This window comes from Liolophura sinensis, chromosome 5 (assembly GCF_032854445.1).
Source record: "Liolophura sinensis isolate JHLJ2023 chromosome 5, CUHK_Ljap_v2, whole genome shotgun sequence".
NCBI lineage: Eukaryota > Metazoa > Mollusca > Polyplacophora > Chitonida > Chitonidae > Liolophura > Liolophura sinensis.
This window is the reverse complement of record NC_088299.1, coordinates 16,572,162-16,716,340: the sequence shown is the minus strand read 5'-3', so window position 1 is coordinate 16,716,340 and position 144,179 is coordinate 16,572,162. Positions and strand designations below refer to the sequence as shown.

The 144,179-nt window shown below is 39.4% G+C and overlaps 5 protein-coding genes across 8 annotated transcripts; 3 read left to right on the top strand and 2 right to left on the bottom strand.

The window, feature by feature from the left end:
- Nucleotides 1–33,718: 33,718 nt before the first annotated feature.
- On the bottom strand, nucleotides 33,719–95,587 carry LOC135465652 (protein disulfide-isomerase TMX3-like). Its single transcript, XM_064742939.1, has 11 exons — nucleotides 95,411–95,587; nucleotides 94,821–94,984; nucleotides 93,824–93,904; nucleotides 91,588–91,702; nucleotides 89,777–89,854; nucleotides 86,868–86,934; nucleotides 85,482–85,656; nucleotides 42,823–42,876; nucleotides 39,287–39,476; nucleotides 37,307–37,375; nucleotides 33,719–33,890 (listed from the first exon to the last, which is right to left on the bottom strand). Exons 1-11 carry the CDS (start codon nucleotides 95,423–95,425, stop codon nucleotides 33,810–33,812), a joined length of 1,089 nt encoding a protein of 362 aa, XP_064599009.1. The 5' UTR covers nucleotides 95,426–95,587; the 3' UTR covers nucleotides 33,719–33,809.
- On the top strand, nucleotides 51,028–76,180 carry LOC135465650 (fibrinogen-like protein 1). Its single transcript, XM_064742938.1, has 2 exons — nucleotides 51,028–52,259; nucleotides 74,791–76,180. The coding sequence occupies exons 1-2, from the start codon at nucleotides 51,581–51,583 to the stop codon at nucleotides 75,477–75,479; spliced, it is 1,368 nt and encodes a 455-aa protein (XP_064599008.1). The 5' UTR covers nucleotides 51,028–51,580; the 3' UTR covers nucleotides 75,480–76,180.
- A 2,053-nt stretch (nucleotides 95,588–97,640) lies between the features above and the next one.
- LOC135465910 (prefoldin subunit 4-like) lies at nucleotides 97,641–101,707 on the top strand. The gene is made up of 4 exons (XM_064743292.1): nucleotides 97,641–97,754; nucleotides 99,396–99,500; nucleotides 100,597–100,667; nucleotides 101,269–101,707. Exons 1-4 carry the CDS (start codon nucleotides 97,731–97,733, stop codon nucleotides 101,465–101,467), a joined length of 399 nt encoding a protein of 132 aa, XP_064599362.1. The 5' UTR covers nucleotides 97,641–97,730; the 3' UTR covers nucleotides 101,468–101,707.
- Nucleotides 101,708–112,833: 11,126 nt separating this feature from the next.
- On the bottom strand, nucleotides 112,834–123,004 carry LOC135465783 (N-terminal EF-hand calcium-binding protein 1-like). Of its 2 annotated transcripts, none has more exons than XM_064743125.1 (12): nucleotides 122,949–123,004; nucleotides 120,745–120,769; nucleotides 120,157–120,265; nucleotides 119,767–119,890; nucleotides 119,099–119,235; nucleotides 117,687–117,808; nucleotides 117,359–117,426; nucleotides 116,725–116,778; nucleotides 116,171–116,280; nucleotides 115,775–115,852; nucleotides 114,944–115,035; nucleotides 112,834–114,487 (listed from the first exon to the last, which is right to left on the bottom strand). In XM_064743125.1, the coding sequence occupies exons 1-12, from the start codon at nucleotides 123,000–123,002 to the stop codon at nucleotides 114,462–114,464; spliced, it is 999 nt and encodes a 332-aa protein (XP_064599195.1). In that variant the 5' UTR covers nucleotides 123,003–123,004; the 3' UTR covers nucleotides 112,834–114,461. The 2 variants fall into 2 exon arrangements, with proteins under 2 accessions (XP_064599195.1, XP_064599196.1); XM_064743126.1 differs by having other exon boundaries at nucleotides 117,359–117,423.
- A 167-nt stretch (nucleotides 123,005–123,171) lies between these two features.
- LOC135465642 (MORN repeat-containing protein 1-like) lies at nucleotides 123,172–143,919 on the top strand. 3 transcript variants are annotated; one of them, XM_064742925.1, is made up of 14 exons: nucleotides 123,172–123,238; nucleotides 123,477–123,548; nucleotides 124,488–124,697; nucleotides 125,636–125,726; nucleotides 126,191–126,278; nucleotides 126,614–126,818; nucleotides 127,856–127,991; nucleotides 128,207–128,328; nucleotides 129,102–129,182; nucleotides 130,804–131,067; nucleotides 132,446–132,505; nucleotides 136,015–136,144; nucleotides 138,431–138,474; nucleotides 142,613–143,917. In XM_064742925.1, exons 1-14 carry the CDS (start codon nucleotides 123,175–123,177, stop codon nucleotides 142,672–142,674), a joined length of 1,629 nt encoding a protein of 542 aa, XP_064598995.1. In that variant the 5' UTR covers nucleotides 123,172–123,174; the 3' UTR covers nucleotides 142,675–143,917. The 3 variants fall into 3 exon arrangements, with proteins under 3 accessions (XP_064598995.1, XP_064598997.1, XP_064598994.1); XM_064742924.1 differs by lacking the exon at nucleotides 138,431–138,474 and adding an exon at nucleotides 140,367–140,406 and having other exon boundaries at nucleotides 123,175–123,238; nucleotides 142,613–143,919; XM_064742927.1 differs by lacking the exon at nucleotides 138,431–138,474 and having other exon boundaries at nucleotides 142,613–143,918.
- The last annotated feature ends 260 nt before the right edge of the window (nucleotides 143,920–144,179 follow it).

Sequence of the window (144,179 nt, the reverse complement as noted above, 5' to 3'; positions counted from 1 at the left end):
AACATAATCTTGACATGGAAAGGGCTCTAATAAAGAGATGGGCAGACAAATAAACGCTGACAAAAACATAATCTTGACATGGAAAGGGCTCTAATAAAGAGATGGGCAGACAAATAAATAGACACTGACAAAAACATAATCTTGACATGGAGAGGGCTCTAATAAAGAGATGGGCAGACAAATAAACACTGACAAAAACATAATCTTGACATGGAAAGGGCTCTAATAAAGAGATGGGCAGACAAATAAACGCTGATAAAAACATAATCTTGACATGGAAAGGGCTCTAAAAAAGAGATGGGCAGACAAATAAATAGACACTGACAAACACATAATCTTGACATGGAAAGGGCTCTAATAAAGAGATGGGCAGACAAATAAACGCTGATAAAAACATAATCTTGACATGGAAAGGGCTCTAAAAAAGAGATGGGCAGACCAATAAACGCTGACAAAAACATAATCTTGACATGGAAAGGGCTCTAATAAAGAGATGGGCAGACAAATAAACACTGACAAAAACATAATCTTGACATGGAAAGGGCTCTAATAAAGAGAAGGGCAGACAAATAAACGCTGATAAAAACATAATCTTGACATGGAAAGGGCTCTAATAAAGAGATGGGCAGACAAATAAATAGACACTGACAAACACATAATCTTGACATGGAAAGGACTCTAATAAAGAGATGGGCAGACAAATAAATGCTGATAAAAACATAATCTTGACATGGAAAGGGCTCTAAAAAAGTGATGGGCAGACAAATAAACGCTGACAAAAACATAATCTTGACATGGAAAGGGCTCTAACAAAGTGATGGGCAGACCAATAAACGCTGACAAAAACATAATCTTGACATGGAAAGGGCTCTAAAAAAGGGATGGGCAGACAAATAAATAGACACTGACAAACACATAATCTTGACATGGAGAGGGCTCTAATAAAGAGATGGGCAGACAAATAAACGCTGACAAAAACATAATCTTGACATGGAAAGGGCTCTAATAAAGAGATGGGCAGACAAATAAACGCTGACAAAAACATAATCTTGACATGGAAAGGGCTCTAATAAAGAGATGGGCAGACAAATAAACGCTGACAAAAACATAGTCTTGACATGGAGAGGGCTCTAATAAAGAGATGGGCAGACAAATAGACACTGACAAAAACAAAGTCTTGACATGGAAAGGGCTCTAATAAAGAGATGGGCAGACCAATAAACGCTGACAAAAACATAATCTTGACATGTTAAGGGCTCTAATAAAGAGATGGGCAGACCAATAACCGCTGACAAAAACATAATCTTGACATGGAAAGGGCTCTAATAAAGAGATGGGCAGACCAATAAACGCTGACAAAAACATAGTCTTGACATGGAAAGGGCTCTAAAAAAGAGATGGGCAGACCAATAAACGCTGACAAAAACATAATCTTGACATGGAAAGGGCTCTAAAAAAGTGATGGGCAGACAAATAAACGCTGACAAAAACATAGTCTTGACATGGAAAGGGCTCTAATAAAGAGATGGGCAGACAAATAAATGCTGACAAAAACATAATCTTGACATGGAAAGGGCTCTAACAAAGTGATGTGCAGACAAATAAATGCTGACAAAAACATAATCTTGACATGGAAAGGGCTCTAATAAAGAGAAGGGCAGACAAATAAATGCTGACAAAAACATAATCTTGACATGGAAAGGGCTCTAATAAAGAGATGGGCAGACAAATAAACGCTGACAAAAACATAATCTTGACATGGAAAGGGCTCTAATAAAGAGATGGGCAGACCAATAAACGCTGACAAAAACATAGTCTTGACATGGAAAGGGCTCTAATAAAGAGATGGTCGGACAAATAAACGCTGATAAAAACATAGTCTTGACATGGAGAGGGCTCTAATAAAGAGATGGGCAGACAAATAAACGCTGACAAAAACATAATCTTGACATGGAAATGGCTCTATAAAAGAGATGGGCAGACCAATAAACGCTGACAAAAACATAATCTTGACATGGAAAGGGCTCTAAAAAAGGGATGGGCAGACCAATAAACGCTGACAAAAACATAGTCTTGACATGGAGAGGGCTCTAATAAAGAGATGGGCAGACAAATAAATGCTGACAAAAACATAATCTTGACATGGAAAGGGCTCTAAAAAAGAGATGGGCAGACCAATAAACGCTGACAAAAACATAATCTTGACATGGAAAGGGCTCTAATAAAGAGATGGGCAGACAAATAAATGCTGACAAAAACATAATCTTGACATGGAAAGGGCTCTAATAAAGAGATGGGCAGACAAATAAACGCTGACAAAAACATAGTCTTGACATGGAGATGGCTCTAATAAAGAGATGGGCAGACAAATAGACACTGACAAAAACATAGTGTTGACATGGAAAGGGCTCTAATAAAGAGATGGGCAGACAAATAAACGCTGACAAAAACATAGTCTTGACATGGAAAGGGCTCTAATAAAGAGATGGGCAGACCAATAAATGCTGACAAAAACATAATCTTGACATGGAAAGGGCTCTAATAAAGAGATGGGCAGACAAATAAATGCTGACAAAAAACATAATCTTGACATGGAAAGGGCTCTAATAAAGAGATGGGCAGACAAATAAACGCTGACAAAAACATAGTCTTGACATGGAGAGGGCTCTAATAAAGAGATGGGCAGACAAATAAACACTGACAAAAACATAGTCTTGACATGGAAAGGGCTCTAATAAAGAGATGGGCAGACAAATAAATAGACACTGACAAACACATAATCTCTTTGGTGTGTGGAGGTAATATAATGGCTCTCATACATAGGCCCTATCATAACATTTTAGCCTTATGTGTCCAACATTTTTGAGTATAGGCCTATCCGCTGGAGTAGGCCACTGCACGATACGACTATACCATCATATATTTTTTTTTTGCAATCTTCAAGAAGAAAGTACCGAATGTGATAAGATGAGGAATTGACCCCAATGAAAGAAACTGAAGAGATATAGGCTATAGACATACCTGACAGCTGCTGACACCTTTGGGCGGCCACTTCCTCTCTTACTTCTGTTTTACTTCCCTTCTCCTGTTATATGACAAGCAAGCTCCAAACATGCATTGAAAAGCGATGTATATGTCATAAAATCGAAAAATGGTGGCCTACTTCAATCACAATGAAATATCTTTTTCGCATTAGGCACTAGAGTGGGCGGGGATGGGGGGGAAGAGATCACTGTACCACAAATGTAACTTTCTGAAAAATTCCTCAGCACGCCGTTTAACACCATAAAAATAAATAAATATATATATAACAATGTAATTTTCAGCCTTATACTTCAGCTGCATATTACACGTACCATGGCAAGTTAATGGCTGACGACCATGTGCTCTTAAGTAGCATTCCCCTATGATTTCAGTTTTAGTCACCCACTAATAAATTATCAACATACCTAATGACAGTGATCATTACGATTTAAACTCTATCTCCAGTGCTACATGTTTTCCACAGTGCCTTGGTTAGTTTACTGTACTATGAAGTGTACCTCGTCAGCATGCGGATCTTACATTTGCCAAAATAGTACGGAAACCACTATTAAGTTTATGTTTTATATGTAAAGACAAATGTTACCCAAAACGAAACTTTGACAGCACGTAGAAATGCATACATGGAAGATTAAGTTAAAATATCTTTCTGATTAAAAACACACCGCCTTGTTTGAGCCACAAATTAGTTTTTTACGGGTTATTACTAAGCAACCATCTCTTCTATGACCATACAACTTTTATTGGCGCTTCCACAAAGTTTTATACCGCTGATTCGGAAATGTACAGAAGTGTGTTGGGATTTTGATATTTGCACTTTATATCGTACCTCTGCGGGCTGATCCTATGCCCTACCCTACCAGGAACACGTATAGACGAGTTCTGAACTATTAACCTGATTCTGAACATCAAGCTGTCTGAACTCAAATCTGTTCTGATGTCTCCCTCCTCTCATCTGAGTGTTCATCGATAACAGATTTCTCCTTTTCCCTCACTCATGTAATGGAACAAAACTGTGCATATTTCATGATAAACAGTATGTATAGCGAGTGATGTGGATTTTTGGAATAAGGTTAAATTTTTTTCCTTGATCAGCTGATATGCGCGAATACTTTTTTGTCATTTTAAAACTATTATTGCATAAGAAAAAGAGTTCGATTTGTGTTTACAGCATCATTTCAAACCAATTATTTCCTCGATAGAAGATGCTGTGCTGGAGAAGACATCAATGAAATTTAAGTCTGAGAGCTACAAAGCCGTGACTCCGATTAGCTAATCCTTGTCTATATATATACAGATATGGTCCAGCTGGGCGGGTCTCTGGAGAAGCTCTTTGATACAAACTCATATGTTTACCTGATTCGTTCACTAATTCGGGCCAAATTATTCCTCATTATTTCGCCTCAGGCAATTCCTACATCTCTGACGCACGGAAACATATCTTTATTAAGTCTTTGTTTAATTCACACGCACTGATTATAGTGAAAATTCATAAAGAAGTTAATCCCCGTTATATTCATTTAATTGGTACATATGCACTACGTAAAGAAGTTCTGCCTTTGATATATTTTACATCGATACCTTTCTATAATACGCGGAAAAGGCTTTTGTGCACCTGATGTACCGTAACATTAAAGCAATTATATAACCCATCGGCTTATATAAGGAAAGTGACGAGTGATGAACAAAATGAAAAAAAGGACGATTATTTACAGAATGAATCAAAGTAATGTTTTGTATTTACCTATTTATATATTTATTTATTTATTTATTTATTTGATTGATGTTGAACGCTGTGCTGAAGAATTTTCCACTCATATGGCGGAGGGACTCTGCCTGGTTTCCACCCATAATGCTGGCCGAATTCGCATAAGTAAAATATTCTTGAGTACGGCGTAAAACACCAATCAAAATAAATAAATATGTGGCGGCCAGGTTTATGGGTCGAGAAAACAGGAATGTCGCGGCCGAATGGTTAAGATGCTCATCTTTCGGTGCGCTATATATTGAGGACATTCGGGTTGTTGGTTCAAACCCTGCCTTTGACTGGGAATCCTTGCTCGGTCAAATAGTCTGATGTAAAGTTTGTTGGAATTTAATCCTTTTCCTCTGTTTGTAAGGACTTGGTGGCAACAGGAGGTCTAGGGGTCGTTTGCGAAGTCACGTTTGTCGAAGGCCACTCCACCAGTATGGTGTCCACGTCTGTACGTCACACATCGGAAGATCCTTCATTTACATTATGCAGTTCGGTGGCACATTGAAATACCAATACCATCATTTGGCATATATGCCTTAGTTATATTCCAGCGTACCAGATATTTTCCCTGTATTATTGACCTTAAACGCTACAAAAGGCAGTTTTGAAACACCCGTTTAAAACGTGTAGTGGGCTGTTTCTTGTGACACAGCTTTCAAGACATGTAGTACATTGTGTCTTGTTCTTGTGAAACAGCCTTCAAAACATGTAGTACATTGTGTCTTGTTCTTGTGACACAGCCTTCAAAACATGTAGTACATTGTGTCTTGTTCTCGTGAAACAGCCTTCAAAACATGTAGTACATTGTGTCTTGTTCTCGTGAAACAGCCTTCAAAACATGTAGTACATTGTGCCTTGTTCTTGTGACACAGCCTTCAAAACATGTAGTACATTGTGTCTTGTTCTCGTGAAACAGCCTTCAAAACATGTAGTGGATTGATGGATCCGGATCCATTTCCGGATTAGCACTTGTCTGAAATGGATTTGTGCTTGGTCTAAAACCGAGCTGTTCACAAGTTCACAAAAAATAATCCGTTGATAAACTTCTGTATGGCACCTCAGCGTATTTACTTTACACTTAATGTTACCCATTTTTTTTCTGGTTCAAGTACACAGCTGAAGACTTGGCTTAAAGTTAAACCTGGTGTTAAGTCTTTAAAAAGTTTTGAACAACTGGGCCCGGAATATTTCACTTATTCGGCAGCCACCAGCATTATGGTTGGAGAAATCCGAATGGAACCCTGAAAAAGAACCACATGGCAATAGTTAGGCCATTGCAGGATCGTACTACAGAAATGTGAAATTATCAAGCGCACTGCTTGGTTTTTCAAAACAAGAGTCCCTTATACGAGGAATAAAGTTCAATTTGTACATGAAAGAGGTCTGAGTCGTCCTTTTAACGAATCCAATAGGTTATGCTCGAACCTATATTAAATGGTAATGTATTATTATTATTATTATTATTATTATTATTATTATTATTATTATTATTATTATTATTATTATTATTATTATTATTATTATTATTATTATTATTATTGTTGTTGTTGTTGTTGTTGAACTTCATACCATGTACAAGTACACAAGAAAGTGTGGTACACCCGCATACTGGAATTACTGGAATTCATTTAATGGTGATACGCAATTTTCAATTATTTCTTTAACTAACTTGCTGACAAGAAACTGTATTTCAATGGTTGTGACCATTTTCCAGCTGATCACACTGTCGTCGCTGCTCTGGTTTCGCTCTCAATGCTGTAGTCTTTTATATTATATTTACCCCCACCTGACACTCTTATGTTTGATGTTGGAACATGTACCGTTCGTGTTTACTTAATTGTCTTTATACTTCCATACATTTCACAATTATTCTTCAGGCACATGTACAAATGATGCTAATGTCAACGGTTGACGTTTTACTTAATGTTCCGGACATTTTATTTCTTATCTGTTCTGACAGTAAAGCAGCAGATATCTTGAAATGTTTTTACACATTAAAATGTTTGTCTGGCTTTAAATGAGGAAATTCCCCTCCTTAATGAAATACAGACCGCTTCCAAGGCAAAGATTTTCACTTTAGCACAGCTGCCAGCTAACTGTCTACGAGACTGCAGAAGTTGATAGTTTCCTGACACATACTTTGAGAACCAATCACAGAAACCTGTTATAAATAGATGGTATTGCGCTCGTCTGGGACACCTGAGACTACTTGCTTATAATATTCCGAATGCACAGCTGTGTGGATCTTATTTGATTCTCTCTCTTCCGTCCCCATAGGGTGTTCTTAGACCGGATTAAAACTTCTCTGAAAGTTCTCTAGTAGAACTTTGGCTTAGCAAACGTCACGTTGCCATAGGCCAACAATTGCAATAATGCGCAAGTCTAGATCCCGGAAATGTTCTCTCTCGCTGTTCATGTAGTGCTTATCCCTCTCGATGAAGTGCTCATCGCTCAGGCCAAAGCCAGTCATACGCACGGTGACGATAAACAACACCTGATACAACCACAGGACAAATATGTGAAGACAATATCTTGTCAATAAAGAGACATGAAAGTCTCCACATCGAAAATGAAGATTAATATAAGCTTTTCTGTGGAGATTGTATCATCCATTATCATTGTATAGTAGTAGCACTGACAATGGTTGCTGCATAAGTAATAGTACGAATTATTTTTTTATTGCAATCATTATTAATCTCATATTAAATCTTAGGTTAGGTCACGTAGTTTCGCAGAATAGACGAAGTACTTATTTCCTTGCTCAGTAAACAGGTGCTAATAAACTTCGCCGTTAGGTTCACTACCTTCCTCATTAAGTTTATCACGACTCATTAATTTCCAGCTTAGCTTAGTACGTGTATATCCGAAATGCAACTGTTACAAATGTGCTAATGAACACGTATATGGATCGAATCTGCAACATAAGGCCTATGGGCATCCATTACAAATTGGATAGACAGCGTGTATCATTAACAACCAGCTTTCTGTAGCCTTTGTGCCCAGTTAATCAGCTAAAACAGGATGACGGTGTAGTGTAATCAGTATCTATTTAATAAAACATGACTGTGTATAATAAATCTTTTGAGGATAGTCTCTTACTGTTCGTGCTGACAGAAACCAGGGCCCCTTCCTGAATAAAAAAAGGTTGACGTTGTCCGAGTGGCCTAGACTGCCACAGATCAGGTCCCGGGATGACGAAGCGATCTTAGACCTAAGCCAAAATTTCAGATCACTTTAAAATTGTTGTTTCTTATGTTACAAAGTCAAAATTTTGCTTGAAAGCTTAAATTCTTGGTAAATTATTGTAGAATCAATTTTAGTTAAAATAACAGAAAGGAAGATGCCAAATTTAATGACTGTATTTTTGATTTCAGTCTAAGATCGCTTCGTGATCCCAGAGCCAGAGGATTAACCTTAACTAAAGAGGTCGTGAGCTCGAATAGAGCTTAGCCTTTCTTTCACGCGGTTTTACCTCATGAGTTTTGTCAGGTATCTGTTGAGAAGTGGTTGTGTTATAAACGTACCACTAAAGAAACTTATTAGGTGGCAAAGTTTGAGTAGATATTTTGTAGTAACGGTGCAGAGTAAGACTACAGCAGCCACGACAGTGTGGTAGCTTGAAAATGGTCGCACGTAAGTAGTGAATTTAGGCCTCTTGTAAATTTACCTCAGGATTTTGCTCCATTGTTTGATGTAAATGCGTAAAAGGTAGCAGCTTGCACGCCCCCTAGCATCATTGCTTAGGAATTACTTTATAGATAAGTTACAGGATCCATTAGGTGCATTGTTATTTGCTTGGGGTTTTACGCCGTACTCAAGAGTATTTGACGGGTGTGTATCCATAAAGAACATTGGAAAAAGATACATTTTAGAGAAGTTGCAACAGATATACACTGACATGATATATTTGGTACATTGTAGACAAACTACCAGACCTATTAGGTAGAATGCAGACAAAAGACCCATTAGGTTCAGACGTCACAAGACCCACCAGGTAGAGATGTCACAAAACTCAATAGGTAGAGATGTCGCAAAGACCCAATAGGTCAAGACCCATTAGGTCAATAGGTCAAGACCCATTAGGAAGACATGGCACAAGATCCCTACGGTAGAGATGTCACAAGATCCCTAAGGTAGAGTTGTCACAAAACTTATTAGGGAGAGATGTCACAAAACCTATTAGGTAGAGATGTTACAAAACCCATTAGGAAGAGATGCCACAAGGCCCCTCAGAGATGTCAGAAGACCCATAAAGTAGAGATGGCACAAGACCTATTAGGTTGAGATTTCACAAAACCTATTAGGTAGAGATGTCACAAAAACTATTAGGTAGAGATGGTACAAAACACTTTAGGTAGAGATGGCACAATATCCATTAGGTAGTTATTTATTTATTTATTTATTTATTTATTTATTTGATTGGTGTTTCACGCCGTACTCAAGAATATTTCACTTATACGATGGCGGTCAGCATTATGGTGGGTGGAAACCGGGCACAGCCTGGGGGAAACCCACGACCATCCGCAGGTTGCTGCCAGACCTTCCCACTTACGGCCGGAGAGGAAGCCAGCATGAGCTGGACTTGAACTCACAGCGAGGGCATTAGTGAGAGACTCCTGGGTCATTACGCTGCGCTAGCGTACTAACCAACTGAGCCACGGAGGCCCCTATCCATTAGATAGATATTCAGAGGACATATTAGGTAGAGATGTCACAAGACCCATTAGTTAGAGATGTCACAGGATCCTATAGGTAGAGATATCACAGGACCCTGTAGGTAGAGATGTCACAAAACCCAATAGGTAGAGATGGCACAAGATCCATTAGGTAGAGATGTCACAAGACCCATCAGGTTGAGATGTCACAAAACCTATTAAGTAGAGATGTCACAAGATCCTATTAGGTAGAGATGTCACAAGGCCCCATAGGCGGAGACATGGCAAGACCCTATAGGTAGAGATGTCACAAAACCTATTAGGTAGAGATGTCACAAGACCCATCAGGTTGAGATGTCACAAGACCCATTAAGCAGAGATAGCACAAGACCCATTAAAGATGTCACAAGACCCATAAAGTAGAGATGGCACAAGATCCACTAGGTACTGATGTTACAAGACCCATTAGGTTGAGATGTCACAAGACCTATTAGGTAGAGATGTCACAAGACCCATCAGGTTGAGATGTCACAAAACCTATTAAGTAGAGATGTCACAAGATCCTATTATGTAGAGATGTCACAAAGCCCCATAGGTGGAGATGTCACAAAACCTATTAGGTAGAGATGTCACAAGACCCCCTATGTAGAGATGTCACAAAAACCATTAGGTAGAGATGATCACAAGACCCTATTAAGTAGAGATGTCACAAGACCCATCAGGTTGAGATGTCACAAAACCTATTAAGTAGAGATGTCACAAGATCCTATTAGGTAGAGATGTCACAAGGCCCCATAGGTGGAGATGTCACAAAACTCATTAGGGAGAGATGCCACAAGACCCAATAGGTGGAGATGTCACGAAACTCATTAGGGAGAGATGGCACAAGGCCCAATAGGTGGAGATGTCACAAAACTCATTAGGTAGAGATGTCACAAGGCCCCATAGGTGGAGATGTCACAAAACTCATTAGGGAGAGATGGCACAAGACCCAATAGGTGGAAATGTCACAAAACTCATTAGGGAGAGATGGCACAAGACCCAATAGGTGGAGATGTCACAAAACTCATTAGGGAGAGATGGCACAAGACCCCATAGGTGGAGATGTCACAAAACTCATTAGGTAGAGATGTCACAAGACCCCATAGGTGGAGATGTCACAAAACTCATTAGGGAGAGATGGCACAAGACCCAATAGGTGGAGATGTCACAAAACTCAGTAGAGAGAGATGGCACAAGACCCAATAGGTGGAGATGTCACAAAACTCATTAGGGAGAGATGGCACAAGACCCAGTAGGAAGATAGCTTGCAAAATCTATCGAAGAGACCTATTAACTAGGTACATATAAGTTATGAGACGTATTAAACACACAGTAGTCTGGCAAATAAACACCTTAATCACAGGTAGATGGATTTGTCTTTGAAGTAAAGGTATATACAGGCATATGGTTGACCATATGGAACGCGTATTACGAATCAGTCGCAATTCGTACCTGCTGTAACCGCCACGGCAACATACAAAACAGAACGTCATTACGTCCTGATAGTAGATGTGCCTGGCCCAACGTGGTGGCTGTTTGAAGAAGCTACTCCCTGGGGGTGCGGGCAATGATAAATAGACTCTCTAATATCCATTAGTTCTGTAGCTAATCACCTTAATGACCGCTGCCTACACGTCAGGCCTGGCATACCCTCTCATAATGGGCTTAGCCTCGCGTACAGTCTGTGGTTTAATCGCTGGTGATGGAGAAACACGCAGGTTGTCGACCTAAATCTTGTAGATGTTATGTGCAAAAACCGTTACCTCGACTGAAAACATAGTTAAACGCAGAATAAAATATAATTAAAGACATACAGTAGAGAGAGAAAAGCCAGAGCAGCGGCGACAGTGTGATAGCTGACAAATGGTCACACGTAACAGGTGAAATATGGCCTCTTGTCAATTTACCTCAGTTAGGGTTTTATTCTAACTGTTCCCATAAACGCACAAATACGAACAATTTACACGCCCCCTAGGATCATGGCTTTCTAACGTTTGAAAAAAGACATCTTTATGTATAAATATAAAACAAAGGCATGAGTATTACCTAAGAAAGGAATAACAAATGAAATTTTAGCTCAAAACGAATGTTTCGATGTATGAATTTTTGTTTATATAAAATATATCCGTCCTCTTTATTCCATTAGAGAGAAGTCGTTCATTAATTCCAAAAGTTTGCAAATGGCTTAAGTTGCCGTCCACCGGTTTGCCAATAAAAATGTCAAAATACCTTAATTAAACCCACCTCAGCCACACAAGTGAACACAGACACAAGAACATATTTTAATAGTGTTTGACCGCATTCTTTTCAGCCTTGTAGTATTTCGATTCTCTGAAAATCTAGTACAAAGTGTAAGACAACAGTATTGTCCATTGTTCGTGAACGAACGAACATCTCTATTGCGTAGACTAAGGCTTTGCTTAGCCAACATTATCGTCTTTGAATGCACCAAACTGGACGCGTTTTATTCCGTAAAGAAGTTGCCAAGCAGTACATGACAGGATGTACATTTTGTGGACCAAATTAAGGTGGAAACTGGGCTACATGCTTTGCTCTGCTACTTCCAGGAGGGCTCACATCTTGTCACACACCACGCTTAAACTGGATTTTAATAAAATCTATTCATGACATTTGCTTTCATCCCGTTAGGCCTACACGTTATCACCGGCTTTTAAGCCGAGGTCTGTGTTCCTATGGAGATCCACTAAAGTTTAAAACATTGTTCTGGACTGACAATACTAAAATCACCCACAAAGCCCGGTTTTCTTCCATGCACTATAATGCTGCTTAACTGCCATCGTATCAGAGAAATATTCTTCAGAGCGACGTAGACCTTCAATCAAAAAATGACCGGCCCGGAGAGCACAGTTGGTAGAGCGTCCGCTTCGGGACCGGTAGATCCAGGATCAATCCTTGATCGAGTCACACCTAAGACTTTAAAAGAGGAAGTTGTAACTTCCTTGCTTGGCGTTCAGCATGAAGGGGATAGTGCAACGACTGGTTGACCCGTATCAGTATAATGGCTCGGGCGGGGCGGCTTACTTGCCTTCGGTAAGTCGTCTCAGTGAAGCAGCACTAAATAAAAGAGCGGTGGAAATCTGTCCTGCAACAAGGAGGCACATTACACGTGCCAGCACCCTAATGATTCTTTCGTCGTCATATGACTGAAACATTGTTGAGTACGACGTTAAACCCCAAGCACTCACTCACTCACTCAATCAAATAAATAAATAAATCTAACCTTACACAGACTATAAATGGTAACATGAGCGCAAATCCAGGGGAATTTTTACTGTTACTTTAGAATGGTCCAAGTAATTGCTACCTTTCACAAATATCAGCTTCGTCTGAGCCAACCACGCCGAGCCTGCAACGCTGTCAGACACCTAACTATTCCTTGCTGTGAAATATATGCCGGCAACATCTCCTTAACCGCAATTATGAAAATGTCGATGTTTTAGTTAAACGTTATGGAAACCAGGGGGCTGTTTCTCTAAGAGGTCATAACGTAATCACAATGACGGTATACGCCGCCTTGGTAATTGCGACGGGTGTAACGTTACGACTGCTATGAGGAACAGCCACCAGATGCAACTACTCGCGGTTTCTTAGTTTCAACATTGAACATATAAAGCACGAAAGGACGATGGTCGAAAACGTGAAACCACGAAAGTGCGGAGGTTTAAAAGGAGAAAGCGCGAAGGTCGAAAACCCCAAAGTATGTCAGATAGATATTAGAGATTTTTTGTTTCGTTTGAACACTCCCTGTATTGCTATCCCTTAATGTCAAGCCCTGCTTGTTCGGCATAATGTCTTCCCTTACAGTTATTATCCTCGTGCTTCCTACTATGGTGGACATGATTTGCCAGGCGATGCCGTCGATTCGTCAATTATACACACGGTCAGTAACGGCAATGTGCTCGTTCGTTTCCATTTGTAGTCCTCGTCTTGATTTTGCCTGTTCAACGGCCCGATGAGGGTTAATGATCGTTGTAAATTACATGTATCTCCAGCAGGCAGTCAAGTCGCCGACAACACATTCAGACTGGAAAGTTAAACAGAAGAAAAAGGAAGGCGAAAACGCGTTGTTAACTTGGCTCTTTGGCAATTTAGACCTTTTCAAAAAAGGAAAAAGGCGAAGTTAATTTTGCATTTTCGAAAACTCCAAAGTGCATGTACAAACGTCATAAAAATATTTTCAGTCACGTATTGGTATTTGCAACTTTTTTTCGCAACCTTCGGATATACATGTATACATGTATAAAAAATAATATTGTAATAGCGTGTAAGTCTTAAGTTGGCGTCTTAGATCGATTATCCCTTCACATCAGGTCACTTCATTATTTTACACAGTCCACATGGAGAAAACCCAAAGAACAACTCTTACTTCAGCTTCCACTCAAGTCTAATGCACTGTACATATCACCGACAAATCACAATCGTGTCGTAGACTGTGAAAGTAAATGGAGGGCGTTGAGGCGGTTTACCAAGCCGATAATACAGGCGTACGTAAACAGGAATGCTGAGAACAAGTAAGAAGTAGTGGGGACAATAGGAAATTCACGGCTCAATACATCGTTCAATACGCCTCTGTAAGTTTTCTGTCATAACCCACCATTCCCGGACACGATTAAGTTAAGTGGGCTTTAAATAGCACGACGTTAACCCTACATCCATCCATTAAAGCTTCATGTACTTTTAAAGAAAAGACAAGAAATAATTATGACCTTAGTTGTTTCCAGCGAAGATTGAAAAAATAACCTAACTTGCTACAGCTATTTTTCCTGATGTGCTTCGCAAGTGTAAATCAGCTTTTAATCTGGTATTCGCACGGCGCCATGGGATATGCCGTTTTATAGAGAAACCGGGAACATGATATCACGTCACTCATAACCTACGTTATTCAGTCTGAATGATAAAAAGGCAAAACAGAGATCGCCTGACTCCCCGGATTGTGGTAACAGTTCGCGCCTAAAGAATCGGTTAAAACTGACAATATTGTGGCGCGTTCGATCTTCTCGATGTTCACGTCTTGGCTTACTTTGAACTCCATCTCGGTTATACAACGTTAGAAAAATACGTTTTTAAACCGTGGGTTTGATACATATGTTGACAAATACAGTGTATATACATGTTGGCCTACGTTTGGTCTCGTGGCGTATTTGTGTTAATTAACCATATCAACAATGCTTCACGTCTTCTAAGCCTGTACCTGTCAATTATAAGGTTCAAAAACTTCATTAGGAGAATTGTGTAAAAGACTTGCGTTTTAACACTTAATAAACGAGAGTATTTGTTTTTCCAACACAGATTGGTCTTTTAACTTCGCTTTTAAACAATTACTTACTTGGTCATGTAACACCGCTATTCAACAATTATTTACTTCGTCTTGTAACACCACTATTGAACAATTACTTACTTGGACATGTAACACCGCTATTCAACAATTATTTACTTCGTCTTGTAACACCACTATTGAACAATTACTTACTTGGACATGTACCACCGCTATTGAACAATTACTTACTTGGACATGTACCACCGCTATTCAACAATTTCTTACTTGGACATGTTACACCGCTATTCAACAATTACTTACTTAGACATGTAACACCACTATTGAACAATTACTTACTTGGTCATGTAACACCACTATTGAACAATTACTTACTTGGTCATGTAACACCACTATTGAACAATTACTTACTTGGTCATGTAACACCACTATTGAACAATTACTTACTTGGTCATGTAACACCGCTAATGAACAATTACTTACTTGGACATGTAACACAGCTAATGAACAATTACTTACTTGGTCATGTAACACCACTATTGAACAATTACTTACTTGGCCATGTAACACCGCTAATGAACAATTACTTACTTGGTCATGTAACACCGCTAATGAACAATTACTTACTTGGTCATGTAACACCGCTAATGAACAATTACTTACTTGGACATGTAACACCGCTAATGAACAATTATTTTCATCTGCTCAGATCATTAGCATAGCATTTACAGAATAGCATTTACAGATCCTAGTCCACTAAGACTGACTGAAATGACCGGAGCCCAGACGGAGCCAGAACGAGGAGCATCATTTGCTGGGGAAATAGCCAGATTGGTTTATCCATAGGTAGCCGAAGCGAGGCACAGCCATTTTATTTATCGCTTTCACTCCAAGCAGACGACATTCAACGAGTCATGATTTGTCACATGAAGGGTGTGTTATTCGCCATTGGACATGGCATTTGAGTCATACACCAACAATAATGACTTATAAAGACCTGTTTTACCAAAACGATTTTCCATAATTCTGTTTGAGGCGTAATAAAAGAAATCATGTCGTTTGTCCAGTTTATTTTTTCATTGTAGTGTAGGAAACATAGATGCCAATAAAAATGGTATAAATTATTCACCTGTCCATTAATGCATTGATATGCCCACCCAGGTGAGGTCAATATAGGATATACCAGGACACGTAATACATTATGATAACTGAATATTGCAGACAATAACCCCAGCTTCCTCATCCTATATATTATTTCTTGGCGACCCAGGGTGCTACACCTTTGTAAGGATATATATATATATATATAATATATATATATATATATATATATATATATATATATATATTATATATATATATATATATATATATATATATATATATATATATATCAATCCCCGGCAGTGAGAATGTTGTCATTATTATAACACCACTAATGGAGAAACCGGATGCCTCGTGTCATTTTCAGTCTGCGACAGTCATGCTTTCAACAGTACCAGATACACAACCCTTGGCCAAACACGCTGATATTAAAAAACGAAATACAAGCACAGATAAGAAAATCGATTTTCAAAAATCAGCCACCCGCCAGGAAGAAGTTGCTTCAAGCCAAATATGTTATAATTCAACCTAAAGCTCCACGGTGTTACATCCGGCTTGCCACGTAATATTGTTCTTACTGCAGGGCAACAAAAGGTTTCGTACTGGATTTATTTAGCTGGATGCCAAGCTGATGACAGGACTGTCGTTTGTTAACAAAAATGGCTAATAAATCCATTGTTTCCTAGGATTGGAAACAGATAGATGTTTCAATATAGAAGTGTTTTGTTTATTAATTTAACATTTATCGTTGTTTAGCGAAATACTAAAGAATTCTTCACATATACCTGTTGGCTTACTTATCACGAGACCAAAGTCAACAAAGAGTTATTTTTGTTTACGTGATTTGTTATGTGTACGAATTGTACCGTTCAAGTCCCAAAAATCTTCAACTGCCTCTGAATTGTACCGTTCTGGTCAAAAATTTTCAAACGCCTCTTTATGTGCACATATACATAATACTCGGTCTGTACTTCCTGAAAGCGACGAAGTTAATGATGAAATATTATATGATGAAGTAAAATTTCTTCAAGATAAGGGTAATTAGCCCAAAGAAAATATTTGTCCAAGAGTGTATGATAAGTGATCTTAGCAAAAACCTAATAGTTACTGTAATAAATGTTTCTGGGTATACCTGGGATTCAAAAGCAGTGTGAACTGTGTGAAACAACTGCGGGTTTGAGACAAACTCTGGTTTAGGTAATTGAAGCCCAGAGCTGTCTAAGCCAATTCCCAGTTGTGCTGTGCTGTGCTGTATCTGTTGTAGGACGTTGATGCAGTAGTTTACCTCAAAGTAATCACTGGCAAATCCTCTAGACAAATCTCTCTGTTCCCTGTTTCTAAGATGTTTTCCTTGTTTCTGAGATGCTTCCGTGTTTCTGAGATGTTTTTCGTGTTTTTGAGATGCTTTCCGTGTTTCGAGATGTTTTGGCTAAGGCAATATACCGTTGTTTCGTTGTATAAGTCTTTCGGTCGCTTTACGCTTTTCCTTGTGGTTTAAGACAGCATATACCTTCACACGAAAGAGCAAAAGTTGAATAGCTTAAGATAAATCAGCACTATAGATTAATCAGAGAGAAATTTCACCTCTCAAAATAATGAGAGGTGAACTAATAAAGAGCGCCAGCTCTTTATTCCGACAGACTACGAGTGACTTTAACTTAATACATCACTTACCGTGTAGCATACATAAGGGAGATAACTCTGGTGAAGGATAGCGGGTTCGTGGTTGTGGGAAACCAATTCGTCATTGGCATATCAATGCTGATGTCAAAGAAATAATGTTTATAGACAGATAATGGGAAAGGAATAGTTACAAGCCACTTTCTTCTGACGATCTCCGCAAGCTTCAGACTAATTGGAAAGTTGAACGGAAACCACAATCTCATGACGGATCCTCCCCGCGTGTTTCCAGGCAAGAACCGGTAATGACTTTGATAGCAAGGGTTGTCTAGTTTCTTAGCTGTACTCGACCAGCCTTCCCGGAGCGCGCTGTTCTGTCCTCGCATAATTAGGGGACATTCTCTTAATTATTAGTCCAACAACGACAAACTGCCGAACAATCTCGTCGTGGCAGTCATTATGTCTTCGTCTGACAGGTACGCAAATTATCCGGACCGTTCAATTATACCATTTAAGAAAACTAATACGAATATAACATGCATGCAACTCTTTTAACTCTCATTTATACCTTTGGGTTTGAGTAGATCTCGTTTGCAGATGACAAACCATTGGGAAATGAGGTTATGAGATCGAATCCAGCTGCAGGTGATCTGTTGTATCCTTTGTGATCTGTTAAAACCTTACGAACAGGCTTTCTTCAACCCATAAACCCTGACCTCAGCTGAAATATATACCTGTGTAAGGAGCACACGGCAAAATGAATAAAAGGCGGTCAAATGACACGGGACACATTGGTGATGTATATACTGAATAAAAGCGGTCAAATGACACGGGACACATTGGTGAGGTATATACTGAATGTAAGCGGTCAAATGACACGGGACACATTGGTGATGTATATACTGAATAAAAGCGGTCAAATGACTCGGGACACATTGGTGAGGTATATACTGAATATAAGCAGTCAAATGACACGGGACACATTGGTGAGGTATATACTGAATATAAGCGGTCAAATGACACGGGACACATTGGTGATGTATATACTGAATATAAGCGGTCAAATGACTCGGGACACATTGGTGAGGTATATACTGAATGTAAGCGGTCAAATGACACGGGACACATTGGTGAGGTATATACTGAATATAAGCGGTCAAATGACTCGGGACACATTGGTGAGGTATATACTGAATGTAAGCGGTCAAATGACACGGGACACATTGGTGAGGTATATACTGAATATAAGCGGTCCAAATGACTCGGGACACATGGTGAGGTACACACTAAATATAAGCGTTCAAATGACACGGGACACATTGGTGAGGTATGTACTGAATATAAGCGGTCAAGTGACTCGGGACACATTGGTGAGGTATATACTGAATATAAGCGGTCAAATGACACGGGACACATTGGTGAGGTATATACTGAATATAAGCGGTCAAATGACACGGGACACATTGGTGAGGTATATACTGAATAAAAGCGGTCAAGTGACACGGGACACATTGGTGAGGTATATACAAATATAAGCGGTCAAATGACACGGGACACATTGGTGAGGTATATACTGAATATAAGCGGTCAAATGACTCGGGACACATTGGTGAGGTATATACTGAATGTAAGCGGTCAAATGACACGGGACACATTGGTGAGGTATATACTGAATAAAAGCGGTCAAATGACTCGGGACACATTGGTGAGGTATATACTGAATATAAGCAGTCAAATGACACGGGACACATTGGTGAGGTATATACTGAATATAAGCGGTCAAATGACACGGGACACATTGGTGATGTATATACTGAATATAAGCGGTCAAATGACTCGGGACACATTGGTGAGGTATATACTGAATGTAAGCGGTCAAATGACACGGGACACATTGGTGAGGTATATACTGAATATAAGCGGTCAAATGACACGGGACACATTGGTGAGGTATATACTAAATATAAGCGGTCAAATGACACGGGACATATTGGTGAGGAATATACTGAATATAAGCGGTCAAATGACACGGGACACATTGGTGAGGTATATACTGAATATAAGCCAAGAAAATGACATTCATTATATCAATAGCTACCTTTAATGAAAGTTTCGGGTCAATTTTTGCAAGACCAATTTTCAAAAAATCATCAAATAACTGAGAAAGTATATAACATAAGAAATTAAAAATTTATTCATTCAGAACCACCACATCTCGTCACGCATACGTGACAAACTTCCTGATGTGTGACAAGAGCTGAACCGATTCGAACAAAGGGCATAGAAGTTTTTGTCAGCTGTCACCCAGGCCGCAGAATCACGTAGCGATCTTACACTTAAGTCAAAATTTTAAATCGCTTTAAAATTGTTATTTCTTACATAACGCGGTCAACATATTGCCTGACAACGTAAATTCTAGGTAAGTTATTGTAAAACAGCTAAAATAAGGGAAAGGAACATACTAAGTTTAACGACTGAAATTTGTAAGATCCCTTGATGACCCAGGTGCCAGTAGGCCTACGTATCTGAGATTTTTATAATATATTTATTTATATTTATATTTATTTATTTATTTGATTGGTGTTTTACGCCGCCCTCAAGGATATTTCACTTATACGACGGCGACTAGCATTATGGAGGGAGGAAACAGGGCAGAGCCCTGGACTTGAACTCACAGCGACTGCATTAGTGAGAGGCTCCTGGGTCATTACGTCGGGCTAGCGCGCCAATCAACTGAACTTTATAATATACTGATGAATGAATGAATGATTATGGCTTAACGCAACCTCGGCAATATTTCAGCCATATCGTGGCGAGAACATGGTGAAAAACACGAGGCGGTTGAGGTTAATATACTGACGAAGGCACTGCAGTAGACTGCATTCGTCTTAACGGAAACAAATTGTTTCTGCGATACACAATTTTTAACACGAGCCTCATATGTTGCCCAGGCTTTTACATGTTAACAAGCCTTAGAAGTATAATTATCACGGCTTTGTAAACTAACCAGTCCTGACAGTAAATATAGCTGGACTATGTTTACGGGTACTTATAAGTCGTATCAGTACACACATAAGCTAACCAGCCCTGTCAGTAAATATAGCTGGACTATGTTTAGGGCACTTACAAGTCGTATCAGTAGACACATGAGCTAACTAGTCCTGTCAGTAAATATAGCTGGGCTATGTTTACGGGTACTTACAAGTCGTATCAGTACACACATCAGCTAACCCTGTCAATAAATATAGCTGGGCTATATACACGGGTACTTGCAAGTCGTGTCAGTACACACATAAGCGGGGCCTACGTGGCTAGTTGGTTAGCGCGCTAGAGCAGCGTAATAACTCAGGAGCCTCTCACCAATGCCGTCGCTGTGAGTTCAAGTCCAGCTCATTCTGGCTTCCTCTCCTGCCGTACTTGCGGATGGTCGTGGGTTTCCCACGGGCATTGCCTGGTTTCCACCCACCATAATGCTGGTCGCCGTCGTATCAGTGAAATATTCTTGAGTACAGCGTTAAACAGAAATCAAATAAATAAATAAATAAACACACATAAGCTGACCAGCCCTGTCAGTAAATATAGCTGGGCTATGTATGCGGGTACTTACAAGTCGTATTAGTTTACACATAAGCATACCAGTAATGTCAATTTTCCTCCATGGTACAAAATGCTGTCCGCCGCCACATTAATGCAATATTCCTGAGTACGGCGTAAAACACCATTCAGATCAGTCAAATCTTTGCATAATTCACCTGTACCAGTCAGAACTCTCTGAGATTGTACTCTATAAGCCGAAACAAAAATATTTGGCAAGCAGTATGTAAACACATGCGCCCTTAAATATGACCAGGTATGCGTGACGATCGAGAAAAAACTACTTTGCCAAATATATTATTTACTGGTATACATAATTCAAAGCAAAAAAAATCAAAACAATTAAGATCAATGTATGTATGGCACAATTGCACATTTTGGTGGTAGGTATTTGTTCACGGGGTTCGGGGTTAATGCCAAAGCTTCAGACAGCTTCTTGCTCACGTAGTTTGGCGCCAGGAGCTGATATTTTTTATTACATAACCCACTTCTACCAACCCCCAACACTCCTCATTCCCCCTTCCCACTCCGCAACCCCTATTCACTATATACACTGATGAATCTCAGACTGAAACGTAAACACCACCAAGTTATACAATGGGTGGTGAGTTTACGATCGTGGTACAAGATTTAACCCTGTTACATTTTGGCAGTCTTCCCGTTAATCCCCTTTTGCCAACTGTATTAAGGCGATTAAATCGTGTGTACAGGTGTTTGGTCAACGATTCCTCACACCTGAGAATTTACCTGTATGTGTAGTGTTACGCCAAGACGTCTCCAGAAGGACCTTGTTTGTGCCTTACTGGAACTGCCGCCAATGTTTCATAGTGATCAAGTTTACTGACCACTTCTGCCTAGTCTGTGATGACATCTACTTGCTTATTATCACTAAATTCTCACAGCTGCCTTGTCAGTGTGGATTACAAGACTACGTGTGTACTGTCCACAGCAGACGAACCAATCCCTTGAGTACCCGACAATAAACGAACATACATTCTCTTTACCGGTGAGTATTGGGCTATGAAGAAAAGATATACTGTTGAACTGTTTTTTTTTTGTTTTTTTGTTGTTGTTGTTGTTTTATTTTTTTGTTTTTGTTTTTTGTTTTTGGTAAAAAAAATCAGTATGCGACAATATGACGTTTTTGGCAAATAGAGGTAAATGTAGGAATTAGCTCTACATGTTTCACGATGATGATATGCCAGTTGTGTTTAAATGAAAAAGTTCACAAAGCATTTATGCTTTCCTTAAAACCCAGTCCTTTTCTTTTACATGCATATGAGTATTGTGTACAAAGCGGAGGGAAGTGTTTTTGTAGATTCCACCGTTCTCGGCAATTGCTTGGTCTTGGCGCCAAAAAGCGGTCAATGACTCTCGTGTGGCCGCTTGCGCAGTCTTACCTTCAAAATGACTTGTTTTCCTCCAATCTGGTGTACATATCTGTGCGTCAAATGTAGAAAAGTTGGTCAGTTACTTGCCAAAGGTCGATGGTTTACCCTGGGCATAGTTTCCTCCAAACTTGAAAGTAACCACCATCGTACGTGAAAAATTCATGGTTATGACTTTAAACAAAAATAAAAAATAAATACGAAATGCTTTCTTACAACATTGCAGCTCCCAGTAAAATGTATCGCTACCATGGTCATAAATCTGATTTTTTGGCCGCTTACAGGGTTTTGAATGGACGAAAAAATCACTTAAGAGCATTAAAACTATGACCGCAGAAAACAAAACTCTGAAGGGAACTTGCAAGGGCGTGATAAAAAATATACCTCCATGAAGTCTTGTGGATACACGTGCCATTAATCGCTCCCCAGTTTTCATAACAGCAGCTCCTTCGAGACACACATAAGAGTTTATTAGTTTTTTCAGATGTTCTTCGTCGCGATAGTCTAGAATTATTCACTCATACAACATGTAGTTGCCATGTAGTTTTATGGGTGGAAGAGTGTGACATAAACACCTGCACACCATGGAAGAGTGTGACGTACACACGTGCACACCATGGAATAGTGTGACGTACACAGGTGCACACCATGGAAGAGTGTGACGTAAACACGTGCACATCGACTGCTAATCTTCAACCAGGTCCCGCCAACAGTCGGGAGAAAAATCCCTGTCCAAAGCCGGGACTGAACCATTGACTCGTGCGCCTCAATGCATAAGAATCGTCGTCTTATATATACATATATACCTTTTTATTTGCAGGAACTTCCACCATGGCTGCTCGTTATGGCACTGACAAAGAGGTGGCGGCGGTGACTTTCAACCTCAAGCAACAACGCCTGATGGAGAAGAACTTACAAACGCTCAGTCTGGAGGAATCGTACGCCGTGAAGCTGCTCGAGATTAACCGGAGGATCGTGCAAGTCAACTACGGACGAATGACAGACAAAGTCGCTCAAATCAACTCCTTCCTCACACCAGAGGAGATCAAGATTCTCAACGAAATGGAAGCCACCGGAAACTTCAAGTCCATGTACTCCGCTCCGAACTTTTCTCCATCTCTCAGGATCAGTTCGGCTGAGAAGCGACTAAAATTGAACAGTACTCCTCGTCCAAACACGGCTGTACCTTACGAGGCGCATCGAGATGAGATACACAGCAGCAGGAGGGAGAAACGTCCTCATACCGGGCACAGAATGCACGCTGAGGAGTACCAAAGTGAAAACGAGGATTCCAGCCCCCGACACCACAGTTCTAAAGGTCGACATGCTAGACCAAAGACAGCGCATGCGTCTTCCGCCACGCCATCCGGAGACGCCGATGAGAACAGTGGTCATTCTCGTCACGGGGGAAAGTCGCGTCCGGGGACCATACACCGCAGTACATCCGATCAGGGAACCACCGCAACCCCGCGACGAGATCGAGCAAAGACCGCACCAAGCTCCAGCAAACCCACCCCTCAGCACAACTGTCACGATGCCGTGGCGGCCGGTGGGGGAGAGGTGCGCAGCTTGACCAGCGCCATGGGGGGTGCTCCCCGCACAAGGAGCACTGCCGAGCTCACCAGAGCTTCCATCGAAGGCAACAAAGGTGGCGGTAACTTCCAAGAGCGCAAGATGGAAATGCTGAAAATGGAAGCTCAAAGAGGGCTCGAGTTGGACAGCAAGAAAAATAACTTTCTCAAAAAGGTCTGCGAGAATGTGAAATCTAATCCATCTCACATCGCTCGTCGAGCCAGCATTAGACCGACACCTTTGGACCCCGAGATGCTACGTCCAGCCGAGGCGACCCCTGCAACCAGTGCCCGACGTGTGAGGAGAAAACACACGGCAGAATTCGGGAGGATATCGGAGGATGAGTACAGACAACGCCTGGAGGACAGCTGGAAAGACTTGTCCAAGTGCCGATATTTGAGGATTCCTGGACAAGAGGAAGATTTGTCCACAGACAACACACTCGTCAAGGACAAAATGCAACTCATGAAGATATTCAAGCAGAAAAGGTCAAAATCTTTTCTGAAGGGGTTTTTGAACGACTGAGACAGTTTGGATTTCCATATGATGGACGATGTGTTTAACGAAAATTCACTCGTCAAAGACAAGATACAACTCACGGAGATATTCAAATAGAAAAGCTCTAAATCTTTTCTCAAATGACTGTTGGGCGGCTGAAGCAATAACGGTTCCTGGAGTGGAGGGCACACATAACACGCTCAACAAGAACAGATATTCAAACATTAAAGAGGAGGCCCTTTTTTAGGGCCTTTTGAATGACTACGGCCAGAGTAACATTACTATTGGCTTGAATGCTGTTTAAAACCTTATTCAGCTAGGGACCTTAGAAAGGACTTCATTTAAAGTTACATAAGTAGATTTAATTGACGCCATGCATCAATTTCTGGACTAAAACATAACAAGTGTGCCTGGAATCTAAAATCCTCATGCCAAGCACGAAGCCATCAAGATATCACCGCATACTTGACACCTTGGGTGTTTACGTTACGTTGTGAACTTAAGCCGATTGCTTCTGGCAGCTTACCAATCGATCGTTCTCTACCATTGTTTGGGCTACAAAATGTTGTCTGCTTAGGAAGTTGGAGAATCATTTTTGGAAACAATAAATGGATCCTTTGTATGTGAGATGTTGTACTAGTATTCGGCTGACACTGTTTTGTAGACCAGCAAATTACTTTCTGGACCGGAAATATAAATAAGCATCAACTTTGCTGAACTTCTTCTTCATTTGTTGCTTCACTGATTTTTTCTCCGACAGATTTGCTGCATATTTGTAAATCCTTCGTACACATGTCATGTGTTTATGCAAATCACAACAATACGATACTGATGCTAATCCGACATTGCTCTGGATGGCCGCAAACCAACGTCAGAACGCACTCCGTTTAAAAATCAGATGCACACTGCTACGGCGTTTGAGAAAAATATTATCTATTAAACAGGGCCTTAAGTTTGCAGACACTAATGCTCCTGATCTGCTCGTCTGTCGATTTATCGTAAGCACAACGTCGACCTGTTATTTCCTAGGCTGCCTGGCTCAGAAATGCCCTGTTGATGCTCAAAGTGAAGGTTAGTTCTGACAGCCTCCACATGTTTGACCAGGGCAGGTAACTGCTTCAGTTTTATAAATTAAACGCGTTCTGACGCTGGTTTTGCGCCATCCTTGGCCGAACAAAAAATTGTGCCAATCCCAACCACAGAGGAATCTGGGACTATGCTCATGCCTGAGGAAAATGTCACGCGGTAAACCGTTTAAATTCCACCGATTATACGCTTCGAAATGTAGTGTTGTCTTAACACCTAAGTCAAAATTAGCTGATTCAGTCTTAATTGGGAAACAGTTCTTGCACTTTCAGTATCATTTGAGCCTTAATTCACCTGCCATTCCACCGGTGCGAGTCTATCCTGTGAATGATTCTGATGATCGACCATTAAAATGCCCTTCACCAGTCATGCGTACAAAAGCTGCATGCCTTATAGATCCAGAAGTATGCTAAACTAGGGATGCCGATATTATATTACTGTGCGTACATTAACAGCAGTCTTCTGAAATTTAAAGTTGAAAGTAAATATCTACATAGTTTCTTTGGCCAAAATCAGATTTCACATTTATCCCCAGCTGTTCCCATAATGTACAGTATATGGATAAAAGAACCTAAAAGAACCCATTCTGCTTTAAGCCCAAATGCCAATTCTCACGTTCTTGTTTGTTCAAGAGTCGAGTCTGGCTTGTGTTTGGGAAAATGATACGTTTCCCTTCTTAGTTTGATTTCCCCTCAGCTCTATCTCCATGGTTTTGCCTACACTAGGTTTCATTTGAGCTCAACTTCGCTTGCCTCTCGTCTGGTTTTCACTTGTCTCTGAATTTCCCTTGGCTCTGATTTTCCCTTGGCACAGTCTGATTTCCCTCATCACTGGTCTCCCCTCTTTTCATTACTGTTTCCTAAAGCTGCAATCTTAACCACCACATTGAAAAATAGGAACAACAGATCAATCAAATCAGTGAGTAATTGAGAATACAAACTGCTTCACTTGTGACCACATTCAGGATTTGTTTTGTCTACAAAGGGCGTTTTTTAGTCGGCCAAGAATGTAACCTTCCCTGACAGATTATCCCAGGATTAACCAAAGAAGGTGTATATCTTGGAACCTTGCCCACACCTAAGTTGTCTACTACAACCAGCTACAGGTGTACACTGGTCTTAGGCTTTATGGAACAAGATTGCATTGGTCTAAAACACCCACTACAGCGACAGGAACATGACATGCATTTTGTAACAATGAATACGGTCAGCTTGTTATCACACTGAGACAATATTAATATCTTTGAGTTTCAAAGTACACCATGTATGGCAAACATAAATAGAGAAAATAAATTCAAAGTTAACACATGGTAAGTTTTCATCTGTGACGTTTATTGAATGGCAGATAACTCACAGGATCGACAGATAATGTTTTTTGTTAACCTTTGTTACACAATGACTAAATACCAAATGATTATTAATATGCTGTCAAAAAAGGTTTCTCAATGTCTTCCGACATAGTCATTTTGTTTCATACACATGATTCACATACTGGAAAGGTAAATGCAAAACACAGTATGAACATATATGTAGCTTTTGTTACATTGTAGACATGTACCAATACTCCACAATAAAATGCCTTACTCTTGATTTACATATTTCCAACTGAGAGCCAAATAAGGATATCAATTCTTTTAACGGAATATCTACCTGTTTCATACACAGACAATTAACATACAAATATCTACCTGCATCATACAGACAATTAACATACAAATACCTACATGTATCATACACAGACAATTAATATACAAATATCTACCTGTATCATACACAGACAATTAACATACAAATATCTACCTGCATCATACAGACAATTAACATACAAATTTATGAAACATAATTCCAAACACTGGGCGCTACACAGGTGCAAACTGAATGGCAAAGAAAGCATACAGGTACAGGTTACCACACTGTTGAGCAATCAAACACAAGGCAATATTTACATGTAAGCAATGGTCCATTTATACACAGCCCTTGTCACAGCTGTTCTACTGAGTAGCCTACTGTACACCCGGGGCAGGTGGCATGGACTCATCCATGATACCATCACAGTATAAGTACACACACCTAATGACTTCTTGACGTCATATGATAAAATACACATACACACATACTGTACCACTGGGGCTAAAATACCCCTTGGTTCGGCAGACATAAGTTATTATATAAGTCAGATCACCCAGACATATCCACTTGTCATAACCTCATCTACCACCTAGGTCATTGATATACATGTATGTATACTTTCGATCGTAAAACACCAATCAAATAAATATACCTTTAAATACTCTTAGTAAATAATCTTTTTATTATGTGAAAGCCTATAAACAAAATGAGTGTATCCACATGAATATCTTTCAAATGCAGTGGTGCATGGACTGTACACTGTACACTGAGTTTTCCAACAAGCTGAAATAAACAAATTTGCATACAGAGTGCTGATATAAATAGATAAAAGAATAAAGCAGTGTTCACATGACGCAAAATGGCCCTGTTGTGGTTTAACAAGAAGTTAGTGTTAGTATAGTGTGATCCAATAACTGCTCCCTGAGCCTGCAGCTGGATTTGAAGTAACATTGATGACATCCTTTCTGAGTAGAAAGATTACATCTCAGTAGCATTAAGAGCAAACAAATCAAAACACAACTCTCTGAAATGCAGCTTGGAACTGAACCATGTTTTGTGGGGATGTTGTCATCACCTCACCATCACATGCACTGCAATTATCTCACCTTTGGGTCAAGGTCATCATCATATCATATATTATGCTTATGATATTACTGTATATATATATATATACCGCTATATATTCTACATAACGGGGCCTCCGTGGCTCAGTTGTTTAGCATGCTAGCACAGCGTAATGACCCAGGAGTCTCTCACCAATGCGGTCACTGTGACTTTTAGTCCAGCTCATGCTGGCTTTCTCTCCGGCCGTACGTGGGAAGGTCTGCCAGCAACCTGTGGATGGCTGTGGGTTTCCCCCAGGCTCTGCCCGGTATCCACCCACCATAATGCTGGAGTACGGCGTATAACACCAATGAAATAAATATTCTACACATACATGAACCTCAGAACAGGTGTAATAAACCGATGACTTGTTAGTTCTGTAAGAGTCAGTAACAGATTCTCTTCTCATAATACTTTCACAATACCTTGCCCTAACTATCCTTATGACACCTGGCACATACATGAAAACAGAGAAACTAGATTGCACAAAGCCCAAAAATGATGATATAAGGGGCATAACTCCGTCCAACGTCTGACAATATACACAGTCATGTCCCTTGTATAATGTAAACCATGAGTTACAGATAATTCCATATTTGAATGAACACATACTCACTCAACAGAACAATAAAATATATATTGGTACTGAAGTCTTTTGGAATGTAAGAAAGCTCATGGCTGTATGAAAAATGATACATTTGATGATGTAATGTAAATGACAGACTGATGGTTACATGTGCTCTGCAACAACATACAAGTCACTTTTCTATTTAAGGTTGATGTAATCAGGAACAGAATGAAATCTGAACATAAGAGAAAAAAACTTCATACATTTAAATATAACATTTATCAGTAGTACTATGGTATAACATGTAGGTTACATTCATGAAGCAGTGCAACAGGTGCTTGCTCCGATCAGCTTTCATCATTCTAGACATCCAGAGAGAGCAAAACACCATCTGAATTCACATATGGTGTGTCTTATTACGTATGAGTATGTGCACAAACTCTCATAATACATGTTCCTGTCAGAGTAATAAAAAAATTCTCACATCCTATACCATATGAATTCCATGTCCATGGATTCTGCTCAAAAGCACTGTCAATACATGTCTATGTTCACTCTTTTTTTCACGCATTATTCTACTAAGCTGCAAGAAGGCAGAGACAATAGCCCATGTTAGATTTTTGCCAAACTTGGTCACTACATTTAGAAAATATCCCATCCATATTATTAAACCAACATAGTACAATCAGCTAAAAGTGCTAACAAGGAGATAATTCTACACCGCACGTATTATATACACACATACATGTATGTACAAAACACTGTACATCTCACAAATTATCACTCAGTCAATCGCTCTTGGGATGATCTGTTTTCTCTGCAGCTTTGGCATCTAAAACAGCACCTGAACAAAACAATTACAAACAGACAAATTATATATACACATTAACCACACTAAGCTCACAAAGCTATTTGTCTACATACCCTTAGTACTGCACTTTTAATGTACAAGTCCAAAGAAAAGGTTCATGCTATGATAAAAAGACAACAATCTGATTAAATGTTCTTAACACTGACAGAATCATCTTTGATGTTATATATTATTTTTTATTTGAATAGTGCAGAATGCCATACCCAAGAACTTTCCACCCAAAATATAAATGACAAAGTTCATACCTAGAGGAAACCTGCTGCCCAAACCTCCCTTTATACAAATGTATGTTTCAACTCAATCTACCACAGGTGATACCTGCACCACTTCTTAGCTAGCCCGAGGCTCACCTTGGGCATGATTCTACCCAAAACCAAACTGCAAGCTCAGCACATATATCTGAGAAGGTCATTTTGGCTCAGGCCTGTCCTCCTCGAAACCCAAATGTGTATGTGGTTCAGCACAGCTGCTGGCCACTGTGTCATGATCACCTTGGCTCAGATCCCTATCCTCCCAAACCCCGAAGTGAATGTGGTTTAGCACACCTTCTGACCTCTGTGCGTTTACCCGACCCATATCTGGGAGGATCACCTTAGCTCAGATCCCTATCCTCCACAAACCCCAAATGTGTATGTGGTTCAGTACAGCTGCTGATCTCTGTGTGTTTAAATGACACATATCTGGAGGATCACCTTAGCTCAGATCCCTATCCTCCACAAACCCCAAATGTGTATATGGTTCAGCACAGCTGCTGACCTCTGTGCGTTTACCCGACCCACATCTGGGAGGATCACCTTAGCTCAGATCCCTATCCTCCACAAACCCCAAATGTATATGTGGTTCAGTACAGCTGCTGACCTCTGTGTGTTTACCAAACACATATCTGGGAGGATCACCTTAGCTCAGATCCCTATCCTCCACAAACCCCAAATGTGTATATGGTTCAGCACAGCTGCTGATCTCTGTGTGTTTACCTGACACATATCTGGTAGGATCCCCTTGGCTAAGATCCCTATCCTCCACAAACCCCAAATGTGTATATGGTTCAGCACAGCTGCTGATCTCTGTGTGTTTACCGAACACATATCTGGTAGGATCACCTTGGCTCAGATCCCTATCCTTCACAATCCCCAAATGTTTACGTGGTTCAGCACAGCTGCTGATCTCTGTGTGTTTACCTGACACATATCTGGGAGGATCACCTTGGCTCAGATCTCTATCCTCATCAAAGCCCAAATATGTATGTAGTTCAGCACAGCTGTTGGCCACTGGGTCATGATCACCTTGGTTCAGATCCCTATCCTCCCAAACCCAAATGTGAATGTGGTTTGGCACACCTTCTGACCTTTGTGTGTTTACCCGACCCATATCTGAGAGAGTCATCTTGGTTCAGATCCCTAGCCTCCCAGACCTCAAATGCGTAGGTCGTTCAGTACAGCTGCTGGCCACTTTTTATTTACCAAGCAGTATATTGATGATCTACTGGCGTTATATAATCCCCATATTGCTGAAGCTGTGAAGGAAATCTATCCGCCTTCATTGGATTTAAAGGCGACAACAGACAGTCCTGATCATACATCTTATTTGGATCTATATCTGTACAAAGACGAACAAGGTTTCCTTTCACGCCGCCTTTACAAAAAAAGGAATAATTTCAATTTTGATATTGTAAATTATCCTTATTTAGATAGCAATATACCAAAGGGTCCTGCATATCGCGTATACATACCTCGCCTTGTAGCATTTGTCAGATCTTGTGTTAATTGTGATGACTTTAATCAGCATCATAAGTTGCTAGTTCAAAAACCAGTTTGTCAAGGATACTCCATCAAACGCCTTCATTCTAAGTTTCTCAAATTTTACAATGAGTATAACACTCTCGCTGGCAGGTATGGACAGAGCGTTCAGAATCTCTGACGATCTGCATTGTGATCAACCACATAGACAGCGCTGTTATCCCTATGTACACATCTATCACGTACATGGTATTTAACAACATAGATGACGCTGGTTGCCCAGTGTAACTGTCTATCTTGTATGTCATGTGTAACATCATAGATGGCGCCTCTTGTAGTATGAGATCCTTACATGTTAACGGGAAAGACGTAATCGTCCGTTACTTTTGAATCACAATCTGATCGGTTAGGGCCTGTAACGCTCGTCATTTTCAAACTGTATCTAATACCGCTTAACCTGGGGCTAAGGGCCGTAAAGGTAGCCATGCTAATTACATCAGCATGATGCCTTTATGAACAGTTGAAATTAAAGCGCAACTGAGATACTTGTTTAATTGTTATTTGACATGGAACTCATTCACGGACTACGAATTTGAACTTTGATATGGAATTCATGCCTGGAATATTCATTGTCTGCCCGGCATCATTGAAAACTGATGACCGCTTCTCTCTTGTGTGTTACCGGTTTTATTTCTTATTTGTATAATTTCTTACATATCTTTGTCTTTGGGAGTTAGTGTTAAACATTGTTTTGGAAATGGATCTTGCGATTATCGACTTGGAACGCCCTTTACGGACTACGAATGGTATATGAATGTCAGACTTGACGCTTATATGATCCCCTTGGCTAAGATCCCTATCCTCCACAAACCCCAAATGTTTACGTGGTTCAGCACAGTTGCTGATCTCTGTGTGTTCACCTAACCCATAGCTGGGAGGATCCCCTTGGCTCAGATCCCTATCCTCCACAAACCCCAAATGTATACAGGTGTATGTGGTTCAGTACAGCTGCTGACCTCTGTGTGCTTACCGAACACATATCTGGTAGGATCACCTTAGCTCAGATCCCTATCCTCATCGAAGCCCAAATGTGCATATGGTTCAGCACAGCTGTTGGCCACTGTGTCATCATCACCTTGGTTCAGATCCCTATCCTCCCAAACCCCAATGTGAATGTGGTTTAGCACACCTTCCGACCTCTGTGTGTTTACCTGACACATATCTGGTAGGATCACCTTAGCTCAGATCCCTATCCTCCACAAACCCCAAATGTATATGTGGTTCAGCACAGCTGCTGATCTCTGTGTGTTTACCGAACACATATCTGGTAGGATCACCTTGGCTAAGATCCCTATCCTCCACAAACCCCACATGTGTATATGGTTCAGCACAGCTGCTGATCTCTGTGTGTTTACCGAACACATATCTGGTAGGATCACCTTGGCTCAGATCCCTATCCTCCACAAACCCCAAATGTGTATATGGTTCAGTACAGCTGCTAATCTCTGTGTGTTTACCTGACACATATCTGGGAGGATCACCTTGGCTCAGATCCCTATCCTCCACAAACCCCAAATGTGTATATGGTTCAGCACAGCTGCTGATCTCTGTGTGTTTAAATGACACATATCTGGGAGGATCACCTTGGCTCAGATCCCTATCCTCCACAAACCCCAAATGTGTATGTGGTTCAGTACAGCTGCTGACCTCTGTGTGTTTAAATGACACATATCTGGGAGGATCACCTTAGCTAAGATCCCTATCCTCCACAAACCCCAAATGTGTATGTGGTTCAGTACAGCTGCTGATCTCTGTGTGTTTAAATGACACATATCTGGGAGGATCACCTTAGCTAAGATCCCTATCCTCCACAAACCCCAAATGTGTATGTGGTTCAGCACAGCTGCTGATCTCTGTGTGTTTACCTGACACATATCTGGGAGGATCACCTTGGCTCAGATCCCTATCCTCCACAAACCCCAAATGTGTATATGGTTCAGCACAGTTGCTGATCTCTGTGTGTTTACCGAACACATATCTGGTAGGATCACCTTGGCTCAGATCCCTATCCTTTACAAACCCCAAATGTTTACGTGGTTCAGCACAGCTGCTGATCTCTGTGTGTTTACCTGACACATATCTGGGAGGATCACCTTGGCTCAGATCCCTATCCTCCCTATCCTCCCCATCTTCATCGTCTTCATCCTCACTGGGATATCTCCTCCTCCCCTGCCTCCATACAACACAGGCTATAGCACACTATGCTGATAATAGCCATCGGAAGGCCAAACATGAGCAAGAAAAGCCAGCGGGGATGCAGTCCAAACACTCTGACAAGAAATAAATACAACACCTCTAAAGACACTTATAATACAAAGTTGTAAACACATCTTAAGTCAGTTTTGCAACAAAGGTGCCAACTAATTACAGATGTCAAAAACTCTTACAGATCCATGCTTCAACTACGTATGTAAATTTAGCACATTTCGTCATCTAAAAGTCGACATTTACCTATCCAAAAATCACTAATAATAACACCTGCCCATAAAACTCCTGCACATGAAAAGCACTGTGGCCTGCCCTTTTCATGTTCTGATTTTGGTCAATATGGGTTTGTCTATACTAATCCACCAATGACAATGAAAACCATTGTGATTCAAATAGCTGTCATTTCACTGTCAGTGATGTAAATGCATTTATTCACCCTGCTAACCCTGAATTTTTTGAAAAAAAAAAAAAATCAGAATATAATGAAAAAAAAAATTATACCAAATAAGGTTTCTTAAGCACACATACCTTACAATCTGAACACTTAACTTCATTATCCTCAGTAAAAAAAAAAAATAGAAGTTAGCACATAACACTTATTTTGGCTGTAATTTTACATACAGTTCACTTTTCTGTTTTCTTTTTCTTTAACGCTGCAGTGAGCCACGAGACTGCTTGTGATCACCAAAATCTGACTTTGCTGATCAACAAGAATAACATCCCTGATCAGAAATTGAACAATATTAAAGTGTTCACAATGAAATGACGCAAGTTGTTAAATGTGTGTTAGTGGTACTTCGGTGCGTTCTTCTATACTAACAGGTCTCTTGCAAAAAAATGAATGTAATGAACAAAAAGAAGGAATTACTTGGTAGTTAACTGTCTGGATGTGCTGATCATTTTGTATGCTAAAATTATATTCCATAGAATGCATTGAATTAATTACAAAATAAAAAAATGTCGCCCATGTTTTGAATGTTACCTTTTTGGTGCCTATTTGAGTATTTGACATTCATTATTACAACAAAAAAAAATCGAAAAACATTTCTAAAAAAACAAAAAAACCCACAAAATCAGAATTGTGATAGTAATATACAATTGTTCGGACAAATTGTGAGTTAATGTGGAGCAAAACTACATGTATTAAAGATTACTGAAAATGTGGAGGTACAGGTTGATCCTGTCTACAATTACTTCTGTTCCAGCTCCCCGGACTCTCTCCCTACCCATGCCAACAGCACAGTGTAACCATGTAGGCGGCTGTGAACACCTCATAAATCTCCATGCTGAGTCCTCATGCTCTCAAACCATCCACTAGTATTATCTTAACCCAGCACACATGGCTTTTCAGTTAGTACAGATTCGTTGACTGCATCTCTAATTAGCTGTAAGTTGCAGCCAAACTTTTCTTATTCAGCGTGTTGAAGAATGCAGTCCTCTGTCATGTAAAGTTCTGCCTTTCTCTCTGTGTGTGGCCAAACCAGGGAATACTTCCTGAGGACAGAGCATGTCTCCTAGCTTCTGGTAACAGGAATGCCTGTTTTTCTCCTCACCTTTTCCCTTCTGCACGTGTAGAAGCATTTTACAAAATCATTTTGTTCTGGATTATCCATCAAAATATGTTTTGAAAAGTCAGTGGCACATTTTCTCAACATAGAGTTAAACAAATACCAACTCAAAAATATAGTCATCATTTCACACCTACGAAAAACTTGAAATAATCGAATAACTATGCCTTTTGCCCTGAACTACTAAGATTCTGCTCCTTATTCTGGCTTACAAGGGCACTGTGCCCCTCAGAATGCACAGGCTTCTCTAACAGCTTTTTGGTTAGGAGTAATTTCAATTTTCTACAAATATGTACAATGGAAAATTGCATCATTATTTGAATCTAATCTAAACTCTCCAGGAATGCTCAAAGGACCAAAGTTTGGTACACTGGAAAGTCTGAACTTGATTATTTTAATTATTTTAAACTTATTATTATTTTTGGGTTGAAATAATAATAATAATACCTGGTCATTATTAAACCAAGATTCAAATAAATACCTTACTGGTAACAGGGCAGAACTTGTTTGGAAGAAAAACCTGAGATAAAGAAGTCTATGAGAGTGAGAATGGCTGAGCCAGCTGGCTAGCTGTGGCAACCGCAGACGGCTCAGTGCCACTGTTGCTCTAACCTTGAAGTTAAGAGAAAAAAAAATGGAAACCGCCAGGCACTTGTATTTATCAAGCTGTCAAATAATGGTCTGGAATATGACAGATGACACAGCTGTTGTTGAAATAAGCAGGAGGTGTAAGACTAGCAGGCTTTGATCTCTAATGGGAAGGAAACAAAAACAGCTTTGGCGCCTAATACTATGTAAGACAATTTATCTACCAGGCTTCACTTTGGCTGAGATAATGGCAGTTAAATGTTCTGTATACAAGGATGTCATTTATGTTTCACTTCACAACGAAAGCAAATATCAGATGTATCAGTACAATCACCTAAATTTAATAAAATGTTAGAGAATGATGTATGTGAGCAATATCTACAGTTTCAAGACAACACACACCACCGCCTTCAGAAACCTCTCCTCACTGCCTGTAACTTTTCCTCACAGAAATAATATCTCTACACATAATATACAAGCGACTGGTACAAAAACAACAAGGCATTCAGAGAAAACCAGCAGCTCACCTGCTCTATTGAGCAGTTCTTAAAACTGCATAATATTTAAGTCACGTGATACATAAAAATATTGATCTCTAAACCCAAAAAAGTAGAATGATTGACACAGTCATACACAGACACTAACCTCTAATTATATAGTGCTAAGATGTCGCCATTAAATCAACAAGAAAGACCAAACTTATTAAACTGTCACAACTATTACATTGACAATGTAACAGGCACTGTGGGGAGTCAACTTTACCACAGATGTATTTGATATGCAAATCACAAACTGCATTTGGCAATCCATGTACTGTGACAGGCAACTCACATGTAACTGTGTGAATAGCCAAGCAAAATGTTGAGCTATAAGGTAAAAGACTTTGCAGTCCTTGGTCTTTCATATGCAAATCACTGCAAATGATTGGCTCTCTGTGTACCATGGTCGGCCACTGCAACCCTATGATTGGTCAAAAACTTTAACCAAACTGGACACTGCAACTGACAGCATCTGATTCCCCTCTCACAATACCTCTCCTTACTTTGTAAGGCGAGCTAAAAAACCATTCAGAAAAAGTTGTATTACTATTTGTTTTCCTAAAACATCAGCTATCAGTTGAGTATTCTATGCCAGTTTCTTCTTGAATCACCAATTAGCCAACAGAGGGACGGATGGACAGACATATAATTTGTGAGGACAACACTGCAGGTCAATCATCAATACTATTAAACCGTTAAAAATCAGACTAGATTTACTTGGTACTATACTGAAGTTGTGTGCTGATTGATATTTAATCTATCTGATTTTCCTGATATACTTACCAAAACCATTGTAAACAAATCATAAAACACTCGCTTCAGGCGCTGAAAAAAGCCAGTTCCTCCATGTGCCTACAGATAAATATCACAGTCTGTGTTCAATAGCTTTAATATAATCGCTTTATTTTCTGATAAACAAGCATACAGGGCATTGCCACACAAAAGGGGAGGAAAAATATTTATATTTCTGGGAGAAATTATTAGGGTTACAAATACATCGTGTCCAAGTTAGCGCATGCAATCCAAAAACTTTAAACATGGATTTACATAGAAAATGTAGAATATATGAGATATGACATAACCATAATTACAGTCCTTACACTCCACAATGTCCGCATTCCCCACACATGTACATGTACCTGTACTTATCCATCTTGTACTCCCCTCAGATATTCTAAGATCCTCTCCCCCTCACCCCCCAGTGATTTTCCCCACACTGCTCATATCTGTACTGATCCATCCTGTGCTCCCTCAGAAATTCTATGATCCATCAATCTGTGTTATCTATCATGTCCCCACACTGCACATACATGCACTAATCCATCCTGTACTCCCCTTAACAATTCTATGATCCTCTCCCCCTCAATGTGATATCCCCAAACTGCTCACACCTGTACTGATCCATCCTGTACTCCCCTCAGGAAAACTATGATCCTCTCCCCCTCACCCCCCAGTGATTTCCCCACACTGCTCATACCTGTACCTATCTATCCTGTGCCCCCCTCAGGAATTCAATGACCCTCCACTCTGTGATATCTGTCATGTCCCCTCACTCCCCTTACCTGTACTGATCCACCCTGTACTCCCCTCAGATATTCTATGATCCTCCAGACTGTGATATCTATCATGTCTCCACACTGCTCATACCTAAACTGATCCATCCTGTACTCCCCTCAGATACTCTATGATCCCCCACACTGTCATATCCCTCTTGTCCCCTCACTCCCCACACCTGTACTGATCCATCCTGTACTCCCCTCAGATACTCTATGATCCTCCCCACTGTCATATCCCTCTTGTCCCCTCACTCCCCATACCTGTACTGACCCATCCTGTACTCCCCTCAGATATTCTATGATCCTCCAGACTGTGATATCTATCATGTCTCCACACTGCTCATACCTAAACTGATCCATCCTGTACTCCCCTCAGAAATTCTATGATCCTCCCCACTGTCATATCCCTCTTGTCCCCACACTCCCCATACCTGTACTGATCCATCCTGTACTCCCTTCAGATACTCTATGATCCTCCCCACTGTCATATCCCTCTTGTCCCTTCACTCCCCATACCTGTACTGACCTATCCTGTACTCCCCTCAGATACTCTATGATCCTCCCCACTGTCATATCCCTCTTGTCCCTTCACTCCCCATACCTGTACTGATCCATCCTGTACTCCCCTCAGATACTCTATGATCCTCCCCACTGTCATATCCCTCTTGTCCCCACACTCCCCATACCTGTACTGATCCATCCTGTACTCCCCTCAGATACTCTATGATCCTCCCCACTGTCATATCCCTCTTATCCCCTCACTCCCCATACCTGTACTGATCCATCCTGTACTCCCCTCAGAAATTCTATGATCCTCCCCACTGTCATATCCCTCTTGTCCCCACACTCCCCATACCTGTACTGACCCATCCTGTACTCCCCTCAGATACTCTATGATCCTCCCCACTGTCATATCCCTCTTATCCCCTCACTCCCCATACCTGTACTGATCCATCCTGTACTCCCCTCAGATACTCTATGATCCTCCCCACTGTCATATCCCTCTTGTCCCCTCACTCCCCATACCTGTACTGATCCATCCTGTACTCCCCTCAGATACTCTATGATCCTCCCCACTGTCATATCCCTCTTGTCCCCACACTCCCCATACCTGTACTGATCTGTCCTGTACTCACTTCAGGGATCCCATGATCCTCTCACCCTCACCCTCAGTGATATCCCCCTCACATCCCCTCATTGCCCATACCTGTACTGTTCCATCCTGTACTCCCTTCAAGAATTCTATGATCCTGCCCACTGTGATATCAGTCATGTTGTCAGGCATATAGTAGAGGTGAGTCTCTGGATCCAGTACCAGGATATTTGGCATGGATACGGACCACATAGTAATGCTGTTTACTGCTTCATTGTCAGACATCCACACAAACTGGAAGTGCCTGCAAAGAGTGAGAATAAAACACATTTAAGTCCAGCCAGAGAATCACAGGAGTCACTTTACGGTCAAGGAAGTCTCAAAAGTGACCGTTAGGACAAATAGTATTCAGAATTACTTCAGATGAATCATAATGAAACATTTCCTGGAAAAAGAACCTACTGGTGGCCAATCAGGAATCAGGTAAAATTAGCTCTGACTAACTACATAAAGGACCTGACAATGGTTCACCAAACTCGGCTCTCATGAGTGGTGAATAAAAGACAAAATGTTCCTGCTGGCCAACCTATAGCATTAATACTATTGTTTGTTGCCTTCCAGAACAGTTAAGCCAGTGGGCAATCATTTATTCGACTGTGAAAACCTGGCCAGAGTTTAGACAAGTGCACAACACAAGTATGATTGGGATTCCAGCACCTCAACAACATAGTGAAGGGGCAAATAAAAGCTACAGTCCAAGTACCTGTTTGTCTGTACCAAACAAAGTACAGTTTACGTATCAGATCAATTCTTTTGTGGATTCTAAATTAAATTAGAACAGGAAACTAAACTACATGTACTGTAAGTCATTAGTGTCATTGTACCTAATCTTGTGTAAGAGACTGGAACAAACAATGCAACAATATCATGGAGAAGAGATGACTGGCATGCAGCAACAATATCATGGAGAACGAGATGACCGGCATGCTGCAACAATATCATGAAGAAGAAATGACGGGTATACTGCAACAATATCATGGAGAAAAGATGACCGGTATGCTGCAACAATATCATGGAGAAAAGATGACTGGTATGCTGTAACAATATCATGGAGAAAAGATGACTGGCATGCAGCAACAATATCATGGAGAAGAGATGACCGGCATGCTGCAACAATATCATGAAGAAGAAATGACGGGTATACTGCAACAATATCATGGAGAAAAGATGACCGGTATGCTGCAACAATACCATGGAGAAAAGATGACTAGTATGCTGCAACAATATCATGGAGAAAAGATGACCAGTATACTGCAATGATATCATGGAGAAAAGATGACCGGCATGCTGCAACAATATCATGGAGAAAAGATGACTGGCATGCAGCAACAATATCATGGGGAAAAGATGACTAGTATGCTGCAACAATATCATAGAGAAAAGATGACTGGTACGCTGCAACAATATCATGGAGAAAAAATGACCGGCATGCTGCAACAATATCATGGAGAAAAGATGACCAGCATGCTGCAACAATATCATGGAGAAAAGATGACTGGCATGCTGCAAAGATATCATGGAGAAAAGATGACTAGTATGCTGCAACAATATCATGGAGAAAAGATGACCGGTACGCTGCAAAGATATCATGGAGAAAAGATGACTGGTATGCAGCAACAATATCATGGAGAAGAGATGACCAGCATGATGCAACAATATCATGGAGAAAAGATGACCGGCATGCAGCAACAATATCATGGAGAAAAGATGACTGGTACGCTGCAACAATATCATGGAGAAAAGATGACTGGTACGCTGCAAAGATATCATGGAGAAAAGATGACTAGTATGCTGCAACAATATCATGGAGAAAAGATGACTGGTACGCTGCAAAGATATCATGGAGAAAAGATGACTAGTATGCTGCAACAATATCATGGAGAAAAGATGACTGGTACGCTGCAAAGATATCATGGAGAAAAGATGACTAGTATGCTGCAACAATATCATGGAGAAAAGATGACCAGCATGCTGCAACAATATCATGGAGAAAAGATGACTGGTACGCTGCAAAGATATCATGGAGAAAAGATGACTAGTATGCTGCAACAATATCATGGAGAAAAGATGACCAGCATGCTGCAACAATATCATGGAGAAAAGATGACTGGTACGCTGCAAAGATATCATGGAGAAAAGATGACTAGTATGCTGCAACAATATCATGGAGAAAAGATGACCAGCATGCTGCAACAATATCATGGAGAAAAGATGACTGGCATGCAGCAACAATATCATGGAGAAAAGATGACGGGTATACTGCAACAATATCATGGAGAAAAGATGACCGGCATGCTGCAACAATATCATGGAGAAAAGATGACCAGTACGCTGCAACAATATCATGGAGAAAAGATGACCGGTATGCTGCAACAATATCATGGAGAAGAGATGACCGGTATGCTGCAACAATATCATGGAGAAAAGATGACTGGCATGCAGCAACAATATCATGGAGAAAAGATGACGGGTATACTGCAACAATATCATGGAGAAAAGATGACCGGCATGCTGCAACAATATCATGGAGAAAAGATGACCGGTATGCTGCAACAATATCATGGAGAAAAGATGACCGGTATGCTGCAACAATATCATGGAGAAAACATGACCGACATGCTGCAACAATATCATGGAGAAAAGATGACCGGCATGCTGCAACAATATCATGGAGAAAAGATGACCGGTATGCTGCAACAATATCATGGAGAAAACATGACCGACATGCTGCAACAATATCATGGAGAAAAGATGACTAGTATGCTGCAACAATATCATGGAGAAAAGATGACCGGCATGCTGCAACAATACCATAGAGAAAAGATGACTGGCATGACCGGTAACAAAATTTATCTCCCAGGTTATTCAACCACCCACATACATGTACATGTATTAATCTGGCAAAAAGAAAGGTAACGAGGTATTTACAAGGTAATTACTCTGAACCCCCTGTCTTAATGCTGTTTAAGACAACGCATAAAAATATGTTATGAAGAGTTGACATGAGCAATTTTCGGCTGATTTCTTTATTAACATGCTTTTTGTCATTCTGCCTCATTCTCAATAACAGCACACATGAACTTAATCAGACGTTTTTCACAAAACATTTTCAAACACACCATGACATCAGATGTTGTAAACACATAAAACATTTAACTTTTTTACCTCTGCATATTAAGACAAATGGTTATTACATGACAGACCACTGGTTGTCTGCTGCAGAAAGTCTATTAAAGACTCAAGGACACTGTTATATCTGAGATTTATGTTAACTTATATACAAGTGCCAATTACATAATCAGCGTGCCCTGGCCTCGTCAGGATATAGAGACATTATTTTTACACACACTGAAGTGGAGTGCCATAAATAATGCTAGGATAGTAAAATATTAACACATAGGACACACATATCTTTTTTTTTTTACCTTTGATGAGGACAGGGGCCATCAGGTTCAACTAGGTTCATCTGAATACACTATCTCTAGTCCGCAAACGAATGTAGGGTAAAAATTCTTGAGCAAGGTGTTTAACACCAATCAAGATGTAGCCCGGTAGTAGATGACATTTGATTCCTGAATTCTAAATCTTACCTGTGTAACTGTTCTCTATGTTGTTTGGCCAAAACTTCACCCATAGACTTCACTCTACAAAGACAAAAGACTCTTGTAAACATTTCAATCAGTAATCTAAATCTTATCAGGTAAACAGAAGACCAACTCGGAGACAGAATAGAAGGAAAAAGTCCTGAAATGTTAAAAATTACCACAACACATATTAACTTTTATTTACAACTTTTGCACATCTAATTATATCCGTGTTCAAAAAGTCAATGATGGTGATGACATGGAAAAGGGCTCTCAAATGACTGTAATGTTCAGCATTTAAGAATTAGCTTTGTATAAGGGTTTAAAGCAGCATGTCCCTGCTGCAGACAAGCCTTAATTTCTCTTTTATGTGTACTAGCTACCATGGTTATATGTACGTGTTTATGGCTTTCAGGAATTAGGCAGAAAACCAACAACCATGGAAGCTACCTGAGATTCCTTCAAACTTAAGGCTGCACCCAAACCAGCAATGCTGAATTCAAACGTGTTGTGTTACCGGCCAATCAACACAGACAATCAACTCTGATCCCAAACCTTTAGTGGTAACAAACCCTCTGTGAGCCAAGGCCTGGTTTTCTACTGTATGTCACCATATCACCTATAAGAATCATGTGCCTTAGAAAATGGACAATAATGAAGTAATTGGGTTTCAGTGTGAAGACACATACATGCATAAGAACATTAGACAAATGTTTGCTCTGACTTAGCATCATACTCTTTGGACCCTGAGGTGAATATACCTGCACAAGTGTTGTTGTACCAGTATTTGTGAAGACATCTCTGTTCATTGTTTTAGGAGATTCTTGCCAGGGCAGATTGCGTCTCTCTCCATCATACGTACATCTAATCTTAACTTTTGATCTCTAGCTTTTGTTCTGACTTTAGTCTCTTTAGCTGACAGGCTGTAATTCATCCTCCCGCAGAGATGTGGCCTATGCTTTGATGACAAACCTCCCAGGTAGCTCAGATCACTATCTATGATTCCCCACAAGAAACCCTTAAAAAATCTAGCCATCCGGGGTCTGTAACAAGCCTTATCTGAGAATACATTAGTCAGCTTTTTTCCTTGAAAAAAATAAGTTTCCATGAAGAAAGAAACAAAAGTTTCCTCTTCTGCTGCCATCGCAAATGTGTGATGTTCATTGTACAGCTACATGCGCAATGTATAAACCAATATATGCAATTATTACATGCAAAATGAATAGAAAAGTAGGTTTTTCTACAGCTCTTTAGTGATACACACGCATGACCATAATGCGTGTTTATCGTCATAAACTAATGGCTTGATTTGAATTTATTTACTTTTATCACCAGTAATTTATATTGTACAGAAGAACATATCTGTCTAAGATGTGCTTCGCTGTAAAGAGTAACAAACACTGTACATACGGAGTACAGATCAAGCCTACTGCGCATTGCATACGGCAAATGTATGCATGTATATCAACAACATTTAAACAAAATACAAGCTAATACACGTAAAAATAGCATTTAGCGTGAATCTGAACAAAAGGTATAGGTACAGTATATACTAAAGAGGCATGCCACGAAGCCGCTGAGATGGTATGTAATGGACAGACAACACAGAGGCATGTGAGTGAACATACAAGATGCCAGTCACACAGGGCGGCTGTAGACAAAGACAAACAGTCGGGCAAATACATAACTGACAGGAGGTGCAAATCAAATGTAACAATGCCTTTATCAGTGATGCTTGCAATGTGAAGTATGATGCATCAGTTGTTAGATGACAATCAGACTGATTATCTGGTACGTAGCCGAGAACAGCAGTAAGCCTATCGTTGGCATCTCGCCCTCAGACAATATACCACAAGCCCGTGCATTCCCAGCAAGCAACTCTGTCTACAGGCGTGACCCGAAAACCACACTATAAAAACAGCAGCAGCACTGCGGTGAACCAAAAAAAACCAATTATACAGTCTGGTTAAAAGCTTCCTTCAACAACGTTGCAATTTGGCAGCGTCTCTGGAGCTCATGTATCTCTGATTAAAGTCATCTGCATGCATGACAATGTATAAAGTAATATTTGCTCTTCTTCATAGGAACCAGTCTATACATCTTCAACACTTAATTTTCACTTGATGATATAAAAATTAACAGATCTGCAAATTAGTCACCAATAATACAGTAGTCAACCTGATGTACATGTAGCGCTTGACATGCATAATGAAAAGGAAAACAGAGATTACATACCCCACAAACTTGGTCACAAATCAAATCTGTACACAAATTTTTACCAAACTGGGAAAATATTTGAAGCACTTAAGCACTCACAGAACCAACAACCAAGCAGAATCACAGAACTCAATAATATACGAGATTTAAGCACAGATTGGGCTGGCTTTCAAACTTGATTTTCACAAATTTAAGAGATGGACCTGCACACAAACTTTTATCACAATCAGACAATAATTGGCACAATTCTTTCAGTCAAACTAAATTCAGACAGACAGACAGACAGACAGACAGACAGACAGACAGACAGACAGATTCAGATTCAGATTCAAATTAATGTTCCTTATTTTAGCTGAAGCATGTGATACTGTAATAAGCCATATTTATCCCATATTTATAGATACATATTCACACACTACTACTTCCTCAACTTTCCCACATAAATGCACTGGGTCACATTTAACTTTCCACACTTCACATAAATGAGCTGGGTCACTTTCACCTTTTCCACACTCCATACACCTGAGCTGAGTCACATTTCCCTTTTTCAAACTTAACATAAATGTGCTGGGTCACATTCACCTTTTCCACACTACACATAAATGAGCTGGGTCACTTCCGCCTTTTCCACACTCCATACACCTGAGCTGAGTCACATTTCCCTTTTTCAAACTTAACATAAATGTGCTGGGTCACTTTCACCTATTCCACACTTCACATAAATGAGCTGGGTCACTTTCACCTTTTCCACACTCCATATACCTGAGCTGAGTCACATTTCCCTTTTTCAAACTTAACATAAATGTGCTGGGTCACTTTCACCTTTTCCACTCTTCACATAAATGAGTTGGGTCACTTTCACCTTTTCCACTCTTCACATAAATGAGTTGGGTCACATTCACCTTTTCCACACTTCACATAAATGAGCTGGGTCACATTCACTTTTTCCACACTTCACATAAATGAACTGGGCCACATTCACCTATTCCACACTTCACATAAATGAGCTGGGTCACTTTCACCTTTTCCACACTCCATATACCTGAGCTGAGTCACATTTCCCTTTTTCAAACTTAACATAAATGTGCTGGGTCACTTTCACCTTTTCCACTCTTCACATAAATGAGTTGGGTCACTTTCACTTTTTCAACTCTTCACATAAATGAGTTGGGTCACATTCACCTTTTCCACACTTCACATAAATGAGCTGGGTCACATTCACTTTTTCCACACTTCACATAAATGAACTGGGTCACATTTACCTATTCCACACTTCACATAAATGAACTGGGCCACATTCACCTATTCCACACTTCACATAAATGAGCTGGGCCACATTCACCTTTTCCTTTCTGTGGTCTTTGGAAGCATACATTTAAGTGCCTCTTCTAGTGATGTGCATGGAAATAACTCTGACAAATGGGTATAAGCCTTGTCCAAATAGTTCACATCCATCTTTGTGTGTGTTTTTGGGGGGAGCGGGGAGGGGTTGTCAGTCAGTGTCTAGGAGCTGCTGTGTCTATGAATGACAGCTAGTTTCCATACAGCACAAAGAGCAGACAAACGTCTGTCACTGGCTCATTAAATCTGAAATCAAGCATTAGCAGGTAGACATGTCCTCAAGCTAACGACCTGGACTTCTTTTCATAAGGCTCAGACAGGACAGAGAAAGCTGGACAATCTGTCAGTCATATGGCAGAGTAAAAAATGTAATAACATAGAGGTCTTTAACTGTGATTAAGGTGCTTCTGAGTTTAGAGAAGTTGACTAGATATGTAGAAGAGAATGATTAAAACCAAAAGAGTTTATCCTTTGGTAGATATATACATACCCACAAGTTATCACCTTTTATATACTGTCTTCAACCTACCATTCCATCCCTGGATAAGCCACTCATTCAGCCCGATTCACAGTTGTACTGATATTAAAAAGCTGTCCAAGGTTTATTTAGAAGGTAGGGTGACATCCTACTTGAACAATTGTAAATTTCCCCACCAATAATGATATTTTCACACCTTTATTTGCCTCTATGAGGCACATTTTGCACATGTACATAACGGTCATACATGTGACAATGGCAGAACAAGATTGCAATATTAATGGGGCAGCAATTTTGAAAAAGGCACTGTCACCTCTGACATGCCTCTTCTCAAAGACTTTACATGACAGTATTAAAATGTATACAATAGGTTAGGGTGTCTATACACAAACACACCAAACCCGATGGGAAAAGGAGGGGATGGGGGCAGAATTGGAGGGTAGAAGGTTGGAGGAATCCAGCTGAGATAAGTATCACCCTCAGACCACACCTAATTCAGGTGAACTCTAGTCAAGCGTCTATGTCTAGAACCACAGACTACTATATACACTGTCAGGGCTTGCGTGAGAATGAGGAGTTGTGAGGGACACTGGCTATAACCCTGACCAGCTAGACAACCAAACCTTTACAAGAGATATCAGGGACTTCAACAGACACATTACATTATTGTTTTAACCATGGTCTAACAATGGGACCTTCACTGTTACCTCCGCCTCATCCTAATGGAAGCTATTAACACAAACCTAAATAAGCAGATGTTGGGAGACACTGGGCTCTCACATAGACTTCTACCCTATAACCAAGTGATTAATTGACTAAGAGGCTCTAATTTCTAATCTGGACTAATTAAGCCAATTTGTGACAGCTGAACAGCCACTTAGGCTAGAGGTACACTTAAAGTTACTTGACCATGATGGACATGAACTGATGTGAAAATAAAATGAAAATTCCGGCCTTGCAACAAAATTAAGTTAGTAACCACAGTTAGACAATTATGTGAGGAACGTCATGTGCAAAAAGCATATAAATGTTCGACAATAACAGATTCCACAAGTTATAAGAATACTAAGCTTATGGTATTCACAGATAACAGCACACCAGCTTATGTAAAATTTAATATAGTATCTGTCTTCTTGACTGAGGTTGTGTAAAATGTTCAGATTTAAAAGTGCATGAGCAGTAAAAATATTACGTATGCAAGAAAATATCATAGACATAAGATTAACAGGTTGGCACCATCTATCAGTGTCATGCTCATGTCGCCAAGTTTTTCAAATTCCATAAAGTGCCAAAATGATCTACTCATATACACCATTAAAACGTTAACTTATACCTACATATGTACTTGTAGACTTATTTTTGAAACAAAATGTATAAAATCATACGATTTATTTATTTTTTGATTTGTGTGTTGTGCCATGCACACTAAAAACTTGCCCCAAAAATGTCTTATGGTTGTATGTAGAGGCTGAGACAGCTGGTATATTAATTGTGACTGAACCAGCTTTCGGCACAAAAACGAGGCAAACTGCAAGCCAACTCAGGCTGCCTGGTCTGATCCAATGGACGCAGGTACCTGACAAAGTATTTTGGTTTTCTCCAAGATCTCTTCTATTTCTTCAACCAACTGATAACCTGAATTTAGTGAACTTTTTTTATGAAATATTAAATAGGTAATACACACCTTCCACCATCTACACGACAAGTGGTCACAGACAAATCAGAAGGACAACTGCTGATCAATACTGCAGGCCATAAACATGATAAACATACTGTAAATCTTCATGTTTTCACCACTTAAGATCTTTTTTCAGATGAATTTATTCATACATTCATACAAATGAAAATGACGTTAGAAATGATTTGTTTGTTTCATTAAAGATGCAAGCTTCAAAAACTGGGAAAATTATTTCTCTACAACCCACATTTAATTCTCTCAGAATGTTTCAAAATGATGATTGAAGAGGCTTGAAGAGACTGAAGAGAAGGTTGTAGGAAGGTTGAAGAATTAGATGTTTTCTTCTACTCCTGATTCATGGTTAATTTTTGTAGTTGTTGCTAATTCCAAAGAAACAATTAGTTTTAAACCACTGTTTTAAATATACATCTGTCCTGTAAATCACTGTGTTGTTTTTTGTTGTTCCTTTTTTTTTTCTTTTGGCCTTTTTTCTGCAGTGAGATTTGCTCTGCTTAATTTGTGTACTGAGTGCTTTCAAATGGGAGAGAATGCAGGGACTGTTTGGCCTGCTGAATAAAGAGCCCTCAGAACACTGCCTGTAGCATTATCAGATGTGTGATATGTATGTACGTATGCTTGGGGTTTAACATCATACTTAACAAGTTTTCAGTCATATGACAAAGAGGAGTCATTAGGTGTGTCTACATATACCGTGTCTTCTTGTGGCAAGGAGAGTCCAAGCTGCCGCCCATAAAATATCATGGTGAAGAACCTGATAGGGCACCCCTCCCAGTCACAATATACTGATATCATGCCAACCAGTTCTGTTCCTTGCCCTAACCTCTCAGTGCGAAAAGCCAAGCCAGGCAGCAACAAATACATGTACCATTTTTGTAGTCTTTGGTATGACTCAATCCGGGTTTGATCCCAGGTCTCTCGACTTCGAGGTGGACGAACGCTCTAACCATTGGGCCAAAGAAGTGGTTACATATGTTTTATAAGTTAGGAATTATTCACAGTTTCAATTAGTTGTAGTTTTCATAGTTTGGACCTTTTAATGCACATTGCCAGTTTGTATTTTCATCATTAACAGGTAAATATGATTTCTTTGATGTCTTGTAGATTTTTGTTTTACTTAATAAAATCATAAAATGATTAAAGCTGACAAACATGAAGCAATTGTTAAATTTGTTAAGCACTCAAATGTGTGTTAATAATACTGTACACATGTCTATAACAATGTCACATGACAATCAAAACTGTACACATGGCTTAGAATAATTTCTCTGAAAAATCAAGCAACCTATGAACTAAAGTCGAATGTATACAGATGTGTTTTTCAACAGTCAAGACAAGTGTCGCCAAGTCCAGATTCCTAAACACACTTAACACTGGAGTTACATAATACTATGATTTTATCCAGCCTTCCCTATAACCCTCTGGTCTCATATCTGAACAACCTGCTAACAGTTGTGCAAGGTCCTGTGTCATCTAATTTGTTATGGTGTGAGGAGATGTGGCTTGGATGGATGCCTGATCGGCATGCCGGGCCAATGTCTACAGTGCTGAAGTATGGCAAACACGTGTGTGTGTACGTGTGGTAAGTGAACATAAGAGAGGACATCAGAGTAGTTGTGGTCGTACAGAGGAAAAGGAGGAGAAAAGTGGCAAACACAGCATACAGAAAGCGGAAAACAGGAGACATTACTGAAATGAGTCCACATGGCCATGGCTAAGCTTGTAGCCACATGTCTGCGGCTACATATACAGTTGTAGTGATGTCTGTACCCTTATACACAGACAAATCACCTCTCCTACCAGTCACACGGGGAACGAACGCAGTAAAAATCTGACGTATGTGCTCTAACTTTCTGTATACAGCTCGGCGTGAATAATGTTAGCATAATCCTGAGTTAGTGTGTGTGGAATTTTGTCGCCAATTCTCCACCCCCACCCCCCCCCCCCCAATTCCTGACCCATCATCCCCCCTCCCAACAGAATGCCCCTCACACATCACATGTTTATACAGCTCATACTGAAGTCTGATCAGCTGTGGTAGAGACGTAGGTAGGCTTTATACACACAGCAGTTTATGTGTCTTGAAGACAGTCAGCCTGTTCATGCATGAGAAGTCTGTAGGAGAAGCTAGCTCAGATGTAAGGTGGTTGAGACAGGGTCGTCTGTCCTGCAGACAGGTAACACTGCCCCACCTGACCCGCCCCTCGACCTGTCCCCAGCACAAGCCCCTGGCTATGCCCAGCCACAGTCTACTAACTACAGCCACACAGGTCCATGATTCTTTAATCTGACAGAGGAGGCACAGTGATTTATTACGGACTTCTGTGCGCGCGTGTGTGTGTGTGTTTTTTTTTTCTTTTTTCTACAGCTCATTATGTTTCTAAATTATTTAAAGAAAAGCTATGGATTTGATTTGGCAAACTGAGCAGTGAAGGATGCGTATGAATTATGACAAGAGGGATGGTAGGATGACACCATACCAGTTCATAATTGGTTTCTTGGGACGCTGACAGTTACTGCTGGCTAAATTTAAATGCCATACTTTCCCCTCGCTGCATTCCCCATGTCAACAGTCAATCTTGCCCTGAAGACGGTAACACTAAGAAACACTGGAAGTCTGGAGCAGGCAAAAAAAAAAATGAGAAAACCCCCAACATTTTCATGAGGTTAAAAAAAATGACGGAAAGTTATGTTAAAATGGTGAAGTTTTGAAGAGTTGAACGTCAGTGTGTGGGCAAAGAGGAGCTGTGAGCTGTAGCAGGGCTGATCAGTTAAGGAGGCGGCTGTATACATGTAGCTATAAATGGTTAGGAAGGAGGGTACTATTATATCTGCTGGACTGGTCTATAATAGCTTACAAGAAGACAAGTGAGAGCTGGAGAGAAATGACAGTGAGCTAAGGTATATATCTGAGGAGGCAGCATCAATAGTGTGTGGCTCTGTGTGTGTGAGTCGGAAGACTGTAGTCTAGGCAGCCCCCATACCTGTCCTGCTTCCTGACTCGATCTCTCCACAGCCTACTCTCCACCAGCATGGAGCTGCTGCGACCCCGGGACAAGGCTCTCTGGCTCAGGCTACCCCTGGCCCTCTCTCTAGTCCTCGTCATCCTTCTAGCCACTATCAACCCCACCTGTCTGGCCCGCGAGGCCACTGTTCAGGGAAAACAATGCTCCTACACAGTTGTCGTGCATGAAGTCTCCGATTCCGCCAAATGCCCCGCCCTTTTTCGGCCGAGGCATCGGAGACACAAAACCTACAGCCGTCCTCGCTTACCCAAAGTCTCGGACAAGCTGGTAGCGGATGAGGCGAGCTCTCAGGTCAATATCAGAGATCTTGTTAACAAGATGCACACCGTGGAGGTCAAACTGTTTGATGAGATCGTCAAGAACAGAGAGCTGAACACGACACTCACAAGGCACGAAATCTACCTGCAAAAAGCTGAGGACCTGATGTTGGAGTACAAAAAAAATTTCACGAATCTGTTCAGGACTCTGATGTTTATGGAACAGAAGCTACAAAGGCAGAGGGAGATCAACCGAGACCTGGACCATAAACTTTCCAATGTCATGATCGATGTGGCCGAAGTCAATTACGTCCTGGAGAAGAAAGTTCCCAATGAGAACTCTAACCTGGAGTCCAAGGAAGTGGAAGTACAGGCAGTTTCCAAGGTGCGCTCGTGTGGTGTCACTGATGACAAGGCCAGGTTTGCAGGTAAGATCTTAACACATTTACCTTACAGTCTTACCTTGAAAGTTTTTTTTTTTTTTTTTTTACAATGTACACATGGATGAAAGTGATGTAGCACATAAAGATGTACATCCCCTAAGAAACACATGCAATGTCACCGCTAATGGTTTTACTAACCCTGAGGCACATATACACAGTGTCAAGTGCTGGAGTCCTGAGATGCCCCCTAAAGAGCAGAGGTGACCCAAACATGACGTCATTGCTTCCACACTGTTACAATGAAGCGCGTAATGCTATCGGGTGTTATCAGATGTGCCATTACCGCAGTTCTATATATAATCAGATAATTGTAGGTGGTTTTTTTGCCTGACTGTCAGACAGACACAGCCCTTGTGTTGACAGAGAGGGGTATAGGTATACTGGAGGTCAAACTGCCGATAAGCTAAGGGGCCCGCCGACGAGAATGCTTTTATCTTTGCACATCATCGTCAGTTGGCTCTGCGTCTGGGATCTGTAAGGAATTATCCTCACTGCTCTTCCAATCCTTACAATGACCTTTTAGCTCTCAGAGCTACCGTTCAGGGCTATAAACTGTCTCAAGCAGCAAGCTTCAACAAACAGATTATGTGCTCTTACTGCAATTCCTACCTGCGTGAGTTTTCACCTAGACATTTAACATGCAGGCAGTGACAGCCTTGATGTATCACTCAACCTGAGCAAACATTACACTCGCTGTGACCACATCAGCCTTGTGGCCAGGTGGCTGTATTTTAACCCCAGATGACCTTATGAGGTCAAATAGTTTCACTATCCTCCTGACATGTTGGATGAACATCCCCAATAGACAAATTGGCAGATATGTCATAAAGGTTTAGTGTTGATGACAAGGGTTTTAGCCCAGACTCCGGGGTCAGACAGGCCACCCTAGCTATTTCCTCTGTACACACTAACAGGGATTAGGTGGGAATGTTGTCCAATCAGCACTTGAGGAGAGCCTCAGCTGTAACTATTTCACATAACTCTCATAGCCAGTCATTATCTGTAGGATGGGAAATGCCAGAGTACAACAGGCAGCCAGACCACTACTCTCACCCAGCCACATCCCAAATGACAAACTTCTTTCAATTCCTATCAGTCATGCAAATATTATTGGGTTTCCGGTAAATTTTTTCACCAGTTTATTACTTTTCAAATAGGTTAATTTGACGAATGAAGTATTAAACAAACAGCATAAGACCTTCACAAACAGAAGAATTGTTAAATCAAATGATAAATTTGCTGTGACAAAAATGTACCATCACAGCACTATCTAACAGTCTTCATATGAACATTTGTGTTATTGCAGTAAACAATTTCATATTCAAGACTGTAAGATTTCCGAGATTTTCAAACATTTTGAAGATTTGTATAAAACCCTGAACTCCCTTGATCAAATAAATTCAAACAAATAAAATTTACATGTGGAAGCAAGGCCAGAATGTGAGAAGATCTGTCAGTAGCCTGTGGATGGTTGTGGGTTTCCCAGAGTCCAATTCCTCTCATGGCAATTGAAACATTCTTGAGTACGGCTTTAAGCACCAATCAAATAAATAAACAAATAAATTTAGGTACAAATTTATTCTACAGCGTTATTGCTACTTTTTGAAATCAAAGGACTTGTTAGTTACTGTAGAAGGAGATCCTGGTACTTGCATGGTTGTTCATGAAATCCTATACCAATATTCATGATGGAATGCTGAATTGCTTCACTGAGATCTAACACAGCTTAAATGCAGAGACACCACGGAGTGAGAAAAATTGCACTTGTCTGGCACCACAGATGGCTTATAACAGCCTGTGGGGGTAGGGGAAGGATTTGATGTCCTCAGCAAGTATCATTAGTTCTGCCACATTAGCTCTGTGATATGGTCAGCAAAAGGATTCCACCACTCTATAGCTACCCCCCACTCACCCTCATGAAGCTGACCTGATCCAGATTACCCCATCACTACTCAAAGTTCAAGTCCCAAGACCATCAAGCAGAGCAAGGCATGATTTTCACAAGCCATACTTATGACTTACACCTATAATTTGTTGTTTGATAATGAAACCTTCTTCATATGCCTCCTATATAATATGATATTAAAGGCCAAAATATTTACACACATATGGGTTTTTGCACTGCAGCATCTGACAGCCATTTGACAATAAGACTAGAGTGACCCACTAGCTAACAGACAAGCTCTGCACTCTCACACATCCACCTCATGTGAACCTGAGCGCACCTCTACGACTGCATGTACGCATCATGTACACATGCATGTATGTATCAGCTACAAGTTCTGCATCTAGTAGGTACACACACACCTAATGCTTCACTAAAGTGTACAGAGCTAAAATGACATCCACAATGTAGAGACATATGTACACACTAATACATGCCAAAAGGAGTAGGTCTTAGTTATAACTGAGTTTCCTTTTGTGAAAACTTACAAGGTATACAGCATGTCTGGACCACTCAAATATTCATCCACAGTTTTTTATGGTTGCTACTACAAAGCTTCCTAAACATAAACTTTTGGTAATATCTTTGATATTCCTGATAATCTAAAAGATACAAAATACAATTATGTCCTCTTCCTTTTCATCCAAGCAGTAATTTATACAGGTGTACCTCACTGAAAATTTGACTGAAAATCAGTACTTTTCTTCAACACACCACTTCCGCAACATCCACAAGTTAATAGAAAAATTGTGATCTTCCACTGCACAAAATATACAGATCCATGCACAGTGCACCAGAAAGTTCACGTGGCCAGTTTGAGATATAAGTATGCCCTAAGGCCATGCAGGCCAACAAGGCCACAATGTCTATACAAATTTATCCCATAATGTCCCAAGGAAGCAGATTAGCAGACCATAAAATCACATCTGATATAAGAAATATAAAATCTGCTAGCTGACAGACATTAGGGTAATCACAGTCACTGGATCTATAGCAACTGTATACACAACTATATGTGCTGACCAACAACACTCTAGCTAACAAGATGTGGTCTGTCTGGTCAAACCCTCACTTAAGGACTTGAGGAAACGCTCAAATTGGTCACCTGGGTGCTGTTTCATAAAACTTCCTTAGTTCACTAAACTGCTTTTTAATAAGCCTGTAGTTTTTTCCTTAAGTCTCGCAACAAAAACACGACAAAAACTGCTTATGCATGGTAAAGGTGTTGCTAAAGCACAAAACTTCGTAACACAACATTTACATTTCCACAATGGCATCAAATAACCGCTGCAAACTCATCTGCCCCTTTTATCACGTATCCTATACCTTATCTGCCAACAGGAGGTTAATCAGGTACCTGGCAAAGGTTGGAGGTTTACTTTGGTTTCACGCATGCACACATAAACCACCATCATAAATCAAAATAAATAAATATACCTTACTAGCATCCTAGAGTCATACAATGGGAGACAGGTGAGTAAAGTGTACAGCTGACCATTGATTTAGGACCAGTGTGCTTAGCTGCATACATAAGGTTAGGATAACCCACTGTGGGATGACCTAGCCAGACAGTCACTTTGTCCAGGTAGCTAAACAATACAACTCAGCACTTACACAGATTTACATATACAATTCTGTAGGAACCACGGCCAACCGCACAAACACAATGAACAGTCACATATTAATCTGCTGATAACAGCACGCTATGCACAGAAGATTTAAATACGTCCACTTTCAATAACTGTAGGGTAGACTGTAAAGAGCCCATTCTCAAATTAAGAGACAATGCAAAATCTTCAATGTATGTATATTCATGAGTGATGACCTAAATGAGAATTACAAATGATCCTCGAGGAACCAGACATACCAGAGAATACATACATGTTTTTATTTAATTGCAGATTGATATTTAAAACAAAATCTCCAATGAATGAGTTCACTGTTTGTCAACTGCATAGTGGTTGCAAGGTAAATAAACCAGTCGAGTACATAATATCTGAATTCACATGAATTCATATCAATTTATCAGATCCCCAGGAGCTACATTTAACTACATTTCCCTACAAATCTGCATATATACACCAGGAAAAAGTGGTACAGAAAGAACTGGTTAACAAAACAAGGACAGCCAAAGTCATAATCTTACACAGTCTTGGTAAAAGTCAGACTTCTAGTTCATATGTACATGCAACTGTCTTACAACAATAATCAATCAAAATTCTAAAAAGAAGAAAGCATAAGGGGTCATTGTTCCTTTATAATACAACTTTGTGTGTAGAGAGCTAACCTAAAGTATTTCCTGCCAAACTGACCAAGACACATGATGCGATATAAATCAGGCTCTACGCATGTTGTTGGTTGGGCTAAGAAGAACTTAAAAATCTGCTGTGTCTACTGATCCAAGCAATTATAAGCACATAGACTCCAAATACTGTGGACACAGGACTTGTGATAGCAGTGTCTAGATTATTTAAGGAAAGTTTAATAGTTCATTGCTCACACATGTAATCCATAAACTCCACATTGCTCAGGAATTCGATATGCGCACAATAAAAGGTCTGTTTTTTTCTTTGCTCTAAGTGAAACGCAACTGTTTGTGGCAATAGCTCAATCAGGTGGTGACAAGTCAACATAGGGTTATGTTATGAAAGAATGCTGAAAGGTCTGCTAATGGGGGAGTACATAAGCCAGCTAGAGAGCTACAAGTAGGTATAAGCTATCCATTCCTGAATGTCACCCAGGGAAATGCTCAGGCAGCTGTTCCTGGATCTGCTTGAACAAACATTCCCCCCCCCCCTCCCCCCCACTCCACAACCTGTCAGCAGGCTTGATTATCACGGATTAGGTCAGTTTCTCCCTAACATAGTTCCTCTCCGTGAGTCAATTTTCAATTTTTGCAAAAACTGTTGTCACCAGGCTCCTAAATTTAAATTTTTAAAATAAATATTTGAATATATAGATATCCTTGTAATTAGTTGTCTTATGTGACACTGTAAGGAAAATGTCAAACTATCAGTATATTTTCAGAATATTGTGAAATCCTTGGTAGTCCCTGTCAAAAAGACCCAAGTTTAAAAAATGTAACAATTTTTGTGACTTTACTGATGGTCAGGTTAAAGGGAATAAGCTATGGCATTTAGAGAAAATTTGATTGTGCAGGTTTTGTGGTTTGTTTGTGTCCAAATGATAAGCTACATTTTACATACACCTATACAAAAACCTATAGAAAAACTGTATGTAGCATCATTACCATGTGTTTACTATGATAACTTTAAGATTGAGATCAAAAAACATCACTGTAAGAAAAGCTGTATGTAGCATCATTACCATGTGTTTACTGTGATAACTTTAAGATTGAGATCAAAAAACATCACTGTAAGAAAAACTGTATGTAGCATCATTACCATGTGTTTACTATGATAACTTTAAGATTGAGATCAAAAAACATCACTGTAAGAAAAGCTGTATGTAGCATCATACAAATATCATGACCATTACTTTGCCACAGCACATGTACACTTCCCCACTTTTCTTATTACCATGAACTGTTCAAACATGTACCTAGATCAGACTGCTTTAGTGAATCAAATAAAGCTCATCCATCATATTCCTCGAGTGTGAAAATTGTTAGGTTGACGCGTGGAGGAAAGTAGACAGAACCATCAGGAAATCCTCCCACCTGAGCAGACAACCCCTGACATGTACCTCCTGATCGACCCTTTGTCTAATTCGTTATCATAGATCCCACAAAACAATTCCTACAATTCAAACTGATGACAAGAACCCACAAGAAGTGAAAGTGAGATGGTGGTAAGGTAACTCAGTATGAGGGCACCAGCAGATAACACCCACATGTATGCTCCCCACCAAGGAAAACCTCCTTACCCTGATCATTACTTAACAAAATGCACTTCTCTGTTTTTACACCCAAGAGGGAAGAGTTCTGAACAGTATCTTTGTGTGCGTCTTTTTATTCAGCGTTCAATTACTTTGATAATTTATCAAGGTTTTCAAATTTATTTCACCATTCTTCATGACTGCATATCTATTTGACATGAGAAGAGAAATAGTTTTCACATTTAATTATTTATTTTATTTCACTGGTGTTTTACATAGTACTCAAGAATATTTCACTTATACGACGACAGTCAGCTTTAAGGTGGGAGGAAACCGGATGGAAAGAAACAGTTTTCACATATTAACAAGCAAATATACAATTCTGCACCCGCCCTCCAAATGAGCCAAACCTTGCCGCCAATTGTCCACACGTCTGTGCATTCCTCAATAATTACATTAGGCCCTGCTCTAAACTTTATACATACTTTAATGTCACAGAGAAGAAGATAATGCAAATTCATACTGACAGAGGAATGAAAACAAAAAGACTTGTACAGCTTTGAAGTTTGATGTGCAGACGTTTACATGTAAATTGTCACATATGGTTTGCTTAACTTTAAAAGGCAATAGCAGGGATGAGGTAATGGTTAGCAGATAAAACAGCACACATGTATAGGGACACAGTTAGAGTCCCCAATGGCAGCTAACTCAGAACACACCACACCAGCACATAACAAATGTATTACACACTTCCTTCCATCTCTCAACCACAACAACACCTCTACCCAGTGAAACACACATCAGGTACATGTGTACAAATAATTGCAGATTTATGTCTGGCTTCCTTGGAACAAATGACTCATTCCAAAGAAAAGGCAAAGAGCGCAAAACAGTTAGATGATTCAAATCTCTCTGGCATTAGAAATCCCATTTGAAACCACTACTACTTAAAATATTATGGTGCTAAAAACATGTTTATTTATATATTTATTTGACTGGTGCTTTGCACCATACTCAAGAATGTTTCACCAGCATATGACGACAGCAAGCATTATGGTAGAGGGACACCCAAAACCATCAACAGGTTTCTGGCAGAAGTACGGCGGAAGAGGAAACCAGCATGAGCTGGACTAAAAATATGTACATGTATATAGATTTGTTTTCACTTATTGTGAATATGTTATGAATTGTGTAAAGGTGATTTTGGGGGGAACCACACTGCATTGACAGCATTAGGCCTGACGTCACACTAACATATTTATTTCCAATATGCAACATGCATAAACAGAATTCTGTACTTTTCAGGAAATTATAAAAGGGTTGTTCCCAGTTAAATATTAAGTTAAGGATGGAAAAATATGTCTGTACCATACACCTGGCCCATGAAGCACATGTCAGTCTCAAATTAAATATATGACATTAAATATAATAAATAATTACAAACAAAAGATTATGAGGTATGTTTCCTCACTTTCCCTGCTGGTTTTCATTATAGTCAATGTGGAATGAAGAAATTTCAGTTCATGTTGACATAATAGTATATGTAACATTTCAAGTGTTCATTCCAGAGCTTCATTCAAGGTTCTTCCACTCAGTTCAACCACCCATCTTTTTTTCTCTCTCAAACTTAGCCTTAACTTTTAACCTTGAACCTAAATTATTTCTTGTGTAAATCAATTAGCAGACCTATGCCTATACATGTAGTATGGAAATGTGGTTGATACACGTACATATAGTACACGGTGTGCATTTGATCAGATATGTAATTAGCATACTTGTATCATTATAAATGATATATACAGTTACCTAGTACTGCCAAGCTGACAAAAGGTCTCCATATTCATTCTTAGTCAAGGCTTGCCAAAACGTTTTACTGGACACACATATTAATATTAGGCTAGACTATTTTAACAGTTTACAATCCAGCTGAACTCCTCTCTCAATACCTTGCCGTACTTATAATAACACCAAACCTAAAAAAGCACACTCCTCTAGGCATACTAATATGTTTTCCAAAACTTTCTCCAAATTGTTTCCAAACACCCCATGTTGGCAGACACAAAGTTCCAGACATGTTTGTTCATAATAAAACTAAATGTACATGGGAATATCCTTAAGATTCACTTTTAAGTACATTGATGTTTCCACTATTATTACAGTTTATATGTGTGCACAGTGTAAGTAAATGATTCAACCTCCACCACAGTAGCAGATGATTTAATTAACAGCAGACCCCTGGGTCATAAGGTTAGATGTAATCCTGATGTTATCTGACAGCATCACACACTGGCTCATATACACTGACAAGAGGTCTATATGGTATCCATTTGCCAGAGATGCTGGTAAATGGCTTACATCAGGGCCTGCCATAAAAACGGCTACCCACCACACACAAGGTGAGGGTGGAGGGCATGTGTGTGGGGGGAGGGGGGAGTGGGGGGAAGGGATCACCTCAACCTGAGGGGTAATCCACACGACATAGGTATACAGTCACTCAAACCAAAACAGTGTGTGCATCATTACATACAACCATACATTACATTTCAAGTAAAAGTCATAACGTGAAGAACATACATGGCAAACAGCATGTAAAACACCCCAAAGTACTTATGGTAAGATTTATTTCTTTGACTGGAGTTTAATGTCATCTTAACTCCTGATTTTTTTACTTGTACATTTACCCAGACAATCAGCTGGTGAAGGAAACCAGAGTACATGGAGGAAACCATTGCCTTATCTATAGCTTTGTCTGATGGAACTTAAAACACACCTTAATTAACATGAGAAACATTTCAAATGTATTCAACAAATGTGGACCTTCACAGTGCACAAACTTGGTTGCCAAGGCAATATGTACATACATGTACACCTCGAAAGTTCATCCAGAGAACTTAGCTGTAAACTTTTCAACTTTTAAAGAGACACATGACCTCATAAATGTCTGTGAGTTTTTCAGAGTGGCATGTGACAAGGTACATGCATGCATGTAACTGAGAAATCTCTGCCACAACCTAGTTTAATTCTGATTTTGTACATGAACAAGGCTACAAGCCCAGAGCTCCACCAAAAGACTGTTCAGTCATGATGCCCTACAACAGTTACAATTTTCTCGGCTAACACAGTCAGCTCACATCAAGAGCTAACACACAATGACATCTCCATATGTCTCAAACAATCTACCCTGTTTTAATTTTTTATAATTCTTAACTGCTCACTCAAACATTACCCCAAAAAAAACCTTCGCACAAAAGAACTATGACAGTCTACGCAAGAACAAATGCGTATCTTGAAACAGCTGGTGTTTTGCACATATACATACTGTATGTTCTCTTTTACGCCCACACTTCACTTAATTACCTTTACTTCTTACAATAAAGAATGTGGAATGTTTTACAGACTACCTTGGGCATTAACCTACCACGATCACAGATCGATGCTTGATGACATTATCAGACGGTTGTAGTCTTTTAAAACAATGCAAAAGCATAGATACTCCAAAGAAACTAAGACATCGCATATCTGATGTTTCAATATTTGTCTACACGTCCTGAAGATGACAAATAAAATTGTCTCGAAATGTTGAAACGTCAAAACTGCGACATTTCAGTTCTTTTGTGTGTATACTGAAGATGACAAATAAAATTTGGTCAGAATATTGAAAGATCAAATATTTGACTGCTCAGTTTTTTCGGAGTATCTACACTAAGCTTATTGGTGTACCAACATAGATTTAGTAGTTTGTACCCAGTCATAGCATTTCCAGGAATCTAAAGATTCACAGGTCGAGGTCTTAAATTAATCACTTTGCTTTTCCCATGCAGTGAATAAATTCATCTTCTGTAACTTTATGAAAAAGATTTTGAAGTTGTCATTTACCATATTAAGCTCTAGACAACTTGAGCTACTGACAAGACCATACTCTCTTAACATAAAGCTGAACTTACAAATACCACAGAGCTGTGTGATCAATTAGTGGAAAAACGGACTTAAGACATTTGTAATTATGTGTCATTCTCAGCACTTCAGTATTGTTTATTGGGACCATCTGGCTGGTAACATTTCACTCATCACCCTTTCACAACTTTTACTTATTCATTAGTGTTACTTGATTCATGCCATATTCCAGAAGTTTTGGGTGTTTTATATACATGTACAGTCGTGGTCAGGATTAAAATCAGAGCGGAAGAAAATGGACTGTGTCTAGGCCTAAGGTACTAGCTCACCTGATACACTGTCTGGCTTATCCATCACACCAAAAGCAGCAAGTGCTGGATTTGAGCCTGAGGCAGTGGCCACATGGCACATTAGCTGTAGAGAGAACACTTTAGGTGAATAGGCCAGCCAGGAACCCTTGGTCCTTGGTTCATTTTGTTTTCACATCATTGCCAAATCATCCATCTGTAACTCATCTTTTGAAATTTTTATCCCTGTAATTCATGTCAATAAAAAACCTTGTCTGTTTCCCATCTTTTGAAATTCTGTAAACCTTGTCTGTTTTTGTATAAGTTATCAAATACTCATATTTCTAGAGACAGGGGCCTGTGTGTATATGTACACACAAACCATTGACCTGAGTAACACCTTGTCAGAGTTTGTGTTCTCTCAGATATCAATCAGCATGCTGTACGAGGTAACAGCATGCCTGGGGGGTTTTACTAGAATGGTCACGGCACAGAGTAGCTAACAGGTAACATCAATTATAACCACTCTACAGGTACAACATTCCCCACGTTTATTTTGGGGGTTAAATTTGGATTCCCACTTTTTCCTCCACTTCCTGGTAGTGAGCAGAACTATGCTGACTATGTACTGATAAGCATCTGTTTGACCCAAGCAGTCATTCTTACACTGTCACAGGGATTTCTTAATGGACACATGTGCACAGGGGAATGTGGTGGGAGGACTGCTATGTTTGGTACACATGAACTCAACTCTGTACTTATTACCTTAAGTATGTGGACAATCTTGTATGTGTAAGACATCACTGGCTTGTCCATTGCTGATTCTGACAGTTTTACTGGTTTTAGGAAGGCGCTTTGAGGTTTGCTTAAAACATGGGATGATACCCTACTGGAAAATTGTCAGTGCCAAAAATAATATTTTGTGACATTTATTTGCCTCTAAAATGCACTTCTGTGGAGGAAATTTAGGCGATTTAGGGTATATGCACACACACACACACAGGCTTTTGCATCACCAGCTACATTCAGACATGCCCTCAGAGTGCAGAACAATTACCGTTATGTGATGGCCTACATGGATGCCTGGTTCCCTGACACATATTAAGCTACATCACCAGCCATCATAAAACTGTCTTCTAACAACTGCTCCTGGATACATCATGTAGACCCTTGTGTAATCAAAACTTAAATCTTAGGAGCAAAACTCTCCTAAAGTATTTTCCCCCAGAACTGCAGTCTACTTTGCTCATTAACATAGCTTGTAAGTACTTGAATGTATCAAAAAGTCGACATTCAATGCCATTCAAACTAATATGTGCACTGTATGTGTCCTTACAACAAAACTCACTGTGTCCTTACAACAAAACTCACTGTCTGTGTCTTTACAACAAAACTCACTGTGTCCTTACAACAAAACTCACTGTCTGTGTCCTTACAACAAAACTCACTGTCTGTGTCCTTACAACAAAACTCACTGTGTATGTCCTTACAACAAAACTCACTGTCTGTGTCCTCACAATAAAACTCACTGTCTGTGTCCTTACAACAAAACTCACTGTCTGTGTCCTCACAATAAAACTCACTGTCTGTGTCCTTACAACAAAACTCACTGTCCGTGTCCTTACAACAAAACTCACTGTCCGTGTCCTTACAACAAAACTCACTGTCTGTGTCCTTACAACAAAACTCACTGTCTGTGTCCTTACAACAAAACTCACTGTGTATGTCCTTACAACAAAACTCACTGTCTGTGTCCTCACAACAAAACTCACTGTCTGTGTCCTTACAACAAAACTCACTGTCCGTGTCCTTACAACAAAACTCACTGTCCGTGTCCTTACAACAAAACTCACTGTCCATGTCCTTACAACAAAACTCACTGTCTGTGTCCTTACAACAAAACTCACTGTCTGTGCCCTTACAACAAAACTCAGTCTGTGTCCTTACAACAAAACTCACTGTAAGTGTGCTTACAACAAAACTCACTGTCTATATCCTTACAACAAAACTCACTGTCTGTGTCCTTACAACAAAACTCACTGTCTGTGTCCTTACAACAAAACTCAGCATACCTTTCCAATTAAAACTGAATCTTAAGTTCTTAAAGCAGCACAGGGTTTTACTTAGCAGGAACAAAACTGCTCAAACAGCACAATGAAGATTTACAAGCTTGCTTTTCTTCAGTTTTCCCTCTACATACGAAACATGTGGAACATGAGAAGGTCCATAAATCCCCTGCTTGTCGACTCTATAGTCTGTTAAGTTGGCTTACAAGATGGCAGTATCTATTATGTAAAGTGTCTAGGCTCTCAAAATGTTTGGCAGTGAAAAAACATAAAGCAAACACCCAAGATGAAGTGCTGAGGGACAAGCTCACCCTTCCCTTCCCCATTGAACAGCTGTTTTACCAGACGCAGTTTTGAAGCAACTCAAGTGCTAATCATAACAAGCATTACCTAAGGCACACACATACTGACTGCTGAAGAGGGCTTATCATCTTGACTTTTGCATAACTGTTCCCCACACAAGAGGTGTTTTACTGCCAACCTGTACAGTTCCAAGAGTGTTTGTACCCTGCCAGACAGAACCAAAATAAACACTTATATACTGTATCTGAAGTGGCCGGGCATCTGAACCCTTGGTCCCTGCCCCCAACAGACAATAGCCATGTCCAGACAATCCCCCACATACAATATGTGGGACAAACGGTTCTTCCCAACCTCTCAAGATGGCCATAATACTAGAAGTTAACATGATATTTGTTAATTCATTTAGATATTTGACTGGTGTTTTACGTACTCAAGAATATTTCACTTATATGCTGGTGGTAAGCATTATGATGGGGGATAACCTGGCGAAACCTGACCATTCGCAGGTTGCTGGCAGATTTGCCCACGTACGACCAGAGAGGAAGCCAGCATGAGCTTGACTTGAACTCACAGTGACCGCACTGGTGAGAGGCTCCTGCGTCATCACGCTGCGCTGGCATACAAACCACCTCAGCACAGAGGCTGCTTTATGAATTCAACAATTTAAGTCTCTAAAATTTGCATACATGTAAAACCATGAATTTTCACTTCATATATAACTGCTGCCATCAACAAATACCATCCTTTTGCAAAGTTATACTACATGTAACTGGCCAACTTTTACACTTGTGACATTTGTTGGATTGGTGAAGGGCAAGTGATCTACAGAAAGTTCACAGAAAATGTAAGACTAGACAAATGTAAATTATTTACATGTAACTGCAAGTTTAAGATGCCCAAACTATTATCACTGGACAACACTCTATTAACAGCCAAATCACAGACTGAATCGGATCAACTCACTGAGCTGCCTGTGCCATTTAAAAATAAAATGATACCTCAGACCGCACTTGGGAACAGCAAATCTATCTAAAATAAGCTTTCCCCAATTCCACCCTCTTATTGAATGGAACAAAAGAAGAACTAAACATTTCTAAATTCTGTCTTTCAGCTAAACAATATTAGACAATGATTTTATGGAAAATTCTTTATCCTGTCAAACACCATGTACACCATTTCTTAAACATCAAAGGCTATATTAACCATGCAGAGCTACTTTCTATTTAAGGTTCTACCCCCAATAACATTTCCAGGTGACTGGGCACCTGACTCTTCATCACCTAGCTTATTTCTGTAGAGTCTCAGCTGACGTGGAAACACTGCCTGGACAGCAAACTGCTAGTGGAATGAAAGAGTACCTAATGTTACATATAATACTCCTAAACTTGTCGCCTGCAATTTATTGCTTCACGCTGATTTGACAAGATAACATACTCTGTGTTTTCAATGCACAATTTCAAAGCCAAAGTCAGCAAAAATATATTGCTGCAGGTGTTGCAGATAACTGAAAAGTTGGCAACACCCCATAAATGCAAAAAAGAAAATTTTTCGAACTAATAGATAGCTCTCTGATGCAGTGAGGGCAACTATGAGATCAGACACTAGTAACATGTAAGGGTAATAGGTATTTCTGCATAAAGTGGATGTAAACACAGTTACTAGATGCAATTCCATCTATATCCCATATATAAAAGTTTCACCTTCCTCTTTCAAGATAAGGAGAATTGTGTTCCTGTCTAGCTGTTTGCCATTCTTAAAAATTTAGGGAAAACATGCACTTGTTCTTGTTTGTCAGACCTGATCATCTGCATGCTGTAGGTGCAAATTACAACTCCACAGAGAGAAATGAGTGTAACAGAAATCACACTGTATCACCACTGTGTGTAACAGCTTGACAAGAACACTGTACCTATGATGCAAAGTGACAAAATTTATAGCTTTGTGGAAATCCTGACTTTGCAGACAAGCTTGCATGCAAGAGCTATTCCAAGAATACATCACTGAAGGAGAAACTTTGCCAGAGACTCTTCTGTCTGGTTAGAATTGGTAATGAGTCTTAATTGCTTATATCCTGAAGTATTTGCTGCCAACTGTTGATGTTAACAGTGGTCCTTGCCATTCTGCTAATGATTAATACAGCCTGTCTGAGGACTTTAAAAAAGCAATAATGCTTTAGACAAGTGTAACCTCGGGACACGCTCCAAGAAAGTCTTATTACACACTCATGACACACCGCATGTGTTCTCTCAAATGCCGGCTTCGCAGCATTGCCTTATACGGTGACTGGAATCTTGTACATACTGGATGTATGCATACTGGAAGCCGAATGATATCAATACAATACTACATAACCAATAAACAGCAACACATCCCAGACATTTCTAATGCAATTAATTTTAATCATACATGTAACAAAATAGAGGTAGGCGCTCTGGAAATTAAGATATGCAGAGACAGGAAAGTGTAGACATTACATTTGTAGTGGAAATTCTTTACCCTATTTCTTCTAAAATTTGGAACAGATATGATGAAAGTAGAATATTACATTTCTTTACGAGCCTTTTGGAAAAGTAAAAATATCAGTATGCTGTTCATTAGATGGTCAAACATGATCAAACAATATGACAAAAAAGAATCTCAATATTTCTGCTAAAATCACATATTGACTAAAATGAGCAGTCCAGGTGTCCCAAAAATGATAGGAAACAGGGTAGTCCAGTTTACCTTCAGATCACAGACAGCACACCTGCCTTCATCTGTTCTTAATGTTCAACAGTATAGCTTCTCTTCACAAAATGAAACTGTTTTTTTTTTCTTTTTCTATAAACTGGGCTTGTGCATGAACATGGCATCCATGGAGTAAGTTTCAGTTGCATTTAACAGTGGTGCAGCAAATTAATACTTTACAAAAAGTAGTTTCTTTACAGTTTTACATTTCGTTGGAACAGCACAGATACACATCTCTTCTTAGCACTTCAAAATCCAGTAGGGTTGCTAAAAGAGAAATTCCTACACATCAAAAATGAAAAGTGTGCAGTGCTACAAACATCATCTACAAGCAAAACCTGTTGAAATTACCCCAACTCCCCAATAAATTCAACCACAGACAGAGTGTATGTTCTGGAATTTTAGAGGAATGTTATCTGTTCTGGAAAGGTTTTATTTTATAGTTTTGTATGTGACACAAGCTACACAACACATTTCCATCTTTTTATTTTTTTTTTTATTTCTCATTTGCTTATTATTCTTTTTTCTTGGAGGCAAGAGATAATTAGAGAAAACATAACTAGATAAGTACTGATTATGAATTATCTCTCAATAATGGCCATATAAAAGCCAAAATACTGAGTCATGGTACAAGGATTATAAATTTAATCAACCTTTTCACATGTTTGCAAGGTGTCTATTCAAGCATGTTCTCAAAGCCTTATTCCGTGCTGATTGATAAAATTATACTTTTTGTGAAGCCCTGAAACTGGTCAATCCAACCAAATCCCTATGCTGGCAATTTTAACAAAACAGTTGAGCTTGAACCGATTTCCTCCATGGCGCACCGATGACTGGAATGCAGCAGGTGTTGGCATATTAGCCATAAACTAGTCCTTATGAAGCTGCCATAACTCACGCTGGCTCTGGTTTAGTGCCTGCCCAGCAACACGCACCTGCCCTGCAACATGCAGTTTAATACATGTGTGTATTCTGATTGAGTCCTGTTATATGCCCGGAATAAACTCAAACAGGGATTTTTGTAGATATATTCATCCCGATACAGCTCATGCATCAACAAAACTGGCTAGTTAAGCCCAGCTGTGGATGAAATGTACCAGAAATGTACGCCTCTACCTCTGCAGGTGTCACTCGTTAGGCCTACTTATATTTATGATGGCCATGAAATGTGGGGGTGCTATTTTCATGGGCATGCGGAAAGCTATACCGAAAATAAATCAAAAGTGTTAACAAACTGCTTATTTGCCTTACAGGCCAAAAATAAGGTAGCTAGAACACCAGGATATCCAACCAACAAACTAGGGTCTTTCACATGTCACTGACAGGGCCTGATATATATACACTTACTAGTCATACCAGTATTAAAAAGCATACTCATCTGCAGGTTACTCCTTTATGATTAGGCTCTTAACAGGCTGTACTCAATTAGATACATAGCTGCGTAGGAATCATAGAAATCCACATCACAGATATATTTGATTTTAACAAGATATTTGAAGGCAACACCTACCTATTGATCTGACACCTGACAGAGACACTCTAAGTCATTTAATCCGTCTAATTTTGGGCACCCTGTATGTACCTGTATCCAATAATCTTAGCCATTCACCTAGCAAGCGGGGGCATAATGAGAGCTAGATGACACAAACACTTACCAGGATGCATCAGCTATTCCAAATCTGTGCTTGTGTTACATATCAGAGTATGAACAAATTTCATAAAAAAAAAATAATAGTAATCTAACACTGAATGGATAATGCCAGTGACTTTCAGGGAACACAAGTGTATGTACAAAGTAACCAGCAAGTCTACAGGCAAATTTGAAGGCAACAGTTACAAACAAAACAAGAGTTTTGTGGTATGTGTATGATCTCCAGTTCCTTAGGGCACCATCATGAAAGTTGTGCATTCACACATTTAGACTTCACTTTTGATGCCTATAAAAGCATGTATACCTGGAGAATAGCAGACAATTCTATACTGTTAGTAATACAGCCAAATACAATCCAGCCACATATAACAATACATGTATATGTGAGAGAGAAAAGAAAAAAAAAGAACACTGAATAAACCTGAGTACATTCTGAATGATGCCAACATATTTTATTAGTTCTGGTAATAGATGGGTCATCCACTATTAAAATTAAGGCATCCTGATGTACACTACTGTACACTGCTGAGCCTGCAGATATTGATGCTACAGGCTTGCTGAAGCAGCTATAATCTGACCTAGTCCTACTGACATATCTGGCATCAGCCTTTACTGCCACCTGTCTGCCTAATGCAGGTCTGTCTGTCTGCAGTACACAACCTAGCCTTAGTTGCTAAGTCTCCAGCTCACCGATTCCTCCAACCCACGCAGCCAATAACTACATAAGCAGGCTGACAAATGCTTATTTACACAACAATGATTAGCAAGACATGATGACATTCCAGGATATAAATATACAAACAATATTGACCTGCCTCCTTCTAGTGAGTGGCAAGAGCAAGCATCTATTCTGTCAATTCAAACAGCTTATATCAACTACCTAACATGATGCAAAAGCCTGGTGGGTAAACATTACTCAGAAGTCAGAAACTTAACAATAACCTCTGCTGAGTTACACATAAATATAGCCTGACTTTTGACAGCGAACAGAAAAACATGTCATTAAAACTACAGCAATGACGAGAGAAGCTCATCATGCTTATAAGGAAGTCAGTGAGAATGACAAGACTTGGGTAATGAAGCGTACAAAACTCATATGAAGTACCAACCTCAACTCATCATTCATACACCATCACATGTCAGGATTAACCAATAAACAGTCTACATATATCTTTGCTAGTGTGTGGATCCACTGTTCAATGTCATACCCAAGGTTTTTTTTTTTTCACTTAGTGGATGGTGGTCAGTTTTATGGGTGGAGAAAACGGAGTGCTATGGGGAAAACCACAAACCTTTGGCCAGTTAATGATGAACTTTAATACATGTGATGTACACACTTACACACCGCATTATTTCAAGCCTGTGTATTAACTGTTAGCAGACCTTAGGGCAGTCTGTCCATTCCTAATTTACAAATGCACCTACATTAACAATCAAAGAATTAAGTAGACTTTTCTTGTCATTCACACAGAATCCATATTTCTTGATGTGTTTTGTCAAAAATAACTTCATACAAAGAGGAATACATGAATACAAGTCTCCAAAATGTCAGTGATGCTTAGCTACAAGCTACAACCACATCTGCTAGCATGTGGAAGTATGTTCACGTAGTTTTCAAATATCACAAATCTACTCTGGACACTGTTTCATGAAACTTTCAAGTTTCTTTGCTCAAAAATTTGTATTTGCTTAAGAAAAATAAATGCTATAATTAAGTAGTGTTTTCTTAGGGACAAAAACATTTGACAATTTACTGAACCTGTGAAGTTTGGTGTTAAACCAGGCTAACTCTAATTCCTTAACCTTGTCACAAATGAACATGATGAAAGTGGAAGATTCAGTGGAATTTTGGCACATCCTTAATTTGATTTGGAGACAAAACTACATTAGTTGGATTAGCCAGTTTCAGGGCTTGACAAAAAGTCCTTAACTTTGTCACATATGAACATGATGAAAGTGGAAGATTCAGTGGAATTTTGGCATATCCTTAATTTGATTTGGAGACAAAACTACATTAGTTGGATTAGCCAGTTTCAGGACTTGACAAAAAGTCCTTAACTTTGTCACATATGAACATGATGAAAGTGGAAGATTCAGTGGAATTTTGGCACATCCTTAATTTGATTTGGAGACAAAACTATATTAGTTGGATTAGCCAGTTTCAGGACTTGACAAAAAGTATAATTTTATCAGACAACACAGAATAATGTCTAAAGATTCTGATTCAATGTTTGAAAAAAATTGAAGAATTAGAGTAGATACTGTCTCTTATCCAAGCCCTGATCAAATTTAGACACTTATTCATTACCAGGCCAGAACAGGCTAACCTTCAGGCAACAATATTAATGTCTGAAGAAAACCCATCTGGCAAGTGGATAAATAAACATGCAACCGTGTAACAAAGTAGATTTTGATATTAATTAAGACAATCTGGGAAAAGACTTATGGAATGTAGCCAGTGAAGGCTTCAACTGGTAACATATGGTCTTAATGTAGCTAATTCTAGAGGCCAAACTATCCTAACAAATAATTCCCCACAAGCCTGTAAAGAAACAGAAGCATGTCTTCATTTCAAATTTGCTTCACAAAACCTCAAGAAACACAACCATATCTTAATTTCAAATTTGTTTCACAATCCTCTGAGAAACAGAAACATGTCTCAATTTCAAATTTGTTTCACAATCCTCTGAGAAACAGAAAGATGTCTTAATTTCAGACTATTTCACAATCCTCTGAGAAGCAGAAGCATGTCCTAATTTCAGAGAATCCACTCTGTTTTCAATTCCGCCGCAGATGGAGATTCTTAAGACTATAAGTTCCATCTGTATTTGGTCATTTATGCCTATAGCTTTCAGTTCTTCCACTTGCTGCTTGTTTTTCTTGAACAGCCATTTGGGTTCAATTATAAACCTTTTGGTTACTTAAAAAACTAAAATTAAAAGTTGCTTGTTTATGGGTGGAACACTAATGCAGGAAAGAAACGTTACCAGGGCAGTCATTAGCTAATATAACAAACCCCGAAATTCATGAAGTGTGCATATCTGCATTGCGGCGTTCGCATGAAAACACAACTACGGTACACACGGGTGATGCCAAGCATTATAGCACAGTTTCCATTTGGTTTATGTACTGTGGAATGGACACGACAAAGTATTTATATGCAAATGTTCTATAATACCCATTGGCTATAAGCCAAGTAAAGTTGTAATAGATAGTGTACAATGGAGTGATAATGGAGGAAGCAGATCAATCAAATTAAACATTAGGGTCTATTTTCAACAATTTCTGAACTTTACCGCCTAACATTTTGGACAGATATGTTTAGTGCAATTAGGTGTCCAAAATTTTAGAAGATATAGGGTAACTGATGTTCAATCCTCAAAGTGAAAAATCCTACTGGGCTGTTCTGTCTGGAAGTCTGCTGTTATATCCACCCTAAAACATCAATTTCTTGTGTCGACTGTGGAGAAAAGTATTTGTTTGATCACTCCTGGAAATTCAATTCCAATTTTCTTTGTGTGCAGTCCTAACATTATGTGTGCTTTGTGAAATGCTCCACTGGTGTGTTTAGCTTTCTGGTCATTTATCATCTGGACTGGTTCACTCTGGGTTTCCTAAGTGGTGGTTGTACCAAACATTTAATACTGATAGAGAGACTGACATTTTGTGCCTTGCCTAGTCACTAATCATCAATTAGATTGCACTGGCAGTTGTCATATAGATCAATTGTTTCTTATTTATGTCTTTGGTGGGAGAGGTCATTCATAAGGGCAGACATTTGGAGATTGGATCCTTGTTGATCAGGATTTGGAGAACTGACCAATAGTTGGTAGCTGGTATTACATCAGTCATCCCTAGTATCTCAGTGTCTTGAATGTACTCAGAGGTCTGATTCACCTACTTCACTGGTGACACCATACTCGTGGAAGAGTTTGTGACTTATTTACAGAGAGACACAAAGAGGGGTTTAAAATGTGGAATCTGGACTGGACGTCTGGTCAGAACTCCAGAAGTCAGTGAATGTAACAACCATGGGGACATAGGTCAACCTAGGAATTCTGCACTCCTCATGTGGTATTAGATTGCCACGTTAATTGGTTATACGAACAGCTGCAATCAAAGTGCAACTGGGATACATACTTTTACATCGACAACTTACACGATTTGAATACTGATTTCACTCAGTCGTCAGGAACATATCTTGTGTCTTTCTAAAGTCACTGAAAACTCTTGACTGCTTCTCTCTGCACCATTCTGTCCTATTTTCCTACTTTATATACATTCTCAGCTCCTTGGTCGTTTGTGTTACATGTCATTTTGGGAATTGGCCTTGTGATTATTGATCTGGAACAGCCTTATTGGTTGAGGGCTGTCGGCTGACGAATGTCAGTTTCACAGGAGTTTCCATGAATTCTGTAAAACTATTAATATAGCCTAAGAATCTTGTAAAACATATTACAGCAATACACCAAACATGTAGACAAACAGTGGTTGCGCTGTACTAGTATTTATAATGTATTGTAGTTTGAGCAATCAAATCTGAGGTTATCTGGTTAGTCAGCTAAAGGTGTTCAGGGGAAAAGTACATGCGACACAGATAATTAGGCACTGACAGATTGTGGCAGTCAAGACACAGATAAGAGTACATTTCTGATATGTCACAGTTGCAGAATATAAATAGCTATATATATATATATATATATACAATCTGAAGTTCATGTGCAACAAAAAATTCTCTTTCCAAAAAAAAGAAATGAGATTTTCAGACGCTGTACATGTTACTGCAGAAAAATGGCATCTTCAGTGCTTAAATACCACTTGCCACAAAGTAGAGTAGGAACATACAGCTCATGCGTGCCATTCCTGATAAAAACTGGACACCAAGATGTACGTGCTGAGCTATGCTGACGTCAAATTCATATTGAAACTACAAAAGTGTGCCTCAAAATTTTTCAATGTAGGCTTTTTTAAGTTAATTGACTTTTTAAAAATAGAAACCCATTTTCTGTATACATGTATATAAAAGAAGGCTTATAATATGGGAAGGAAAGCAAATAATGTTACTTTCATATACTGTAATTCTTCAACATTTTCTCATATTTGCAAGCTGTTTATTCAAGCACATTCCCAAGACAGTGTAAAGCCCTCAAGTTGGCCAACCTAACCAGTGTAGTTTTGTTTCCAAAATCAAACAGACTGAAATGCATAAATCAAGCTAAAGTTGCTCCATCATGTGAAAATTTTGATGAGTACAGGAAATTAGTTAGTGAATTCATGTCAGAGTCTAGCTCTATACACAAGCACACATACACACACATAACATACTAATAAATATGCTGATCAGGAAAATATATTTACAAGACATGATTATGGGAACATTAAGTCCTCGAGAGGTTTACTTTAAGTACTTTATACTTATAATGTACAGTTGTGGTTTTGCCACATGGAGCAAAGATAAGCAGTACTCTTATCTGTGCAGTTGTGTGCAACCACTTTAATGGCTGTACTGTTGTTTTTTCTAAGCATCATGGGGATCTTCTGTGATAGGTATGACAGATACATCACCACTATTCCAGGAGCATAGTTTGGGTAACCCGTAGAAGTTTCCAGATGGGAAATACCGGTGACACCATCTTTGTAATGGGAGGAACATAAAGATAAATGACTTTGGAAATGTGGTTGAACTGGTGCAAAGATTATAGAATGATATTAATCAAGGGTTAGGAAACCAGATTCAAAATGTAGTTTGTTTGTTTTTCAAGGCACTTAACTTATACAAGAAATCTTTTTCCTTATATATTTTCAGATTGCAAGGCCATATTTGATCGTGGCCACACAAACAGCGGCGTGTACTATGTGACCCCTACATACGCGTCCTGCCCGATCCCTGTATGGTGCGACATGGACACACCTCCTGGCGGCTGGCTGGTGGTGCAGAAGAGGTTTGATGGATCCGTAGACTTCAACAGGGGATGGACTGACTACAAAAATGGCTTTGGGAATGTTGTATCAGAATACTGGCTCGGCAATGACAATGTGTTTTTGCTGACGAACCAGGACAAGTATGAGCTAAGGTTTGATCTGTGGGACTTTGAAGGCAACAGGGTCTATGCCAAATACAACAATTTTAAGATTGACGGAGAACGAGATCAGTATGCTGTACATGTCAACGGATATGAAGGCAGTGCCGCAGACAGCTTCCAAAAGCATGATGGGATGTATTTCAGTACGTCAGACCATGATAATGATGAATGGAAGGGGTATCACTGCGCACGCGAGTGGGAAGGGGGATGGTGGTACAAGAACTGCTGGTTTGCCATTCTTAATGGACCATACTACAACAAATCTGATGTGCGCTATCGCGGGATCTCCTGGAATGACTGGAAACATGAGCAGCTAAGAAGGGTCGAAATGAAAATACGGCCCTCATCTGGTGAAAGTTCTGTCCCAAAGACGAAGACGCTAATTGCTGGTGGGACTTCAGTAAAGCCTTAAACGAGCAGGATCTTTAAGATCATTTACCACACCACCCTTGTGGTCTTAGGGTGGACTATGTTGACACATGAATATCAACGATAATTCCATCAAAAGCGTGATACCTTAAAACAATCCTGAAACAATGAGAAAACAATCACAGAAACAACAAATAGGAAAACAATCACAGAAACAATGAGAAAATAAAATCCTAGAGACACATCACTAGCAATGCTCCTTTAAATTCCTGCAGTGTATTTCAGGAAATTGGCATAAAAAGTGTCATCTAAATGCACAGTGTTCTTCCAAGAAAAAACAACATAAATAACATCCTAAATAATTGTTACAAACATTAAAGATCAAAGTAAATGTCCTCTACATTTTAACTGTCCTACTCTACTTCAAAAGTTTTGTACAAACTGTCTGCAACATTCTATAAAGCCAGCCACTAAGCACAACATTTACATATAATTCTTCCAGAGCTCTTCACAGCTATGTATTGCCATCTTATGAGGCTTGATTGTCAATGTGCAGCAAATTATCACCTTGTCAAATTACATATCATACCAATATTTAACCATGCCTGACTGTAAGTGGAAGGAAATATGTGACAGCATTTGTCCAGAAGAAAGTCCTGCATTTATACTGTACTTGAGAGGAGGTATTTTATAGTATACGTATATCTGCCCATATACCAGCTCTTTATTAAAAGTGCACCCCCCCCCACCTCAGAGTAATGTGGTACCAAGAGAGACAGAGAACAAAAGTAATAATGATGGTGCTTAATGACAACATGTGCCCAGTCAGAGTAATGTAGTACCCAGACAGACAGACTAATGTGGTACCCAGATAGACAGAATAATGTGGTACCAGGATAGACAGAGTAATGTGGTACCCAGATAGACAGAATAATGTGGTACCAGGATAGACAGAGTAATGTGGTACCCAGATAGACAGAGTAATGCGGTATGCAGATAGACAGAATAATGTGGTACCAGGATAGACAGAGTAATGTGGTACCCAGATAGACAGAGTAATGTGGTACCCAGATAGACACAGTAATGTGGTACCAAGATAGACAGAGAACAAAAGTAATAATGATGGTGCTTACTGACAACAAACAAATGCACACATACTAGCTATATTTGACCTTGTCAGCTTAATTCTGCTGGAGTTTTTTGTTGATCATTCTACCCTATACACATATAGCCCAATCAAGCAGTACAATTACAGCTAAACCTTTCCACTGAATGCCAGCAGATATTGCTGGGATTTATTAACTGTTCCTTTATAACTTAGGCTGGAAGATTACAAAGCACTGTATACCTCAAAGATGCACATGCTGAAATGTCTGGCAAATTTCTGTCTGTATGTTTGCATTGTCTATTATGTCTTATATGTTTCTGTGATATCCAGTTTATACTGCCAGATCAATGGAGATCAAAACACAGGGACATGGGGGATTTCTAGATTGAACCAAACTCATGGACATCTGATACGCAAAAGAAAACTTGAATCCAGTACATGTTTACTTTATATGCAGTCATACTGAATTCAAACACTGCACCCTTAGTTCATATTTTGCACATACTACATTTCTGAAGTCTGCAGCAGCTGAGATAGCATTAAAACTCTGGTCTCTCTCTTACAGTCTCTGTCCCTTTAACTGCTGACTTCAGCCCCAAACATCCCTGTTATTCCCCTGTTATATTCCAGTTGCAAATCAAATGCTCGCCATTCTAGCTGCCAGTAGTGTCTGGAGACTCTGAAGCCCAGCAGTGGGTGTGACGCCATGTGAGAATTTCTATCACATGTATTTCTACTTAACACCAGATTACATAAACTGTCCTTTGTTTCCTGAGGGAGCATTGAGAGTGGTGTTCAATGTAAAGGAGCCCTGGAGAAGCTGGCACGCTACATCAGCACATGGTTCCTAGTGCTAGCCAGACAGGCCTCCTCAGCCACGAGCAGCCAGCCTCACCTGTATTGAGTCAGGATTAACCATAGCCATTCATGTTCCTCCATTGTTACTACCACATGTAGGTAGTAAGATTTGTTGAAACACTAAATATGCAACAAAAATCTACTCCATATTATGTGCCTTTAAGACCCAAATACTCAATATCCATTGAAGAAACCAACTTTAATTGTGTCTAGCAATGTGTAAGTGCAATGGTTTGTTCTGTTGCATTCACAGTAGTAGGCTATGTACATTTATCACCCAACAAATACAATTATAAGTAGTTATATGTAAAATAGCCAATGCTCTGTCAGAACCTTGATGTAAACCAACTAAGTATATCTGTAAAATGAGTCATATATAGTTCTTTATGAAATTTATGCTGTTGGTAACACAAGGATCCCACGTTCTATCTGTCTCAATTGAGAAAATGTTTTATAGGATGTTCTGCCTAAATGTACATATTAAAAAAATTCAATTTCTATAACTCTTTTTTTTTGTCAAGACCTTATATTTAACTGCTGAACTCAGTTGCTTTTTCCTGTTATTGACATAATGTTGTTAAGAAGTTCTGTCTCTGTCAATTAAAACTGTACGTCACTTTCTACAAGCCTTGGTTTTCGTCAAGATTGTATTAATGCTTTAATAATTGACTAGTTGTTTTTCCTGTGATCGACACAACCTTCTTGAAATGCTCTGTCTCTTTCAACTAAAACTGTCAATTTCTATAAGTCTTTGCTCTTGTCCACACTTTGTATTGAGGCTGAACTCAGTTGTTATGCCTGTGATAACTCTTGAATATCATGGTTTGTAAGTGACATGCTTAGTACCCTTGGAACTTAATGACAGGTAACCCAGAAAACTGCTCCAATACTGGGAAACAAATGGTTACTGTATGTTGAGAGGTTTAAGAACATTGGATAATTCATTGTTTGGGAACACTACCCTGTACAAACACTGCCTCATTTGTTGTTCAACACTGCCAACAATGATTTAAGTGGAGCTGAAGAATTGAGCAGAAATAAAAAGAAAATGTTGTTATGTTTGTGAAGTGTTGTGTTCCTAAATCCACATCTTTTACTGTTTATTTAACACCACATGTTATAAACATACTGGCATGATGTGCTTGCCAGATCTGGGAAGACAGAATTCATCAACTTCTGCAAGACATCCAGGCCAAACCCATTCATCTTTAATACAGATGACACTTGATTGTGAAAACACTCACAGTGCTGATGCACCCACTCTATACATCACACAAGGCAATTTCTGAAAACACATGCACCACTGATATTGTCCCTGTACCATCAGTAATATCCCTTATTCTTCAGGTTGTGTGCATACCAGTGATTATGTCCCTGTACCAGTGATTATGTTCCTGTACCAGTGATATTGTCCCTGTACCATCAGTAACAGTGACTATGTCCCTGTACCAGTGATAATGTCCCTGTACCATCAGTAATGTCCCTTATTTTTCAGGGTGTGTGCATACCAGTGATTATGTCCCTGTACCAGTGATTATGTTCCTGTACCAGTGATAATGTCCCTGTACCATCAGTAATGTCCCTTATTTTTCAGGGTGTGTGCAAACCAGTGATAATGTCTCTGTACCATCAGTAATGTCCCTTATTTTTCAGGGTGTGTGCATACTAGTGATAATGTCCCTGTACCAGTGATTATGTTCCTGTACCACTGATATTGTCTCTGAACCATCAGTAACATCCCTCATTCTTCAGGTTGTGTGCAAACCAGTGATAATGTCTCTGTACCAGTGATTATGTTTCTGTACCAGTGATAATGTCCCTGTACCAGTGATAATGTCCCTGTACCAGTGATAATGTCCTGTACCAGTGATTATGTTCCTGTACCAGTGATAATGTCTCTGTACCATCATTAATGTCCCTTATTCTTCAAGTTGTTTGCATACCAGTGATAAATGTCCGTGTACCAGTGATTATGTTCCCGTACCAGTGATAATGTCTCTGTAACATCAGTAACGTCCCTTATTCTTCAAGTTGTGTGCAAACCAGTGATAATGTCTCTGTACCAGTGATAATGTCCCTGTACCATCAGTAATGTTCCTGTACCATCAGTAACGTCCCTTACTCTGCAGGATGTGTGCATACCAGTGATAATGTCCCTGTACCAGTGATTATGTCCCTGTACCAGTAATTATGTCCCTGTACCAGTAGTTATGTCCCTGTACAAGTAATTATGTCCCTGTCCCTGTACATGTAATTATTTCCCTGTACCAGTAATTATGTCCCTATACAACTGATAATGTCTCTGTACCATCAGTAACATCCCTCATTCTTCAGGCTGTGTGCATACCAGTGACAATGTCCCTGTACCATCTGTAATTTCCCTTATACTACAGGTTGTGTGTATACAAGTGACAATGTCCCTGTACCAGAGATTATGTTCCTGTACCAGAGATAATGTCTCTGTGCCATCAGTAACATCCCTTATTCTTCAGGTTGTGTGTATACAAGTGACAATGTCCCTGTACCAGTTATTATGTTCCTGTACCACAGATAATGTCTCTGTACCATCAGTAACAGTGACTATGTCCCTGTACCAGTGATAATGTCCCTGTACCATCTGTAATTTCTCTTATTCTTCAGGTTGTGAGTATACAAGTTACAATGTCCCTGTACCACTGATTATGTTCCTGTACCAGAGATAATGTCTCTGTACCATCAGTAACAGTGACTATGTCCCTGTACCAGTGATAATGTCCCTGTACCATCTGTAATTTCTCTTATTCAGGTTGTGTGTATACAAGTGATTATGTCCCTGTACCACTGATTATGTTCCTGTACCAGAGATAATGTCTCTGTACCATCAGTAACAGTGACTATGTCCCTGTACCAGTGATAATGTCCCTGTACCATCTGTAATTTCTCTTATTCAGGTTGTGTGTATACAAGTGATTATGTCCCTGTACCACTGATTATGTTCCTGTACCAGAGATAATGTCCCTGTACCATCTGTAATTTCTCTTATTCTTCAGGTTGTGTGTATACAAGTGATTATGTCCCTGTACCGGAGATTATGTTCCTGTACCAGAGATAATGTCCCTGTACCATCTGTAATTTCTCTTATTCTTCAGGTTGTGTATATACAAGTGACAATGTCCCTGTACCAGTTATTATGTTCCTGTACCAGAGATAATGTCTCTGTGCCATCAGTAACTTCCCTTATTCTTCAGGTTGTGTATACCAGTAAAAATGTGTACAATAAGCAACTTCCCTTAATCCTCAAAGTGTGAGTGCACCAGTGATCATCTCCCTGTACCACCAGTAACATTTTTTCTTCTTCAAACTATGTGTATAAGATAGGAACATTTACAAGTGATAATGTTCCTACACCATCTGTAACTTCCTTTGTTCTTCAGAATGAGTGATAATGTTGCTGTCTTTTCCATTTTTCAAGTAACATATGAGTGTAGCACAATCAGTGTGTTTGTACCTACTGACATTCCTCAGGTCATGAGTGTACCAGTATACATGTAATACACCTGTGCCTATGTTTGACCTAAACTATAAATGTCAAAAATATGGCAATATTGTATGCGTCAACAAACCTCATGCATGTACCTGGAAAATAGCATTTCACTTTCAGACCACCAACAACACTGTGGAGACTATCTCTCTTCCTCACACATCGCCTGTTGACATACAGCTACCTTTAAAAGTACACAGAACAAACAGGCCTGCAGAACATATCCTGCTCGGATCGTCTGAAGCATTTTCCAGATCAAAATGTCACGCTCAGGTAGGAGAGGTGACGGTAGGAAGCCTGTAAATGTGACGATGGGGAGGGGGTGAGGCAACTGTGGCAGATGAAGGCCACGCCCCGACCTGGCGACATTCCTACAAACGGTGAACACTGTGACACTGGAACCCACTTTTACCACTAAATCCATGTCAAGGGTGCACATACATGTGGCCTGCAGATTTGACATCATTGGCTTCCCAGACGTCCTGACGTCCACGCCCCGACAATTCAACGACATCACTTCTAAGGTGGAATTCACACAGAAAATAGCCTAACCTTCAGGACTCAAAACATACTATGATTAACCCTCATTGGAATTCATCCCAGGTGGAGGGAGTGGGGTGGAAGGCTTTAGGAGAGAGAATCAAGGCGTGGAAAATATGAGGTAAAGGAAACCCAAACTTTACTATAATAACTGTAAAAGTATCCAAAACATGAAACAGCTTCAGAAGAGTTAACAGATTCTAAATCTGTAAATGTAGTGAAGAACACAAAAAGCTATCATTTTAAACCAATTTACCAATGACATAAAGCCATAAATAAGGTTAGCCGACGGTATAGCTGAGGTCAGTAAGGTACCGGTGGAAGAGGGCAGGGTAAAATTAGCTCTCACATCTATCAGGCTTCCTGATAGATTAGAGCAGGGTAGTAACTGTCAAGTTGACAAAGTTATCCCCTAAGATTTCTCCTAAGGTGAACGTCACAATATCTTCTACAGGTAACAACCAGCCAGTTAATTTTTTACTTTTCACTTTTAATAGAGTATTAACCCAACTGTTCTTTTAAGCCTCTAAAATTTATAGTCAATAAAAACCTGACTTTATGTGCGCCACATCAAGGTAACTTCACTAGATGTAATTGTAAACCTTTCATACAGGTAAGCTCATCATGCAATAAACCACTATAATCAATCCTAACCTCATTATCTTTAGCATTAAAATGACAAGAGCTTTAACTGTACATCTGGGGCAGACCAAGGAATTTGTAAGTCTTTATTTGAACAAATTTGTTTTTTTTTTTTTTTTAAGAATTTTGTTTATTTGTCTTTATTAGAACAAAATAAGCTTGTAAGTCTAAGGAATGTTGAGTTTTCACATTCTCAAAGGGGTTGGGGAGATGACGGTGAGGACATCTGAAATTTTTCAAAAACATATTCACTTGAATACCCATGTTACTGTGCACATATTACCACGCTAATGCCTGAAATATTCAACAATTATGGCATACTTCCTAATCTTAATGCCTACACTACAGCTATTTCACAATTTTACCCTCAACCAACCTATAACAGGGAAAAATTATGTATACACAACCAGGGAAAAAAAAAACAGCGGCAAGTGAAGGCTGAGCCTCGTACCCCACCCCTAGAGACTGGGGTTGTGAGTACATAGAACCTGTCACTTCAGCTACATGTCATATACCAGTACACACAGACTTGGGGATTCTACCCTATCAACTGGCACCCTCTCCCCCAGGACCCTTACATCAGACACAGGCACTGGCATTACTGTGGCCTTGAAGTAAAACGATTTATTAGATTAGACATGAAACTAAATCTATCATTATCACATTAAAGTTACTTGTGCAGCTGTGAAAAAAAAGGAGGGCCTTGGCCCACATTCCAACAGCCCATGTCCTAGAATTCAGGCAATGAAACTAGCAGCAAAACCACCGTACTTATTTGATGGCATTTCAGGAGATATCAGATATGTCAATAGAAAAAAAGAGGGTGATGTATGACTAGGTTTTAATTCCATATTGGTAGTATTTTAGCCATTCTGTGACTGAAAACAGGGTAATATGAAGAAAAGAAAATAAACCCATTTCACCTTATCAAGGTTTATGGGAACTATGTACATGTGTAAATCAGAAGGTTGTTGACCTTCTATGATACAATTAACTGAGTATCTGTGATAAAGTGTGCTCCACAGAATTTTCAGACTGACCTTCAAAAGCAAAGAGAGTCTAGGTACACACATGCCTGGGTGTCCTCTACACATAAAACTGAACACAATTCCGTAAGTGAAAAATTTTTAAACCCGCCAATAAAGAAGAATCACATAAATACACAATTTATAAATGCCCTGCACATGTGCTGAGTATACGCTATATGTGGTTACAAAGATGGTTGAAAGGGAGTGCTTCACCTGGTGAGTAATTGAATGTACAAGGCATGGAAAGGGAAGCTATCATCAGCCTGTACAAGTGATTTAACATATCTTCTCTAGTTCAGAATGTGAACTACACACTAAGTCCTCAATCATGGCGCAGAGTTAAAAATATTAGCCTGACCTCTGCCAAAACAATTTATCAACATGATCAACAGTCCATTAATCATTACACCTTCCAGACAAAAAGTAGCCCTACTTTGCTAAAACACCGCCGGGTTTTCACAATAGGCAACCAAGAAACTGTGAAAGGCAACCAAGAGGCTGTGAAAGGCAACCAAGAAACCGTGAAAGGCAACCAAGAAGCTGTGAAAGGCAACCACGAGACTGTGAAAGGCAACCAAGAAACTGTGAAACTGTGAAAGGCAACCAAGAAACTGTGAAAGGCAAACAAGAGACTGTGAAAGGCAACCAAGAGACTGTGAAAGGCAACCAAGAGACTGTGAAATGCAACCAAGAGGCTGGGAAATGCACTATTTTACAGTGTCTGTAACATACTGTGACCAGGCTGTACTGTAATATCATTTTATTGTAACTGTATTAATTTTTTCAACTGTTCGGATTTCAAAAAACTTCCCTTGTTCTAAAGCTGAAAATTATCTTACAAATTTCCGCATGTTCAGGATGATGAAAATTAAAATGATTTTAAAAATTGGCTGGAGACAGACGTACATGATGCATGTATCACTTTGAAGACAGGACACCCACAAAATGTGTGAGCCAAACAAATAGAACATCTATCGTGTTGTCACATTAAGGAGTTCCGTATAGTAGGACATAAACAGTATTTTGTGCTACACATCTCAGAGCATCATTTCGGCCAAACATCCAAGATTACAGTTTGGGTCAGACATCCCAGATTATGGCGTGGGCCAGACATCCCAAAACAATACGTGGGCCAGACATCCCAGAATACCGTGTGAGCCAGATATCCTGGATTACCGTTTGGGTCAGACACTCAGAATGTCATGTGTACAAGACACTCAGATTATCATTTGGTACAGCCACCCTAGATTACCAATTGGTCCAGACACCCAGAATACTGTTTGAGCCAGATATCACAGAATACTGTTTAGGCCAGACATCCCAAAATACTGTTTGGGACAGACATCCCAGAATACTGTTTGGGCCAGACATCCCGGAATAGGCATCCCGGAATACTGTTTGGGCCAGACATCCCGGAATACTGTTTGGGCCAGACATCCCGAAATACTGTTTGGGCCAGACATCCCGGAATACTGTTTGGGCCAGACATCCCGGAATACTGTTTGGGCCAGACATCCCGGAATACTGTTTGGGCCAGACATCCCGGAATACTGTTTGGGCCAGACACCTAGATTATCGTCTGAGCCAGACACCTAGATTATCATTTGCTCCAAACACCCAGATTATCATTTGGTCCTAATACCCCAGTTAATCCTTGGTTCAGACGTCCAGAATGTCATGAGGTCCAGACACCCCAGAATGTCATGAGGTCCAGACACCCCAGATTATCACTGGTCCAGACACCCCAGATTATCACTGGTCCAGACACCCAGGATGTCATTTGGTCCAAACACCCAGAATGCCATTTGCTCCAAACACCCACTTTATGGTTTGGTCCTAATACCCATTAATCGTTGGTCCAGACACCCAGAATGTCATTGTTTGACACCCAGAATGTCATTAGGTTCAGACACCCCAGATTATCATTGGTCCAGATACCATATTATCATTGGTCTAGACACCCCAGATTATCACTGGTCCAGATACCCCAGATTAGCATTGGTCCAGATACCCAAGATTATCACTGGTCCAGATACACCGTGTTATCATTTTTCCAGATACCCCAAATTATCATTGGTCCAGACACCCCAGATAATTACTGGTCCAGACGCCTCAGATTATCACTGGTCCAGACGCCCCAGATTACCATTGGTTCAGACACCCAGAATGTCATTTGGACCTGACACCCAGAAGTCCATGTGTCAGACATCTGGACTTCCACAAGAATGTGCAACATGTGTACATAACACTGTGAAGTGGTTATTTACACACTGAATAGGCCAATCACCAGAATATTATGTGACACACCTAATATACTAGCTTCGGACAACACACTTCATGAAAACTTACCTTTCGTTTTCAGATTTCCTTTCTTTGTTAGCTTCATCAATGACTAGAATAACGATGAATTTTTTAATGTCAGCAATTTCATTCAAGCTGCCTCCTGTGACCAATGGGAAAGCCGTCAGCTTCTCGCTGAGAATCCAGTCCTCAACAGATGACTTTGTGGCCATCCCGTCTGGGGCTGACAAAATCAAATCTCAAAATGTTCAAAATGTTAAGTACATTAAACAGTCAATAAAATTAGTGACACCACTTGCAAATATGACAAGGTTGTGAAAACTCACAAGTATTAATGGACAAAACACAATTAGATATAAAACATGGAAAATGTTCACAATAACAGAAATGTGTACAATAGATGTATGTGTACACTAAATGAGAACATTAAACTGCACGTGAGAAAAGTACATACTTTCATTTACAGCATTAATGGTTGCTTAGGCCTACGTGTGACACCATGCTTAACAAGTTTTCAGTTATACAGTTGCAATCACTTTTATGGTTAGAGGAAACTGGGGCGCCTGGGATAAGCACTAGCCTTAATTACTTGTTAAAGGAGAAGAAAATTTAAATATCAATCAAATACCATTGAAAAGAGTATGCATTTCCTCCCAGGTGCATGCCATAAAAAAAATTCTTATATGTACCTCAAGTTGATAAATTATAAATAAAAGTCAGCGCCAAAATCCGCTGTGGGCGACTCCATTTTGCTGAAGAACTAGTCCTGAAGTCTTCTGTGTTAGGAGGAGATTGGCCGTCGGAAACCGCCGAAGTGCAGTTTATACATTTCCGGTAGAACCCTTCTTCCCAGAAGGTAGCGAACAGTAGAGTTTGTTTTCTGTTTGACGATCAGGAAACCAGAATGCTGGATGTAGGTTCCGAGTTTACACTAGGAAACCAGCAGTTTTAGCGACTCTCATTGGCTGAGAGGCAACACACCCTCAGCATAAATTACAGGGTGTTAAAGAAGGATGACGCCATGGACTCAACCGATTTCAGGCTTTATGGGTATGACGAGGAAAAATCGCAAAATTATGCAACAGGCAGCACCAGATATAAAATAATGTGATCTTTTCAGCCTATAGTATCATGTTTTTAAGTTTTCTTCTCCTTTAATTTACTGGTGGAAGAAGTGGTCTTCAACAAACATATATGTATTTAGGCTGTGCAAGCCGTCCCGCAATAACCATTCCCTGATTATTTCTGACTTAAGACTCCATCATCAATGAGAGTGGGTGAATCTACAAAGCCTGTGCCCAAGGCCGGGACTTAAACTGCCACCTTTTCATGTCAAGCTGCAGCAAGGACAGTCTCTCTACACATGATGATGTGCCAAGCTAGGACAACACATCTCTCAAACTAACATCAACACAAGACAAAGACCTTTCTTACCTTCGTATTCAAAATGTTCCCCATCTTTAAAGACAAGTATGGTTGGATAATTCACCAGTTTAATTGTCTACAATGCAGAAAACATAAACATACATGTTTATGCCAACTTTCTGAGAAAGCAATTAATTGTTTGTATCCACAGGGTTCAGTGTTGGCTCAACATCATTGGTGTCATACCAGTAGAGTGTATCCTCACAGAATGCCAGTCCCCGACATGCATTGTGCTGCATCAATGAAATGCCATGTGCGCGGCTTGTGACAGAACATCCTGCCAAGTCACAATATACAAAACTGGACAACTAGTATTTTCCTTTGCCTCTAGGGGTAAATCGCAAGCAACACCAAAACAGTAACCCATATTGTCTATTTCAAGGTCTTCAGGACAACTGGATCTGAATCCAAGTCTTTCGCTTTTGAGGTAGATTAAGGTGTAAGTTCCATTCCATTAAACCAATTATTTCAGACAGTGAAAGTGATCCACCAATAATTCTGTGTTATACATCAACAACACAAAATAAAGTGCTGTATCTCACAAATCCCTATCACTCTATGCCTGATCATAAAACCTGGCACTGGTTCAAAGCATTGGAGTGAACAAGAAGACATGTAACAAACTCTTGCTACAGTAACGTTGGCTTAACAACAATAATTATAACTAATCATAAGAGTAATTTGAAGTGTACACTGTAATTATATCAGTGAATGAAAAATTTCATGGACCCACATATCTTATTTAACTTTTAAACACCTTAGCATGAAGAGGAAACAAGTCAACCAGATACTGCAGTAGGTGTTTGCAAAATACACATGTACACCATTAAATATTAATTAAAATGCAAATGTTTTTTTGTCATTACATGTATATGTATGTCTTCAAAGTAATTCCATTTATATCACAGATATTTAGAGCACATCAGAGGATTTTACACATAATAAAGAGTAATATAACCTTAGGGAGAAACCAAGAAAGCCCTGTTTTTGCCAGTAATGCGTTGTTTAATTGGTTTGTCAACCTGGAGTAGTCTGATTAATGAAACGTTGACCTGTGACATTCAGCTGTACAACAGACGAGACACCATCCATTATCCTCAGGACATACCACAATGTAACAACAATGTAACAACAATCAGTCAATTGTGGATGCTTCAAGGACAGAAGAGGGGAGGCACAGGCTTAATCTAGGAGACATCACAACAGGTTTTACCAAAGCACCGCATCAGATACGGTTTAACACAAGGAACATGTTAAGAGGTAAAATCACAAGGAGTATTTTATTTACTTTAGCAGTTGCATATCTATTAACTGTGAAACTTAGTCATCTATCCTTTCATACAACTCTCGTGTAAAACACTCTGTTAGATCAAACAGGGTCTTGACCTTCATTACATCAAAGTGCATCAATTACAGGCAACTGGAGAATTCTGTCACAAACAGCATTTGGGATTCTTTTTTTTTTTTAAAGCAATGAAATGGAACCTGAGGTATTGAACAAATGCTGGCTTTGATGTTCAATGTCAGTGTAAGTAAGTTTTTAATACAAAAACAAATACAAGGGATTGTGCTAATGTTTCACAATGATGTGATACCTTTATTGTATCTTCACACCATTCAGCCTCTGATGCTTCTACTTTGCTGTCAACCTCACATACTGTAGTTTAGCCGAAGCCCAAACACCAGATACTAGTAACCCTTTGTTGCCCTCCTCAAACAACTTTTTCTCAAACAGCAACTATTTGAATAATCAATTAATCTTTCATTTAGTCACAAACACTTACTAACCAACCCTTTATTGTTCTCTTCACACAGCTGTCTCAAAATTTTTGTCTAAAACAGCATTTATTGTCGTTGTCTATCATACAATAATCTTTGATCACCATCTCACACAATTTAGTTTCAAACACCTACTAACCATTTACTGCCCTCTTTGTGTTAGCTTTCATCTCAAACATCTACTAATCTTTTCTTGTCATCTGATATAATCTAGTTTCAAACATCTACAAACCCTTTGGTGTTCTGCTTGTGTAGCTTTGTCTCCAACGGCTACTAACTCATTTATTACCCTCTTCATATAATTTAGTCTGTAACTACTATTAACCCTTTTCTATTGCCCTCTTTATAACATCAATTCCCAAGTACAAGTAGTTAATAGTTCCATGTAACCCTTTATTGCCCTTTTTTGTAAGATGTTCTCTAAATAGAGTTAATAGCTCCTTAACTGCCTTCTTCATACAATCATGTCTAACTACAGCTACCAGTCCTTTTATATTCCCCTTTCAAAGAATCTAGTCTCAAAGAACTATTAACCTTGTACTTGTGCAATTAAGTGTGCTATACTGTAATCAGTCAACTGTGAACAGTTCCTGCTATAAAGGTCACACTAGACCATCAGGATATGGTTATTATGTCATGTGACTTGGGGGTCATGGGGGTCATGGGGTTAGCAAACACAATTAACTCTCACTCTCACAGCAATTCATCATCAACATTAAACCTGACAGCATGTGAATGTACAAACAATGATGAAGTATGGTCTGTCTCCAACACTTTCTTTGGCTCTAATGTCATGTTTTAAACGCTATATTATTTGGATGGTAAACCTTTAGAATATGTGTGTGTATGTGGAACTTTTAATACCACTGCTTCGTGTGAATTCATACACATTACTAATTATTAATTTTTTATTATGGAAGTTTCCATCTCCTTTTAACATTGATTTGAGCATACACTTATTTGACTTATTTATTTGATCGGTATTTTACGCAATACTCAAGAATATTTCACATTACAACGGCGGCCAACCTTATGGTGGGAGGAAATAGGGAAAAAGCCAAGGAAACCCACGACCATCTGCAGGTATATTTGAGCATATATGTTAAAATTAAAAAAAAACAGTTTTGAGAGACACATACCTTTGGAAGTATTTTATCTGTCCCATTGTAAAAATATGCAGACACAATGTACTTTTCAGCCAAGTCACAGTATTTAACCTGCAAAGAAAATAATTTATACAGAGTGAACCACACATTTAGACATACCATCTTTTACATTACACTTATACACATACTTTTAAGTAAATCAACAATATAAAGGTGTTTATCCGGTTTTCTAATTCTCTGTGCTTCTGAAAATTTGTAATTTCACAGAGAGCGCATACTCTATGAGAACATGAAAAATTGGAGGAATGTGTGCCTCAGAAAAACCAGTCTGACATTTTTAACTGAATTCTATTTTATTTATTTGTTTGGTGTTTAATGCCATTGTTCAGAATTATACACCATTGAAGGCAGTTAGATAAAGGTCAAAGGATTAACAGTTGCAGCAAATTAACCAACCACCAGAGCTGACTGTCACAACTTGATCACCAAGTTTCAGCATGTGATCTATGGTATTTAAGGTTATGATATTAACAGCAGCGGGAATAAAACTGATGTGGTCGTTTCACCATGGAAATCTACATGTTTTACATCACGGAACTTTTCACATTGAAATCCCATTTGTCAATCAGATGGCAAACAACTTGTACTGCACATGTAACGTATAACACGCGTATGTCAGTGTAACAACATTAAAGAGCCATGTCAGGACAGTGTAACAGCACTAAAGTGTCATATCAGCAAACTGTAACAAGTGCCATGTCAGCACAGCGTAACAACACTTAAGTGTCATGTCAGCACAGTAAAATATCTGTTACTGCCAAAATTCTTTACTTTAAGCTCATTTTCACTTTCTAACACGTGTGTAATGCTGCTCATAGCTACTGTTTCTTTGGCTTTTTCCTCAAGCCTTTCAGGCAAACTGCCAACAATGTTTCTCACAAGAATGAATCAAAGACATCTGATTTTGCAAACCTACCATATCACCAATTAAATTTTTCTTCTCAATTTTGTTTAGTGAATTGTTTATTTGCTGGAAAATTTCCAAAGAGTTTCCTGACAGCGAACTATCAACACTGAATCTTGTTAAACTGTCTCACTAAACTGTTAACCGAAGACATTTGCTGGAAACTGATACCATTGGTGACATAAGGTCTTCAAACACTGTAACATAAAAACAGCCAAACACTTATATTTATGGCAGACATACTCAAACAAAAAATGTGCCATCTAGCAAAGGGAGCCACAACAATTTACTGCAGAAATGAAAAATATGCTGCCTTGCAATAAAACAACAAAGAACAGCAGCTGGCAAGTACCCTAAATTTCACCCACATTAAATGCATTTCTAGAAACAAATAAATGTAACAAAATATTACTTTTGGTGCTGAAACTTACAATTTTCCAGTAGAATATCATCCCAAGTTCCCAACAAACCTCAAAAAACCTTTCTAAAATCGACAGAACTCTCAAAATCAGTTAGTCATGGACAAAATTTATGGTCATTTACGGTAGATGTTTAACAATGTCTGAAGTTCAATTGTCTTGACATTTTTCAAGACAGTCACCAAGGCCTACACATAAACCATAATAATAATGTATCTAGTTCCAACAAGTGTTACCCACTTAATAAATCCATGACACTTTGCTCTAATCACCCTTCTGTTCTAAGTTATGTGGAATTACATGCATATTTGATTTACAGTTTAAAATCACATATAACTTCACAGGATTTTTCCCCAGGTAAATCACCTTTGTTTACCAGAGTTTGTTTTAACAAGTTGGTGAAAAATTCCATGCAAGTCTTGATCACCTGCATTGTTCACATTTAGTAAATCTGTACTTACATAGAGATCTGCCTCTGGATCCTCATCCCCAACATAAAGGAAAAAACTCCCATCAGAGTGCTCTCCCCTGGCTTCATTAAATTTCCCAATACTACTCAGTTTTCTCACAGCTGGCCTGAAACAAGCCAGTTTATCACGCCTATAAAAGACAACTTTGAAAAATATTCTCCTTACAAAGATGTTTTACTGCTAACGGTTTTATTTATACATGTAGATGTACTGCCTTCCCACACAAAAGCCAACTTACACCACAGCCTACCATGTTTTATTTGTCTATTTAGTAATTTACAGTAAAATTTATTTAGTTATTTAAAGTCATACTCAAGTATGCTTCGCTCATACCATGGCAGTAAGTTTTATGGGCAAAGGAGGTTACCCAGGGTAAAACACCACCCTTTGGCAGGTTACTTTTGGCAATTCCCATGTGTGACGTACAGGTATGCACACTTCATTAGTGAAAGACATGGTCTTCCAACAAAATTTGGTTGCGCATACAGTCACAGACGCAAAGTTAGATGCTTACTGTCCCCAAATATTTCTGTAACAGACCATATTAGACACGTTTTGAGTGTGACAAAATGAGCTGAGCCATGAGAGACCAGTCACGGTCCCGATCAAAATCATGACAAAGGGACAGTCTGCCTCAGTAATAGCAAGCATCAGTCGAAACACCCTTGGAACCTACCCCTAACAATACATGTAATACACAGTTTACGAGTCATGTGAATGACACAACAGAGTGACATGCCAGTGCAAAAATGATGCCAATGTTAAAAATCATTCAACTTCCATATAAAACCAATGTCTTACCACAAACTGATGTCACTACAGCATATCTTAAACAGTGACTATTACTTGCTTCGATTTTTTTCAATGAATAAAAAGAAGTGTGTTTGGACCAGGCACTGGACATCACTGGTAAGTCCAAGCACTTAACTGCAATCTGCATGTCAGTCAGTCAAAAAAAAACACAAAAAAAACAACAAAACATATAATTTTGGCTTTTGCTTCTACTTATATCTCTAATTATGAAGCAATATTTTTCAACTGATGGAGGGTCCTTCACATCATTTGCCAAGACCTTGAGGTCAGCTCTGCCTCATGTTAGCTCTATTGGCCAGTTGAGGCTCTGTTAAATTTATGTACTAAATCATACATGTACACAAGCTGATTGGAGGACTGCATCTTTACTTTAACCAATCATATAACCACAGTATTTACAGGAAGTTGGGTGTATCCCAAAGAGGAATAGATACATGTACACAAGCTGATTGGAGGACTGCATCTTTACTTTAACCAATCATATAACCACAGTATTTACAGGAAGCTGGATGTATCCCAAAGATTAATGGAATAGGGTACACTTGTATAATTTTCTTTCAAATGTCAGACGTGGAATGTTAGAAATGTACATATAGTACAATTTGATCTGTTTCTCTAAAACAGCAAAATGATGTTGTAGAGCAGTGTTCACAAAGCTGCCATTCCCTTGTCTACAAGGGTTATTTCCCTTGATCCCAGAAAAGCTATAGATCTTTCAGTGGATTTTAAATATAGTGCATTTTGCTCTGTGTTTCTACCATAGCAAAAACATGTTACAGAATGGTGTTCAAATACCTAACTTTCCCTACAAAAGCTATTTCCCTGAATCAAATAAAATCTGTAGATGAAACTCCAGTAATCTTTGTAGATACTTGCAGTACTCCTATGTAAAGCTGTACTACAGGAAGTAAAGCAATACTGATAGATTAGTTATGTTTGGTACTTTATGTCTTGGTTACACTAATGTTATCTAGAAATTTGATGCATTTTCAATGGTTTATACTATGAACAGTGATATGTTTAATGAACAAGACCAACATTCAATTCGCTCCGGAGCAGCCTCTGATGAGGCAGTGGCCGTTAAGGAAGTCGTTCCACCAGCCACTAGTGGCATGACTGCAGCCACAATGTCTGACGTTGCTGGGAGTTGGTGGCCTTCGTCCTAGTACCGAAACTCACTCGACCTGATTATGACTAGCAAAGCATTATGATATGACAACATGTCCTCTGGTGACCAGTTTGGTTCAGATCCACCCATGGAATACACCGCTGGGGGACCATACCCGATTATGCATACTTCACCTATCTCTGTATATGACACCTAACCTTAACTCTTAACATCATGTCAGCATACCCAGCGAGTATGGTACACAAATGGGCATCATTTTATCAGTGTACTGCTCATGAATCTCACCCTTTGGCCCTGACAGCAAATTCAACGATGTCTTCCTTTGACCGTTCTCCTCTGTGAGTGTAGACGTTTTCTCCATTAATACTGTATAGGGGGAGATAAGTGGAAATGACATATAGAAATCTGCAATATCCTCTATTTCTTCAATTTGGGTTTACACTGGAACCAAACAATATTTCAATTACATGACAAAGGCAGTAGTAAGCTTTATGGGTGGATCAAAGTAGTCAAAGTGTGAAGAAAACCCCTCAAACTAACCGACGAATCAAAATATACATATACAAAAGAAGGATCTGGATGTACACTGTGCTATTTCTAGAAGCCTGAAATGATAAACTCAGTGGGACAAGTCAAGTTCATACAAAGATGTAAGATATGAAGACATAATACATAAGGATTACTTGCACATGTAATTCACATGCCAATATTCTTCATCACACACTGTACCTAAAAACACATGCATGACCTTTATTATGATAAAGTATATTTTACTTTAGTACCATCATAAAAATGAACTTCAAAATTAACCCTCAAACATATGATCTGTGGAAATTTTGCTGTTCTCATTGTCGTTAGTGGTTGATATAAAACAAGGGCCATCAGGAGATGGTGAATTCCATAGGGACTATACTTCACATACTGAAGCCATAACAATGTTATCGCCTGCACGCACTATGCATTATGGGCTTAAACTAATTAAGTACATGTAAGACTTGTTTACTAGATGATGGAAACTGTACATACACATCCTTACTTAATCTATGTCACACCTACATAGTGTCATGAAAAACAGGTCAAAACTGTAGGAAAACACACAGTGACAAGGTAGTGCTCACAGACACCCTGATCACTGTATCTCAACGCTTTGTATGCTTTGGAGGGGGGGGGGGGGGGGTCTTAACATCTGTACATACATCTCTGAAAGGCATTATCACAGCCTTTTTCTTGTCTTTCTAGTGTGTACCAAACATAAAACATTTCATCCCATCTAGCTACTTACAATTTTATTGTAGGGAAACCTCTGACACTGAATTCACTTGCCACAGAGGAATATCGTGTACAGTCAATTTTGGCAACCTGTATATCTGAGGAGCGCAGAGTCTGTGCCACCTGGTGGTAGATTGGCTCTAGTTTTTTGCAGTGTCCACACCATGGAGCATAAAACTGGAGTTAGAAATACAAACAGATAAAAACATTTTACTGGTACACACCGTTACACATTAAAATTTACCTGTATTGTAAATCAGCTGGCGTAATTGATGATATTAGATTTATTAAATAATTTATACATGTATGAGCATTTTAGTGTGGAACAATGATCCAAGAGCCTCTCAGCAATACAACTGCCATAAGTTAAAGTCCAGCTCATGCTGGCTTCCTTTCCAATTGTATGTGTGCAGGTCAACCTGCAACCTATGGATGGTCGTGGCTTTTCCACGAGCTTTGCCCGCTTTCCTAACACTAAAATGTTGGTCGCCATCAAAAAAGAGAGATATTCTTGAGTACTGCATAAAACTCCCAATCAATTAAAAAATAAATAAATACATTTATGTATGATCCTTGCAACAAAAAAGAGCTGATTCACATTACCTCCACCAGCCACATTCCATGATTCTTCACCTGGAGAAATCTATAAACACAAATAAAATGCTACTTTTCAATACATGTACTTGTAGATTTGATAACAAAGAACTAAGCATTGTAACAGAAACATGTGGGAATTATTTGGCTTATACATGTTATTTTATTTTCCTTGCGCTTTAACACCTTTATTATATCTTTGGTCATAGCAAGTCTAATAACAGACTGGTCTCACTGAAACACCATGTTTACGACACAGACATAACATCCTATCTTTATGTCAAGACAAGACATCAGTACAAAGACTGCATGTTTTTTAAAAGTCCTGGGGGCCTCCATGGCTCAGTCGGTTAGGGCGCTAGTGCAGCATAATGACCCAGGAGCCTCTCACCGATGCGGTCGTTGTGAGTTCAAGTCCAGCTCATGCTGGCTTCCTCTCCGGCCATAAGTGGGAAGGTCTACCAGCAACCTGCGGATGGTCGTGGGTTTCCCCCGGGCTGTGCCCGGTTTCCACCCACCATAATGCTGGCCGCCGTCGTATAAGTGAAATATTCTTGAGTACGCCGTAAAACACCAATCAAATAAATAAATAAATAAATAAAAGTCCTGGAATCCCAGCAAAACCTGTTACATGTATATCACTTCATAAATCATGCAACAAGACCTTGTTCACCATGGTAATAAATATGTCTTGTGTCCATAGTTATGTGCAAATTACCTACCCGCTGACGAGATCACAATGGCTTACTGGCTGCTTTACAATCAGGTAACATCTAATTATGTGCAAGTCTGACAATTGGTTATACAGTTGAAATAAAGTGTTATATATAAGAAAATTTTATATCATAGCATTAAGACGTGTGTGACTTTAAACATCCATGATAAAGTTTTGTACACTGAACAAGGCATTCTTATGGATATACAACTTCTTTGTGTTAATAAACCAAGAAGTTGTATATCCATAAGAATGCCTTGTTCAGTGTACTTTCATCCCAACTTCTAAATGCCACTCAGACAAGTTAAAGTTTTTTAGTTTCCCTGAAGAAATGTCCATGGTGTTTGATTCTTCCCATTTGCCATATATCCTGCACTGTAATGAATAATTGACCAAAGGTATGAACTGTGGTTAGCCTTGATTAACTTCAACTTCTGCTTCTTGTACTGGCTTGGCAAATTCAACTTCTCCCCTCGCCCATCACATACACCATCCTAGTTCTTGGGACACACCTGCCCACTGTTTGCAATCGCGACACTCGGGAAATAGCTGCCATTTTGGCAACTTAGAATCAGCGGAGAGTTTGAGGTTGCTTAAATATGGATGGATATTCACCTTGGGATCATCGACAGCTCGGGATTTTACTAAATTAAATTAAGCATTGTAAAGGAGTGAATAGACACGCCGGGAAGGTTAATAATCAACTGCTTTCCGACATTTTACCATGGTTCCTTTTTCAGCTGAATGGGAGCAATCCATGACTATGCGATCCCCTGCCAGCGTAATTATCCAGGGCTAAATTCAATATCTTTTATTTGCACAAAGACAATCAGCCTAAACCATTGCTTAGTAGGATGATGTCAGCGCAAGAAAAGGAGTTTGCAGGCATCCTTCAGAGCAAAGCACTGGAATAAATTATAAACTGCTCTTCAACCCGTAAAATAAAATATGTTAGTGTGATGTATGGTTACTGTAGAAAATAACTCATCTGAGTGAACAATACTCCTCATCACAATGTGCCCGCTGATACAGTCACGCCCTGTGACAAAAAAAAAAAAATAACCGTAACGAGGCCTATATTTCCATGGCAACCCATCATTCCCCATCAGTAGCAAGTTACCTGTCATCCAGCTCTATCACATAACAGCGGACTCCTCCTAACAATGCTGCAACAAAAACAGAAAGTTATGTTACTGAAGGACCTAATGCACCTAGGCAATATGAAATAGGCGACAAGAAGACGACGTGCATGGCTGTTTACCTGCTACCACTGCGCAAAGAAGCTTGAAGAAGGCCGCCATTGTTGTGAGTGCCACGGGAAAGGTACGAGTCAAGCTAGATTAGTAGTCGCGCTGAAAACTAACAATTACTGACAACGGCTGGGACTGGAAGCATTATGCTCTAGATAATTCATACCAAATACCCGCCGACTCAACCATGGCCCTAGAACATTGTTGTATTTTCACCATTAAAACATAATTTTGCTATTATTTTGTTTCTTACAAAATCAAGAAAGTTCGTCCAAATTTCTCTCCACGCCAGACTATTCTATAACTCACCTCTATTGGCAAATGGTATGGTAAAAACGAGACAAAACGAAGTTGTGCTGTCAAAATGGCTGCTACCTTGAAAAACAGCGTGAGTATTACTTCAAATGAGCCGCTGTCTGCACAGCAAGGAATCATTAGTAAGAGTAAAGCACTATGTCCGTTTAAAAAAAATCAATACAACTTCATGGACAAATGATTTTGGAATTCCTCTTTTGAATGCAAGTGTAACTAAGGAAACATGATGGCGAAAATTGGTCCATTCCTAGACCACTGAATAGCGACCGGCAAGCATTTTAAAATGATTATCCAGTTACCATTTTTTTGAACTCATGTTGATAGTTTCTCACCTCTAGACAGGATAAGAAGTCTACTTTGCTGATATGGAGAGTCAGTTTGTCCTCCAGTGCCACGATTTAACACCTGGCTGTGGCCCATTTTTCGGACGCATTTTAGAAGGCTACAAAAAGTAGGAAAAGGAATTTTAAATTTGATGGTGGTGTCATGTGGTAAAGTGACGTCAATTCATTGAAAAGTCAGTTTTTTACAATGAACATTTGAGAAGGAGCTCATTGACTAACAGTAGAGTCACCCCAGTCATTACAACTGCCTCTTACTGTACAGTAAGTAAGGTTTACACATTTTATATCTGTTCACCCGACTTTTTGAAGAGGGAAACAACATGGGACATTGACAACTCTGTGACATGATGTGGCAGAAAAACGTTCAATAAATAATGTAATAATTTTCTAGTTTTTGATGAATACATAATCATTTATAAATATTATGAGGAAAATGAAATTTTTTACTAATATGGTATCTATAAGGAGTTTCCGATTAATTGTTTACCTTGTTATGAATATGACTAATTATAATTATTATAAGTTATTATTTAATCCTTGAAGCCTTAAGTCAAAAGTTCTGAAGATACTTCGGTAAATGTTGTTATAAACAATGTCACTGAAAAACAGAAAGAAATATAGTCTGAGCAGTAAGTTACTTACAAGGACAAAGCTGATTCTTGAGTTCAGATGAACGGAAAGAGAGGTTTTTAAGTTGAGCATTAATTTAGGTGAATCAGTGGCATGTATACAAATGTATGCCTGACATGTCCAGTACATCTGAAATAGTAAGCCTCTTTAAATGTTTGTAATCCTTATCTTTTATTCAGACTTTAAAAATGTGAAATTAATTTTTACTTCAGCGTAACAACTAACAGGTGACAGATTTATTTCTTCCTCGATAGTGAAACGCTGTCATCCCAAGTCAGATTTAGCAGTTGACAGCAGTTACCTCCCTTGTCAGCAAATTCTGCCTGCTGTGTCTTTCAAAACTGACCCAAATTAGTTGCTCATTCAGAATAACTGTGATTTGCATGGTCTCGCAATTTCGATTTGCAGAAAATGTTTCAAACTGCAGGAAATGCTGGATCACGAGGTCTATCATTTTTGTGGTACATGCACAGAATAGGACTCTACCGTTGTGATTTAGGGAGTTAAAAAGCGTAATTGGTGATGCTTGTTTTCAGGTCAGAAATGAGAGGACCTGAAAAGTCGAGGAAGAGCTACTACCCTTTGCTTGCCTTTAGCTACACTGAGCCGTGAAATAAAACATGAAACTTAGCTTGATCCATGTTGTTGTTCCTTCCTTGCTGAGTCACTTATGTTGTAAGAACTATTTACAGTTATGTGTGTCTGCTTGACGTTAATGTCTCTGTCTGAATGACTTGTAGGATAATGATATGCAAGTGACGTTTGAAGACCAAGAGAAGATCAACAAGTTTGCACGACACAATGCTAAGCTTCAAGACCTGAAGGATGAACTCACTGCGAAAAAGGTAGGAGATTTGTATTGACAAAATTAAATGATGTGATACCAGTAATGATGAGCCAATAAAAAGTAGTGAGCCTAAGAAGAGTAGCTAAGAATATTCAGTAGTTTTGAAAGTAATTTTTGCTGAAAAGGTAGTCTTTTTTTTTTTTTCTTCTCCTGCATTATGGTTTGTTTCTACATGTAGTTGAATACACTTAACCTTCATACTTATGGCTCTATACTTAGGGCCATGGGGACCTGATACAAGGCTGGGACCATGATTTCAGCCATTAAGCTAACCACTTAGAATTTCATGGATGACTCAGATCGTAATGATGCTTGAGGTCATTTTAAAATAAGAAAGCACCCTTCATGTGGAAAAAGCAGCTTCTTTATGGAATCAAAACAGCACAGACCCATGGCGATGTTGGGCAAGCACAAGACACAAATGGCCAGCCTTCCAGGGCTATCATACTTTGAAGTCAGATTCTATCTTTTTTAGAAACTTTAAAAATTTTTATTCAAGAAGATGAGTTTTCTTCTTTGATACCAATGTTAACACCTTTTTTAGCATTGTTCATATATGTTTGTCTTTAATTTTGGACAAAATTACACACATTTGCCTGGCAAGAGAACTGTTCATGTGGACACTAGCTCTGGACACACTGGCCATGGTGAGAGTACTCTTCGTGTGAACCCTAGCTCTGGACACACTGGCCAGGCAAGATTACTGTTCATCTGGATACACTGGCCTGGCGAGAGTACTGTTCATGTGGACACTAGCTCTGGACACATTGGCCATGGTGAGAGTACTGTTCGAGTGAACCCTAGCTCTGGACACTCTGGCCTTGCGAGAGTACTGTTCATGTGGACACTAGCTCTGGACACACTGGCGAGACTACTGTTCATGTGGACACTAGCTCTGGACACACTGACCATTGTGAGAGTACTGTTCGTGTGAACCCTAGCTCTGGACACACTGGCCATGGTGAGAGTTCTGTTCATGTCTACATTCCTGTTTATACTGGTCAGTGGATGCATAAATGCATAAACTAACAATCAGGTATATAGACAGTTATACAGTATATAGAATTATTTGTTTTGTTTGTTTTTTTTTTCAGAAAGATTTGCAAAACTTGGAAGATGCATCTGACGAATTACTGCTGTTAGAAGATGAGAATACAATACCATATCCTTTTTCATAGCTGTAAAGACTGTTGCATTCTTTATATGTTGGTTGGAACCTGTTTGAAATGAAAGTATGGATTCTTATAGCATGATTTTCTCGACAGATCTTCAAAATAATCGTTAGTGATTAATATCAATCTGGTTGGATTTAGGTAGTGCATGTACTAAAATTTTTGCACAGGTTAATTCCTGTACAATGAACTGATTGGAATATAGTTGAAACTGTTGTACCTTGTCCATACATGTGCTGTGTAGTTCTGTTTTTCACTTAGATTAATCCCATGGGGCTTGTCTTCCTTCAGTGGGACAGCCTTAAGAAATATAATCTTCACTGCTCCTTTGCTGGCATGTAGGCTATGTAGGTTGTCTTACATGATGTACATGATCTTTATGGATCATTTGCCTTCCAGCAATATGACATCAACATTCAGCATTTGAAAATCTCCATCCCATGTGGGAGAGATTTATTCTCAGTTAGTTGCCAATCAATGGTACTGACCATCTTCATGTAACTGAAATATGCTTGTGTACAGCTTTAGTCATCAGTCAATCAATCAATCACTCTAACCTTTCTGTCAGGATAAACCCTTAACTTCAGTCACATACCAGATAGGTGAGGTGTTTGTAAGCTTGAGTCCGGACGAGACCTCCAACATGTTGGATGCGGCCAAAGTGAACACACAGAAGGACATTGAGGCCATAGAGAAACACTGTGATGGACATAAACAAATTCTGTCTGAACTCAAAGTTCAGCTGTACGCTAAGTTTGGCAATAACATCAATCTAGAAGCTGAGGAAGAGTAGAGCAGAAGCCTGTTACCTGACCAGAAATGAGACTGGATTTGGTCACTTGGGTGAACCTGATACCCAACTTGAGGATAGAGTACATGTATCGCAGGAAATCACTGGAATAGTACAAGTTTGAGAACTCGTATCAGCTCTAATGAGGTGCTGCTTTTACTCTGCACGGACCTGTAACTCATATTACCCTGTAGTTGTCTTACCGGACAACTCTCACATCATTAATAAATTAGAGAATGTTCAAAACTCTTCACTGCTGTTTTACTTTGTATTGTTTTCCATCTGTTTGATTGTTTACACAGAGGTTCCTGGAATGGTACTTCAGTGTAGCCACATTCATTGCTGATTGGATGAGAGTGAAAATGGCATTTGTGACACTATTCAGTTCACCTGGGTTAGTAGCTCCTGAATGCACCTTCGCTGCATGGTAGCTCTTGAATGCGCTTTGGTTGATTAGAGTTGAAAGCAACTTGGTTGGTCACAGATCAGAGCAGAGTGCACCTTGTTTTTCACATTTGAGCGCTCCTTAAAAGTTAGTTGGTCAAACTTCAAAGCATGGATATACTTGGATTTCACTGGGGAGAGTTGAAACAGACATTCGTATAGCAGCTGTCAACCAATACGGACGTTCCAGATCAAAAATCGCAAGGGGAATTTCCAAAACAACATGTAACACAAAACACCAAGGCAGTAAGACAGTATATAAAGTACTGCAATAGGATGCAGTCATTCAAAGAGACGAGTTTTCAATGAGGTTGAAAAGACCCAAGGTATGTTCTAGGCGGCTGAGTGAAATCAGTATTCAAATCGTGTACCATGCTAGAATATAAGTTGTCAATAACAAAATATGTATCTCGGTTGAGCTTTGATTGCAACTGTTCACGTCTCCAAACGGTAGTATGTCGAGTGCTTCACGTCGCCAGACAAAAGGTTTATGATGTGGAGGTCCTTGTTCACCGCTGCGCTACCTGTTGTGAGAGGAAATCTGCCGGTAATTGATTCAGAAGTCGACAATTATAATCTGAAACTACTTGCATTCTGGGTTCATCTCAAGATTGTCACTTTCTTGCTTACATGGCGTAGGGAAGCAGGGAACGGAAGGGGGGTGTGCCGCCGCACTTTCGACACAACCATTTAAAAAAAAAAAAAACATACACCACAATGAATGTTCACCTGCTTTCTTCACTGTGTTAAATCGGGAGTTGAAACATTTCTTTTAATTTGTTCAAACAGATTAACGCACTGTAACATCATTGGTCAAATATCTTAACCTTGGAGAAAAGCGTTCATGTCGTCATGGTATCAGAAATTTTGTAATTTGCGAAATTGGGCAATGCAACTCAGCATTCAAACGGAGTGAAAACTTAAATCCTCCCGAAGGCCTCTAATCCTCCAGCACCCAGCAGAACTCTATATGGGGTATTTTGACCAAGGAGATTAACTTACCAACGATGCTAATGTTTTTATGAAACCATGCCTGCATGTTTTCTCTCACAAAGAACGTAAGAATATAAACATCGCGTTTACCTGTGTCTTTATCATAATACTGGACAGGAATTCCCTTTTTTTGATTTTGTGGATGCTTCCAGCTCCCCGTTCAGATGATCTCCATCTTAGCACACCAATTTTTCTCCGTTTTCAAGATAAAAGGTTCCGTACATCTGTTCGTATTTGTATTGGTCGAAAAGGCATTTTGAAAATGCCTCCGGACGTTTGGAATCTCGGAGCTTCCGGGGCCTCGGCGGCCCCTGGACCCTCGCCTGTTATAGATGACTGGGATAGTCGTTCCGCTAGTCAAGAACGACGTTGAACTCCAAGCGCTCACTCACTCACTCGTTACACTTGCCTATGTACGACCCCACCATCTCTCCACCTCGCTGCCTTCAGGTCTGATTACTGTGGTCAATGTATAATAAACATTGCTCAGTCAATCTGCATGCGCTATGAGAGAAAATATTTCACAACTCACTAAGCGCGCATCAGCATTTCAACGGAAAGTAAGTATATCCATGTAAAATACGTAATCGACCAGAAAACTAAATTTGTACCCAAAATGTGCAATATAGGCCTTCTTCAGCACAACCCTGCGGATGGGTATTTTTTCGCCTAAAACACGTTCAAACGCGTGTACGACTATATAGGTTCAAGCGCTTCCGGGAATGGCGGTCCCTGTACTCTCGCTTCATTGGTCGGGATACTGGCCCCCATTTTTTTTTTTGCTTCCTGCACCTCTGATCAGGGTTATGATGACTGATAGAACGTTGAAAGGAACCTAACCATTAACCCTAATAAGGTGTCAGGTTCCAATCCATCAGGGGAGCAATAGCCCCGGCCGATCTGTTAAAGTTTCAATCCCTTGTCCATACGAGACGTTGGTTCAGCGCCATTTACGGAAGACAATTTTTCTACGATTCCACTCCTTCCATTGTTCTTTGAGCCTTGATGACAACAAGTGGTCGATTTTGCTTTTCTCATGTAGTTTTACATGAAATCCTCTGGAGAGGATTTACTCTCTTACTCACTGAACTGTCGCATTTTGCACGAGACGTAAGGTGGCCCAGGCATTTACTGATGCATAATCCGGTCATAAACTGGCGCCATAAGTTCAACTCAAATACAGCCATATGAGTGAAATTACGTAAAGAGCAATCCGCACTCAGTGAATTCGTTGACAGTAAAATAACAAATGCCTTTGTGAGATGTATTTCGCAATATCATTTATCTTTTGACATGCAGTTGCTTGTTGTACGGTTCCTACAAAGTATAATATTTGGAAATAAAAAATATTGGAGAAATTTTCATGCATATAAATATTTGTTTTAATAATGGTTCACCAGTGGAGACATTTTGGTAACCTTATGACGGTATAAAGCTAGGATGGTAGCGCCGCGTACTCTTGGTCCCCATTGATCTTGTTGAAGGGGTTGTAGGGGTAGGTGAGGGTTAGCTGACCGGACATCGGGGCTTCACGACCCAAACTGTCTTTTGTGGTACTCGCGAAACCGGAAACTTCCTGTGGAACAGATGACAGACACAAAGGTAGACATGTTAACACCGATAACTGAAGATAGCAAACAGAGTGGTTGGCAAAGTTATGTGATTTGCAAGAAAAAAATACTGCTTGGCAAAGTTAAGAGGAAGTTACAGGAAGCCACGAGTGGCAGTTGTTGTTAGGTAAAACCATATGAGAGCGACGACATTGCGGCAGTTACTGTACTGACCTATGGGTAGCTTGACTAACAGTCACCATGTCGGCTCGCTCAATGGGACGCTCCATGGGTCTACCAGTCGCCATCGTGGCATGAAGCCCATGTACCCTGAATGCTGAAGGGTGCTAAAACAGAAAAGCGCTACAGCTGAAGATGTCATAGAATAAAAAAAAAATGCTCGTCAGCGGAAAATACACCCCGAAAGATATCTGTTTAGCTCTACATAATTTAGGCTGTAATGAATACAAATTGGGTTGGAAACTCTCTGAGCTGTATTGTCCCAGCAGGCCTAAAGTTCCCAAGCCCCTCACAAATGCCCCAGCGTACATGTCTTCGAATCCAGCTCTCGGCTGCGACTTTACGCCAACAGGTTAGTCAGGTATACCAGGAGAAGCATGGTGATATATCCCTAAGGCTTGGCAAACAAATAAATAATAAATTAATACAAATCTAGATGATACTGTCATCTCTTCTTCCTTAAAAGAAAATACAACCGAGAATATAGCCTTAGTTATTTGTCTTAGTGCCTTAAGCATGATACTTTGTCGGCTGCACTTTGACAGCATGGACTCGCCCTGCCACTTGACGACACAATATATACAAACACCTAATGATGACTCCTCGTCATATGACTAAAAAAAATGTTAAATCCCAGCATATATACGTACAGACGGACATTATAGGTCTCACTCCCTATTAGCGATCCATCCCAATCTAGACTCCAGGAAATTTCCTTAAGTACGAGTCTGATGTTAAAACCCAAGTATACATACTTGTATACGGAAAAATATTGTATTGATGATTTTCTATTTCTTTTCACTCACTAAGTGGAGGACAAGGCGTCGTCCGTCATCAGGGCTCGGATCTTGGTCGTTATACGTTCATCTAGCTCCATCGCTGTGCGCAGTCTGGAAATAGATCAGATATAGATAGAAAGACCACATTTCACAGTGAACTTATAAACAGTGGCTTATCTTCTTCACTTAACATGAAAGCAATAATTCTCGTCATCACGCAAATCAAATATACCGTGTGGATCGTGTGTAATTGTTCCTTTGCATTGTTTAATGTGATTGTATATTAAATGTGATGACAACACAGCATTTTGGGTAATTCTCGACAACCGACGTCTAATAAATTGCAATTAGCATCGCTGCATTTTTTTTCTACCTAATTCTGCTTAAGCCGAGGCGCTGGGGGGGGGGGGGGGGGGGGGCGGGGGCGGGGGGGGTTGTAATTTGCTACTATTTATGCATTTACATGAACAGTTAGAATAAACCCTAACTGAAGTAAACTGACAAGAGGTCGTATTTCACCGATTACGTATTACCATTTACCATCTGTCATCGCTGCTCGGGTTTATCTCTCTATGCTGTACGTCTTAATCATATTGTGTTCAAAGCTGCGTAGAACATCTACACTTATATCTATTTATTTATTTGCTTGGTGTTTTACGCCGTACTCAAGGATATTTCACTTATATTACGGCGGCCAGCATTATGGTGGGAAGAAACCGAGCAGAACCCGGAAGAAACGTACGACCATCCGCAGGTTGCTGCAAGATCTTCCCCCGTACGGCCGGAGATGAAACCCAGCATGATGTACGCTTATAGCCCCTTTGTATATAAAAAAAAAAACTGATTGGTATATATAGCACTGTAGTTACAGTCTTCCATTTCTCATGAGACTTGTTAATATACTGACATATACAGTAGGGCTATCCAGCACTTCCAGGACACCATGTAATGGTATGAGAATCACAGCACCATTGTAGGCCCACTTGTTGGCGCCATGTGTATAAGGTATACAAGTATGTTTAAAACTCAAGTCTTTGTAGACTTGGTAAGACTCACTTGAGACTTCGGCTTCCATCATATCGTTTGAGACATTCTCAAGGGTCATTCCCCAGTGGACAAGGACAATAACTTACTTTTCCTCTTTGATTTGCCTGGCCCTCTCTAGAGCGGGGTTCGTCTCCGGGGGATGAAGAACACGAGGCTGGATCTTGTCCAACAGTGGCACACTTTGCCACTCCGCCACGGACTTTTCGTACTTCTCCGGTAACATTCGGACCATGTCGGGCCTCTCTTCACGAGTAGTAGTGGGAGATTCAACCTTCAATGATCAACCACTTGAAAATTACTGAAGGTGTTGCTCAGCAAATTAGACTTGATTTGTGACGTTGGTTAAGACATTTTTTACGGACAGACCATAATTCAAGAAAACCTGTGTTGAATGTGAGTTTCTAATGTCTTTAGTACCGGAAGCTCCTCGTACATCCAACACCATTAAGGGCTAGAGCTGATAATCAGATATAGGCATACATACATGTATGTCAGGTGTTGCAGTCAAGTCTTTTCAAAGGCAACTAGGTTCGAAAATTATAAAGACGTAGGCCTAGAGAAAGGCTTTTTTTCTTTCTTCTTTTCCTTGTTTTCGTAGAATTCTTATAAACCTGCACAGATATGAGTTGGCAGCTGTCGACATCAAAGACGTTAGCAATCGACAACTTCATCATGAATACACGCTTCGCTCGAGTATGACCAATCTCGCGTATGACATACGTCTCCATGGAACTATCCTTTTTCATTTGAAATGATCGATTCTTTTAAATGTTCTCTTTTGAAGTTTAAGCTTTCTACCCCGTATCACAGAATGGGCTTTGAAGGCATCTTCATTCGAAAAGGAAGTCTTGATTTCACTTAAAAAGTACGTGTTGAATCTGTAAGCCGTCTCTCTGGCAGAGAGACGGCTTACAGAAGTCCAATATACAGATTCCAATAAGAAATAGGCCCTGCTAATATTAAAGGCATGACATAACCTGATAGGTGATTGTGGCAATGTTTCTTTTTTTAAGCCAGTTAATGGTGAATAATATATACTCACACTTAAAAAAATTGTTTATACGTTTTCAAAACAAATCTACAAACAAATGTAAAAACATGTGGGGTCCAGTATAAGTACGTGTATCAGAGGGAGAGCGCATTCTTCCATGGCCCTGCTGGTTGTCGACTTGAACACCCTGTCTTTGTAGATGTTATCAGCAGTGACACGGTCCAGGTGATGGTTTATGGGCAGGTGGAAATAACCTCCGGAAAGCACCGGTAAGCCGAGAATGTCAGGGTTGGGAATGTTCACCAATTGACCCTCGGCGTCTTCACGCTTTTTCTTAGTCATTGCCTCGGCGATTTCTTTGGGATATATTGTTCTGTATAACAAAAAATGTGTCACAAAAACTGATTCACAGCATACCATAGTCTTAGATTTAAGTCATACTAAGTCTTAACTTTAGAACTGTTTACTGTGGCACAGTTGTGTCTTAAATCTTTGATACTAAGGGAAGTTGTAAACTTTCATGACAAAAATGAAGACTAGCATCACAGTTCAAAATTACCTCAGCAATGATACCGTATACCACATGTTGAAACTAAGACAGACTTGAGTCTCAGATTCGTGATCCTGGGGCCCGGTGCGGATAGCTATATGAACTATAGGCCCCACCTTCGAGTGGAGAGATGTCGTAGTCTATAGTGACATGTGACTAGTTTGGCAGAACCACGTTGACAAGGCGAGAAGAGCTTTCGCGTAGGCCTTTCGCTATTAAACTGAAGGTCCAAGTTACAAGGTATGGGATACCGACTGACAAGACAAAGCCACTTTTACTATGGCCTCTGGCAGATTGCAGCTAACACAGTTCGGAATGAATTGATAAGGAATATATATGTTACGCACATGAACGGCTTAGACAGCTATACTAGTGAACTATAGGCTGCAAACTCTACATACATTAATGTAATAGAATACAGCATTGAATGTAAAGCCAGACCAATGACGACAAATGTGATAATTGGCAAATGGTCGCACCTAACCAATGCAACACGGCCTCTTCTCAATTTTCCTCGGTTTTATTCTAATTGTCCATGTCCAACGTACATGCAGGGGCCTACATGTAAACGCTCCTGAGCAGCATGGCTTAAGAAGAATTAGGTAGAAGATATGCAGTGATGTTACTTGCAATATTATATTAGACGTCACTGGCCCCGAGTTGCTCAAAATGCTGTGTTGTCATGGCATTTAATATACAAACACATTAAATCAAGATCCCAATGTGAAATACCTGTGCAAAATCCCCTTTGATCCGAGCCCAGCGGCAGGGGCTTGTGCTAACCGATTCTCACGATTAGGGCCATACGGCTCGATGGGGAATTCCCTCGGTGGCTGGATGATGGTTGGCTGATCAACCAAAGATGGAATTTCATTGTACATCGCCTTGAAGCGATGTGGTCGACTGTAATGATAACTCGTGGAGTAGGTCGATTTGGGCAGTTCTGGGAAATAATTAGCCATCTTTTCCTACGCCACCGATGGTGATAGGTCTATAGTGTGATAGGGAAATGGAAGAATTCAGGCGGTAGTTTCTCTGCTATGAATGGTCATGCCCCACAGCGGACGTCTTATCTGTTTCTGCGGATAGCCATAGAGCGCAGGCCTCCCGTTATAGTGCTGTATATATGTCACGCATTTGTTACATCACACGTACCACGTCAACATTTGTTACGTCATGCATGGTACGTCTAGTATGTACTTATTCAAACGTAATATATTATTCCTTTGTTACGTCATAATGACAATAGGCATGAGGGCTTTCATGCAGGAAAATATCGAAGACCGCCGGCAACGTTAGCTTCTTTTAGCAGAATTACAATATTGGGACATCTGATCCCGCGCAATAATGATTCAGATCCAAACTGTATTGATCATAATCCGAGATTGTTCTGACGTTAGGTTTGGCAAAAATTTTGATCGGCCAGGGATGACCCTAATTCAACATCAGAGATCGCTCCAATGAGAAACCTAATGCCGTGACCGCGGCACCATAAAAATTACCCATAAATACGTTTCCGTGGCCTTAAATTTGCAGACATTTAAGTCCCTTACCTTTTCGCCTGTCGATTTATCACAAGCGCATCGTCGATCAGTTATTTCCTAGGGTGCAAGGGTGCGTCTTCTTGACAGAAACGGGATGCATGTCCGTGACAGAAACGTTTTGCATATTCCTGACAGAAACGTGTTGCGTGTTCCTAAAAGAAACGTGGTGCACTTTCCGGACACTTTGATTTACTTTTCCATCTAGTTTTCCAGTATTTCTATTATGTTCACAAGATCCACTAATACGTAACGACTGTTTTGACCTTGACAGATGAACAACATGTTGAAAACAAGACACATACAGCATTAATATGGTTAGAAATGCAGCTAAATTCTCACTAAAGACTTGCTTGTTTGATTGGGCTGGGTTTAAGGTCCTTTCAAAAATATTTTGGTCAGAGGCCTCCTCCAATTCGGTCGTTGTGAGTTCAAGTCCATCTCATACTGGCTTCCTCTCTGGCCGTACGTGGGAAGGTATTCCAGTAGCCTGTGGATGGTCGTGGGCTTCCCTCGGGCTCTGCCCGGTTTCCTCTCACCATAATACGGGCCGCCGTGGTATAAATGAAATGTATTTATAGCGTAAAACACCAATCAAGTAAATAAATCAAAAGCTATGCTGCAGAACTCACCGATTTTCGCTATTGCTCGATTCGGTTTTGAACATCGGGGCACACTCTTACTTTTTTTTATCTGTAATACGTCAGTGTTCCTGTACAGTTGTGTTCGTGAATCAAAGCCTTGGTTCACGAGCCCCGTAACAGCAGAGAATGAGGTGTTCCTGCAACGCTTGGAACCGTCCAGATTTGGCGGGAAATGTCCAAATCCATCTCCATGGGAGTTAGTTTCAAGCTAAACTGACCGTTCTCCTCTCGCAACTGCTGGCTGCTGCGTTACCAGTCTGCTCACAAATCATCAAGAGGAAGACCAGAAGGAATAATACACTATATCGCTTACACAGGAGCCGGAATGGTGCAGAAGTCGGATCAAAGCTATGTTAAAATACATCTTTATCTGCCGTTACGCTAGTGCTTATGAACGACATCTATCGATATAGTCCTACGTGACTGCACCTTCGATCCGATATTTTGGAATGCAGTGGCATCAAAATATCGGAAGAATGCTGCTGTCATGTAGGACTAATGTACCGCTTTGCTTTATGAACGCAATTATACAGAAACTGTGACCTATTATAGAAAAGAAAAATGGTGCACAGTGACTGAATTGGCTTTTTTTAGGCGGTTTGTGTTCCTTCCTCATTGGAATATGCATATTCATACGTAATCATAAAAATCATGAATAGACCTAAATACGAAGTGAGTGAATGAGTAAGTGATCGGGCTTTAACTTCGTGCTCAACAATTTTTCAGTCATATAACGACGAAGGAATCCTTAGGGTGTATGTAATGTATCTCTTTGTTGCAGGACGGAATTTCCACCGCTCTTTAACCGCCCCGGTTCATTTATCTGGCTTATAGGCAAACTGTATGCTTCTGACAAGTTCATAACGCTGAACCAAGCTGCACCAGACCAAGTAATGCGAAGTCAAGGCACGAGTTTTCATGTTTTAATATGTATCTAGCACATGTGAATCTTTACGGAGAAGTCTGTATGAATACATCAGACAATAACATATACCATTTCACTGGATATTTCTATGTGACCATTTGACTACAAAACTCTTCACAAGTTTCTCCTTTCGCTACTTCGTGTGTCTAGTTTCTTTCTGTGAGTTACTGTATATATTGCATACCTACTACAAATTAATAATAGAAGGGGGGGGGGGGGAAATTGATTTGTACTGGCGCTTTTCCGGCCCAAAGGGCCGATGCGCGCCAAAACTTGGCGTCATTGAAAGTGCTTTTAACCTGAATAATATATAAAGGAAGAGTATATTATTTAAAACAAAAAGAAGAAATTTCAATACTAGTGCTATGGACATTGTAGCTTGTAACATTTGTAGCATTATAGCCGACGAATTTTGGGCTTGATGGCTAAAGAAAAAAATAAGTGTTTGTAAGGGGTCATTATTCACTATGATGACCATTACTTAATGCAGTTATACAATCCATATTTACAATACAAGAGGGGCAGGTACATGGGTTAAAGAGATTTTTGGGAAAGGTGGGCGTTAGAACACTCAAGATATTATAACATATACGGAACACAGAGTATAGTATAGGAAGAGCTGAACAGTATACATAGACAATACCTGGACAAAAACAGTAGAAGCGTCAGCTCATATCAGTTCTGTATGGGTAAAAAACGACAACAACCACTATAAAAGCGGCAGATAGGCCGATCCAACCATGTTAACACTAATAAATATACCTTCATATAATTAATAATACTCAGGCAAATTATATTTATACAATCATATGAATGTTATATTCTGTATACTACGGATTATTAAAAACGACATCTGCTGGGAAAATTGGTTAATAGAAGGTTGTATATAACATGTATATAATGTGTAAATATAGAAACAGATGTAACGTAAAAACATTGGTGTACAATAAGCAGCTTTGGGATTAATTAATACAATAACAGACAGTATAGACCTAGTAGTCACGGGGCCATCCGTATAAATTGTTGGTTTGTAATTCAAAATTAATATCACTTTTGGGTTTAAACTGTAGTTATAAGGTATTGGACTAAAAATTTCAATAATCCCAATACCTTTATATAAACAGCTACCAAAAGAAAGAGCTCGTAAAAAGCTTGTACACAAATTGTAATAACTTAGGTTACACAACAGCAGCATTGAAAGCTTTATTCCACCTTTGGGCTGTATTTGAACTGATTTTCAGCATTAAGTACTGAGAAATCTATAGCTGATTACCAGGTGACGAATAATAAGTTGTAAGCAGACATTCAAGTAAGATTCCAAGACACTATGTTCTAATGCCCTGATAAAAAACTTCAAAAACCCAAAAATACATACAAAAACCACTGAATTTAAAGATAATGTAAATCGAATGCAATAGTAATGTAATTCAATGGACATATTGGTAGACATACAAAAACATAAATAATCCCTAATGTGTGACATCTGCCAGACATCCCCTACAGCAAGGTTATTAGGATGGTATTGAATGCCAAGAACGGACATACGGTATACTTGTAGAGTAGTGCTTATGGGTTATTCAATGAATACAGGCTGATGTGGACCAGTTCTGATGTTGCTTGGCACTGAAGCGGGAACTCAAGCTTGTTCTTGCTTCAGCGCCACGCAACAATAGAACTCATCCACATCAGCCCGTATTCACTGAATAACCCATTTATTATACATCAAACATCAGTCATTTCACTAGGTAGCAAAATTTAGTTGCCGAAAATGAAAATTTGACACTCAAATAAAAGACACCGAGACTCGTAGTATTATTTTTATGAATGACACAAGAATTTGTGCGGGGAGAAAAGACGCAGTGTCAATGAATGATGTAACGTCACGTTGCTAATGGCAACTTGCAATATAAATGTTGTTAATGTCGCCGTGCAACACGACAAACATGTGGCACGATGGTCACAACGTTAAAAGATAGACAAATGTGGAACATGTATAATAATAGAAGATATTCAACAAAATCAAGAGTTCAAAATGCCATTCAAAATGCCGTTCAAGACAATAAACATTCAGAGACAAGAAATGTAAATGTATGTTCAGTCAATCCCCTCTGGCCGTTTCCATCCATCACGCTTTTGTAGAGAGCTGTGAAAACTTACATAGTACCTCTAAATTCAACCAGTACCAAATTCATAATTTTTACAAATCTATTACGCATGTAAAACAAGAACTGCATAGCAAATACTTGTGTAGTTATAAATTTGTAAATGTTTCTTTAAATGATACTTTAAAAGAAACCATGCCATACTAACAACCAATGGCAAAAAGTCCATGCTAATAAACCTCAAAACACAAGTCTGTCTTGAGCGAACATCTGACCTGACTGACTTACTAACACAATGCAAAGAAAACCCTTGCTGACTTTTTTGGCTTAAAGCATTGTTCTTGTAGCTGACTGGCCCCCAACCAATCAGGTCACAGGGATCAATCCCTTTGCTTTCACTCTGGCTTTATATCAGGAGGTTGCTCAGGTGTCTGCCAAAGGGTTGTGGTTTACTTGTGGTTAACCAGACTAGTCACACAGCGTGAAACAGTTCTTGAGAATGGCTTTAAACAGCACAGGGGAATACTTGTACATTACCTGAGAATAACCACAACTACCTGTGCTGTATCTACCTGGCCTATATATTAATCACAGACTGCTACAGAGAACTTCACAGTGACCAGTTCAAATAAAATGCTGGAATCTGTACTTCTACTGACTTGAGCCAAGACAAGGATACTATGAGAATGTTGTAATGTCATCTGTTCAGGCCAGCATAAACAAATATGTGTGCTGGGTGTAGCCCAACAGACCCTCAGAAAAGAGAGCTACGCAACACACTACTTATTTACACTTTTTATTTGGCCTTGATAGAATTTCATTTATTTACTTTCACAATAGCAGTTTCTTTCAAATACTATCTTTTTCATAAGCCACATTAAACAAGAATTAAAAACCATTTCCCAACCAAACAAAAATATTTGTGTTTTGTAGGCAAGTTACGCCCAACATAAAATTTTGGAAGAAGGCCTGTCTAACTAAAGCTGTTGAAGCAAACCTGTAGCCTCTCAGCTTCTCTAAGGATACATGTATCTGTGTTTTGGGATTACGTTAAGGTGACTGGTGGGGCCACATGGGACCAATGACTGAGTATTAGAGGTATCTACCAGCAAATCTTTGCTGTTTGTCCTTATTAAGGGGCAGGGAGCTCTACTGTTGTAGATGACACAAGCTGTGAGCATTGGGTGTCTATTAATTCTCCTTCCTCCACCACTGGGCTGAAATATAATAAAAAGCAATGGATTCATTTGAATATTATATAAACTGAAGTATTCAATGTCTTGAAAAAGCATCAAGTCATTTTGAGCTAAAGATTTTTATCATTTATCAATTTGACAGATTTTTTCACTCACTTGTATAACAGCTCTCTGAACAGCTTCTGAGTTTACCATGTTCACCTGCAGCAAAACAACTATTGCCACTCGAGTTACTTTGGCAGGAAGTATTTCACACATGGCACACAAACTCAAGAGGACAAGTGGCCTCACCCAAACATCAGATTGCATGAACACAATATGAACACCGTCGAATGCATATTGTCACCAAAGTGACTGTCGGAGAATCCACGAAAGTTGTGACTCCAAATCTCAGTGTTGAGGGCCTATCAAACCCTATCCATCTTAGGCATCCTTGATATTTCAAAATAATTACGTAGGTATAGAGTTTTATATTACCTGGTATAGTCATGGTTTGGATTTCCAGAGGTGAGCTTAAGTGGGTGGCATTCAGATCTGCTAGGCTTTTAGAAGCAGGTCCATCCTCAAATCTATAACAACAAATACTTAATGATCATTTGTATTATTTATATAAAGGTGAAATGTCAGGGTTTCCTTCACTGACAAATGTTATATTTCACCCAGATGTTTTCTTATTACATCTTGTTATTTCACGCAAAGGCGGACTGACATCAAAAGAGAAATGCTTTGTTTTATGACATTTCAAACTGAGCTCTGTGGGGTGACATCAAAACACAAATTTAGTCAACTGTAACATTTCTATGTCAGAGATGAAGACACAACGTCGGTACAACGTCACGCTATATACACACATCTGGGAAGGCCTACAACTGAAAACATTACTTAAACTTGTTCAAATATGCAAAATCAACACACGGTCAAAGAATAAAAAAATAAATAGAATATTGCATAGCGAGGGTTGAATATCAAATATTTTTCTTGTAAAAGGTGGAATTATGACAAAAAATCTTCCAAAACAGCTACAAATTGATTACTACAATATGGAACATCAAGAAATCATAACAATACCATTCATGTAATGGCTCTATCACAATAAGAGCTACCACAGAGTTCATCTGTATAAGACACATGAATGCAATGCATCTAAATACACAAAAACCTATGCTCAATACAACATACCGCCCCAACATTTACCTTGACATTGCTTTCACTGTTACTGAAATCCGATGCTAGGGGTATGACTTTAGCTTTAGATATGTCCTTGCTCCATATTCCACAAATGAAGTGATAACTTTATGTTCTACCTACCTCTTGAGCTGTTTGTTTGACTCCCAGATTTCATAGATCACCATCTTGCCATTCTCCTTGTAGGACCTCACATTCACACTGAAAACACAAATACACAAGCCAATATACAGGTTATCCAGGTATTAAGGGCCATGCCACAAGTTACCTAACACTCTGCCTAAAAAGTTAACTAAAAGCTAATGTTTGAAGGCAAATTGCATATTCATATACACTTAATGAAAATTCCTTAATTACAGTGAAATTAACTGTAAGACTAATACTTGTCCTAACTGGGATAATCTCTAATAATCTCTTGATAATTCTCTAATCAATATTATAAGTCATTTGACTTTGAAAATGACCAGATGCAGGACAGTGAATCACAAATATGAAATGGTCAGACAAAAAGTTTCTCACTGTAGACAGCCATCTCCTCGTTCTGAAGTCTGAATGTACTCCTTCAGTTCTCTCTTATACTCCTCCTCGCTGCCAGACTTCACAGGCAGAGTTCTCTGTACTAGTACCACCTGTGAACACCAGAGGGCAGCCTTTGAGACATCAGCAAACCTTATACATATAGATCTTGTATTTCAACTAAAGACATCCTAAACAAGCATTCTGAAAGTATTGGCTTTGCCATATATATCTCCTACAGGTTTGTGCTGTCAGAACAATAGAAAACAAAAATCACAATACTTTGGTTGAATATGTACCAAACCTTTTTTTTCACTTACATGATGGCAGTGTTGAACTGTCAGGATAACACTTTTATATCAAAGCCCATAAGGGAACAAAAACGACAATTTGGTTGAAAACATACCAAAATAATTTTTTACCTGCTCATGGCAGTAAAGTTAAAGAGCAAATTCAGTGTCATTTGTTGGGGTCATAAAACACCCAGGTAAAGAGCATTGTGCTAACTACTACAGTTTTGTAATAGCAAAATCTGCACAGAAAGGCAACAATCATACCACATCATCCACTTCCAGGTTTATATCTTCATCAGTTATCCCATCAAAGTTCACCTGCAAACACGATGAGAAGACAGGGGTGAACACATTTAGGAAGTTACATGTGTTTTATACATATAGTTCACATATCATTAGAATACATGCATTATATGTATACTCAATATTATGCTTAGATTACTAACTCAATGTTCATTGTGTGAAATGTTTTGCGACAATTTTGTCACACACCATAAACATTTTCACTTACAGAATGGCGGTCAGTTTTATTGCATGAGGAAACCAACAACCTGTGGAAATATACAGATAAACATTCTCACGAGTGACATACTGACACGTGCACCATACTCGTGAAAGATATCTTCAGTGAAAGTAAAATTGTTCACAAGGTCACATGAGCATCATTGATCGGATATTGTCAACAAGGCCTTAAGATCAGTAAATGTCAGGAAATCAGAAAACGGCCTGACCATGGCTGGGCTTGAACTCTCGTCTCTTGTGTTATTGAGATTCAAAGACAAGACTGTCTAATTACTCAGCCACAGCCCACTCCGTAAGAATCTAACGTGATGACTTTATATATCCACTGTGATGATAATCTCCTGAATAGAAGAGTTCTACACTATTCAAGACCTACCCTGTTCTCTAATCTGTCCAAGAGGGCTGCCAGTCTGTCCACTTGAGCTGATAAAGACACAGAACCTGCTGAACAAAGCAAACATAGCAATCCCTTATCTAGTTTCTGAATAACTCCTTCACAGCATAAAAGGAAGATTATAGGTCGTAAGAGGTCAGGGAATACTGACAATGCTTTTTGAAAATCAAAGATAAATCTGTCATATTCTCTATTTCAAAAATAGAGGAAAAATTTTTATACAAAAAGAAAAAAAAAATGAAAAAAGCAATACTTAATATAAATACGGTGTGCACTGACAACCGCGTAATGAATTGTTCATAGGACTTACCATCAGAGGCATTACTCTGGGAACTGATCTGTCGCTTAGCTCGCCTCACCACATGGCCTGGGATCACACCAGATGGACTTTTCTTCTGGGTGGTGTCCAGCTCTATTGGCCGAATGTCAGGTCTAAAATCAAATGTGACCGACTGACAGATTTATTGACTGATAATTTAATCAGGAACTCAAGAAATTTTCACTTATACCAGGATGGTCAGTTTAAAAGGTGGGGGAAAGCAGAGTGCCCAGGGTAAACCACAGGCCTTTGGCAATATACTCATGAACTTCCCCATGTGACGAATAGATATAGTGAGTGAGTGAGTGCTTGGGGTTTCATGTCATACTCAACAATTTTTCAGTCACATGACGATGAAGGAATACTTAGAGTGCATGTAATGTGCCTCCTTGTTGCAGGACGGATTTCCACCGTTCTTTTATCTAGTGCTGCTTCAATGAGACACCTTACCAAAGGCAAGTAAAGCGCCCCGCCCGAGCCATTATACTGATACGGTTCGACCAGTCATTGCAATATCCCCTTCATGCTGAAAGGCAAGCGAGGAAGTTACAACTTCCTCTTTTACCGACTTAGGTGTGACTCGACCCAGGATTGATCCTGGTATCTACCCCTCCTAAAGGAATGGATATACACACAATATTGGTGGAAGACAAAGTACGCATGCATGATTGCGCAAACTTGCCTACATGTACAGCACTGTAAACCATCTGAACATAGTGAGAGCAGGAGAGCCCACAAATCGTGGTCCAAGCTTTGTGTGCATTCTCATTAGGAGTCATGCACCTTACCCACTCAATTACATCCCACTCCCCAAGAAAATGCGAAATGTCCAAAGGTTAGTGAAAGTGCTCACTGAACAGATGCCTGCTGAGTTGGAAAGTTTCTATGTTACAACATATCGGAGAGAAAAAGTATTTGTCTAATGAGAATGAAAACTATCAGTGTTACCACTTTATCTGTTTTGGTTTTGTTTTTAATGTAAATATTTCCCTCCCATGAAAATGGTCTGGTTAATGGTTGGAAGACACTGGGTAGAAACCACTGTATATGTACATGTCCCTCACCTCACACAGATCTTATCCTAAATCCTCACCAAATCTGACCTGACATAATACGTGTCTCTGGCATATTACAAACATGTTACCTGTCCTGGACTGGTTAATTTCCGTGAATTTTGTATGAGCCCTCAACCTGTGCATCTACATTACATTTTATAATCTTCTAAATTATAAGAATTATGTTTTCAAATCGCATTAAAGTTATACTTTAATGATGGAATTAACTGAGGAATTAGAGTAGGCTGTCCAAACCTCAGGTTTAACGAGGCCTTAACTAATTTACCAGTTATATAAATCTTCAATATCACCAGCTGGGAAAGTACATGTTGTACAGAATGCATTTACCTCTCCTGCTTGGCTTGTTCGTCGAGAGCTTCCAGGGCAGCCTCCAGAGGTCGCTGCAGGGAGATAAACTGGTTCATCATTTCCCGCAGAAGAAATCTGGTCACAAATTTGTCCATGCGAGGGCTTTTTGGGTACTCCTTCAAACAACATGAGAGAGCGACATCAGAGAAAATCCACATTACAAAAGTTCTTTGATGTTATCATAAATGAACATTTGAGTCGGATCAACGTGGCTGTTTTCTTGACTTTCCTAGCCATAAATGACATAGCTATTTTACATAGGACAGTATTTTAGCAATAGATAAATGTACAAAAACCCAAGTTCAAAATAGCTATATAAATGACTCCTTTCATGTGCACCTATCAACACATGCTATTCAACAGTAGTGAAACTCTACATTTAAACTTCAAGGGCAGTTTTAAAGAGGAATGTAATTTAGCACAAACTTAGCCTTGATTTTCAAATTTGAAAAAAGTCTGAAACTATACATGAAATCATGTGGCTATAGTATTCATGTGGTCTATAAGTATAAATGGACAGACAGTGTGTGGGTCTAATGTCACAGAGTGTTACTGTGTCGGCATTGCAGGCAGGAACACTATGAAAATAAAATAAATGCAGAAACACTATGAACTCTGAGAAACACCTGTGTATGAGTTCACGTTACCTGAGAGGTTTTCACCAGCGCGTCGTTCACCACGGTATTCAGCTCTCCTACTTTCGCATAGATTTCTTTGAAAGGTCCCAAATGTTTGGAGAAGTAAGAACACAGCTCTCCACAATCAATGTTGCTGAAAACCAAAACACTGCACAGTTACAATTTCCATTCCTTTTCCAACCAAGATGTTGATAGATTTATGAAGCAATAATTTGTTACCATAACTTTGGTCTTTATTAATTCCTTTATTAAATTTTGAACAATGAACTATCTACTAAACAGCTGAGTTAATTTACAAAAAGTATTTAATTATTAGTATGTATTGCCATTACAAATTATGGGAATACAAATTTCAGAAATTCTGTCAGAGCATTAAATCTATGTTTAGATGATAAATACTTGGTATTGTGGGTGTCTATTTCATTGAACAGGCTCTTGAGTTCACTCTCAGACATGACGCCATCAGCAAAAAAAGACACGAAGTTCTCCCAACTGACGGCACCAACATCTGTCAAACACAACAAAACACCATAAATTTGTTTATCTTGCATATTTCTGTCATGGCCACCTTTTTTTGCAACAAAACAAAACTATAATAAAATATGAGTGGAAGATGAATGATGCTTGACTTAAGTTATTTGATTTATTTATTTTATTTGATTGGTGTTTTACGCTGTACTCCAGAATATTTCACTTATACAAAGGCGGCCAGCATTATGATGGTTTGACTTTATGTAATACATGTAGGAGGTTTACACAGTCATATCTATACTAAGGTTTCTTGTGATCAGTATGCATGTAGCACAGTGTTATTTAGACAGATTTTCACACATACTGTCCCTATTAAACATACAATCATGTAATATCATGTAAAACTGATGAAGACAAGATGATGATAACAAAGGTACTGAAGGCCCATCAGTAATTTCCCTCTATTCACTTTGGCATCTGAGAACCTGATCCCTATATAATATGGCCAATACCTACCATTTTTGTCTGTCCTTCTAAAGACCTGAAAATGTGAACAGAACCAGAATGTCACTGAAATGTTGTATTACGCCACAGTACATAATGACACTGTCAACATTTATTTATTTTCATCAGATAAATACATAAGGTCATACATTTTTAGGCTCTCAAAATGATGTGAAAAACTTTTGGAAAAGAGTCTCAAAAACCCAAAACAGAAAATACTTGCTTAATTTGTGAAATTTTTTGGGAACGAAAAATGTTAAAAAAAGGTTAAAAAAGAATTTAAGGTATTTATGGACACAGTTATCTAATGCCTGTCATTTATTGCCCACTCTATTTTTTGCAATAGATATCGCACACTTTAAAAACTTTAATTTTCATATTTCAGGCTAAAAACCTTTTTCAAGGCCTATGTTGTCTGAGTTAAATTTTCTTTTACACCTCCATTAATCTCCTCACAAGACCAAATAGAGTGTTAATTATTGGTTCAAAGCAGCTATGACACTCTTTCAAAACTATGAACTGGACAACCATAATTTTATGGTATGTGGCTCCAAGACTGCAGAGATCGTCCACAAAATGTTTTGGTGCCACAGGCAAACAGCTGCACTATTAATCACACCATAACAAAAAGGTAATTCTTCTGAAATCAGAAAATAGCCATGTCTATAACATGTCAAATCAACCATGCACACTTACTACCTTATCATCAATATGTGGCCAGCTTAAAATCCCAGAGTTGCAATCAATGTCCAGCCTTTCCACATATATCCTGGCATTCACCGTTTTACTTATGCCAACATGCATACATGGCAGTGAAAACATTGTCTAAATAACAAGGGAGTTCATACAAAACTTTACTTCACATCCTAATAAGGCAAAACCTGAGTTTTTGAATATGTTCAACATTGCACACTGGTATGCCTAGGTGCAGATTGGTTCGGTTGTTTAATGTAGGCCCCTACTATAATATCTGGTTATAATCAACCATAGTCCAGTGTACTGGTGTTTATTTCCCTATACCTTCCCATGTTATCTTTAACCCCGTTTTTACATTTGTCACTGCCTCATTCGAGTCCAAGTGCCGCGATACAGCCCTTGAACTTTGCAGCTTCAATAAACTGCCATCAACAAATTGTTTTGCGAATGAATAAAAAAACTTGAATGAATATTTCAAATCATCCATAAAAATCCATACCCACACAGACATACACTACAGCTAAGTTTACCTTACATAGTAATTATTTTAGTTCTGTGAATTGGGACTCCATATCGAAAGGGTTATATTTTGCCACAACATTATTTACTGACCAGACAAGAAGTGAGGAGGCTTTTGGGGCCGTGTGTATAAAGCCCTGTCATGATGAGAACGGCCCATGTTGATATGTTACAGCCCTTGGTGCACTGGTAAATATTTAATTGTTTGCAATTTTTGATCTTGACACGCATATACGATAAAAATGAAACAGGAATAAATAGTTTATGTAACAAGAACATAATCTCTGCTGGTCTATAAATTAGTGACAATCTGGATATGTAGTTGAGTGCATGATGATGTAAAACATTATCCTGGTACCTGTATGTGAAATACAAAATGTATTTGTGATCACCACTTCTTCTGGGACTGGTTACACTGAATTATCTCTTTTTCCACTTTACCTAATTTACACATTCATATCATTGCCACCTAACCTGCTCCTGTCAAACTGCGATGGCAAAAATTTGCCGTTGAGAGTTCAGCTCAGGCCAGCTTGTACGATGACATTGCCAGATGCTGCTGCTAATTCTGAGGGCTGCGGATGTGAGCTGTCTCCAATATATACAACATTTTCGCTATGCTGTATGTTATCAGTAAGTAAAACATTGCTCATGAATAGCAGCTGCAATGTTTACTGCTTAAATCATATTCAATGTGTTATTTGCATACACCTACTAGTTTCTAAAATCTAAATGACACCCAAAGAGGTTATGTTGACGGTTGTAACTAGTTGCTGTAGTTAGATAATGTATCATTCAATTCTTGAATGCTATTCAAATACTTAAAAGGAAAAAAAGAGCTCAAAAGAGAAGTGTATAGTCAGTCAAAACTTTCGTGCCGGTGATTAAAACTACTTCCTGGTTAGCCCACACAAACCAGATCACGCCAAATAGATTTCCCATTCATTAACCGTCATAATACTACGGAGTAAAGAGAAAACATTATTTCTGTCGTGTCTCACATCTTGAAAAATCAGCATTCCTGGATGTTCGTCGGATTCCCCAGTGTTCGCCATTTTCCTTGTCAAAGCTGTCTGCGCGAGACGGAAGTTGTAGTGGCGAGAACTGCCGAAACGTTCACCTTAAACCCAGAGGACCGACGCTGTAGTGAATTTGTGTGGATGTTGATTCAAGCGGAACTGTTGAGGCTTTTGGTATCACGGCGAAGTGGTTGTCACCGTACACAACATGGCGGCGCAAACAGCAAGGAAGGACCACTACGTGGGAGAAACACACAGATTTCTTAGAGATGGTAATCTTTGGGGTGTATTTTCTTTAGTTATGTGAGACAAGGGAACATCTGTTTACTGTAATCTATTTGTGTTTCATTCAGTTTCGTAAGACAATATCAGTACTCGCAAAATCTGTGCTTTACACAAATTACAGGGAGTTGGACGAAAGTCTATCAACTGTTTATTTTATAACGATTTGATCATTTTATGGCTGCTCATAAATTAATGGCGAAGTTTGGTTTTCATATGTTCCTGTAGGTTTTGGAGTGTACAGTTATGGAAACAAGTTCTTCAGATATGAAGGAGAGTGGAAAAAAGGGCGGAAGCATGGTAAGAATCTAAGATATCTAATGTCGATCAGATTTGGTGCCTCTGTACAATTCTTTGTGACTCGGACTGAAATAAGGTGATTCTGGATTTCTGGAGTCTTGCGAGATCACAGAGGTTTAGATGAGATGAAGTAAGGGCTCTTGCAAACTAACACCGCTAAAAGACGTGATTTTTCGGTAGGCCTACTTGCTGACAGCGCCATTGAATCAAGACTCGATTATATGAGATGCATACATTCAGTCTGGCAAGCACCTTAAAATCACAATTTTTAGCCACATTAGTTTGCTAAAGTCCCCACCCTATCTCGTCCAGACCTGCAGCTTACATTTATGTTTGGTGGAAATGTACGTTAAGAGGTAAATATAAACTCTTTTATAGGGTTTAATGTCTTGAAAACATTAAGGTATAGTGATAAGTTTGTGGAGAGTTTGACCTTGTCTGTGTTTGTCCTCTGGTTAGTTGATTCCATGATTGATTCTAATTTTAAGTATAGGGAGCCAGCATATGTATATATATATATATATACATACACACACACAGAGTTTTTCACCTAAAGTTTGGTACCTTAATTCTTCAACCTTTTTAACCACCTCTGTGACCAATATTTTGAAATATTCTGAGAGAGATATGGGTGTGGACAAATAATTTTCACAGTTTTATGAAACTTGCATCTTAAGTGACACAAATAAATTATTTTTAGCATCCTGTTCATAATAATTGTTTGCATAAATTCCAATGGAAATAGTGCTTTAGAGGTCAAAAAGGTTGAAGATTTATAGAATGTTAAAATGTGCTTTCAGAAGCAAGTAAAGTCCTTAAAATTATACTGTTTATTCCAACCAAATATGTCCTATGAAAATGCTAAATTTTAGGTGAAATACAGTACATTCACAAATATGTGTGTGATTTTAACATATTTGTCGTGGTTTATTACACCAGGTCATGGAAAGTTCATCATGGCTGATGGAAGCTACTATGAAGGAGAGTTCAAAGAAGGTGAAATAGAAGGTTATGGGTTTCGATACTATGCTTCCAAGGGCACCTCATACACCGGACAGTTCCATCAAGGAGAACCTTGTGGTCAAGGGGTCTTCAAGTATGAGGACGGCACTGTGTATGAAGGAGAATTCAAAGACGGGAAAAGATCAGGTAAATATGAACATGCCTGGACGGGTGATAATTATCAGTTGTTTGTGTGCTGGCGATAACAGAGACTTTTAGTTAGAAGCCACACATACAAAGTTTAAAACAGGATTAGATTACGTATTTACTTAGTTACAAGTTCAACTTGTATAAAGTTCACCTTGTAATTTCTAACTAAAGATCTCTATTTCTGGATTGTCATCTGAGCTCTGAAACATTATCTCTTGCGTGTGGTGCCAGTGGATTCTAAGCTTGTGGCTACCATAAAACCAGCTTACTCTATGTCTTTAATTGAAAGGCCTTGGAAAAGAAATCTTTTATGTGAACAAGTGTTATGTCAAGACATTGTTACCTTCCACCCAAGGAAAACCATTCAGTTTTCAATGTTTCAAGAACACCAGACACCCGTCATGTGTGAGCTAAACAGGGGAGACTACTCAAATAACAAAGTAATAACACAGAGTTATCTCCTCCTTAGTGTGCCCATATCCAGAAACCATACTCTTTACAGCAGATGTGCTGCTCACTACCACCACAAGACGAGCTTGTAAAAAGCACACAAGCTTGTTTAGGCTTAGCCTCACCACTGGTGTCCTCGTGCAGAATTGTTTAATCAGCAAACATCAATAAACTTTATTACATGTTCTGGTTAGAAACATGTTGTACATACTTTTAGATAAAGAGAATGCATGTGTACAAAGTATTATTAGAACAAAGATTGAGACAGATTTTTTGTGTCCTGACATCACTTCCTGCCTCATCACCATGACCCTCATTCACCTCTAACGAAGTGTCAAGTATTTGATGTCATTGTCCACAAATGATGTCATATTCTAGTGTTTTAGTCATTTTTTATGTCCACAAACCATGGGTAAGGCAATGTGAAACACTTTGATAAGTTGTGATGAAAGTGTTTTGTTTAATTTACTTGCCCATGTTTTTAGGTTATGGGACTTTGAAGGCTCCAGGCACTTTTTCCTATGAGGGATTTTTCCATGAAAACAAACGTCACGGAGAGGGAGCCCAGACTTATACGTATGTGTTTAGGTTTCATGTGTTTGTTATTTTTTTTTGTTTCTTGTTTGTTCTTTTTTGTATTTTTTGACATGCCTCAATGTCTTGCTAAATTTTTAGCTCTGTTTTTCCAAACTGTAATCTTTGTTATAATAGAATATGAAAGCTAGGTAAATGTAACATTAAATCTGTAACTTATAAAGTGTAATTCAAGTGAAAGTATCTCATGTATCTGTAAATATTTTCATTCTTTCTTAAAAATTTGATTTGAGAGAAAAAAAAAAAACAGAAATCTGAGAAGAATTTTTTAAGATGTACTCAGAACCTCTATACTTGCAACTTTTGCATTCGCATTAAATACATTTCATTGCCCATGGGAAGTTTTGCAAGATATTGCAATCAAATTTGGCAGACAGTTTTACATGGACGTTGATCTGATTAAGCATGTTTTCTTTAAGTTTACATTTTTTAATCTGCTTTTGCAGAAATGGTGATCGTTATGATGGAGATTGGATAAATGATAAACGGCAAGGACATGGAGAGCTGCGACAAGCAGATGGGACAATATATGATGTGAGTGAAACTAACAGAGTAATAGACTGTTCAGGATGTTAGAGCAGTGTTGAAGCTACTCCACCAACTTAAATTTCAGTATTGTTCTTAAATAAATATTCAAATTTTTTTTTAATGTAGTGGTAATTTAGAGATAATTACCCATCAGTCATGGTCATCCTTCTGTCAATGGAGACAGGACATGATGAATGGACAAGGCACAATGATCCACAGCGCAGGCTGTGTCTATGTTGTGGTTTGTGTTTACAGGGTCAGTGGAGACAAGACATGATGAACGGACAGGGCACAATGATCCACAGCTCAGGCTGTGTCTATGTTATGGTTTGTGTTTACAGGGTCAGTGGAGACAAGACATGATGAATGGACAGGGCACAATGATCCACAGCTCAGGCTGTATCTATGAGGGCATGTGGTTCAATAACAGGCCTGCTTGTCTGTCGACAAAGCTGATTATTTTCCTGGATACACCAGAGATTGAGGAGGAAGGAGATTTTGTAATTCGTGTAGAATGTCACAACAACAACGGTGACCTGATTGAGGGTAAGTGTAATATGTACATTGCCGATAACCTAATATTCCAGTACTGGTTATTATCAACTGTGTGGAGTGTCACAACAACAACGGTGACCTGATTGAGGGTAAGTGTAATATGTACATTGCCGATAACCTGATATTCTAGTACTGAATATTATCAACTGTATGGAGTGTCACAACAACAACGGTGACCTGATTGAGGGTAAGTGTAATATGTACAATACCGATAAGCTGATATTCCAGTACTGGTTATTATCAACTGTGTGGAGTGTCACAACAACAACGGTGACCTGATTGAGGGTAAGTGTAATATGTACTTGTTGATAAGCTGATATTCCAGTGCTGGTTATTATCAACTGTGTGGAGTGTCACAATAACAACGGTGACCTGATTGAGGGTAAGTGTAATATGTACATTGTTGATAAGCTGATATTCCAGTGCTGGTTATTATCAACTGTGTGGAGTGTCACAATGGAGACCTGAATGAGGATAAGCGTAATATTTACACTGAGGACAACCTGCAATACTAGTACCATTATTGACTATATAGTTTCAAATAACTGATACGAGTGAAAGAGTCATGAGATTTACAGTGCATAACTCAATAGACAACAATAAAGATGACCTGATTAATGTGATGAGTGAGTGAGTGCTGGGGTTTAATGTCGTACTTCTATTTTTCAGTCATATGACGACGAAGGAATACTTAGAGTGCATGTAATATGCCTCCTTGTTGCAGGATGGATTTCCACCACTCTTTTATCTAGTTCTGCTTCTCTGAGACGCCTTACCGGAGGCAAGTAAGCCGCCCCGCCCAAGCCATTATACTAATATGGGTCAACCAGTCGTTGCACTGTCCCCATCATGCTGAAGTTTTTTTTTTTTTTAAAGTCTTATGTGTGACTCGACCAAGGATGGACCCCTCCCTAAGCGGACGTTCTACCAACTGTGCTATCAGGGGCGGTAATTAATATGATGTGATGTGATGTATTCAATCATGTGACCAGATGTTAAGCTACATGTTTTTCTCCATTACTCAACAGAGGATAGAGGGAGAGAACTGCGGTTGTCAGCCGGGTTTAAGTGGCAACCCCCGAAGGATCCTCCACCTATAAAAGAGGGAACAGCTTTATTTGATGTTATAGAGGATTTGGAAGAAAAACACATTTGCACACCATTGTGAGTTACCATTTTGGAGAATATATTTGGTGATAGTGAATATTTATACTGCCCGTGTGTATGTATAGAAGTGCCTCTTGTACAAAAAATTTTAGGTAAAACATGTATATCCAGAATGAGTTTGAGTTTGGAGTTTATATGTGCAGAATCATTTCAGCTGTTAGAGCACCAATTTGAGTGGAGTCAAAATACAGTTTTATTTCTGATCATTTTAGTGGCTATGAGGTTGTAAGTTACCCACTGACGGATCAGTTGCCAGGCATGTCTGCAGAGGCAGAGACCACCCCTGACACAACACAGGCATCTGAAACCTTACCAGAAGAGGAAAGAGAAGAGGGTAACTCATGTACATATTTTTTTCTCATGATCTTGTGCAACATTTACAACTGTTGTATTGCTAGAGTTACAACATCTGTATTGCTACATTTACCACTGCTGTATTGCTACAGGGTGCTGTAGAGTGAGGTCCAAAAGATTAACATTTATTATGATTCACATGTATTGCTTTATTTACAGCTGCTGTATTGCTACATTTACAGTTTCTGTATTGCTAAATTTACAACTGCTGTATTGGTGGCTTTACAACTGCTGTATTGCTAGAGTTACAACATCTGTATTGCTACATTTACCACTGCTGTATTGCTACGGGGTGTTGTAGAGTGAGGTGCAAAAGATTAACATTTATTATGATTCACATATATTGCTTTATTTACAGCTGCTGTATTGCTACATTTACAGTTGCTGTATTGCTACATTTACAACTGCTGTATTTCTAGAGTTACCACATCTGTATTGCTACACTTACCACTGCTACGGGGTGCTGTAGAGTGAGGTGCAAATTTATTCATGACTCACATAATCAATTTCTTTCCCATAACTTTCTCTTAGCTTTCCAGCAGATCTGTTGGGTACATCTAGTTGTACCTGACAAGATATTGATGTGGCAGCTTCCACCTGGCTCTGTCTTTTGTCTTCTACTCATAAGTGAGACTGTCGTCAGATAACTTAACTTATTAACTTATAAGGTAATTCTTAATAATGGTAATACTGTGAGCCTTCACTACAGTGTCAAAAATGATTAAATACGCTGTATATAACTGTGTTTTTCAGGTGGGACAGATGATGCAATAGCTGAAAGTGAAGATGTGAAAGAGGAGTCGATGTCCCCCAGACAAACTTCTCCTGTCACAGGTATCTCATTCTCTACGTATCTGTCATCCTAATCTTACTGGACTCGACATACTTACATACTTCTGTATTAATTTAGATCACATTGTGTTTACCAGGAGTTGATAATTTGTTCTTTTTTTATGCACGGTAATATGTACCGTGCACTATTTTAACTTTCCTCAGTTGGAATAGGCAGTACATGGGAAGGTCTGTCAACAACATGCGGATGGTCGTGGGCTTCCTGCCCTGTTTCCTACAACCATAATGCTGGCCGCCATCTTATAAAAGAAATATTCTTGAGTGTGGCGTAAAACACCAATCAAATAAATAAATAAATCAAGTGGAAGACTTGAATTCAGTTTTGTAAAATTTGAGCGGAAGGATTTGAAAATGGATGAAGAGGAGAATTTAATTTCAGGATCAAGGAGTTGCACACACATTGAGAGTGACTTGTGACCATTGCATATCCATTAACCTCACTCTTTTTGTGACAGTATGTGTATAGCATGTGACGAAGATTGTCATTTTCATGCCTGAAGTGGATGGTTTACTCCTCACGCTCTGGTTTCCTTAACTGACCCGTGGCCGTCATCGCATGAGTTAAATCTTCTTGATTGGTTGGTTAAATTACATGAATATTTTCACATTGATCTGTACAGTACTACCACTTACCAGGTTAACATTTCCCGAGGATCCATCATGGAGCATTTGACTTGCACTGGCGCATGTAAAAAATGGTCTGTCAGCCAGTTTCATATAAGTCAGCCTGGCTATAGCACCAGCCTGTTGTGGACCTATTCATATGCTAATTAATTGATCCATGTTCTGGCTCAGGCCAGTACAGCTCACACTTAAACTCTCTACTCACATATAAACAGTGCGTTGGCGTGAAACTCTGCATGTTCTGGCTCAGGCCAGTACAGCTCACACTTGAACTCTCTACTCACATATAAACAGTGTGTTGGCGTGAAACTCTGCATGTTCTGGCTCAGGCCAGTACAGCTCACACTTAAACTCTCTACTCACATATAAACAGTGTGTTGGCGTGAAACTCTGCATGGTGTGGCTGGGACAGAACTGTTATACATTTCACACTTTCTGCACTTTTGTAGGCCTTATTTTAATTTATTTAACGGGCACATTATTGGAAAAAAAAAAAAAACGAAAGAAAGCAACGGTCAAAGCATACAATTACATTAATTTTTTACAAATTATGTTTATGTGTAAATATTTACAAATGTATAGTTCAAATAATTTCACAGGTTTCTGCTCATTCTTTCCGCTCTGACCAAATTTCGTTATGGTCCGTGCTCTATTTATTGAAGGGGTCAATGCACACTGTCCTCCCTGCGATCAAATCTAGCTAACGATCAAAGCGTCTGGCACTTCATACTTCTACTTCACTCAACAGTTAGCGGAGGATCTGATTGGAATGTTGGTAAGTGGTAGTACTGTATCTGTCTTTATGATGTGCAGATCTTTGTGTCTCTTACAAAGATCGGAGGTTCAAAATGGACGGGCAGCCCTGTGTTCTATGGTACCCAGAAAATTGACAACCATCGAATAAGTGAAAAATTCTTTACTAAATAAGAAAATTGACATGTATAATGTTTGTTTTTCTGTTATGACTGTCTGGAATTAGCCGAGGAATCCACCGAGACCCTTACAGGTGATGGTACAACAACAGCAGCAGACACAGAAGAGTTCAAAGCCAGTGTGGGCACTCCACTCCCACCCCCTGTGACCAATAAGAGGACAGAGGCAGGAAGATGTGTCTGGGAAAACCTTCGTTTAGCCCCACCTCCTCCCATGTACCGGCCGTTTGTTATGTTAGATGAGGCAGGGAGGAAGAGCAAAACAAAAGTCAACCCTGAGAAAATGACAGACAAGAAGCCTTCTGAAACAAGTCAGTGTATGCATGTACATAAACAGCGAGTACTGGCTGTATTGTTGTATTGTTGTTGTACTGTCTGAGAGGCAAGCAGTGGCAATGTGTGATCTAACATCACAATGTATGGAGATCCAGCAAATGCTACTTATACTTCAACTGTTTGTGATGGTAAAAATGAAGTGGCAGGCTTCAATCTTTTTTGTGCAAGAACTACTTCTGCTGTCAGTTCTCATAAGAATGTTTACCAGGTACCTACTGAAGGGTGGGGGTTTTCTCGGGACACTACACTCATAATATCAGTGGCCTATCTCATCATTCCTTACTCCATCGCTCACTTCATATTGTTCCATTCTCTGTTATAGGTCAACTTGGGGAATTCCCCATGACATGAATCTTTAAAAGTTGCGTCAACCAGTAAAACACGGCTACATATAAGCTATCATACAAAGTATAAGTGAAATATTCTTGAGTAAAACACCAGTTAAATAAATAAATTACCCATCACACCCATGGTTGATTGGCTGTTGTGGTTGTTTTGACTTTGAGTCTATGGACTGATTCTCCACTGCCAGTCGGCGAACACAAAAGGTTATCTTTTTTTCAAATTCACTGTATTTGCCTGATCAGCCATCCGAAAAACTTACAGTTCAGTTCAGTATTTCAGTGTTGACATTTCTTTATTAATATCCTTGATAATTCATTTTGTTCTCTGTGCTCACAATCAGGAGTCAGTCAGCTTTCACTTGGATCATATGGTGTAAACTGTCCAATAATATTTTGTGTAGGGATTTTCCCTGTCTCCCAGGCAATTCTGCCATTTGATTGGCACTCTGATAACTGGGTTACGAAGCTGCTTTAATGGAGAATAGATCTATATCTATCAGTGTGTGATGGAGTAAAGAATGATGACATAGACCACTGATATTATGAGTGTGCTCCTGTTCCTGTTTCTGGTTTCCTCTTACTCTGGTTTCCTCTTACTCTGGTTTCCTCTTAGCACAATAGTTTCCTCTGAACATTCTTGTTTCCTCTATTCACTCTGGTTTACTCTGGATACCCTTCCTCACAGTTTTCTTTTGTGCACTGTGCTTTTTTTCTGGGCATACAGGTTAGCTCCACCCACTATCTGGATTGCTTTGGTGTTAGTGGTAAATTCTCAAGAACATTGTTAAAAACCAGTCCAGTCAAAACATTATATAAATAATGTGTGTTATATTGTCAGTGGGCGTATCTCCTAACAGCTCATGCAGGTATGGTATACGACCAGCACCAATATGAAGTTGTACAATGATGTCCTTCTTTCAAAACATTTAATAAGTTTTGATATTGCATGACTGTACAGATAGAGGTTACAGAAATTGTTGGTTTATCTGTTTTTTCCTGGTGATTGTAGGTGTGGATGACAAGGGTAAAGCTAAGAAGACAGCAGATACACCTCAATACCCTCGAGCAGGTCAGTACTGTACATATATCATGATACAACCGATAGACATAACTGTGCTCTCCACCCATAGACATATCTGTGATGCACATACCTGTGTTGCTCTCCACCCATAGACATAACTGTCATACACATACCTGTGGTGCTGTCCACCCATAGGTGTAACTGTGATACACATACATGTGGTGCTGTCCACCCATAGACATAACTGTGACACACATACCTGTGGTGCTGTCCACCCATAGATGTAACTGTGATACACATATCTGTGGTTTTGTCCACCCATAGACATAACTGTGATACACATACCTGTGGTGCTGTCCACCCATAGATGTAACTGTAATTCACATACCTGTCAAGCTGTCCACCCATAGACATAACTGTGACACACATACCTGTGGTGCTGTCCACCCATAGACATAACTGTGATACTCATACCTGTGGTGCTGTCCACCCATAGACATAACTGTGATACACATACCTGTGGTGCTCTCCACCCATAGACATAACTGTGACACACATACCTGTGGTGTTGTCCACCCATAGACATAACTGTGATACACATACCTGTGGTACTCTCCACCCATAGATGTAACTGTGATACACATACCTGTGGTGCTGTCCACCCATAGACATAACTGTGATACACATACCTGTGGTACTCTCCACCCATAGATGTAACTGTGATACACATACCTGTGGTGCTGTCCACCCATAGACATAACTGTGATACACATACCTGTGGTGCTGTCCACCCATAGATGTAACTGTAATTCACATACCTGTCAAGCTGTCCACCCATAGACTTTACTGTGATACACATACCTGTGGTGCTCTCCACCCATTGATGTAACTGTGACACACATACCTGTGGTGCTGTCCACCCATAGATGTAACTGTAATTCACATACCTGTCAAGCTCTCCACCCATAGACATAACTGTGATAAACATGCCTGTGGTGCTCTCCATCCATAGATGTAAGTGTGGCACACATACCTGCGGTGTTGTCCACCCATAGGCATATCTGTTATACACATACCTGTGGTGCTGTCCACCCATAGACATAACTGTGATTCACATACCTGTGGTGCTGTCCACCCATAGACATAACTGTGATTCACATACCTGTCATGCTGTCCACCCATAGACATAACTGTGATACACATACCTGTGGTGCTCTCCACCCATAGGTGTAACTGTGATTCACATACCTGTCATGCTGTCCACTCATACACATAACTGTGATACTCATACCTGTGGTGCTGTCCACCCATAGATGTAACTGTGATACACATACCTGTGGTGCTCTCCACCCATAGACATATCTGTGATACACATACCTGTGTTGCTCTCCACCCATAGACATAACTGTGATACACATACCTGTGGTGCTGTCCACCCATAGGTGTAACTGTGATACACATACCTGTGGTGCTGTCCACCCGTAGACATAACTGTGACACACATACCTGTGGTGCTGTCCACCCATAGATGTAACTGTGATACACATATCTGTGGTTCTGTCCACCCATAGACATAACTGTGATACACATACCTGTGGTGCTGTCCACCCATAGACATAACTGTGATACACATACCTGTGGTGCTGTCCACCCATAGACATAACTGTGACACACATACCTGTGGTGCTGTCCACCCATAGATGTAACTGTGACACACATACCTGTGGTGTTGTCCACCCATAGACATAACTGTGATACTCATACCTGTGGTGCTCTCCACCCATAGATGTAACTGTGATACACATACCTGTGGTGCTGTCCACCCATAGACATAACTGTGATACACATACCTGTGGTACTCTCCACCCATAGATGTAACTGTGATACACATACCTGTGGTGCTGTCCACCCATAGACATAACTGTGATACACATACCTGTGGTGCTGTCCACCCATAGATGTAACTGTAATTCACATACCTGTGGTGCTGTCCACCCATAGGTGTAACTGTAATTCACATACCTGTCAAGCTGTCCACCCATAGACATAACTGTGATACTCATACCTGTGGTGCTCTCCACCCATAGATGTAACTGTGATACACATACCTGTGGTGCTGTCCACCCATAGACATAACTGTGATACACATACCTGTGGTACTCTCCACCCATAGATGTAACTGTGATACACATACCTGTGGTGCTCTCCACCCATTGATGTAACTGTGACACACATACCTGTGGTGCTGTCCACCCATAGATGTAACTGTAATTCACATACCTGTCAAGCTGTCCACCCATAGATGTAACTGTAATTCACATACCTGTGGTGCTCTCCATCCATAGATGTAAGTGTGACACACATACCTGTGGTGTTGTCCACCCATAGGCATATCTGTGATACACATACCTGTGGTGCTGTCCACCCATAGACATAACTGTGATTCACATACCTGTCATGCTCTCCACCCATAGGTGTAACTGTGATACACATACCTGTCATGCTGTCCACTAATAGACATAACTGTGATACACATACCTGTGGTACTCTCCACCCATAGATGTAACTGTGATACACATACCTGTGGTACTCTCCACCCATAGATGTAACTGTGATACACATATCTGTGGTGCTGTCCACCCATAGATATAACTGTGATACACATACCTGTGGTACTCTCCACCCATAGATATAAGTGTGACACACATACCTGTGGTGTTGTCCACCCATAGACATAACTGTGATACACATACCTGTGGTGCTGTCCACCCATAGACATAACTGTGAGTCACATACCTGTCATGCTGTCCACCCATAGACGTTACTGTGATAAACATACCTGTGGTGCTCTCCACCCATAGATGTAAGTGTGACACACATACCTGTGGTGCTCTCCACCCATAGACATAACTGTGATACACATACCTGTGGTACTCTCCACCCATAGATGTAACTGTGATACACATACCTGTGGTGCTGTCCACCCATAGACATAACTGTGATACACATACCTGTGGTACTCTCCACCCATAGATGTAACTGTGATACGCATACCTGTGGTGCTCTCCACCCATAGATGTAACTGTAATTCACATACCTGTCAAGCTGTCCACCCATAGACTTTACTGTGATAAACATACCTGTGGTGCTCTCCACCCATAGATGTAAGTGTGATACACATGCATGTGGTGCTCTCCACCGATAGATGTAACTGTGATACACATACCTGTGGTGTTGTCCACCCATAGATGTAACTGTGATACGCATACCTGTGGTGTTGTCCACCCATAGATGTAACTGTGATAAACATACCTGTGGTGCTGTCCACCCATAGACCTCATCCTCTTTGTACAACTAAAAAAATCTGCACCCCAACATCAAAAGCCAGCCTAATAACTGAGTAAATCATACACAGATTTTTTTATCTTTGCTGATTTGGAATCGCTTCATCTCCTGAAACAGTGACACATATCCTGACACTGAAATTCAAGAGTTATCACAGTAGAATTCTGCCAGATATTGATTTATCTAACAGTATTACAACTCTTGGTTCACAGGAGAATATGTGATTATGGTTCATGATGTGACAAACCCACCATTCATGGGAGAGACCTTGGAACCAGGATTTGCTCTCTTGACGATAAAACAGAAAAAGAAGCCTCTACAGAGACGTGAGAGCCGGGCCAGGTGAGTGTGTCTGTTAGGTATCAACATTAGTGGGCTGGGGACCTAGCAATTGTTAGATATCATCAGTGGATTAGTTGTGGTCTGGGGACCTAGCAATTGTTAGATATCATCAGTGGATGAGTTGTGGTCTGGAGACCTAGCAATTGTTAGATATCATCAGTGGATGAGTTGTGGTCTGGGAACCTAGCAATTGTTAGATATCATCAGGGGATGAGTTGTGGACTGGGAACTTAGCAATTGTTAGATATCATCAGGGGATGAGTTGTGGACTGGGAACCTAGCAATTGTTAGATATCATCAGTGGATGAGTTGTGGTCTGGAGACCTAGCAATTGTTAGATATCATCAGTGGATGAGCTGTGGTCTGGGAACCTAGCAATTGTTAGATATCATCAGGGGATGAGTTGTGGACTGGGAACTTAGCAATTGTTAGATATCATCAGGGGATGAGTTGTGGACTGGGAACCTAGCAATTGTTAGATATCATCAGGGGATGAGTTATGGAATTGTTAGATATCATCAGGGGATGAGTTGTGGACTGGGAACCTAGCAATTGTTAGATATCATCAGGGAATGAGTTGTGGTCTGGGAACCTAGCAATTGTTAGATATCATCACGAGATGAGTTGTGGTCTGGGAACCTAGCAATTGTTAGATATCATCAGGGAATGAGAGGTGTTCTGGAGACCTAGGAATTGTTAGATATCATCAGTGGGTGTGTCGTGATCTGGGGACAGGAGAGTTTTTGGGTATCATCAGTGGAGGAGGTGTGGTCTGGGAACAGGGGGTCTTAAGATATGATCAGTGGAGGAGGTGTGATCTGGGGACAGCGGGGTCATAAGATATCATCATCAGAGGACGTGTGAGCTGGGAACAGTGGGGGCCGTTAGATCATAAGTAGAGGAGGTTTGAGCTGGGGACAGGGGGGCTGTTGCGTATTATCAGCAGAGGAGGTGTGGTCTGGGGACAGGGGAGCAGTTAGATATTATCAGTGGAGGCGGTGTTGTCTGGGGACAGGGGAGCAGTTAGATATTATCAGCAGAGGAGGTGTGGTCTGGGGACAGGGGAGCAGTTAGATATTATCAGCAGAGGAGGTGTGAGTTGGGGACAGGCGAGTTTGTTAGATATTATCAGTGGAGGAGATGGGGTCAGGGAACTGGGTGTTTAAGACATTAGTAAGGCAGAAGTTTTGAGTGTGCAGCAGTGTATATACACAGAACAAGGCATGTGGCTGAGAAACCAAAGTATCAACTGATTTAAACCTATCCAACTATCATAATGTGATGAGTTAATTGTGTTTGATTTTGAAAGGTTACTATGCTATAACATATGGCTCATTTGCTGGTTTACACCTGTGTACTGCTGTCACTGATCATTTCACAGACATACAGTACATGTACAAAGTATGCATTACTGGGTGAAACATTTTTTATGATTTATTTGATTTATGCACATAAAAACATTTGGTTTTATTTGATCTTGATGGTGTTTTAGTTTCAGCTTAAGTCAGGCATCTTTTGGACTCTCCTGACTTGGTTAGTAGGCCTGGGTTTGTTGTGTGACAGTTTTTTTGGTGGGAAATACCCGAACATTCACCTGTGTACCATCAGTGTCACATGATGTGTGTGTTGCCTTCACTACGAGTACTCAGCTGTTCATATCACCACATAAATTTGCAGTATATTCTGTGTCACATTTTGAGTGTGCCTTGGGTCACATTTTGAGTGTGCGTTGGGTCACATTTTGAGTGTGCCTTGGGTCATATGTACATGTTTGACTTGCAGTGTTTATCTCCGCGATTGTCTGATACATGTGACATATACTGAACCCACATGTAGCTAGTATCACACGACCAGTTTAAGTACTATTTTCTTGTAGTTATGGCTATGTATGCCTTATACACATAAATACATGTAAAGAATGTGATGCATTCAAGTGCTGAGCTTTATACACATGCACATATGCCTCCATGGCCCACAAGCCTCTCTCCATGTGTGGGAACCCTGTGAGTTCAAGTCCAGCTTAAGCTGACTTTCTCCTCGGTTGAACAAATGTGTGGGAAGGTCTGTGGTACAACCAGGTTTCTTCCGGGCTCTGCCCAATTTCCTCCAACCATAATGTTGGCCACAGTTCAATTTATCTCTGAAATATTCTTAAGTGTGGCATTTCCCCTCAGTGAATATTTCTTCTTGTTTCATTTGTGATGTTTGAACTTTCTGAAGAATGCAATTTTTTCCCCTGTTACTGTTGGCTTTTCTGCGTGTTGAAAAACAGTTTTCTCTTCACAGCACTCATTCAGTTGAATCTGAACCTGTGGACACACTTATGGAGGGTCAGCAAATATGTTATTATTTTACAGTGCTCAAGTAGCTGCTTCTGTTTAGACAGCTTTCAGTTACAGCATGTGATGCCTTTTTTTTGATCAAAGCATGAGTTCCCACCTTCTCACCTTTTGGTTTGGTTAGGTTTGGTTTGCTGCATTTTGCATTTTTCTGATGGAGGATGGAGAATCTCTACTTGTAGGCATGTGTAACATATGTAGGACCAGATGCAGCTTCTTAATTTTGGTGACATTTTGAGTCCCATAATTTGGACGAAAACCAAGCAGTAGTTAAAATACATATCTTGTCAAGCTTATGCACATGTGACTAAGTATGCAACTGGATAATAAACAGATGCATATTGATTCATTTAAAAGTAATATTAAATCGCATAATTTCAAATAAATCAAAATGAATACAATTTTTTGTTGTTTTATCTCACCTGTAATAATTTAGGCTTTTTCGACCACAATTAACTGCATGTGAGTTTGATATATACTGTTTCTTCATAAACTCTAAAACTTGACCATTCTGCATGAACAAAGCAACAGTTTATCTTTGAATCTGATCTAAATAAACATCTGTGTGACTGATGTCCATAGCTGTAAGGTTTGTTGATCACACAGAAGTAGCTTGACATGTACATCAGCTCTTCGGGTTGAACTTTAAAGATTGATCATCATACTGTTCTGTCTGTAGCAGTAGCTGGTTATTCGTGCGTAGTCATATAGCTTGCAAGGTTTCACTGACCTACCATTCTTAAATGCCAGTAGCTGAGATGGTGTAGTCAACCATATTTATATGGAACTACATGTAGATGGTAAGTTTGATATACTTTTTTCTTTATTTTGTTTATCTCATTGTTGTTATGCAAAGAACTTCTCACTTATACTGTGGCAGTCAGGTTTATGGGCGGAGGTAACTGGAGTGCCTGGGATAAACCATTAACCCTTGACAAGTTTCTGACAAACCCAAGAGTACAAATTTGCTCGCCATATATGGCCACACAAATGCCACTCACTGCTTACTGTCAGCAAAACCACAAAACAATGACAGTGAGGGCATGAAAAAATTCCCTGTCCAAGGTCGGGATTGAACCAGCATCTACTTGTCCTTGCAACTGTCAGACAATCATATAGCCCACATTAACACAGCCTACTGTTGTATATATTTTACTCCTTCACATTTGATCTGTAGTACATATAGTACTTTGATCATGGGTATCAAGGGATAAATGTAGTGGGATATTGGAATATTTAATGTGTTCAGATTTGAGTTAATAATTAGTTTCTTAGCAGTATTAGTATCATGTTGACTTTAGCCATGCTTAAATCTCAGATGAGGCATTGTTGGCTCAGTTGTTTAATGGATCACTCTCACTGTAGATGACCACTGATCTTGTGTTGGAATCCAGCTCTCTTGAGTTTTTCTGTTTCTCTATATGTCAGCAACCTGACAAAGCATAATAGGTTTCTCCGAGTTGTTGTAAAACCTTACCGGCATCTGCAGTATAAGTGAAACTGAATAAATTAATATGTACTGTGCAGTAAATCAGCAAATATTAGCAAATTGCTTGATGTACCATGGAGTACATGTATTTGAAATGGATCATACATGTACTCTGTGAGAAGTTGTGATTATGGCTTATGAACAGAGCATTACCCAAATATCCCCTGGAAATTCTCTGGTAGCACTGTTGTTATCATACATATACATACAAGCCTATACAGTTGTGCACATGTACAATTTGCTTCACTTTTTGTTCTGTCAAAGAACTTGATGGTGCTTTTAAGTTACAGCAAAAGCTTTTGTGCATTTTGTGTTTCGTTAGTTCAGCCATTTATAAGTTTTACTATAAAATGTGTTTCTGTCATTGTTCATTGTTATGTGTTGTTCCCAACAGGGGAGGCAAATCAAAGTCATAACTGACTAGGGAATTCATGGTAAACTTGACTACGAATTTATCAGCTCTCAAGCTCTGGCTTTGCTTTAGTTCAGATTAGTAGGCCTAAATGTATCCATGTAGGTGCATGCTTGCAATAATTTTTTTCAACATGCTTTTTGTCTATTGCTTTTACTGACTGATAGTTGAGTGCTGTGTGAACGTCCTGTGTATTATACAAACATAGGAGTTAATTAACACTATAGTCCAGGACCCACTTTCACAGAACTTTGTAGGCCATATTTCTCATAACTTTTTCTCGTAAAACACGTTGTCTTGGTTATAGTGTGATAAGGCAGTGTCATTTGTGAGAAAAGTTACGAAAAACTGATTTACAAAAGTTTTGTGAAAGTGGGACCAGAAAATTTGTCGCTTATTGGATATTTGATACCAGCTTAAAGTGTTATAGTGAAAGAAAACAGTACATGAAGAATGCATCAAGGAAATAACTGCAGAAATCTGTACACCCAAAACTACCACTTTTTTACAATTTATAGTCAAGAAAAATAAAAAAGATTACTTAGTTTCTCATATAGTTGATGCTGCCTACATGTATGTTCATGTTTTTGATTTCTTTCACTACAAACGTATTTCAGATGAGATATATACCTGTGTATACATGCTTTAAGCTGCATCATGTCTTCAGTACTGCTGATTATTAATTTAATTCTGTATTAACGAGGATTCCCCATGGCCAGTGACTAAGGGGGTCTTCTCCAACATTGCTCGTAATGTAGAAATAGGGCACTAATACTGTCTTTATAATCTCCCAGTGACAGGACAAGTGCATCCTGAGCCAAGCAGGCCAGTAACCTATTTATTATACACCAACTTAAAACTTGGAAGTAAAAATAAAAGTTAAAAACATCATAATTTGTAAGTACTTTATTTTGGCAAATTCCCAGATGTCCGAACTGTGACTACCACATCTTAAGACATCGTTAGCTTTCATCCCATTCCATGATGAAATAATTGATGCCATAACATCACAGAGAGTATGCCCTACATATGTAATTATGTTACGTCTTGTCATGATGTTGCAAGTGTCTCATATGAGATGATGTCACGAACTCACTTGTGATGGCAGATTTGTCATGTCAGGATGTTTAAGGTTTTAACACTGCCGAAGTTGTGTTTGTTGTGTAACCCAATACGGCTGAACCTTGTTTTGTGCAGTCAAATCTCAAGAATGCGCAGCATCGTATCAGGTTACACAACAAACACCAAAATGAAAGTGTAGAAGTCTATTCTACCCCCAAAAATGAAGAAAATGTGTCAAAAACTGCATATTTCATGCTGCCATTCTGTTTTACTCCCTCCACTGAGGTCATGCATTTTTGACCTATCAAGCATAGACCCTAGCAGTTGACCTAAATACAACAAAGCTACTTCTTGTATGACTTCTTATTGTTGCGTGATGTCGAAATGTAAACGTTTACTGTACATGTATTATGATGTCATACCACTGAGCTCAGATTGGAACGTCTTGAAACAAAATGTTTCTTTTTCAGTGTCATGGCATCTGGGTGTAAAATATAAAAAATGTAAAAACATAAACGATACCTATAAAGTGTGTAAAATAACACTTTATTAACACTGAAGTTAATGAAGTTAACACAAAGAATTTCCAGTTGTTAACCTTTATATAAATCACAAAGCAAATCTAACAATTACATGTAAAGAAGCTCAAATTCATTTATTTTAAAATTAACACTATGAAATGACATTACTTGAGGAGGTAAACGTTTTGGCCGGTGTCTTGAGTGACACACTTGATGTTGTTTGATAGGTCATCTCACATTTAAAGTGTATATTTGCACACAGCCCGCAACTAACACCAGTGTAGCATGACAGTCACACAAGCACTGTAACATGATGCTTTTGAAGAACTTTCCCTCTCTCACAGACTAACATTAGAATAATTACCGTTGTACGGGATCTTTTATGAATTTCTCATCTATTATAAATGCTAGTGTAAAACAGGGAAAACAAATCATTCATCTATTTGTGTTTATTGTTCCCATTTGTTTCATCTTTGAAAGTCAAACTTGTGTGCCCATGATCATAAAACATAATTAGCACTTATTCTGCATATAAGGTGACATGAAATTTGGAGCCCGCATCTTTTGTAATAACCAGAGTTAATATCCATGGTACATGTATATACTGCTGTCTAACAATTAAAACTGGTTATTATTGTTCCACAGGTGGGACACACAGCAACATATCGCACAGTCCACAGCAGGCTATGAGCGATCCTGACCTATGAAACTCATCAGTACACATGGAAGATCCAGATGATGTGTAACCGGAATAACACTTTTCCTGCTGGGAAATTTTCAAGGAAAGCTTTCATCACATGCAATCTTCAGGGACAGTCTGCCGAGTATTGCCACTTCTTCAAATGCACTCTCTCCAGAAAGGTTTTGTCCAATAAAATCTTTTTGTCCATAAAAGATACTAACCAATGAAATTAGCCGAGACCTTATCTTCAAGGGCTGATCCTAACCATGTCGACTTCATGCAGCTTTTAACAGTTTTCAGTCATGTTTTCTGGTACATGTGTATTACCAGGTAACAAAAATACTGATGTTTATTTAATTTATTTATGTGACGCTGTTCCTTGAAGCTGTTGAGCGCTCAGTTGATTGTAACTACATGTACCACAGAATCCTACGTATGTACTGGTCATGTGTGACACTGTGATATTTACACTCAGCCTTAGCCTCGTGTATAAATTGCTTTGTTGATCGAGGCCCATGTTACAAAAGTTAAGTATTAAATGACTGTTTGAAGAAATCGTCCTCGTCCTGTGATAAAACTTGTAGAGTCTATTCACAGCACTGTTGTTTCTGTTTGTATTAATACTATATCTAAGTAGTAATACATTTACAGATGTTATCTAAAAAACTTCATTCATTCATTGTATTTTGTATTTCTTATGTACATACACCTGACTAGTGACTGTCAAAAATCTGGAACCAGTAGAACAACTTTGGCAAGTTAGTGATAACCTTTCCCCACATGTGACATACAGATACACTCTACACACCGTAGTGGTGAGAGACAAGTGGTCTTTAATGAACATCAAACTGCTCAAATATGGCTGCTTATTGAACAGGGAGGGCAGGGAGTATACAAATCACCATGTGGGTCCTCGCCCTGGTTGACCGCAGCCCACTCCCTGGTTTTCAGGTTTATGGGTGGAAGACACTGGGGGTAAAAAGCCTAACCTTTGGCAGGTTACCGACACACTTTTGCAGGGTGTGACAAACTTACTTGCACTGCATATCAGTGGACGACAGGTTATCTTCAAAGAATGTTATTGCGTGAATATTATGGAAACTACCCCCCCCCCCCCCCTCCCAATGGGATCTAAAAATCCAAAAGTGGAATAAAAAACAAAACTGAAACTTCGTCACTTGACTTTGTCTGATTTTTGGGGTTTTATTTTATGAATTTCCAGGTTTTTAAGGTTATCTGATCATACAAAGATGACTTTGACAGGAAAACTTTACTGGGACATTCCGTATTTTCCACAAATCGCATGTTTTTTAAGTTTTATTTTTATACCCTATTAAAAATAATTTATTGTGCTCATAAAACAACTTAAATTGGTTTGTTCTTACCCGATGTTTTCCAAGGTGTGATAAACATGTGCATGTAGTAATAGTGAAAGACAGTTGAATTTCAACAGATGCTAGATAACACATGTTCATGTCCTTTCAAGGTACTATTGTCACCAAGACCCCAGAAATGCAGGTGTGTGGGTGC

Bases quoted from the DNA above. Each gene is read 5' to 3' on its own strand.
- LOC135465642 (XM_064742925.1), top strand. From the start codon at position 123,175: ATGGCGGCGCAAACAGCAAGGAAGGACCACTACGTGGGAGAAACACAC. The intron at 136,145-138,430 runs GTGAGTGTGTCT...TTCTCTTCACAG, and splicing joins AGACGTGAGAGCCGGGCCAG to CACTCATTCAGTTGAATCTG. The intron at 138,475-142,612 runs GTCAGCAAATAT...ATTGTTCCACAG, and splicing joins TGTGGACACACTTATGGAGG to GTGGGACACACAGCAACATA.
- LOC135465650 (XM_064742938.1), top strand. From the start codon at position 51,581: ATGGAGCTGCTGCGACCCCGGGACAAGGCTCTCTGGCTCAGGCTACCC. The intron at 52,260-74,790 runs GTAAGATCTTAA...ATATATTTTCAG, and splicing joins TGACAAGGCCAGGTTTGCAG to ATTGCAAGGCCATATTTGAT.
- LOC135465783 (XM_064743125.1), bottom strand. From the start codon at position 123,002: ATGGCGAACACTGGGGAATCCGACGAACATCCAGGAATGCTGATTTTT. The intron at 119,236-119,766 runs GTAACGTGAACT...TGTTGTTTGAAG, and splicing joins CGCTGGTGAAAACCTCTCAG to GAGTACCCAAAAAGCCCTCG. The intron at 116,779-117,358 runs GTAGGTCTTGAA...TCGTGTTTGCAG, and splicing joins TGGACAGATTAGAGAACAGG to GTGAACTTTGATGGGATAAC.
- LOC135465910 (XM_064743292.1), top strand. From the start codon at position 97,731: ATGGCTGCTACCTTGAAAAACAGC. The intron at 99,501-100,596 runs GTAGGAGATTTG...TTTTTTTTTCAG, and splicing joins ATGAACTCACTGCGAAAAAG to AAAGATTTGCAAAACTTGGA. The intron at 100,668-101,268 runs TCCTTTTTCATA...TTCAGTCACATA, and splicing joins GATGAGAATACAATACCATA to CCAGATAGGTGAGGTGTTTG.
- LOC135465652 (XM_064742939.1), bottom strand. The intron at 86,935-89,776 runs GTATGTGTCTCT...TCTGCATTGTAG, and splicing joins CAGATAAAATACTTCCAAAG to ACAATTAAACTGGTGAATTA. The intron at 39,477-42,822 runs GTAAGATTTAGA...CACTCTTTGCAG, and splicing joins CATAGAGAACAGTTACACAG to GCACTTCCAGTTTGTGTGGA.